Genomic DNA, 139,000 nt, shown 5'->3' on the forward strand with positions numbered 1-139,000 from the left:
TGTTTATAATGACTTTAGTTATATTAAATCTACTTTGTATACTTGCATATATTTTTAATGTTAATAAATTGTGGATCATTTGTTTGAGTGAAACAATTTATTGAGCTTTGTAATGAGAATGACAAACATCACCCAAACTAAACATTAGCTTTTACTCCGTAGTGTGATTAATTTTTTGAACAATTTTCTATTCTAAATTCTTGGTTTTAAGGTTTATCCTTAAATTTAATAATTAGGTACATTACTAGCATTTTTAGATTATTTTCATAATATTAGGAATAATAATGTCAATGCAATCAAGAATGATTTTTCAGAACCTCTAATTAATTGAAAACGTAATTTACTAAATATAAATGTTTGACGAAAAAATAGTTTCCCTACTATTTATATGAAATAAATAATTGTCCCTACTATTTATATGAAATAAATAACTGAAAAGGGTATGGATCACCACAACCCTTTCAACACTCTCATAATAGGAGCAAAGCAGGTGACCTTGACAGGTGCATTCGATTTCTCAACCCGTTTTCGTGTATTCGATTCCTTAGTCCGTTTATGTGCATTCAATTTCTCAACCCGTTTCCGTGTTTTCGATTCTCTAGCCCATTTTTGTGCATTTGATTTCTCAACCCGTTTCCATGTATTCGATTCCTTAGCCCATTTCTGTGCCCGCGATTCCTCAACCCGTTTTTGACTGACAAAATTGACCCGATCGCCATTTCTCAACACGTGTATGTCATTGATCTCAACTCTTTTTTCGTCCAAGACTCTAACGAAGATAGCACCATATATCTTCACACCAATCTGCTTCAACTCCATGAAGCTACAAGGGAGCACTAGGAGCTTCCCCGCAACATCTCCCTTCTCCAAGCAGGTGATCGTGATCGTGATCCAATCATTCGATTCCTTAGCCCATTTATCACTGTCTCTTAACATACCAATGCCACTGATCCCATTTCCTTCTTCGTTCAAGACTTTCGTTTCCTCAGCAAAAACGATCAGATCGCCATTTCTCACCACACGAATGTCATCAATCTCAGCTCCATTATCGAGCAAGACTCTAGAGAAAGAAGCACCATATATCTGCATCCCAACATGCTTTAGTTCCTCGAAGCTACTCGGGAGTACCAAGCGCTTCCTTAAAGCATGAACTTCTCTATTCCATGAATGCAAACAAGTGATTGTGATGATCTCTACCACATCGTTTCTTCAATTTAAAAAACATAAAATAAAACAATTACACTATTTGAAAATTTTAAAAACATTATACATACCACAATGAATTAATTAAATTCATCTGACCTGAGTGAGACAAATTACCTAAGTAAACAAGAACTCATACCTGTAAATATGACCCGATGCAAGTACTCCCTCCGTCCTCCAATATGTGTCTCTATTGACTCAACAAGAATTTTAAGAAATATAAAGAAACTGAGTTAGAAAAAATTAGTGGCTTCTGAGTCCCATTTATTCTCCCCGTCCCATTGAAGATGATCCACTTTAATTTTTAGTTTGTCCAATCCAAGATGATCCATTACTACTTTTATTCTCTTACTTTATTCTCTCTACTAACACAAAAATAAACTGCATAGAATCTTGTACCGCTCAAAAAGAGGTTATCGTCATTGAGACACTGGGATTATATATTAGTATTATAATCAAATAATGAGTTGGTAAAATATGTGGTCCACTTTCAAAAGTATTCAAAATTAAATAAGAAAGAATAGACCAAAATGAAAAAACTATCACACATAATGATAAACAAAGAAAGTAAATTAGTTTCATTAGGCAAACTCATTTAATTAATTAATAATCTTGTTATCAAGATTATAAACAAGAAATCAAATGAACAAGAAAAGCAAGAGAGTGGACGAACCTATAGAAGCCATCATAAGGTAATGAAGAAGAAGGAGGAGAAGGAATGGAAGAGAGCTGCTTTGTTTCGGCATTGCGACGGGCAGAGAGGGCTCCGGCTGCGGCTGCTGCAGACATGGCCATTGTTTATGTAGAAATATGGTTGCATTTTTTTTAAATGAGGAGTATATAATATTATGCGATGGAATCGGCCCAACCTTAGCGATTAAGAAACGGTGAGAAATGGTCAAGAAGTGATAAGATGCTGAATTGTAGGCTTAACTCCTAATTACTATTTTATTAGTTTATGGTTAGGATTTAATAGATTTCAAAGTATGTGATTAGTTAGGATTGAATAAATTATTTTATGTCCTTAATTAGGATATGATAGAAAAGCAAGCTGTTTACAGATGTGGAAGTGGACATAGTGGATGGTGGAAATTTTCAAATTATCTAACCGACCTAGTAAGTGTTTTACTTTTGAATTTTATATCACCTTTCTTGTTTTTATTTCCAATGGAGTGGACATGAAGCTATAATTTGTTTTGTATTAAGACAGATGAGCTGCAACATTTTTCTGGCATGGTGGCAACGCTAGAGGAAGCGGTTTTGGATTCAAAGGCTAAATGCTCTTCTTTGGAGCATATAGAGAGAGTATTAATGTGGTTTACTAAAAATCTAAGGACATTTGGATATGTCTCATCCTAAGACTTGAGCAATCAAATTTATCTTAATCCAATTAAAGTTAATTTTGAAAATATTAATCTAGTCGACATTTTTCACAAATTTTACATACGGAAGATCTATTGAGATCAATATTGATTTACCTTTTAAATCCAAATTACCAAATCTGAGCTCCCTGTCGTACTACAATAATGTATCTTGGAATAAGACTATTATTGGAACTAGACATTATTAATATTCTATTCTTGGAACTCTAATATTCATCAACCAATGGAACTCTAACCCTTCCCCTCAAATTAACGGGACTTCCAATACTTAACTTACTGCCTTTATTAGAATATATGCAAGTTGATCTATAGATTGAACAAATGGGAACTCAATAATTCCTTCCTTGGTTGATGAAGTGTCTGTCCACTTCAACGTGTTTTGTTCGATCATTCTGAATTGGATTTTCTGCAATGCTAATCGCGGCATCGTTATCACACAATAATCACATATTTTTTGTGATAAAAACTCAATTCCTCTATCAATCTTCTAAGCCACAATATCTATGTCAAACCATTTTCAGATTAAATTCCGCCTTTGCACTTTATAATGCTACGACCTTCTATTTCTTGCTCTTCTAAGTGACTAAATTTTCTCCAACAAATGTAAAGTACCTAGAATTGGATTTACTATCTCCTGGTTTCCAGCCCGGTCGACATTTGTATAACCATTAATCTCCAAATGTTCATTCTTCTTGAACATAATTCCATGATCAAAGGTTTCTTTGAGGTGGCGGACAACTAACAATGTTGCTTCAAGGGGATCCTTATGGGGTCAGTGCATAAACTGATCACACACTTACTGCAGATGCGGTATAGTGTGTGACAAGTAGAATAATATTCTTACTAACCTTTGAAACCTCCCTCGGTCGACAAGTAGAATAATAGGTTGTCAAAATTCTGTCGCCAGATTCTGTCATCAGATATCGAATGGAGAGATGTCAGGATGACACTTTGTTCCACAGGTTGATTTGTGTTTAAGACCTGCTCGGCGACATAAGTAGTTAGCTTGGGTTTACCTTCATTAGGGTAATGATCATGGGGCATAGGCATCCAACTTAGCATGTCAACATTTGATACCTCATTTAATTCCTCCCCCCTCGACTGGTAAGCCAGTGTTGTAAAAGAATTCTGCTTCTAGGAAATTACAGTTCATTGTGGTAATAATATCTATCGGTTTTTTTGGATCGTAACATATATATCCCTTTTGATTGATCCCACACCCAATGAAAACCCATTTAATCACACAATGGGCTAGTTTCATTTGTTCTTGTTTTGGAACATGAACAAACACGGAGTATCCAAAGTAAAGCTGGAGGGACACTGGTTGATAAAATTTGAAGTAGGGTTTTGAGATTAAGGATTCAAGTAGGGAAATGATTTATGAGGTATACTGACGTAGCAATTGCTTCGGGCTTAAAATATTTTGGGACTTTTGAATAAAAAATAAGTGCCCTAGTCATTTCTAAAATAATTCAATTTTTGCGTTCAGCTACCCATTCTGTTCGGGCATGTAGGCACAAGAAGTTTGGTGAATCAGACACAAAAATCTTTTCATTTTTGTGTTAACAAACTCCCGCCATTATTGAAGGATTTTAATTTTTGTTTGAAACTTGGTAAGAATAATTGCATAAAATTCAAAAAAAAATAGAGAAGATATGAGATTTGTTTTTCAAAAAATAAACCCATGTCATACGAGTGCAATCATCAATGAATGAGAAAAAGTATTTCAAACCGTTCACTCCAGGAATTGGACAAGGACCCCACGTATCTGAATGTATCAAAGAAAAAACTAAGTCAACTCTAGTGTTGCTGAGTTTAAAATATTTTCTGTGGCTCTTAGCCAAAACGCAGGTTTCACACTCAAAAACAATTTTTTTCATAAGATGTGGAAATAGAAGTTTTAAATAACTAGAAGACGAATGCCCTAACCGCCTATGCCATAACTATGTTTCCTGTTCTAAAGATCCATGAGCCAACATCGCTCTGCCAGTTTGAGCTATCTCATCCACATAGTATAACCCACGGCGTTCGGTGCCAAGCCCAATAATCGTCCCCTTCCGGATATCCTGAAGAAAACAAAATTTAGAATGCATTAGAAGAGTGCAATTGAGTTCTCGTATTACCTGACTAATAGATAATTTTAATGTTAATTGTAGGGGATATATGAACAGTGTCAGCCCTCTCGAATAGGGAAAAATCACCGCTCGCAATTTCAACATATGTTCATTTTGCTCCAAATAATTCACCAAAGTTTGACCCATCGCAGATCACCTGCCGCCTGACGTCGCCGGTCTGCCGTTCTTAGTTAGGATTTGTGCGGGTCTACCAATGTCGCCCTCGGCTACTTGGCTGCCCATCGGGGCAGAAAATTGTTCTTCCCCTTCGTCTCTCCCAATCACATACTTTCCAGGTTCCTGTAAACATGTCTCCTTTGTATGTTTCGTCATTATGCAGTGACTGCTAAATAGCTTGGATTATTCAACCTGAGGTCGATTGGAGAAGGAATCGTGCGAGGGCTGACCTCGGTCTCTTGGTGGCAGCGGTCGTCTGTTGTGGCTCCGTTAAAGTGGCGGTGGTCCGCCAGTTCGGCCTTCGAATCCCACCCTAATTACCGAATCAAGGGTTTGGGGTGGGGGCTTCCAAATTTCAATACATGTTTCTTCTTGTTTTGCAATTCCAAAAGCGTCTTCTGCCAAGGGCTCATGGCTTTGTTTTAGGAGCTCTCGTCGGAGAGCATCGTATTTGTCATCCAAATCAGATAGAACTTGGTACAACCTTTTGATTTATGTCTCTTTTGTTTATGTATTGACTCTCTTCTCGCAACTGATACGCTCGTATTTTTCACTGTTTTAAGGCCATTATTTGGTCTGTTTTTAGTATCAAAATCACATTACATGTCCATTATTTGCATATTTTATACATTTTGGTATTTTGACGTGTTTTGTGAGAAATATGCATATTTGAGCCGAAAAAGGGATTCAAAACACAAAGCCTGAAAATCTGGAGTTCAGACGGCGACCGACGACCACCACAACGTGTACGGCGACCGCTGGCGCCCGACAGCCAGTAGCTTGTAGCGGCCCGCCTCGGAAAATGGTACTAGAAAAGGAGTCTCTCCCGGAGGCCCGCCACTGAAGAGGCAGAGACTCTGGATTGATGCGTGGCGACCGCCGGAGATCATGCGGCGGCCCGCCGTGAAAAGCGGCGAATCCAACTTGACCTAGATTTGGCTCCAAGATTTACCATATTTTGCAGATCCTTTCCTTCTATGATGAGGAGCTATTTTTCCCTATAAATAAGACATCAAACTTCATCAAACCAGAGCCTCTTTTTGCAACATAATTTCCAGAGATTAAAAGCTAGAGTATTTCATTATGCAAGGAGTTGAAGAAGGATTCAAGATCATCAAGAACGACAAGGATTCAACCTACGGGTTTTATTTGATTTAGTTTTATGTTCCAATTGTTTTCCCTTCAATCTATGTGTTTAGATTATTACGTCATGTGTAACTAAATTCATAGGATTCTAGGGATGTGTTAGTAATGACTTTGGTTATACAATTCCTATTTTCTATTTAATATTCGTTTTATTTTTACTTTGTTTCTTCCCTAAGTTAATCTTGACGCTTTACGTTTGAGTGACACATTCTGTGCTGATATAATATAACTTGCTTCATAACTGTGAGAGAGTTCTATCGAGTTAGGTCCACTTAGTAGACACTACAATTAGCTTCCTTTAAAATGGTATTGAGAGTGAGGACTTTTCAAGGGTCTTAGGAGCTTTTCCGAGTTACGTGTTAGGATTGACAACCCTAATGTTAGTAATCAACGTTTGCATCGCATGAGCATAAGCTAGGTGACTCGTCCTATCAAAATAATAATTGTGCTATGGTATTGTAGTTCGGAATTTGTATAACCATAATTGTGAACGCACATCCCTGGAATTTCCTTATCTTTATATTTTATCTTTGTGATTTATCTGCAACTAGTTGTTTATTGCTTGCAATTGTTTTCCGTTTTCAAAGTTTTCAAAACTCTTTCGGTTTTCCAAATAGTAATTGAGTTCTAGTACAATCCGTGTTTGTTTTCTCTGTGTTCGATATCCGGTACTGACCTTTAGCTATACTGTTGTTACTCTGTATAATTGCAGGTATTAATAGTGCTAAAAAATATTGCATCGGCAACATGTGTCGGGGCAGGGCTTTCGGGCGTTACATTCGACCTACAAAATTTCTGGAGGTTGCCCAAATATTTTTCTAGGGACTCATTCCCTTGTTTGAGTTAGTTGGATCTTATCTTGAGATCGTAGAATTAGACAGGGTCGGCTCTGCACCTGAATGTTGTTGCGAGGCTCCGTGATGCACTTTTTATTAGCATTAAATAAAACCTACAAGTATACAGAGTATATATAGTATAGCTAATGGTCTATATTGGATATCGAACACATGGAAAACAATCACAGATTGGCTATTAAATAAATAGGAATTGTGATACAATTATTATTTAGATGCTTATTTAGTTAGATAAATTAGGGATTTGCATATCTTTTCCATATATTTATTATCTTCTCCATCAAGTTAGGTTATTAGTATTATAAAATAGGAACTATTGTTATCTTTTGGAATCAATCAATGAAATAACATATTTTGCTCTACTTGTTTTATCGTTTATTTTCTTTCTGCAAACCCTAGTTCGGATTTGATCCCGGCGCATGCCCGCGATGTCCACTTTTATCTCTCGGCCGCCGACCTCTCGTTGTCGTCGGAATTTTGTTAAGGGATTGCACCCTTAACAATTCCCTTAATAATAGGTGCTTTCATTTCGTGATCTCACCTTCCCATCCATAAACTTTGCGATGTCAAATCTGGATATGGTTTGCACATCAGAATTGCCCAATTTCGAGATCTATCAAGTATCAAGTATTGACTGTGATTACCGGATTAGAGATGCGGCCGGACAGGACCAATCGCCGCTTTGACATACTCTGTGCGCAGTCGCAGTCGGATCTCGACCCGGCATTTGTGCCACTGGAAAACAGGCCCATGAGTCCACCAGATTACATCATACCTCGCGCCAGCACTACCGTGACTACTCAGCACATGATGTCGAGACACATGGCCCACTCGCCATCTGTGTTTATACAACCGGACCATCCGAACCCTGCCCTAAACTGGCAGTCATCGTCTACATTCCAGCAGTCGTTCATTGCACAGCAAAGACAGAGCATTTGCTGGAACCCACCGAGCAGTCGGATGCTTCCGGAGTTCCCTCCATACGATCAACCACCAACATGCCCAAACTCTTGTTGGGATCTGCCGGGTGGTCATGTGCCCTATCACTAACATGGGCAGTCGTGGTTGCAACCGAAGTACCTAAATCCACGATCCGATTTCGTTACGTTGGTCCACTACGGCTCTCCTGCATGAGAAAACAAGTAGTCGGCCCCGAACCCAAATTTTGGGTGGTGTCCGCCGCCCCAAAACCAACAGTGGCAGTAGAACCACCAACCAACATGGTGGGACCCACCCAGTTAGCAGCAGTTATGGGGTCTTACAGCTTACGATCAGCCTGCAGTTGCTGCTGCCCCGCCTAACAGCGACAATTTCCAATGTCTCTTGTGTAAAGTTGTGGCATCTATGGTGCAAGTAGATGAAGATGGTTCAACTCTTTTATTGGGGATGAATCATGGAGCTAAACCCAGAGAACTCGGTCCTTTAGAATTTAACCTTGCACCCGAGGATCAATGTGAAGAGTTGTCAAGGCTACCACCTGCGAGACTCGAGACACGAGACAAGACTTTCAATTTGGAGGAGAAACTGAAACGTGTTGTTGTCCCACCACCATCGTCGTTGCCCGTGGCTATCCCGAACTCAATAAAAAAGGTAACCTCAAATCCGGGCCCTAATCGTTTCTACCTCGAATCATTGGAATTTGCTTTCCAACCAGGATATTATTTCTGAAACTCAATTCCACAAGAAAAGTGTACTCCGTCGAGAGTACATTTGAAGAAAATGTCAAACATTTGGAGAAAGATAGCGAGGGTTCTCATCGTGTGGAGAGGAAGAGGCATCGGTAAACAATTAAGATGAGTATGCTTCTACCAAGGAAGTGAAGAAGATGGTCACATCACTCAATGTTGCTCAGGAGGTGCATATTGAGATGCGGACATGGCTTAAATCCATTATGAATGTAGATGTTGTTACTTCAATAAATATCATCTATGGAAGAGCTGTGGATAGTAGCAACTACAAGGACTTGGCTTCACATCCCAATTTGGATGGTTTCCTTGTGGGTAGTGCTTCTCTTAAGCAGAAATTTGGTTACGAGAAAAATTCGAGACTCCTCGCTCTCGATTACGAAAGGAGAAATTCACTTGTTCTGTGCCCATTTGATCCCGGAGGGGATGCCTCGCCAAAGCTTCTTCTTTCAACTCTCTCTTTGTTGCTTCATGATTCCCACCTTGAGGATAAGGTGGATTTCAACCGTGGAGGAGTTGATACGATTATTATTTAGATGCTTATTTAGTTAGATAAATTAGGGATTTGCATATCTTTTCCATATATTTATTAGCTTCTTCATCAAGTTAGGTTATTAGTATCATAAATAGGAACTATTGTTATCTTTTGGAATCAATAAATGAAATAACATATTTTGCTCTACTTGTTTTATCGTTTATTTTCTTTCTGCAAACCCTAGCTTGGATTTAATCCCGGGGCAAGCCCACGACATCCACTTTTATCTCTCCGCCGCCGACCTCTCGTCGTCAGTGAAATCTTGTTAAGGGATTGCACCCTTAACAAACTGTATACACCAAAGTCGTTACTAACACATCCTTAGAATTCTATAAACTTAGTTACACATAATTGAATAAAAACATAGAAAGAATAAGAATTATTACAATAGAATCCAAAGGTTGAATCTTGTAGTCTTGATCTTCTCTTGAATCCACTCTTCAAACTCCTTAAGCAATGACAAATAGTGGAAGGGACTCTCATATATTATGATGTGGAAAATATGCAGAAAAAGGTTCATTTCTATGCGTCGCGTTTTCCCAGCGGTCGCTGGAAATCATTCTTTAGCTTATGTATCCCAAATAGCGGTCGCTGCTCTTTGTTCAGCGGTCGCTGGCAATCATTTTTCACAAAACACGTGAAAATACCAAAATATAAAAATAATGCAAATAATAGACATGTAATGCAACTTTGACACTCAAAACGGACCAAATAATGGTCTTAAAGCAGTGCAAAATCCGAGAGTATCACTCTGCCATAACGCCTTGGTAGTTTGATGTTGAGTGAATTGTTGTACTCCCTCCGTCTGCCATTAGGAGTCCCATTTTTTGGGTCTCACATGTATATATTAGTTTTAAGAAATGTTAAAAAAAGTGGGTGAAAAAAGTTAGTTGAATAAGGGTCTCACATGTATATATTAGTTTTAAATGAAACGTGAGTGGAATGAGTTAGTGGAAGGTGGGACACTTTTACCATTTTTATGGTAAAAGTGTCACGGGACTCTTATTCACGGACGGACTAAAATGAAAAAACGGGACTCCTATTCATGGACGGAGGGAGTATAATGAGTTTTGGCTCCATGTTTTGGATGAGTGAACATGGTGAAGTTGTCAGCTTGTCATTTCTTGAACTTTGGGTCGGTGGTTTTGGGAGGCTTCTGATCTCCCTCGAGGTGGGACCAAACAAGAAAGTTTTTTCCGTCTAACTTGAATTCCACTGATACCGATTCAACATATTTGGCATTTTGTATTTGGTTTGGTTGGTACTCACTTGGTCTTGGTTGTTTTTCAGTCTTGAGAATGTGTGGTGGTAGGGGCTGATTTTTTCCTTGGTTTAGTCAAGGGTTTGAGGGGGTGTGGAACTATGATGAGAACTTCTTTGAGTTCTCAAAAACAAATCAGGATCGAAATCTTGCTCGTGATAATGAGAGGATTGCAATCTTGTTGGACTTGAGTGTCCTAACTTGATGGAATGGGCGTCGTGTTCCCACTACCCCAAATATCAAGTCAAAGAAATTTATAAGTTCTCTTTTTTGAAAATCCTTCCTGCATACTGTTGGTTAGTATAAGGCAAGTTGGGATGTCGAACCCACATAGAACAGTAACTCAAACATAAGAGGATTGATCACAGGAGGCGGTTGGTTGTGCAGGCACGCTTTATCTTTTGGATTAGTTGCTAACTAAATACTCTAGGTCGGAACTTAATTAAAGGTAAACAACTTGGACAAGTAAATTAACTAGGCATGCAACATATAAAAAAGCAATAACACTTATATTTAGAGAAAGTGGTGAACTAATCTAGGAAATCAGATAAAAGTTGGGCAGGTATATGTGAGTGGACATGCTAAACAGTATGCAACGATGGCAGAAAGTAGACATGTAGTCACATACATTTGCAGACATTGAAAGAAAATAAAGAACAATTAAACTAATCTATCACAGAAAAAAGAGATGGAATTCTTGCATTGTACCATGAGGTACAAAGGAGTAAAATTCAGAAAAGAAAGGTAAAGGGGGAAAAGAAAGGTACGCTCGGAATTTAGGGAAACAACGGCTAATGATGTCCTTAGCATATGCATAAGTTAAGAAAAACCAAATTAACACCTTGGAAAACGCAAATAAAAGCAAATAAATATTCAAACATATAATTTAACTAAAAATGAAGAACAAAGCAGCAATATCTTCGTCCCATAAGCAATGCAACTTAATAGCCAACTAACCAAACGAAAGCACCTAGTCCAAGCAATCTAGCGCAAAGAAAATATAAACTAATCTACCCATGCATTTCAAACACGATATAAATGTTGAAACAGAAACTAATTGACCAAACCTTTAGCATTTAAAACTAAAATTTGTCATCACAAAAAAGCATTTAAGATCTCTAACTAGAAAGTATCGTAAATCACATAGCACGAAACATAGCAAAGCTTGTAACATGGACGCAAGTTTGAATGAGTTTGCAAAAGCTTGTAACTTGAAATCTTGAGATCGAACTTGAAAACGTAGAGAAAGCTTGTAGATTAACTAAGAAAGCGAGTAACAAAACTTGTAAATCTAACTAGGAAAGCATATTGAAGGTTCAAAGCATGTAAAGGGAAACTAAAATAGAGGCTAAAAGTCTTCTTTCAAGAGCATAAGTCCCTCTACTAAGAGCATAAATTAGAGGTAAGGCCTGGATCACGTGCGATGCACATGTGGTAGAGAGCATAGTCTTCGAGAAGTCCACCCGTTTAATTTGCAGTTGGAATCATTTGCTAGATTGAGTTTATGCCCCATGTCGGCCAACTTTCTTGGCTGAGCACTTGGGAACCACTTGATCATCCTTCATCAGCATGCAAAACCCTTCAATCTTCTTCTTTGTTCCGAATCGTTCTCTCTATGCGGTGCATTTACGTATCCTTCCCTTTTCGCACCAAAACATTACACCTAAACATGCAAATAACATCATTAAAGAGCAAAAAAGAACTAGAATCCGTGGATTGAAAATGATACCCAACACCTATGTATTTGTAAGGGTGTTGGGGATTCTTGAGATACTACAACAAAATGTGTCTTGGAACAAGACTATTGGAACTAGACATTATTAATGTTCTATTCTTGATTTTCTAATGTTCATCAACAAACACTCGTTGACACTCTGACAGATACACAGTATCTAAGAGCATTCAAAGTGCCGCATAAAACTTCTCACCCAATCTCTTGTTTATAGCTCAAGCTTCGCCTCTCATCTTCTCAACTCTTCTTCTCTTTGACGGTTACCACTTCCGGTTGAAGTTTGTTACTCCACGTGACATGTCTCTCTCCCTTGCTCCTTTTCTTCATCTTCTCTTCGAGCTATAACAGGAATATCGGATGGTGACAGAGCTGGCAGAGGTTTGAAGCTCATGCTTTGAGTGAGAGCCTTCATGGTTGCTAACTCCTTTTCAACGGAAATACACATTTGACGAGTAACATTTATCTTCCATTTTACTCCTTCCGTTCCATAGTAGTAGAGTCGTTTTGCCATTTTGGTACGTTCCATAATAGTAGAGTCATTTCTTTTTTTTAGTAAAAGTCCATATTTCTTCACACTTACTTTGTCCTCTCTTACTTTATTCTCTCTTCATCTCTATACATTTTTCCTTTTCTATTTCATTCTTTCTTTACTTAACTTACTTAACACAATTTTTCTTAATCTTGGTACCGAAAAGAAATAACTCTACTACTATGGAACATAAGAGAGGAGTACAATTTAGACATCAGAAGACTAAACGCAGCAAGTACAAGGACCTATCAATCAAGAAACGCAATTTATAAATATGCACTCGTGCAGATTTATTATTTCATTATACTACTCTAGATTCTACTTTTCTGTGGTTAAATACACTGGAAATTTAGAAGAATACAAAGGACTACATGTTTACAATTGGTGTGCCTGGTTACTCTGTTTTTGGCTTCTACACTAAATAATAGACTTCGCCTTTGTTGCCACGAGTGCCTTCTTTTTCTTTGTCCCTTTCTTTCTAACGAACTCTGCTTTCCCATACGTTTCTTGGCACGCTTTGATGACACAGCCGACATGGGCATCAGATTGTGGTATCTTGTTCAGTAGTTTCTCTGCCGACTTTGTATCACCTGAAGCCAAAAGAGCCTGATACATCCTGCACAAAGTTGAACAACATGTTGGAATGAGAGGGTGCAGTTTTCATGCTCTTTACAACTGAATAGCCTAACCCGGACCTATCATCTCCCGAAACATACCCCAACCTTTCATGGTGCTAACACAGATGTTGCAGTTTGCAACATTGCAGATTGCCTTAACAATAACATGATGAAAGTTTTGTGTCTACTCGTACATTCTTTTTAACAACGGAGATATTAATACGACTCACTGACTAAATGACATGACAAGTACCAATACATAAACCCATATCTAAAGGGGGAGCCCTAAAGAAGGCTCTTTAGAGTCAAATTCTTTCATGGAAAAATATTGATTGATAATAATCTGAGAGTCACCACACTTGGGCGAATCGCAATCTTTCTGCACCCACAACTTAGAAAACCTTCTCCAAATCATATAACATGATACAGACACAAGTTTTACATCTCCAATGAAATTTTAAAAAGGAATCATTAATCTGTTTGAGTGGAGCTAAAACTACAAACTTTTTGAAAGTTCTCATTAAGGAAATAAACAACAAGGTGCCTTGAAAAAGCATTTTAGATAAATGCAACAGCGAGAAAAAAAGAACGAGAAGAGAATATCCAGTTGTCAGGCAAATAAGATTTTAAAGTAACAATTAAAATCAACTTAATCAAACCATAACCCGGAAAATTTTGAAAAGTCGAGAACTTAAAGAAGCCACGCAATTTTACCTTACGAAGCTGAGAACATTGTATGGCAGGCCAGCCCTCTCATATTCTTTCCAGATTAAGAAGGAACTCTTTGTATCTTTTGCACTAGTGCAAGCACTGAGGAGAAAATCCAGACTTTTCCGTGAAGGGCGAACACAAACTTCTTCCTTGACAGCTTCAAGCAAATTGAGACCAAACTGCATCTCTGTTGGTTCATGCTCCGCGTATAGACAAAAGACCTACTCCATAATAAAGCTAAATAGTATAAGGCTACATGCAATTCAGAAAGAGGTTAACCTTTAAGAAATGAGGAAACTTCTGGAATTGATTACCTTAGCCAGAAATTTTGCTTTTCAGGATTCCTCTTTTAGTTTATATTTTTTTTTGGTTACCTTTTATTTCCTAAAGGACCATTTACTATGAGTGATATGATAGATACATAAAACATAGGTTTGAGTATTTGAAGGATAAGATGGTCAAATAAATTAAAACTCATCAATCCATCAAAAAATAAATGGTAGATTAACTTGGATTAAGTTTATCTATTCATCGTATTACTCAAAGCAAACACCCTTAAGTGTTATTCGCCATGTAAGCCTATCTTCAAGTACAAAAGGTCTCCCAGTGGTTATGGGAACAACTTCTATCAAATATGAACTGATGCATGAATTTCTAATATATCCTTAGGCAACATCAATGTTTTATTTTTGTTCTTTTTGGTAATATTATATCTATTGATTTCTCCTATACAAAAGTTCGAGCAATGTATGAGTAGCACCAAGCAAGGTATGTAGTCGTATTAGTTCCGTGTCAGATAAAACAATACCTCATCAAACAGAACTTCCAGCGCAACTTCAGCATCAATGAACTTATCCTTTAGTTGCTTCAGCAAATCAACAGTGGATCTAAAACAAGCAAAAGCAACTATAATAAAAAAAAGTTCCCAGGAAAAAATAAGAGTTAATCGCATCTTACTGGCTTACAATAATTTTAAAATCTTCACAACAAAAACCAAACCATATTATTTTTCCAATTTATAAGACCGATCAATCATATTGAATCTAACATGGCTATAGGAGAATAATCCTGGACTAGCCGGCCGGTCAAATTGGATCTAACATGGCCACTTGGAATGCAGTTTTATATTTGCATATAATATCATGAATTTACAAATGATTCTGATTTTAAACATGACTTTTCTACTAATTGTATATAATCACATTGAGTACACAAAATTTGGTAATTATGAATGATCAACAGATCATAACATAACATCAAAAAACTAAACATCATAAAATCAAATATTCACAATTTTTAACTGGTGTCGCAGTTGGAAAAATTTGTAAAATTGAGAATATAATACAGAACCAATTTAAAAGTCATGTTGAAAACCAAAATAGCGTGCAAACTTCATGATATTTTATGCAATTTATGAGACTGTTAAATGAAGTGGCTGGTGGGCTTGTTCACGTGTATTTTTCCAATTGCCATGCCAGCTTTAACTTCGACCAACTTCAATGTTGTAAATTGCACAAATTATAAAGATCAATTTTGGCGCAAGAAATTAAAAGTCATGTTTTAAACTTGAAAAGTTGTGAAAGTCATGTGTGTAATTGCAATTGACCAAAAGCAATAAATATATGAAAACAATCAATTAGACAATGAGGACCTCAAATTCTCTTGTCGAACACAATGTGAAATGACCCTGAAGCAGGCATCAACCCAATGGGGCGAATCATTCAATTCCTCGAGTAACTCCAACACTTTGTTCACCTGTCCTTCAGACTGATAATGTTCCTGTAAGAGATCAGAAGCATTTATTTCCAAGCATTCATCATTATATGGCTGTTTATCCAAACATGCAGAACTAACTTACAATGAGACATTTAATTGCTCTGGGATCTAAATCACAATTGTCTCCCTTCATTTTTTCATATAACTCAAGGGCATCAGATAACTTCCCGTTTGAAGCAAGAGCTCCAACAAGCACACTGTTGATTACTTTCAAGTATTTTGCTGGTATATTATTGCCCGATGCAACCTGTATGTATGTCAATGATATTACATTATAGCAACAAAAGGTTCACTCTTGTACTGATTGCACAGAGCTGAGAGCCCGGACACTTCTCAATTATTGATTCATTTTGAAGGCAAAGAGCAACGTCTACAGGAAAGATCTCATCTCGAAAGCTCAAACAGAGATTTGAGGAGATAATGCGTACCTCTCTAGCATATTCGAAATTTCCATAGGATGCATATGCATTTATAAGGGCCATGAAAACCTGCTTTGTTGGTGTGATTCCTGATTTACTCATCTCATCATAATACTACAATGAGGTCAACACAGAAAAAATCAGGACAGGACTCTTCGAGATCTGTAAATCATGCTAATAAGAGCAGGGTATATGTCGATAATAGATGCATTTCCCAACAAAAAACCACATAAATCAGAGCATTCACAGTTGTAAATCATGCTAATAACAGCAAGAGTTACATTCAATATATAGACAAATTTCCCAAAGAACCCAAAGAAAGGGCCACTCAAACCAGAGTTGGCTTTGTGTTGGTAGATTTTTCTTTGAACACACTAAATAAAAATAAAGTTTTCATTGACAAAGGAGGTGCTTGGTATGATGAAATGGATTGTGATTCTTGTGAAGAGAAGTGGAATAAAGGTGGGAGTGGAATGGATAATCGCATGGATTGATAAAGGAATGACTATGCCTAATCCAGTGGGAATGATGACTCCTAATAAAGAGTTATACCAAGCAAAGGAATGGAACAAAGGTAGGAGTCACTGTTCTATTCCCTCTTCCATTCCAACATACCAAGCACCTCCTAAATTCATAAATTCATGCACGGTCGCTAAACATATTGGGACTTCTAGTACAGCTCACTTGATAGAATATTAGAATGTAAGAGATGCCACTCTAATGGATTACCCCATAGTCAAAACTAAAAACTAGAAATTAAATGCATGACATAGGAAACACTTCCAATTTAAAAACATCCAACATGCTACAACTCTTGTCAAACAGAGCCTAGGAGTAAAGCCATATAATTTCAACACGGAAGAAATGCAATAGTATTTGATCTGAAGAACTGAAGTTCCAGAATTCCAGTATCCAACCCTTAGTTTACAAGGGGCCATGAGCAAGGAATTTCTATCCCAATAGAGTGTAGCTTATTGCTATACCAGTCAACAAGAACAAACAAAAGCTATAGACAACCTTAGCTATATCTTTCTCATGCTGTGTGTTGGCAATGAGATAGCTGTAAGTAATAGCATCAGGTTTCACGCCTGCATCTTCCATTTGTTTGAGAACATTATGGGCACTTTGAACATTTTTCTGCAAGACCCAGCAAACAGAGAATGTTAATAAAAACGTTTACAATAAGAAGCAGACACCACCATCACTAACAGCTAGCTATACATAAATAAAACTCCATATAGGCACTCCATATTTTTTTGTGGATTAGAATTTATGTAAGAAACTGAACTCACATGCAATTTCACAAGTCATCTTGTGTAGGTTCATGAAAAACATCAGTACCTAGCATTCTACAAATAGTTACCTAATATGAGGCAGAAAAATTACAACATATTTATAATCTAGCAACTTCTTCTAAATCTTCATCTGGCCCTAACCACTGAACTAAGAATTGTAAAAACAAGCAAAAATTTTAGTATATAGTTCACAATCACGTTCTTGACCTTTGTAGCCAACCTAGGAGAACTTTAACGTAAATAACTCTTTAGTATGTGATGTCCCAAGGTCTGTATACCATAATCGAATTGGGCCATTCACCACCTTAAAAGACCTCATGAGGGGGAGGGTTATCCACACCAATGTATATGAGACATGATCATCACCGAGTCAATGTGGGACGAGATTTAGAGGTTTAACATGCATGTTTTTGAGAAAACTTCGACACCACATTGCAAGAATAAGAACAAATTGTTAGTGCAATCAAGAACTTGAGCTACCTCACGGAAATATCCAGCTAGTATCACGTTGTACATGCCAGTTGTTGGTGTTGAGTCCTTTTTACAATCATCGATCAGTCCATATGCTCCTTCAAACTGCGGTAAAATGAAAAGTTAAAACATGTAGCTCATGCTACAAATTAGGTTGATATCCTAAACCATGGACTAACATCTTTCATCTTCACACATAGAAGTATCATTCTCCTGAATGTCTCATTTTTTCGTTCCAGATTATGGTTAGATATCCTCGAATATATCTGATGGACCTGGGAATTGAAAGAAACCATATCAAATACTGAATATCATCACAAACCAAGAAGTCCAAGTTAACATGATACACATGTGCAACATATTACACAACTAACACAAGGAAAAGGGGGAGTTTCATGATTATCAAAATTAGTATGATTCCTGAATGAGTCCTTGATCAGGGAAATGTTCATCATACTCTTCCCCACATCATCAAACTTAAGACTTTTCATGAAAAATTGGCGATCAACTTTTACAGGACGTCCTTTTATTATAATATTTTGATTACATGTAAGAACATTCGTAGATTGTACTTCATGAAATTGATAAATCAATGTAGTTAAAATAGACCCCACCAAAAATACTTTGATGTTGGGATTAAGAAGTTGAAAATGAGATAATTGACATTGATTTAGGGATCTGGCCCACAAGGCCAGTTATATGATGTTACACTATAGACCTCAGTCAGCTCATTTTCTTTCAAACGATTGATAGTGCAACATAACCACAGTTATCCAATAAGCTAAGATACCTCATTTACGCCATGCTATCATACATATACCTCATATGATATCAAACTGATACATATATGTAGTTTGTATGTTACATCTTCCAGAAACAATAATCTCTTGATCACTTCCAGTTCAAGCCTTAAGGTTCATATGATCTCTCCCTTTACAAGCCAAATGCTACATCTAATACTAATAACACCACATATGGCATAATGTCAATAATGTTAATACACTACAAGATAAAAACACTGATATATACATAAATTCTGAGAATAATTACTTCTTATCATCATAAGCTTCATTTTAAATTGAACATGATAGAAACAATGTCTTAGCAGTTAAACCAAAATCCAAATTAAATGGGCTCCAATTTTTCAAGGTTCTTGATCAAAATTTAGAATCAACTGTGGTGGCACCGAATTCAGTGAAGGGTGAAAACAAGGATGTGCAGAATGGCATTTCATGTACTGACATGAGTGGATTTCTCTGTGTAAAACCTAGTTCAAATATTTTTAAAAATCTTTGACATACCAGCTCATCATGGTATGAACAGAATCTGATCAAAGAAATCTTAAGATAAATTGAAAATATATACAATAATGGGAACCAACTGAATTTGATATTAAAAACATCATTTGTAGAAAGTGGTAGCCAGATCAGTTTAAATTTGACTTACGATCTTATTTGAGTTAACAGTCGATGACTCAAACAATGGGGTGATTGGTAGTGTAATAGAATCTGGAAACTTCTCTTCATAATTTACAAAGTGAACTATAGGAGTTATTAGCTTCTAACAAGATACACTTTTGCAGTATGCTTATATGTCAGATACTCAGACTAAACTTCCACTTTGCAGTATTTGCATGTTTTACTCTCTCATTACCACCAAAACAAAAAACAAATGCTAGGAAACGTTTGATGCTGAATCAACCAAAGTAGTAATTGGCTTTGCCGGACTAATTGCAATGCACTCATATACAGCAGATACTCCTTTCAACTTTATCCAAACATTTGAGGCTGAACTAACCAAAGTAGTAGTTAGCTTTGCAGGACTAATTAAAGACTCATACAGCATATACTCCTTTCAGCTTTATCCAATGTCTTCTTCTTGTTGCTGTTATTTATGTTTTTCGTACATCAATATTTGCATGATCTTACTTCCTCCGTCTTCCATTATGTGTCCCAGGTTTCCATTTTGGTTCGTCCCATATTAATTGTCCCACTTCATTTTTACCATTTTTGAGTTAAAGTGGAGAGAGTAAAGTAAGAGATAATGAAGTACTCCCTCTGCCCCCATTAAATATGAAACATTTGTTTTTCAAGGGTTGTTTTGTGAGTTAATGAAGAGAGCGTAAAGTAATAGAAGTATAAAAAGTAGAGAAGATGTTGTTTCTATTTTAGGAAACGTTTTATTTATAATGAGATAACCCAAAAAATGAAAACGTTTCGTTTTTAATGAGACAGAGAGATAAGAAAGAGAGAATTAAGAGATAGGGAATGAAGTAGCAGAGGATTAAAGTTTTGTTTAAATCTAAAAAAGGAAATCGATCACTTGTGGTGGTACAATTCGAAATGAAAAGTTGATCACTTGTGGTGGGACGGAGGGAGTATATAAATGCAGGACCCACATTCCACCAATTTTTTCAACCCACTTTCTATACATTTCTTAAAGCTCGTGCCGTCAAAGTGGGACACATATTGGGGGGCTAGAGGGAGTATGTTGTATATAAAACTTATCATACTAACATAATAATAATAGTAGGCCAATTTGGTAACTAACTTAGTACCATATATAGCTTCTTTGAGAAGTATCTCTACCTCATAAATTCAATGATTCCAACCAAATAGCAAAGAATCTACTCCCTCTATTCCCGTTGAGTCATTTTTCCATTACGGGAAGTTCCCTCATAATTGAGTCATTTCCATATATAGCAACTTTTTTCTCTTTCTTACTTTACTCTCTCTACTTTATTCACTTTCTACTTTATTCTCTTTCTTACTTTTTTATCAATTTATTTAACACACTCATCATCCATTTTATAAACTCCGTGCCGAAAAGTTTCGCCTCAACTATGAGGGAACGGAGGGAGTATGTCATACACAATTAAACAAAATAGTGCATGAAATAGATCAATAGAGATGTAAATGGAATCATGTGTATATATAAAGAATTTGGGTTCCCCTGAAAGAGCAAGAGCAGATGAAGAGTACAGAAGTGAGCATATCCAGATACTTAACATCTACAGGACCAGGATCTAAGTGCGTACTTGTTGAGATTCTGAAATACATAAGACATGAAGTTTGATGCTTTTAACTCTTCATTAAATAATAAATTATGAATCATTATCATGATTTGGTGCAAGGATTATATTTAAGAGAAAATTTACATACCAGGTTAAATTCACAGCTACGATCACAAGCATCTAATATAGAATGAATTGTGTCCAATGATAAAGAAACACCATATCCAAGTGCCTCGTCAACTACATCAAGCGCCTCGTGTACCTGAAAATCATTTATAGTACATCATACAAGTTAAAAAAGTATAACATCGACATTAGGACAAAATCAAGAATAAGCATGGCCAAGTTAAGTTTGAGTTTATTTCCTGGTAGAGAACCGTATAATTGAAATAACTTTCGAGTCATACACACCTTAAAAAACTTGCAACTATATGCAATAAGCTTTTCATATTGCACTGAAGTAGGCAACACCCCAATCTTAGTATGCAAAGCTCGGAACTTTCTGATGATACTTTCAACCTTTAACAACAAACAGAAGGCAACTTAGACAATAGAAAAAAATAAAATTTCAGTATGATATCCCAGACCACACTCACAAGGTGTATCACAGCCAATTAAACTACAGTAAACCAAACCATATCCCCCATACCAACAAGAGGATGATGATCTGTATAATGGGGCACAAACTACCACATGAAGCACCAGAATAACTACACTAAATTGTGAAACGATTATCCGTTATGTTCCCATGTGCTTTGAAGAAAAATTCTCTACAGCGAACCAAGCAAGTTCTCAATCAATTTTTTGTAGTTTGGCTTATTCAAAATAAATAAGGTGGCATGGCAGACATGCAACCATCGGAGATGGTCTAGGTTCATGTGTGCACCTTCAAATGATAGAGAGAATATTTTAAAGTTTATCTTTAGAATCAAGTGAAACAAAAATATGCAAGCTCTCGTAGTAAGACCCTCAAACTTTGTGAAGATGTGAAGAGTTTGACATTTGATACTTCACACAATAGTTCCTTAAGATGTCTCCAAATCATGTACACTTGAGGGCTTTACCGGTAGCATTCATGAAAAGTTGCTCACCGCTAAGTTAGGCATGCTGATTGTGTATTCAAGGATGAGATTTGATATGTTTTCAGCTCCGATGTCTGCACTTGACCAAAAACTCCACAATTACAATAATCCGGGAGGCTAAAGCGCCAAGAGAACACCTCAAGTACAGGACAAACATAATATATTCACTGAATAATAGTGATACAATACTACCTAAAGAGTAGGAACTAGGAAAAGACATATTTTACACAATAGATACGAGTGTACACCCTAATAGCTAGTTTCTTCAAACCACTAGGAAATTAGAGATTACATAATGCTCACTACTACCTTCGTCTTTGAAAAATAGAAACTTTTGAAATGGCTTAGGTTTAATGCACAATTGGTAAAATAAGAAAGAAGAATTGGTAGAGTAAAAGAGATAGGGGGAGAAAAACGAGTAAAGTAAGAAAGATTAAGAGAAAAGTGGAAATAGAGTTAGTGGAATGTGGGGTCCACTTCCTAAAATAGAAAGTTTAGAAAGTTTATATTTTTAAGGGACAGCCCAAAATGGAAATAGTTTCTATTTTTAAGAGATGGGGGTAGTACATCCTACTCCTACCAAATATGATATTGATAAAAGTCATCTAGTCAAAAATATCATGACTAATCTCATACTGCGCACAAAAGAAGCCCTTAATTGCAAAATTTTCGAGCTAAATGAAGACAGACTCCAGATAAAGATGGAATTCCAGAGTTAGAGTTTGAAAAATGTTATGCATTCTTAAACAAATTGGTCATAAATATTTCCTAATTGAAACCTCAATCTGCAGTATACTAACCACTTCCTTTCAGCACTGACAGAAATCTTTCTGCAAAAGGTTCCAGCAAAAACTTCCCCAAACCCCTGAAGATGCACTCTGAAACTGCAACTGATGTAACTTTAGATATGTCAAGAGTTTCCAATAGCATGAGAAACTCTTCTTTCCGGTCGCTTTCATACAATGCCAGCAACAAACCCTCTGGAAGATAATTGCAGCACTGCAGTTAGATATACATTAATATGGACAAGACCTTCACCAAAATTCCAATCAACACATAGACAACGGGCATCAGTTGGTTCCATTTCAGAATACCAACTCTGAATATGCATATACCAGCACATATTAAGAAAGTAAAAGAAAGCAAAGAAGCCATCAGAAGTGTCAAACCTCAAGAAGCAATAAATCTTAAAAGTGTATGTCTGTCAGGAAATAATCATAAGAATTAATCAAAATACAAACATATAAACAAAAGATGACAAATTGTGAAAGAAAATCAGTAATGAATGGATGGTCATCAGGAGATGGGGAAAAGATCATAAGGCTTAAAGACAGAACAAAACACACAGATATTGTTTGTATGCTTTGAAGGAGAAGAAACAAAGAGCAATGAGACATATATGTGTGTAGGTATCTCAACCTCCCGAATATAGTAATGTTTAATGGACTGGTCAAATGCCAATAGAATATAGGTTTGGACAGACAATGCACACCCTCAACTTTCAATTAAGGGGTGAAACCATTTCACAGAGCAGGAGAAGATCATGTATTAGCCATACATACTAAAGAAAAAAGACTGTCCCAAACTCAGAGATTGTGAAGAGCATGACCTTCACGTTACATTCCCCATTAATAATTAAGAACAAAAAAGTCAGACGAAGTATAAAAGGATAAAGGGAGAAACTACGCACTCTGTACTGTAAAGACTGAAGAAGCTTACCTCGGCGATAATAATTCTCATCACGTTCAGTTGCAATGGAAAGGCAAAGTTGTTGAAGTGTATAAACATCATCAACTCTCACCCGTAGTAGCATTTCATAATAAGTTAAGCGCGGAAGTGAATTGGGATTGTCTTCTCTAATTAGTTCGTGGAAGAAAAAGAACTCATCTGACATCTCAAAATCAATTAGATACATCAGGAACTGGCCATACGTTTTTTCTTCTATCCGAAAACCTGACTCTCTAACCCTTAAGAATAATTGATAGGCCTTATAAATCTCACGTAATGAAACATCTTCATCTGTGGTTTCTCTTGCCGTCTGTATGCATATCTTGATTAGCATATTTAATTCATCCAGGCCATTTTCTCGTCCTAACTTCCCAAACAAGGCAACAGTTTGATCTGACCCCAGTTTTGTGGCACACATTTTGACCAGGCGTTGGTAGCCAGGATCTTGTCCGTCCTTAAACACCCACTTCTGCTTCTTAACATGTGAGATTTCTTTCCTCCACTCTGAAGCGCAGTGGTTTGACAGATTATCCAACCATGGCATCACCGTAACACTTTTGACTTGCAGATACTCTTGGTCCTCATCATCATCCCAATTCAAGTCCATTTCATCTGCAGCCAAAAGAAATTTCAGCTTTCTGGCTAACACCAGAGGGAAATGAAATCTCTTAAGCTGATAAAATCGCCCCGTACTAGTAAAAGATGGTCCTCGGGAGTAAATGAAGTTAATAGAAGGACAAAAACATATTTCATGGAGTACAAAAAAAAACATCAAGTTGGAAAGGGGTAAACAGATGGCGCACATTTACATTTACATTTACATATCCATAGTCAGTATTAAGAGAAACCACCTGAAGTGCATTGTATATGACTAAAACTGAAAACCAACATCCTTACCATACAATACGCTGGATGCATGTGAAGCCAGTTGGTCCGCAGATTCATCTATGGCAAAAAAATAAAATATAGAAATTAGGTAAAAATAAAAATTGATGAATTGGCATAAAATAGTGCATATTACCGTCTTTATCTACGCAATCCGAGGTCAAGCTACCACAGACAATAGAGCCGAGAGAGGAATTGGGAACAGGTGAAGACGAAGAAGAAGAAGAAGAAGAAGGCGTATTAGGAAGTGGTGAAGAAGGCGGCGCTTTGAATTTGGCGAGAAGAAGGCGTTGGTGTGATTCATGTTTGGTGTTGTGAGAGGAGGGTTTGACGGATGAGATGTAGCCTTTGAGGCGAACGTCATCGGAGGAGGAGGGAGAAGATAAGTGTGCACGTCTCTTCCTCCTGGCGGCGGAGGTTTTAGTGCGGCTAAATGTTAGGGCGGCGGCGGCGGAGCGGAAGAGAGAGGCTAGGTTTTGAGTCCTTTGTAAAGTGCCATTCATTGCAGATTGAGCAGGCAGAGATGGACATGCCTGAGACAGTGAGACTGGATTTTGTTTCCCTCACTTTCTTTTGAATCATCTCTTAAACTATAACTGGAAATCCATGTGGGAACGAACTCACTCTTCTCACCAATTCACTCACCTCTCTATTGTACTCCATATTAAATCATTCAAATTTTATGCACCCAAATTTTAGCCGGATGCTCTTATGTTTAAAATTTTCATAGGTCTAATTAGGTTAATAACTAAAAAATATTATAATTAAACTAATAACTATCTTAAATTGATAACTAACAAATGTCAACACAAGGACATTTGTATATCAACAAAATTTAGTTTTGACATAGGCATGTCTTGTGTTGATATGTATATTTACATGTCAACGGAAGACATACGTATGTCAACTACATTTAGTCAACATACAAATGTCTTCGTATTAACATCTATAACTAAGATTGTTGAAATAATTGTCAGTTGGAGTATCAATTTAGTGCAAAATGTTCGAGATTTAAAATGTCAATACGTGATGTAGAATTATTACAATACCAAAATATGTATTCCCTCCGTCCCTTTATAGCTGAGTCGTATTTCTTTTGCTTTGGGGCAGTATGATGATATAGAGAAAAAAAAAAGTTAGGAAAATAAACTTCGAATCTTATTCAATTTAAATGTGCCATTAAACAAGTTGTTAGAAGGTTGACATTTTCCTTGTTTCGAAGCTGGAAAAGAAGTTAGGAATATACCTTGGATTCTATTTCTACTCAAATCTAGTGTAGCAATGTTATGGTTCACACATTGCTTTAAATAGGGGAGCTGGGAAGACTAAACCTTATTGGATGGCCATGTTTGGTTGGCGGGAAAGTAAAGTTGGCAAGGAAAATGATTCCTGAGAAAATGAATCCCGGAAATATGATTCCTAGTAACTTTACTTTCCTGTATTTAGAAAATATCAAGATTTTAAATTTATATTTAATCTAAACACCAAACTAAAAATATACTTATTATTTTTTTATTTATAAAAAAGAATAATATTATAAATTTTTTAATAAATTATTAATTATAAATAATAATTATTATATTATTATACTTATTATTATGATGGATAGTTTAAACATGGAGTATCCATCATAATATATAATAATATAATTATAATTATAGTTACTTGCAGTATTATACTCATTTATTATAAAAATAAATATAATAATTATTATATTATAATTATAAATTTATGGATATTATAATTGAATAAATTTTATAAATTAAAATTGCACTATGAATTTATTGATTAATTATTAATTTATAAAATATAATAATTATTATTTATTATACAATTTATATTATATAATTATATTTTATTTATTAATTATTAATTACTATTATGAATTAATATAAAATATAGTTATAATTATGATAATTTTAATAATAGTTATTTATTATTGTGAAATTAAGTACTATGATTTATAATTTTAAATTATTTTTAAAATATTGTAATTAATAATAATAATAATAATAATAATAACAATAATAATAAAACTACACTATATTGTTTTAAAATGTAAGAATCCTAAAACTGGAAAAAAGAATATCTAAGAAAAGTTAGGATTCAGAATCCTGGAAAGTTGTACTAACTTTCCTTGTTCTCGGATTCTGATTACTTTCCCAGTTTGATTAAAAACCGAAACAAACACAAGAATTTAAAATTTAAGGAATCAGATTACTTTCCCAAACAGAATCATGGCAACCAAACATGGCCTATTGGATTTTTGTCTATTTGAAATGTGGAAGCATAAATATTTCTTAGGCCATCAGTAACTCAATCTTATCCCTCTCTCTCCCGAAACAATAGTCTTCTTTCTTCATTTTGGTTTGTCACATAAATGATAAAATTAGTACACTTTCATTTTTTTTTTAAGTTTCTCTCTCATTTGAGATGGATTATTCTTCACTAACAACACTTCAATAACTTTTTATTTATATTTTTTTCATACTTCCCCGATTTCTCATAACCTTACCGTCGTGAAAGTCCCTCATACTACATAATTTAAAAATTCTAAACCTACATTATGAACAATAAAATGAACTTCAATGCTGAAATGTATTGGTGTATGATCAAATTTCTTCAATAAGATTTTGGTGGAAGCTTGTTGGTCGCGTAGAGAAACATGTCGATTTAGAACTTCTCGAAATTGTTTGATGTTGTACTTATAGATGAAATTGAGTAGAAAAACAAAATATGAAAAACAAAATATGAGAAACATTTTCACATTCTATCTACTTAGTCCATTTTAAAATAATGTTCAACTTTGAAAATAGTTGTTCTCAAAAACTTATTACAAAATTGAATAAAAAAGTCATAGTAATTTACGGCTTTTCCTATGTAGATGGTCCTGCTCGTGTCGTATTTTTTTCTGTAGAAATCGTATATTTGCGATATCGCATCGTATCTAACTATCCAAGCTTATACAAGTGGTTAATGTGTTTCAATTTATTTCAAAATTAAATGGTTCCTTATATTTCAGAATTTCGTACAACATTTAGTTAAAAAGCAAATAATGAAACGAGTGTTTTTATCATAGAATAACAAGCATATTCTGGTATAATAAAACATAGTACATCCTAATATCACATTTGTTGTTTTTGGATTTTTCGTTCTATTACACAAGGGAGATAAAGCCATTAGTAGTAATGGTTTATATAAACTTCAATCATAACTTATTATAGCTATGATAATTAACTTCTCTAACATCTACCGTCGCTGCATGATTGTTTAGAAATTGCATTATATTTTATCACGAGATAGACCACTCCAATAACTAATAAGCAACATGGTATTAAGATCAAAACCAAATAAATCATCAACATTGCTAGTTTGTGTGATGCCAATGCCTAAAATATAAAGCCCTATTTATAGATTTCAATTTAAAGAATACTACGTACGAGTTAAAACTAATGAAAAACAAAATTAACGAGTGCAATATATATAGGACTTGTTGAGTTCAATATTTTAAGATATAATGGTTGAATTTATCACATATAATGATTATTTTTATTATAATAGTAACATTTTTGTTTTGGTGTCTGGTGCTCACATTTTATACGGTTTCATTAATGCGAATCATACATGGTTCATACTTCATAGTAATATATTCAATTTATTTGATATATTCTGTAGTGATTGTGAATAATAACATGTTAGCACACTTTTGACAAGATAGAAAAATTATATAGATCAGATAAGGATAAATACAACTTATGATAAAAAAATTATATTGAAATAAAATCAGGATAAATACATCTTATATTTGAGTTTATAGCTATGTAAAATTATGTGTGGGTCGGAAATCGTATTATCCATAATTATGATACGTGTATCAAGAACAAACACAAATTCTCCCATTAGTGCGAGATTTTCATGCGCGTGCCAATGTGCCATTCATTCTCATCAATTAGTAGGATTTATACTAGTAGTATTTATTACTCCTTCCGTGTCCTTGAAAATTTGTCACTTATTTTTATTTTCGTTTGTTCTAAAAAAAAATTCACCTTTCACTTTTTCCATTTTTGATAGTAGACCTCATATTCGACTAACTCATTTTCACTCAAATTTTATTAATATAAAACTAATATAAAAGTAAGACTTACGTATCACTAACTTTTTAATCCACTTTCTATTATATTTTTTAAAATTCATGTCAGGTTAGGTGGTGACAAATTATTAAGGACGGAGGGAGTATATTTATTAAATATTGATTACGATGATTATTTTATTAACTAAATGTACTAAATGCACGGTGCAATTAAGACTTAATTGATTAATTAAATGTGATATATTTTTAAGTTTAGGAAAAGGAAAATCGTGGAGTTTGATTTCTCATTTAACACGATTGGTTTAATATATTATTATTAGAGGGGTTGGCGAAACTGAGTACGTCGCGGGTATCTACACTCGATTTCGGCCAGATGTATTGTCCCGATTATCTTCCAGCACTATGTTGGGTAATCCTGATACATAAGTCGGGTATCCCACACCATACGCCGCCTCGACCCGAACCTACAATTATTTTTTTTAAATCTAATTTTTGCTGTGATTTGTAGTATATTTTATTTTATAACTTGCACACTTTCAAATTCCAATTCCAAACTTATGTGATCATTTAACATAATTTTATCAAATATAATATGCATAAAATTTGAGAATAAGGATTTATATTTTCCAGAAAAATGAAATATCCGCTTTATATTTCATGTTTCCACATGTAAATCCGTAATCCAAATTCAAAATATATACAATGTAAATCCAAATATCCAAAATTCAAATAGGCAAATATGATAGAAACCACTACTAAAAAATGGCTTGCTATTACATTAAATTGTCACATTTTATTCAAGGGTGAACTACGCAAATGATTCATAGACAATGCAATTTTGCACAAAAACCAAATCGAAGTTTATATAACTGTAAATTACTGATGATAATAATAATATATTATTAATTTATATGTTACTTTGTAGTATAAAAGTATTGATAAAATGTTTAACTACCGTAAAATAGCAATTCGTCAATTATGATATTAGTAGTATATTGAAGCACTAATTTCTTGAAAAAATAGAAAATTAAAAAAGTGCATAAAACAATTAAAAATAGTGATGGCAATTTTCCCACTAAAATACATAGGAATTAGAAATAGTGCTGGCGCTTACACCTTCTCGTCGGCACTTAATCTGAAGTTTAAACCCTATCTCTCTCTCAAGACTCTACACCTTCTCGTCGGGAAAAATATAGTAGAAGCATTAGATTACTCAGCAAAGGCGATGAATGTTCCGGTATTTTTATCATCCTTGCCCTAATTACAAATTGTTTTCTCTTTAATTCTCTACATTTTGTTGTGTAATTGAATATTTGAATCGTTCAATTCGTATATGAAATTTGTAGACTCAACAAGAAGACACACTATAGTCTTCCATTTCACTTCAGTATTTTATTGTTGTATACAAAGATCTAAAAGTTGTCTATGCTTATTTTATCACTCTAATATTTGCAGTTATTGTTTCTAAAGGATGAAGGCAACGTTGTTGATCAACAAAGGTTGACAATACCTAAAGGTAAAAAAGACAATTGGATAAAACATGCCCATACTCAACAATTGGTTTTATTTGATATTTGGTGAGTAAATACATAATTAATACAACCGCCAAGGATGGACGGCTCAGGGTGATTGGCGCACAGCGGAACAATAATTTTGGGAGCAACAGCGGCTAGAAGACGTGCATCGCCGTCAACAAATTGAAGAGCTTCAGAGGATGGCCGCCGAGGCTCGACAAGAGCGCCAAACGATGAGTGGCGATATCGTCTATCTTATTAGCGCATTCGACGACCTCAATGCCCGTTTCCCCCCTCCTCCTCAAGATTGAAGAAGTCAAGCTCAATGACTATAAATGAGCATTTGTATCATACTTTTGGATGTTTCAAGACAATTTCTTTTCATGTTTTCGACAATTTTTGTTACAGTTAAGTGTTTTCGGTGTTAGTTTTAATTTTTGTGTTTTGAAAATTTTCGCAGGTTCTGACCTCTCCGCGGCGACCGCCGCATGTGCTGCGGCAGTTTGCCACATACTCGTTGGAACATTTTGATGTCGCGTGGCGACCGCCGGACAGCCCGCGGCGGGCCGCCACCTGGGCGTATTTCTCCAGCGTAATTTTTTCAAAGATCTTCAACTTTCGCCCGGTCAGGCCTCAAAGCGAGAATTTTCTAGGTACGTTTTTTTTCAGTAGTCCACTCACGTCCCTACCAACTCTGCAAACTTATTTTACACTTTGTTGTACATAAGTTTGGGGGGATGAAGTGGTGGACCGTGAGTTTAGGATTTTTCTTTTTGCTTTAAGTTTTTGTTTTTGTTTTCAATAACCCCGTAGGTGAATTTTGTGTTCTAAAAAATGTTTTCTTGAATCCATGTCGTGAACTTAACATGAAGAACTTAGACGCATGCTTAGGGACACACTTTAGATTGAGTTGCCGATGATATTACATTCCATCTATGTTTAAGTGTGGCTTAACGTTTTGATTTGATGGTTTGGTGAAAAGGTGCATAATTAGTGAATTGCTTGTTCGCATTGAATCATGCTTATACCTTGTGAGGATTTGAGCCTATTATTTCATTCGTGTGATTTATCTGCATTCATGTATTTGTTTGTAAAACTTGCTCCTAGTCTTGCCTAAGTTTACATAGTGTTTAAGTTGATTTAGGAGGATGATTGGTCATCTTTTCTTAGCCTACTTTTATCCAAAATTTTGACCCTCTCAAAAATTCAAAATTTTTCCCTTTGGAGCCAAGTTTGAGCCTTTAAGCCTTTTCTTTGGAAGCCAAAATAATGGGGACAATTCCTTGGGTTAGTTAGTTTTTGCTATCTTATTTGTAAAGAAATTGGAGAGATAAGGGGAAAGTATAAAAGTAGTGTGCTTAATGTATAGAAAGTACAAGTTGTGAAATTGAGAAAGAATGCAAACATGTGCTTGGTCTTAGAAAAAGAAAGAAAGGATGTGTAAGAAAAAAAATATATATATATATGAAAGGTTGAAATAAAATATAGAAAGAAAATCAAAGGATTGAAAAGTGAGTTGGAGGAGATAAATGAAGTGTTAAAAGTGCCTTGGGTTTAGAAAAGTGGAGTTATCTTTACTCTACTTGGGATATTTTTATTTTTAGTCACTTTTTAGCCAAATATTCCTCACCTACCAAAGAGCCTACATTATAACCAAAGATAAAGACCTTTCGGACTTTTGAAGCTTAATCACATTTAGTAGAAGAGGGAGTAGACTTTGAGCAAGCCTATGGTAAACTTTGCATGATGTATGATTTGAGTGCTTATGTACACATTACCCTTATACACTTTGAGAGTGAGAGAACACTTCCCATCTTTGGAAGTTTGTCACATGCGAGGGCTTGAATTCAAGGTGTTCCACGAGTTAGTAATGAAAGTGCACTAATAAGCCTTACTTGATTTGATTGCGTTAATACATGTTTAAATTGTTCTTCCATCTTTTGAGGCAATTATGATGTCTAGTCCTTGTGCATTCCGTGCGTCTTTTGGTGTCTTTATTGTTTTGTTCGAGGACAAACAAAAATGTAAGTTTGGGGGAGTTGATACGCTCGGATTTGGTCCGTTTTTTATGTCAAAGTCACTCTACACGTCCATTATTTGCATATTTTGTCTATTTTGGTATTTTGACGTGTTTTGTGAGAAATGTGCATAATTGAGCCAAAAAAGGGAGCCAAAACGCCAAGTTTGGGAATCTGGAGTCAGACGGCGACCGGCGACCGCCGCGGATGTGTGCGGCGACCGCCGGCGCCCGGCGGGCAGATCAATGCAGCGGTCCACCTCGGAAAATTGTGCTTGGAAGAGAAGTCTCGTCTGGTGACCGCCGGAAGATTTGCGGCGGTCCGCCGCCGAGGGAACGGACTCTCTGGACTCCAACGCGGCGACCGCCGACAATGGTGCGGCGGCCCGCCGGAGAAAGGCGGCGAATCCGAGAAGCCCTAGATTTGCGCTCAGTTTTACCATATTTTGGAGATTTTTTCCTTCTACAACATGGCATGGCTTTCCCCTATAAATAAAGCCTCAAGCTTCATCAAAAAGAGAGAACTTCTAATTGCAAAATACTTCATAGAGATCAAGGCTTAGAGTCCTTCACTGGTGCAAGGAGTTGGAGCAAGATTTCAAGAACATCAAGAACGACAAGGATTCAACCCACGGGTTTTATTTGCTTTAGTTTTATGTTCAAATTGTCTTCCCTTCAATCTATGTTTTTAGCTTATTCAATTATGTGTAACTAAACTCATAGGATTCTAGGGATGTGTTAGTAACGACTTTGGTTATACAAGTTCCGTTTTCTATTTAATATCCGTTTTGTTTTTACTTTGTTTCTTCCCTAAGTTAATCTTGATGCTTCATGATTGAGTGACACAATCGTGTATGATTTAATATAACTTGTTTCATAACTGTGACAAAGTTCTAACGAGTTAGGTCCACTTAGTAGACACTACAGTTAGCTTCCTTTAAAACGGCACTGTTAATTGAGAGTGAGGACTTTTTAAGGGTCTTAGGAGCTTTTTGGAGTTACGTGTTAGGATTGACAACCCTAATCTTGTAATCAACGTTTGTTTCGCATGAGCATAATCTAGGTGACTCGTTCTATCAAAGTAATAACTGTGCTAGGGTATTGTAGTTGGAATTTTGTATAACCATAACTGTGAACACACATCCCTGGGATTCTCTTATCTCTATTGTCTTTCTCTTGATTTATCTGCTTTTAGTTGATCTATGCTCTTATTTGCTTTTAGTTTTTCAAAAGTTTTCAAAACCCAAATGTTTTTCCAAATAGTAATTGAGTCTCAGTAGAGGATAGACACTTTGTGTTCGTCTTCCCCGTGTTCGATATCCGGTACTGACCTTTAGCTATACTATATATACTTTGTATACTTGCAGGTTTATTTAGTGCTAATAAAAAGTGCATCAATAAGTCGGCGGCAAACTACGTGAAGATGACTAAGAAGCCGAACCCAAGACAAATCGAAGTTGTCCATGAAATGGGTTTTGACGGAATCTTGAACTACAATACTACAAATATTCTGGGGGCATTAGCACATGAATTTCGTCAGTGTTCAACAAATCTCAGTGCACGATCAAGTTCTCAGAAGATGAAAGCCTTCACATAGGCGAGGACGACGTTCATCTAACATTTGGGTTTCCAAATGTTTCGAATATGATTGAATGCTCGAGGGTGCAGAAAAACTTGACGTTCATTGAATTAATTGAGGCACGACTCAATAAGGGGTTATATATGTGCACCCTTAAAAGAACTGGAGGAGGAGATGCCGAAGGATGTCATCGGTGGTCCGATATTCAAGAAGATGTTTCTTATAATTATGGAGAATGTAGTGATTGAGATGTCGGATGATTCAATGTCCAAGTCAAAGATCCTTCACTTCATTGACGATGCAGATCAGATCAGGAACATGAACTGGTGTGGGTACTAGATTTGTGTCTTGGATTTTGTGTTCCACAAGTGTGGCATTCAGCGGGCCAATTGGTTTCCCAGTGGTAAGTATTAAATAATGTACTTTTACTGTATTATAATGCATTTTTATCAAAGTTGTCACATTACATGACATTATTCTTTTTTATTCTTTCCGTGCATGTATGTGGATGGGTTGTTCACTGCCGACGGAGAGTGATCCGTGCCTGACCAACCATTAAAGGTTGGAAAAGGGAAGCACTCCGACAACAACAACCAGAAGAATTGAAGCAAAAAAAATTTGGATCTGGAAACTTGGAGGGAGCCATAAACAAAGGAGAGTATCTGAGAGAGGATAAAAGGCGAAGGCAACAAGAAATGGTCGATGGGGACAAGGCTTAGCCGAGCAAAAATAGAACAAAATGTATACGTGGTAAGTTGTTGACTTTTAGTTCTCATATGACCACTTCTATTTTGGGTTGGGTCGACAATTTTAAGCAAATATTTGTCGAGTTGATGGAAGAAAATTGCTTCCGATTAGGGACCTAAGTAGGGAAGAAGCTACTTGGGTTGGTCGACAGTATAGTGCAAGTTGATGAGGAGATTGTTATGACCCTAACCCAAGCGAAGGAAGATGGAGAGGAATACACTCCATAGTGGATTGCTGAAATTGAAAAGATGATGCAACCATCTGACAAGAAGAAGATAGATAAGGACTTTGAAAGGTCCTTGTTCATACTAGGGGGCTTCGAGCCTGGAGCCTTTGGAACACCATTAGGTGACATGCCAGAGGGAAGTCGTAATGTGGATGCAGCCGGAAGGAGCGGCGAAGTCGAAAGAACTGATGGTGATGACGAAATGGTAATGAACTAACATATGGTCTCCACATCCACATTACCCAGGCTCGAAGCCTCCTGGTATGAACGAGGACATTTCAAAGTCCTCATCTATCTTCTTCTTCTTGTCATACGCTTGCATCATCATTTCAATTTTAGCAATCAACTGTGGAGTGTATTCCTCTCCATCTTCCTTTGCTTGGGTTAGGGTCATAACATTCTTCTCATCAGCTTGCACTATACTGTCGACCAACCCAAGTAGCTTCTTCCCTACTTGGGTCCCTAATCGGAAGCAATTTTTTTCCATCAACTTGACAAGTATTTGCTTAAAATTGTCGACCTAACCCAAAATTGAAGCGACCATATGAGAACTAAAAGTCAACCACTCGCCATGTATATTTTTTGTTCTATTTTTGCTTGGCTAAGCCCTGTCCCCATCGACCATTTCTTGTGGCCTCCGCCTTTTCTCCCCTCTCAGATACTCTCCTTTGTTTACGACTCCCTCCAAGTTCCCACATCCAAATTTTTTTAGCTTCAATTCTTTTGGTTGTTGTTTGATAAGAGAGAAAGATTGTAGACTATGACTTTGTGTGCGTGTGTGAAGATCTATTAAGACACACTAGTGTGTGGGTAGTCACTGTGTGCACAGAAAGAAAATAACAGGTTTCCTAGGTCCAGCAAATCCGCTAGATCACACGGTCTAGGAACTCGTTGGTCGTCGGAAAATCCTGGTCGTCGGACACACAGAGCACTCCTTCAAAAACCCTCAACCACTTTACTAAAACCTAGCACAGGGAAATAGGGATCGATCCCATAGAGATGGATGCGTAATAATCGTGCTCAAGGATTTGGTGATTGTTTTTGGGTTGGCTGCTGCCACACATTTTTTTGGGTTGAGGAAATTAAACTTAACTTGGGATTTTAAACTGCTACGCTAACAGCTAGATTTAGGCGAAACAACAAAAGCATGCACGGAAACTAAACCGAACAATCACTAGATCTAAGAAACTACTCTAATTACCTAGATCTGGGAAACAAACTGACGGTGGGGACCATAACTGAAAAAGCAGAGTACGGATGAAAAGCTGGAAAAACAACTAACTAAGGTACTAACTAACAACGACATCATCTTCTCCAACCAATTTGCGTAAAAAAAACTCAGAAGAAAGCAGCATGAGCGAAATCGAAACAGAGCAGACTGGATTTAAACAATTTTAATGAGTAACAATTAAGAACTAAACAGATCTACGGATGCTAGACGAAGTAAAACAGAAAGCAAGCAGAAAACTCAAAATCCATGCATAACTCGACTTCCCCTGTTCAGATCCAACCTCGAACGCTAAATCCACTCCGAATCCAAGCGTCCGACACAAACTCCAGCCAAAAGAAACATTTCATAACTTCAGATTTAACCAACAACCTCCGATCAACAATAACACCGCAGATCTACAGCCAAATTCCCAGATCGAGCACCAAAGAAACAAAAACAGAGATCAACATACAACTTGCCGAAATAAAAACTCTCAACAGCAGGATCAACGTAGATCAACACAAAATAACACAAATGTAACGAAAGCGAAAAAGTGCATAGATAATCAGTAACATCAACAACCAAATCGACTTTCAAAAGTGAAGTTCGAACGAAAAGAGAGTGCAAAAGAAACTGAAAATAAAGAGATTGTATCTTCGCCCTCACGCGGACGGTGTTACGATTGAAATTTTCTGAAGAATTGACCCCTTGAAACCGAAAACTACCCCAGAACTCCCATTTCCCAAGTGTGTGTTGTGTGTGAGCTAAGAGTGAGCGAAAAAGAGTGATATCTGGTGTGTTGCATGCTCCTCTATTTATAGGCGTTGAAGTGGGGCCCAGCGAGGTATAGATTGACTTTGTTGCCCTCAGCTATTGACTCCCTTCTTCAAGCCTTCTTTTTCCTTAGATTCTGCTCACTTCTACTTCATTCCTTCGCTAGATTGTTTCCTTCAGCATCTCCTGGATCTAGCGATTCTGTCACACACCTGGCTTAGAAACCGTGTTAGACCCAGCAAAATGTAATGTTTTTCACTATATAACCGATGCATGAAATTAGCCTTATCAGTGTGTCAACTGGCCAGGAGGGTACCTAGACCTAGTTGTGTCGTTGGGTCTGCGTCTATCTTTCCTATCAACAAAAATACCTCAACCCACTTCTACTAGCTAGTATAGTGGAATAAAGGGTCGATCCCACAGAGATGGATGTAGGCGAGATACACTTGCGATGACATTCTGGGAGTGGTTGGTTAGCTACCACGCTTTTGGGGTTGAGTTCTACCTAGGCGGAAAATTAAAATGGGACTCTACCTATACTGACCAGTAAGTAACTAAATGCTGGATGATACGAGATGTGTACGTGAATGTGAAAGCTGGACACCTAGTTGTGCATGTAAAAAGTGAAACTTTACCCTAAATAGATAGACAAAAGCAAAAAGGAATAACAGACATGCTGGCACACATGTTGGCAAACTGTCTGCTAGGTGTGTAGAGAAGCAGTAAAAGTGCAAGTAAAAAAGCAAAAAGCAAAACAAGTGGTCCCATTATTTTTGATTGTGATATTTTCTTCTTCACCAAGCTAAAATACAAGATCTAACAAACTCCATTGATGAATGCTCAAGCTCAAAAATTCGTAAATGCAATATTTAACTTGAAATCAAGAATGAAAGCAAGAAAAACTGAGATTTACGCATACTGGTCAACAGGACAGGGTAACAGAAACAAGCAGAAACGAATTCCATGCATTTTTTGAGAAACTTAACCATATTAAAAACTTGTAAACCATATTAAAGACTAAATCTAACTAAGCTAGGCAGGAATAACACAAGGCATAAGCTAAAACAAATGAAACACGAAATAAATCCAACAAGAACTCCATAACATAAAACGATAATCAAGATCCAAATATAAACTTAAGCAAAACAAGATTAAACTACAAACTAAGCTTTGAAATTTAAGAACTAAAACAAGTAGCTAAGAATCTTAAAAACAAAGCAAGTAAAAGATTGTTTGGCTCCTTGAAAACTGAATATGGAAGAACTTCTGGAACTACGGCGGCTGGAATGAATCAGGCATGATGACTCCCTGCCGGAATCTTCAAGGCAGGCTGCTGGATTTAGAGAGAGGAACTAAGAGCTAATGGAGCTATCCTCCCTAAAGTGATCTCTAAAGTAATTTCAAAGTGATTTCTAAGTGATAGGTCCCCTTATGTTCAGCTCCTATTTATAGGGTGGCTTGCCCTAATTTCGAGGGCTGCCTCTTCATGGGAAATGACAATTTTTCCCGTCTTTAGTAGTTGATTGTTCCAAGCAAGTCCTTCCTTCTCGTGTACAGTTTCGTAGCATCCATCCTGGCCAGTTTGCACCTTTTATGCTCATACTGACCAGTTTGCACACTTTTTGTTGCATTTTCACTCAAATTCCTTCTGATCCTTTTCTCCTGATTTAGTACCTCAACCTGCACACTTTAGCAACTACTTTGCAGATATTATCCAATAAAGCATGTTATACTGACCAGTAACTAAGGCCTAGAACGAGACTCATCATCACTGTTGTCGGAGTACTTCCCTTGTCCAACCTTTAATGGTTTGTCAGACACGGATCACTCTCCGCCATCCACATACACGCATTGACAGAATAAAAAAAGAATAATGTCATGTAATGTGACAGCTTTGATAAAATGCATTATAATACAGTAAAAGTACAATACTTAATACTTACCACTAGGAAGCCGATTGGCCAGGTGAATGCAACACTTGATCTCAGAACCAATTGTTGAACACAAAGTCCAAGACAAAAATCAAGACTTACCCACACCAATTCATGTTCTTGATCTGATCTGCATTGTCAATGAAGTGAAGAATCTTTGACTTGCACATTGAATCGCCCGACATCTCAATCACTGCATTCTCCATAATTATAAGGAACATCTTATTGAATATCGGACCACCGATGACATTCTTCAGTATCTCTTTCTCCAGTTCTTTTAGGGTGCACATATATCGCCCTTTCTTGAACCGTGCGTCAATTGATTCCATGAACGTCAAGTTTTTCTGCACCCTCGGGCATTCAATCATATTCAAAATATTTGGAAACCCAAATGTTAGATGAACGTCGTCCTCGCCTTTGTGAAGGCTTTCATCTTCCGAGAACTTAATCCTGCATTGAGATTTGTTGAACACTGACGAAATTCAATGTGCTGATGCCCCCGGAATATTTGTAATATTGTAGTTCAAGATTCCGTTGAAACTTACTTCATGGACAACTTCAATTTGTCTTGGGTTCAGCTTCTTAGTCGTCTTCACGTAGTCTGTCACCGACCTCCTAAGTAGAGTATGTCGTCTTTCTTATTGCAACTAGTTGCTTGTGCCTCGATCTCTCCCTACAATTATTGGCGAATCTGGTGGGATAATCATATGGGCATGTTGTCATCGAAGTCGTTTGAGTAATCAATTATTGCCCTCTTTGAACCTATTACAATCAAAATGTAACACATCATAGTTTAAAGAACATTAATGTAGCAAACCTTTTCAGAAATAATGTGCAAATTTTTTAAATAATGTAGAAAATCAAGTGTAACTAATAATTGTTGTGAATCCACAAGTCACACATCATTTGGCAATGACAAAGAAGATGCAAGAAGCCTTAAGTACATTCATCCGTGGAATAAGCTCCTCCAAAGATATTGTTAGATTAGGGGATGACCGGAAGTTTAAAATGGTGTTTAAGGCCTCGTGGGAGGAGGGAACAAAAGTGACGCCAGTCCGGACATGCCTTTTGGAGTCATTCGCGCTTCAATGCGCGACTTTCGTATAATGGTCATAACTCTCTCATCCGGACTCCGATTAGGGTGTGTAAGATACTCACGTGAAGCCCTTTTGAAGACGAAGACAATGAAATTGGAAGATTCCAGAGAAAATGCCCGACCAAGCATTCTAACTGAGTTTGGACGTGAATTTGAGAGAGTTTGCCCGATCGGGCATTTTGAGCGAGTTGCGTTTTTGAACTTTTTGTGGCTCTTTTTTTTTAGCACTTTTATCCTCTAATATAAATACCCATGTCTAGAGTTTTTGACATAGCTTTGAACATTATTTGAAAGAACAAAGATTCATATTTTGAGCATCCATCTTTAACATTGAAGATTTATCCAAAATCCTTGTGGTTGAAATTAATCTATTGTCGGGCTTAGATTAAGTTAAGGTATGCTTGCTAGTTCTTGTGTTGCTAGTTGGTGGAGTCATTATTAGGTTGTTGTTTGTGGAAGTAACCATTTGATTTTCTTTTTTGAGTTTTAACCTGAATCATAACACTTATCATCATCTTCTTCTTCTCCATCTTTTCTTTGCTATATTTCTTGTTTGGGTTGTTGGGTATCATTGCAAGAACAAATCCGAGCGAACATATGTTTCTTGAATCCACATGATTCATATTAATAATAATGTAGAACATATGCTTTTTTTTAGCAAATACACTCCAACCTTATACTATAATAATAAACAACAATGTAACTAGACGCCTGTTTTTTCAAATGTAGTCCTACCTTATGCAGCAGACAATGTAATTCATCAAACGGATGCCAAATGTAACACAAAATACTCTAAAACACAATAAAGTAGCATCTCAAATTAAATTTCAGATTGAAAGGTTACTCACAATAGTTTAACACATAATATTGTAGCTCTCAAATTGGAAAGAATGTACTCCATCTGTTCATTATTAAATGTCACTAATTTTCTCTTTAGTTCATCCTTCAATACTTGTCACACTTACCTTTTACTACTACTTTTGATAATGAACCAAAATTCCACTAACTCATTTCCACTCACATTTTATTGTAAAACTAATATATAAAATAAGGACCCACATTCTACTAATTTTTTCAAATCACTTTCCATTACATTTCCTAAAACATGTGGCGAGTCAAAGTATCATTTAATGACGGACGGAGAGAGTACTATTATATTAAAGTAATGTTTATAGTCCAAGTGTAACAAATCATAGTAGAAAAAAATATTGATGTAGCCGGCCTTTATGAAATATTTTCAAATTTGTTTAAATAATGTAGAAGACCATACTCTAACAAACAAAAATGTGTAAATTTATTTTAATAATGTAAAAGATCATACTATAACAAAGAATGATGTAGAATACTACAATTTTGATGGGATTGTGAACTGCTGCATTATGATAGCCAATTTTACCCCTTCTCTCTCTCCCACCATCCCTCTCTCTCCTCTTTCAAAAACTTCTTCTATTTCTTTGCATCCATCGTCTAGGAGGCGCCGGCCATCGGACTGTGTTCGGCTATATTCTCCGGCGTCGTTTGGAGTATAGTGAGTCCGGCGGTATTGACCGTTCCTCCCAACGGCCGCCGTCGGACCTTCTCCTCTGATGGACTTCTTGTTCTAAGCCTCTTCTTGATGATATACATATCTGAGCCTCTTCTTTCTCCTGGTTCATACTCAATTTCAGTTGATTATTTTTTGCTCAAAATAGGTCAAAGAGTGTTATTTCTAATCTGCTGGAATTTTGGTAATCGTTCATTCGATTTTTGTGATGGTTGAATGTTTTCATCTTGGTCGAATTGAGGCAGCGACGATAGAGCTGACAGCTCAGCTTCTTCCTCAACTGGTGTTCTGTCTTATACCAACAAGAAAGTCACGGTTGATTTCTTCAATAATCAATTTAAAATTTGCTATCTAGCACAAATTGATTCAGTTAATTTACAAAATTATATACTAGTACTTAATAATTAGCTTATTTTATGGATTAATTAGTGACCTAATAAATTTTGACAAATTTAGATAAGTTATATAGTACAAAATAAATTACCCATTGGAACAATGGTATTTTTATCCTTTTTCATTCTATCTACACAATAATTTCAAAGACTATCTTATCAATCAAACAACTAAAAAAAAACACTATCTTGCATTCGGTCTGAAAATACTATCTTACTATATTCTATCCATGAATCAAACGAGCCCTTAACGTACAAAATCGTTGCACTAGTGTAGGTCGTGGAATTTCATCTCATCCATCAGAATAATAAATCTAATCTAATTACTGCTATTAATGTTATATTTAAAATTAAGAAGGTATTAAGACCTTAATGCTCTCCTGTCCTATTTCAAATATAATCAAGCAGAAAAATCCTCACACAAAAGTTCATAATATACCCTAGCTAAATGCGTGACTTTGAATAATTAATTGATTGATTCTAAAATAAATAAGTAAACCGAAAAACCATAGCGAAATTGCAGTCGGCACAGAGCAAAGTTCAAACCGAATAAAATAAACAAATCGGAAAAAGTCTAAACAAAAAAATGGAAATTGCAGCTGACAAATATGAAGACAAATTTATACAACTATAGATGATGACGCAGTTTTTTGGACATTCGTAAAATCATACACCAAAGAAAGATTCCCTTAGAATTAGTAGTCTGCTAATTTATCTTCTTTCATTTTGGTCTTTTCTTTTGAAATAAAAAATCCAAATTTCATTTTCAGTTCTTATCAGAGTATTTTAAATTTTGCGTTATTTATTTAGGGGTTTTGCTAATCTTGAATTTATAATTTTAAACGTATCAAGTGTTATGTTTAGGGGTTTTGCTCTTGTTTTTGCTTTTTATTTTTTAATTAAAAAAGGCAACTTACAAGTAGCATTTTTTATGATTTTGTTAAAGCTAAGATTACACCAACTTAAAAAAAGGAGAGGGGATAGTTGTTGAGATTCTAGTGACTAAAATATTTTAATCGTGTATCAAATAAATAACTCCAAGTGAAGACATTTGAATTAGTATATATTAGGATGATGATACAGATTTGATTATGTAGAGGCAGTGATATAAACAAGAAGAAACTAAGCATTGTTACAATGCAAAAATGCCGCATACAGATTCTATTAGCAGTACCAAAACACTCACAAAAAGAAGCAACACATGACATTTTACACTGTATATATGAATAGATTTATATAATAATAATATAAAGATTTGAAGCAAGAAATGAGAGACAAACACATAACAGTTGGACAGGAAAGGGCCGGCAGATACACACAAACGCATTTGATTCATTCTTAAGGCCTGCACAAGTATATAAAACACACAGACTGCACAACAAGTGAAATTAGTTGAGATATGCGATAGCGAAAATGGCGAAAAGCAACGGCATTTTTCGATATGCTGATCGATCGGACAAGTTGCTCATGTTCTTCGGGACGCTAGGCAGCATTGGAGATGGCCTGCAGGTCCCTCTCACGATGTATGTTCTCAGCGACGTCATCAATCAATACGGCCTCGTTAGTAAAGAGCGTGGCGTCGCAATCTCCATGGATTCCGTAAACCAGGTACTAATGTTAATGAAGATAACCGTTTTGATCACTTGGCCTAAACCTTTTACTTGCGACAGTATGCGTTGAAGCTTTTCTACGTGGCCATTGGAGTCGGGCTGTCTGCGTTCGTAGGTTGGTTGCATCACCTTAGTTACTAGCACAAGATAAGGAAAACGGATGATCGAGTTTACTTCTACTTTTGCAGAAGGATTATGTTGGGCAAGAACAGCAGAGAGGCAGAGTTCCCGGATGAGATTGGAGTATCTAAAATCGGTGCTCAAGCAAGAAGTAGGCTTCTTCGACTCCCAAGCAGCTGACACGTCGACAACGTTCCAAGTCGTGACCACAATATCAGCAGACTCCAACACAATCCAAACCACAATTGGAGAGAAGGTCTACTTAATTCAACAAAGTAATGGTTATTACACACTTGTTCCTAACTAAAACACTTGATGATGATGGTGATGATGATGCAGATACCTGACTGCCTGGCATACATGTCATCCTTCTTCTTCTGCCTCGCCTTCGCCTTCTCCCTCTCGTGGAAGCTCACCCTGGCGGCCATACCGTTCACCATAATGTTCATAGTCCCGGCGCTTGGGTTTGGGAAAATGATGATGGACGTGGCAATTGAGGGAATAGGGTCGTACGCGGTGGCAGGAGGCATAGCAGAGCAGGCAATTTCATCCATCCGGACAGTTTACTCGTATGTAGCAGAGAACCAAACCCTCGAAAACTTCAGCAGCGTCCTGCAAAAGACAATGGAGCTCGGGGTGAAGCAGGGGTTCGCGAGAGGGCTGATGATGGGGAGCATGGGAGTCATCTACATCAGCTGGGGGTTTCAAGCCTGGATCGGCTCCATCCTCGTCAGCAAGAAAGGCGAAAAGGGCGGAGATGTCTTTGTAGCTGGATTCAATGTCTTAATGGGAGGATTGTTAGTTTCCATACTCACCTCTTTATTACCATTACACACACACAAAACAAGCTTGATAATCATCTGTCTTTGCAGAAACATTCTGACTGCTCTACCAAACCTGACGGCCATAACAGAGGCGAGATCTGCAGCGACACGTATCACAGAGATGATAGACCGCGAGCCGGCCATAGACACGGAGGACAAGAAGGGGAAGGCTCTGTCATACGTGAGAGGCGAGATTCAATTCAAAGGGGTGTATTTCAACTACCCTTCGAGGCCGGATACTCCCATCCTGCAAGGGCTAGACCTCACGGTTCCAGCGGGTGGAACCGTGGGCCTAGTTGGGGGGAGCGGGTCGGGGAAGTCCACCATCATCTCACTTCTTCAACGATTCTATGATCCAATGGAAGGCGAGATTCTTCTGGATGGATACAAAATAAACAAGCTCCATCTCAAGTGGCTCAGATCACAAATGGGGCTGGTGAATCAGGAGCCAGTCCTGTTTGCAACATCAATCAAAGAGAACATTTTGTTTGGCGAAGAAGGTGCATCGATGGAGGATGTGGAGAAGGCCGCTATGGCTGCAAATGCCCATGACTTCATCGTTAAGCTTCCGGATGCATACGAAACACAGGTAATTAAGAAGAATGCTTCCTGAGTTATATAGATTTTTATGTTACACTTAACAATTAAATTTTCGGGAATTATGAATGTATAGGTTGGGCAGTTTGGAGTTCAGTTATCAGGCGGGCAGAAGCAGCGGATAGCGATAGCCCGAGCGCTGATAAGGAATCCGAAGATACTGCTGCTCGACGAAGCCACTAGCGCCCTTGATACAGAGTCGGAGCGAATAGTCCAGATGGCCATAGAGCAGGCATCAAAGGGAAGAACAGCCATCGTCGTAGCCCACCGTCTCTCCACCATCAGGATGGCTACCCTCATCACTGTGCTCAACTCAGGCAGAGTCGTGGAATCCGGCTCACACGATGAGCTCATGCAGATCAACGGTGGCCACTACGCTAACATGGTGGAGCTCCAGCTATCAGCATTAGCATCAGGAGACAATGGAGGAGCCTACACTCCCAGAGGGAAGAATCATCTGAGAGCAATGATTCCATCTAGCCCAATAAGTGTGGTGTCGAGCCCACGAACTCCGTCCATGAACCCAATCAGTCCATTCTCCATGAGCGCGCCTTACTCAATCCAATACGAGGCTGCCTATGACAGCGATGATGATTATGCACAAAACTCAACCTACACTGCTCCTACACAGCTGCGTCTGCTGAAGCTGAACGAGCCGGAGTGGGGGAGAGCCCTGCTCGGGTGCCTAGGCGCGATAGGCTCGGGAGCTGTCCAGCCCATCAACGCGTACTGCGTAGGAGGACTCATATCAGTCTATTTCCGACCGGAAAAATCCAGCATCACACCTCACGCCAGAATCTATTCCTACATATTCCTAGGCCTAGGCTTCTTCAACTTCTTCACAAACCTCATCCAGCACTACAACTTTGCAATAATGGGAGAGAGACTCACCAAGAGAGTCCGAGAGATGCTGCTGAAGAAGCTGCTGACATTCGAGATCGGATGGTTCGATCAGGACGAGAACACGAGCGCGGCCATATCAGCGCGGCTCTCAACAGAGGCCAACATGGTCAAGTCCCTGGTGGGAGACCGCATGTCCCTGCTTTCTCAGGCCGTGTTTGGGGCCACATTCGCCTACATCCTCGGCCTCGTCCTCACATGGAGGCTCGCCCTCGTCATGATGGCGGCTCAGCCACTCCTCATCGGGAGCTTCTACGCGAGGAGCGTCCTCACCAAGGCCATGTCACAAAAAATACAAACAGCACAGAAGGAAGGAAGCCAGCTCGCAAGCGAAGCAGTTATAAACCACAGAACCATAACCGCCTTCTCCTCCCAGAAACGGATCGTCTCCCTCTTCCGAGCCACACTAGACGGTCCAAAAAAGGAAAGCATCCGACAGTCATGGTTTGCCGGAGTTGGCCTTTGCAGCTCCCAGTTTTTGGCAGCAGCTTCAACCGCTTTAGCCTACTGGTACGGCGGGAAGCTGCTGTCACAACATGAAATAACTCCAGAGAAGTTGTTTCAAGCATTCTTAGCCCTCCTTTTCACTGCGTACACAATCGCAGAAGCGGGGAGCATGACCAACGACATCTCCAGAGGCAGCAGCGCAGTCGGATCAGTGTTTGCGATCCTGGACAGGCAGAGCCAGATAGAGCCGGACAACACGTACAACAAGGACGATGTGAGGAAGGGTATAAGGGGGCGGGTGGAGCTGAAAAAGGTGGTGTTCGCCTACCCTTCGCGGCCGGAGCAGTTGATTTTGAAGGGGCTGAGCCTGAAGATCAACGCAGGGACTACAGTTGCATTGGTGGGGCAGAGTGGTTCGGGGAAATCAACCATAATATCTCTTATAGAGAGATTCTATGATCCCATGAATGGATCAGTGTGGATAGATGATAAGGATATAAGGGACTACAATGTGAGGGCATTGAGATCGCACATTGCGTTAGTGAGCCAGGAGCCAACTCTGTTTGCAGGAACCATATACGAGAACATTGCGTATGGGGAGACGAGTGCAAGGGAATCGGAGATCAGAAAGGCTGCAATGATGGCTAATGCACATGAGTTTATAAGGTACCTCATTTCTTTCAAGTTCAACCTAATTAGCATCATGTAAATAATGTGTGTTTGAAAACAGTGGAATGAAAGATGGATATGAAACATACTGTGGAGAGAGAGGGGCGCAGCTGTCGGGAGGGCAAAAGCAGAGGATAGCACTAGCACGAGCGATCCTCAAGGACCCGGCCATCCTGCTGCTAGACGAGGCGACAAGTGCTCTGGACAGCGTGTCTGAGAGCTTGGTGCAGGAGGCGCTGGAGAAGATGATGGTTGGCCGGACATGCATAGTGGTGGCTCATCGCCTCTCGACCATACACAAGGCCAACTCCATTGCTGTCATCAAGGATGGGAAGCTCGTCGAGCAAGGCTCCCATTCTGATCTAATGGCTATGGGAAACCGCAGCTCCTACTTTTCCTTGCTTAAACCATCCTCCGATTCCAAAAAAATAGGTTGACCTAAATGTTCCAACCTTTCAGTTGAGCTGGATTACTATGTAAATTGTGTAGAAAAAGGATTAAAGAAATGATAGTTATACTTTAATTCAAATCTCTTCAGATGAAGTCATGTTTATCTTATCAGTTCCATAAGCTGCCTACTTTCATCTGCATTCCATATGTCTCTATAAAGACCTATCACACACTATCCACCTATCGACTATACTATGGACTAGACATATAAATAGGGTAGACAAACGATCTCCTTTGTCGTAGTTATGCCCTCATCTCATTTAGTTTATTCGAGCTCATTTGTGTGCGGTGCTGCTACATTCAAGATGAACGGTTTTATCTTTGTAGATGATGCGCCGAACCGGAGCAGTACCAAGACGCATTTCGTCTTGTGGAAAGAAGCCTTACTCGACTCAGCTTAAATATTACGGTTTTGTGTTTTGATTATGTATTTTCCAGTTTTCAGTCTTCATGTTTCCGTGTAATTTCTTTCAATTTTATTTTATATCGGGATTGTACTACACCCGCCAGGTTTCTATTTATTTGTACCCAGATGCCAACAGGCGCAAGGCGAAATAGTAGTTGCCATCCGTAGGAGAAGATTGAACTGTGACTCATTAAATCTAAAAACTTACGAATCTAAAACTACCTTTGCTTGGAGATGTCGACCGACTTGAGCACCGCCACCGCCAGGCGCCAGCTGTTGTAATTATTTAATAAAGTGTCTTAGATTCATACATGAGGAAACCAGACGAAGTAGAAACAGGGGGAAAACATCCTAATCTAGGCCCCACGATATCATATCTGGTAATGCATATGAGAGAACATAACCAAAAATGAACACAACAAATATGCAACCACTTGCAGCTGCAAGAGGAAGCAATAGTAATTTAACGAATTCCTTTTCTTTTTTCTTTTTAACTATGGGCAAATGTCGTCGCATGTGATATTACTAGCAACGAAATGTAGCTAGGCCAAAAGGAGGTGCAAAATGTCCAAATGAAGAGTGGAGTTACAAGGATAACACTTGAGAGCAAAAGAAGCAAGTTACTCATCATCTTTGTATGGATACTCCTCAGGAACTTGCTTCAGAAGCTTGACTTGCAACTCAAATACATCATCTCCTCTAAGCATGTCGCGGAGCCATGTGACCTCGGTTTTCATTGAGACCTAAACAAAAGAACAGAGATGATAATTGAAACTGCGTCGTAGTACTTGAAAGATTCTGGTCATCACTGTATTAATATCAGAAGCTGTTGATACTTCATGTAACAAAACCCATCAACAAAGTACGATATTAATAACACAAGAGAAAAGGAATGGGAACCCAGAGAGCGAAACGAAAATGGGAAAGGAGCATATTTCGTAGATCATTGTCCACTGACCCAACCTCTTCTACTTCCTTTGCCCTTATCAATCTTAGTTGCTTAAATACTTCAGGTAGTGCTACTCTGAGTTTCATAGAGAATTAATGGCTTATAAGCTCACAACTTGTTGATCTTTTCCCAATTATTCTATAAAAAGTTCAGATTTTTATTTGAAAATAAGGATAGCCAATATTAGTCATATTTCAAGAGGACGGAGCTCATACAAAAAATATAAAGTGTCAGATGCTGAAATGACAAAGATGCATGCAAAACAACCTCAGAAGAGAACATTTGGTTTAGGATGGATAGCAGAGAATAGAATGCTCACCATCTCAAGAGCCCCTCTGACAACTCCACTTAAAATATTGCAGTAGTGGAGACCTTGACAGGTATCAGGCAGCTCAACAAAGTCTACTAAAGGATTATCTTCCAAAATGAGACTACAGGTTGTTCCTTCAGCATCCCAGTGAGTAACAGATGCAGCGACACCTAGGAACATTTTGAATCCAACCTGTAGATGAATGATTACATTAAGAACAGAAAAAATCACACAAATACATAAACAACTGGAACTCTATGTAGGAAGCACCACATTAGCATTGAGTTCACATGGAGAGCTTCAATAAGCTTTGGTACTTATATCTTAATCTAAAAGTGATTTGACGTTCAATCTGAAGGAGCACATGATGGACGTTACACGTGAGAGTACCACTTGTTCTGCCAAAATGTACACCCCAAAGCTTCGCAACAAATTGATTCCACTTACAGTTGCTCCTCAATAAACCTAACTATAATGATATATGCCCCCAATCCCAAACTGCATGGAATTTCGGGAAATGACCAGTCATAACTCAGAGGGTGGGTTAATTTGTGAAGTCTCATATTGGGGGTTTAGCCAGTAGAAGATTGATTCATCGGCCTTTATTGATGCAATCTTGAGTGATCGACATCAAGGTCTACTCTGACTCAGAGGCCCTTGGATTGATTGGAGACCAAGGAAGAAGGACAAGGGAAAAATGAGGAAGAAATGGGGCTACATGGAGCAAGCAAAACAGACCCTGCGGACCGCGGGTTTCGTCCAACCAACCCCACGGCCAGTGTTGTATCTGAGTCAGAACAATCCTTGTGGATGGCGGGGCTTCGTTCAACCAACCCTGTGGCCAGCGGACTTGGTTGAGTTCGGGCAGAACGATCCCTGCAGAGTGCAGACTTGCATTTTTTAGGCGGAAATCCTAGCCCCTTTTTCCACTTTATCTTTTCTCTCTTATAAATACTTTCTTTTCATTTGCAATGCTTAGTAGGCTTGTATGAATGATGAAAATTCTCCTTGTGAGTTTCCTCACCTTTTTGGGTTGAAAAGTTTATCTATGAAATTCCAAATCGATGGGTTTGGTTGTGTTAGCATAATGGCCAACATAAAGGTATAACATTAGTGTGGGTGTGCTAGTCGCGGAGCCGTGCAAGAGGTTGCATTGGCGGCAGTTTCCGAGGGTTGCGTCTCTTCGGTGGAGGAAGGTCCTTTAGTCCCAATGAGGTCTCCTATTCCTAACCCATTCTTCATTCTTTAGTTACTCCACCTATTTTTGTGTTTGGTTCGTTCTTTGGGTGAATTCCTCAATTATTTCTTTCTTTTATTGTCCAAGAAAGAACAAATCTGGGCACGTTAAGTTTCCCATGGCTTGATTTTTATGTTTTTTACATATCATTTGTGTAAGAGAGACACTGCCTTTGGGGCATTTCAAAAAGATGTTGCCTTTATGAAAGAAAATTTGAAGATGCCTGACTCCAAAATATGATTTTATACATTTTGGTCCTACTTGGTGACAACTCTATAGTTTTCCATCATTGGATTCATCGCAGATGCTACTTCGTTGCATGAGTTTTATATTTTCCAGTTTAAGTAAATGCATATCATTTGCAGCAGCTAGTACTTATAGTGAAGATTGTTTGAGAGAAGTGCTACACTATGGATTTTACTTAGATATATGCTGAACACTTTTTCCACATTAAAACACTTAATCCCCTTTGTGCATGTGGTGCTTCTTCTTACTACACTTCAATCTCAGCATCGAAATATTCTCACTATTTGATTGGAACTAATTCCTAATAGGTTCAAACAAGAGAGCATTGCAAGCGCTTAATCCATCAGAGATATCATATCCCCAAACAGCACAAGTTCCATTTTCGTTTCTTAAAATATACTTAAGTGATGTTAATAGAAATAATTAAGGTAAACCATAGATGTAAGCCCTAACTTCATAGGTAAGACAGATTCCATCAATTCAGTAGCACAAAAACTTTATGGAGAAGAGAGCAGGAGATAAGACCTTAGCGATCACATCAGCTGTTTCCCTGAAATCGACACACCTTGACACGCTTGATTTGGCGAGGAATTCATCAACCAGACGGACCCCAATATTATAACCCCTGAGATGGAACAACTCAAGTACTGAAAAATTCAGCTGTAACACAACATAATTATCGAAAAATCAATAATTGTAAGAGATAATTGGACTAAAAAAAAGTCAACAGAAGAGAGTTATAAATCATTTACATTTGATCGAGCTGCTTGTTAACCTCCTCCACCTCCTCCAGATCGGTAATCATTTGGCGCACGATAGCACCGTATGTGAGAGTAAAGAGCTCCGCGTTCTACAGAAATCGAGTCCCGCAGTGAATCGCCATAAATGGAACAAAACAAATCAAAAAATTAACCAAAATTGGATAAACTAAAGTATCCAGGAGAAAATAGGAAATGGAAAATAGCAATGACTTTCTATTAACACTTACAACGCGATCTACACTGGCGAAAATCACATCACCCGACTTGGGAGCAGCGGGGGCCATAAGAGAGAGAGAGAGAGAGATCGGAAGTTGTGAAATGATTTCTCAACTGAAGAGAATGTGATTGTGGACAGAGTCACCGTCTTCGCATTATTCCCCTTTGCAGTATATCCCTCCGTTCCACTTTAGAGTCCGATTGAGTTTGGTACGAGTTTTATAGAAAAGTTGTGAAAAAAGATAGTGGAATGCAGGTCCTACTTTTATATATTAGTTTTATAATATAATGTGAGTGGAAAAAGTGAGTAGAATGTGGGACCTATTACCAACTATGGAATATTCTAACTGGGGTCTCCTAAAGTGGAACACCCAAAAGTAGTAAACCAGGACGCTTAAAGTGGGACGAAGGGAGTACTATATTCTAGAGTACTTTATTTTTTGGCTAACCTTTATACGTAAGCCAGGACATTGAAATCATGATAAATTGAGATTTTTTATTTCTTACGAATTCTCGAGATACGTAAGAGCATCCACAATAGGAACACCCTAGCAATAGCCGAGCAAAAAACTTCTGCCATGTCATCATGCCCTTCTACAATCTAGCCACAGGCTAACCAAACAACAGCCTAACAATAGGCTAGAAATAGCCTAGCCAACGCCCTAGCCCGACAAATAAATTAACAAATACAAAATTAAAATTGGACAAAATATGAAGAAAGTGCAAACATAATTCCATAAAATAATAATAATAATAATAATAATAATAATAATAATAATAGTAGTAGTAGTACAATAAAAAAAAGCCTAGTACAATAAAAAAAGCCCTTCTCAAAGCTTGCAACGAACCGTATATATAGAGTTGAAATAAAAAAAAATACTCCGTCCACGAATAAAAGTCCCGTTCACTTTTTCGCTCTTGTTTTGTAAAAATGATAGTAAATAGTTAAAGTGGACAAATTATAAAGTAAGAGAGAGATTAATGTAAACAAGAGTCTTATCTACATTAATCTCTCTCTTACTTTATCATTTGTCCACTTTAACTATTTATTACTACCTCCGTCCCCCAAAATTTGCTACACTTTGACCCGACACGGGTTTTAAGAAATGTAATGGAAAGTGAGTTGAAAAAGTTGGTGGGATGTGGGTCCTACTTTTAAAGTATTAGATTTATAATAAAATGTGAGTAAGAATGAGTTAGTGGAATATGGGGTCCACTACCAAAAATGGTAAAAGTGAAGTGTATCAAATTTTCAGGGACGGACCGAAATGGTAATATGTATCAAATTTTCAGGGACAGAGGTAGTATCATTGTTACAAAACAAGTGCGAAAAAATGAACGGGACTCTTATTCGTGGACGGAGAGAGTATTAATTAAAGGTGTTAGTCGATCGCTCGCCACATAATAGGTAGCTAGCGATCGACTAACTCCCAAAGTCCGCACCCAACCTCACGTCCGTCACGCGTTAGTCCGTCTCGCTCGCCGCACGCAGTAGTGGACCCACTACCATCAGATGGTTGGAATTTGAGAAATGTGTTGTTTCCTGATTAATTGACTCCGTATACCAAAGGCTCGGCGACCCCAAACATCAAGAGGTTGTGGACTCCATATGAAGATGTCTATCAACCATAGTTGGCAAACATGCAGTGTGAGAGGAGCTATACAGGTCGACACCATATAGCTTGATGTTGGCAAACTCCGCAAAAAGAGACAAAAATTGTTCGAAGTGTGGGTCACCATTTTAGAAGATTCGATCAACAAAACCGAAAGGTTTTTTGGGATCGATTGACCAAAACCTACAATGGTATGTGGCTAGAAGGGTCTCTCTGCCACAATTTGAAGATGCTTCAGAATCATTTCAGTTGAGTGAGCCCAAACATTCAAAGGTTCATCGGCATATTTGTTAATGATTCAAGGCAGTGCGGCCATGGAGCTTCAGTCATGTTGATGTACCAACAAGATGCGGGAGGGCCTTCAAATGTGTCGATACTTGAAATACGGCTCGGATGCTGGATAAGTGGGTGGGTGGTACCTAGTCCTGCACGGCTCGAGCTCCAAATGGACAAAGCACACAGCGGGTCGCCACTACTCATGAAGTGGTGGCGACCAATCCACCCAACCCGAGACCGGCGAGGATACTATCGCAAGCCAGGTTGCTGAATCTGGTATGGAAGATTCGAGCTCCAGTGAAGGTGGATCCGAAGCCGGTTCGCGGTGATGGTTGATTGAGACGAAAGCGGCGAAAGCTAGCCGTAAAGAAGGATCAAGCCGAGCGGACCCCAAGCTCCCCTCCTTCCAATCTGGATAGTTGGTGAACGTCACAATGGTTGACATTAGCCGTAAGACACCACAACAAAAAATTGTGGACAAGAGTTTTAAGAAATATAGTGGAAATTGAGTTGAAAATGTTAGTGAAATGTGAGTCTTATTTTTATATATAGAGGGAACTTCTTTTTTGGTCCACGAATTTTGCCAAAGTATCATTTTAGGTCCGTGAACTTTGAAAATATCATTTGAGGTCCATCAACTATGTGATAATATCATTTGAAGTACTTTCTTTTACTTATTCCAAAGTTTTTTCGGACGAAAATACCCTCAATACCTTAAAGGGTATATATTTTTAATAAACTTATCATATACTCATATTTTTTATAAATATCTTTACAATATATTTTTGACGATTTTTCTAAATATAATTTGACCTTCAATATTATCACTTAATTTTGTGACATGCAAGTTAAATTGCTTCTTCAATTATTTATATTAAAGAATTTTAAAATTGAATATAGAACTTCTTTAATAATAAAAAAAAATTGAATAAGGATTATTTCTTGCATGTCACAAAATTAAGTGATAATATTGAAGGTCAAATTATATTTAGAAAATTCATCAAAAATATATAGTAAAGATATTTATAAAAAATATGAATATATCATAAGTTTATTAAAAATATATACTCTTAAAAATATTGAGGGTATTTTCGTCCAAAAAAACTTGAAAATAGTAAAAAAGTACTTAAAATGATATTACTCCATAGTTGATGGACCTCAAATGACATTTTCAAAGTTCACGGACCTAAAATGATACTTTGGCAAAGTTCGTGGACCAAAAATGATGTTCCCTCTTATATATATTAGTTTTATAAATGAGTTAGTGGAATATATGGTCCACTACCAAAAATGGTAAAAAGTGAAATTTGACAAATTTTTATTGAAAGGACAAAAATGAAAAAATGTGACAAAACTTTCTGTCATGGTGGGAGTATTAATTTTATAATAAAATGTGAGTTGAATGAGTTAGTAGAAAGTGGAGTCTACCTACTATTTATAAAGTGAACTAAGGGCTCCTAGACAAACTAAAATAGTGAACCGAGACTCCTAATGATGGACGGAGATATTATAATTTTGTTTATATATAAATTTTAAATATTGTTGAGCCAAAAAATCGATTTTAGTAAAACTTTCCTCATAGGAATGGAAGGAAATTTTTTACATTTTGATACTTAATAATGGAAAAATAAAGTTAAAACATTCTGATGTGAATTGATCTCAAAAAATATAGTAGAAATCAACAACTTATAATGATAATAAAATTGATACTCCTTTAAATCTCAAAAAATATAGAAATCAACAACTTATAATGATAATATGAATAAATGTGCAAAGCTTACATAAAATTGATACTTCCTTAAAGAGTTAAATGAAGAGAGCTGTAAATTAAAAGATTATAAAGTAGAGAAGTAATAGAAACTAAAATACTGTATATGAAAATGTAAACAAAAATAGAGAAAATAGAAGTATTATTTTTAATTGGGATGTGCCATGAAAATACGAATTATTTATGACTAAGAGTGAGTACTAAATACCAATAGAGATTTTTTGATTCGGATATATAGAGCTGATTACCAGATATGATGCGAAAAAAAATGATGGAAGAAACCATAGTTCGGAGAATCCATTCCGGTCAAAATATACATGTTGAACTAGTAGTTTTTCTAAAAGCCACTGATAGCCTTGAAATGGAACCAAAATTTTATTTGTCTTTCCCATGCCATGGAAGCTACGGTGGCTTCAGCTGCTCTGTTTCTCTTAGTTGAATGCCTTAATTCTCCACAAGATCACTCTAAATACCTATCCATCGGACGATAGAGAAATTAATTCTGAAGTGATATGGTAACAAGACAGATAAATTCATAACCCTGAAGCACTAGCACCTGAGAGCATTAACAATAACAAAACATTGAGAGATCAAATTCAAAAGACATCATACTACAATGAAACGTTGAGAGCATTAACAAAAAATAAAAAATTGAGAGCTGCAAGGCACATCTGTATCAAACAAAGATACCGACCAACAACTGGCGCACACAGAAGGTGTTTGAAACACACAATATAGAGAACATCAGATGCAATGCAAAGAAACAAACAAGCCATTGTAGAAAGATAAATTTATTTAGGGTGGCAGGGGTAAACCCCCTGCCTAACTGTTCAATAGACCAGGAAACTTAAATGTTCATCTTCACACTAGCCGTTCAACAACGGCAAACCAGACACCAATAAACTGACCACAACCCAACAGACACGGACAACAGAAATAGACCAAGCAACTTTCACAACATTCAGTAGCCACCACGGAGACGGAGGACAAGGTGAAGGGTGGACTCCTTCTGGATGTTATAATCAGCCAAGGTCCTTCCATCCTCCAACTGCTTTCCAGCAAAGATCAACCTCTGCTGGTCTGGTGGGATGCCCTCCTTGTCCTGAATCTTGGCCTTGACGTTGTCAATGGTGTCAGAGCTCTCCACCTCCAGGGTGATGGTCTTCCCAGTCAAAGTCTTCACAAATATCTGCATACCACCACGGAGCCTCAGGACCAAGTGCAGGGTGGACTCCTTCTGGATGTTATAATCAGCCAGGGTGCGGCCATCCTCCAACTGCTTTCCAGCAAAGATGAGCCTCTGCTGGTCTGGTGGGATTCCCTCCTTGTCCTGGATCTTGGCCTTGACATTGTCAATGGTGTCCGAGCTCTCAACCTCCAAGGTGATGGTCTTTCCTGTCAGGGTCTTCACGAAGATCTGCATACCACCACGCAGCCGGAGCACCAAATGCAAGGTCGACTCCTTCTGGATGTTATAGTCCGCAAGTGTGCGTCCATCCTCCAACTGCTTGCCTGCAAAGATGAGCCTCTGCTGGTCCGGAGGGATGCCCTCCTTGTCCTGGATTTTTGCCTTCACGTTGTCGATGGTGTCTGAGCTCTCAACTTCCAGGGTGATGGTCTTGCCCGTTAGGGTCTTCACGAAAATCTGCATACCTCCACGCAGCCTGAGCACCAAATGGAGGGTGGACTCCTTCTGGATGTTGTAGTCGGCGAGGGTACGCCCATCCTCGAGCTGCTTTCCGGCAAAGATCAACCTTTGCTGGTCCGGAGGGATACCCTCCTTGTCCTGGATCTTGGCCTTGACGTTGTCGATGGTGTCAGAGCTCTCAACCTCAAGGGTGATGGTTTTGCCCGTGAGGGTCTTCACGAAGATCTGCATACCACCACGAAGACGGAGGACCAAGTGGAGGGTGGACTCCTTCTGGATGTTGTAGTCGGCGAGGGTACGCCCGTCCTCAAGCTGCTTTCCGGCAAAGATAAGCCTCTGCTGGTCTGGGGGAATCCCTTCCTTGTCCTGGATTTTAGCCTTGACGTTATCGATGGTGTCAGAGCTCTCCACCTCAAGGGTGATGGTCTTGCCGGTGAGGGTTTTCACAAAGATCTGCATCTGTATCGTCAAACAATCGTATCAAAAAACAGATATCGGAATAAACTGATCAATTACCATCCCCAAATAATCAACAACGACTGACGATTTCTAGACAAAATTTTAAATCCAACAAGAACAATCCAAACTATTAAACAAAATTATAATAAGAAACAGCAGATCCAAAAATTGAAATCAACAAGAATCACGAAACAGAATTAGAAATGACTATCTGAATAGCAAATTCCAAAATTGAAGACAATAATCAAACAAATCACCAAATCGAGAAACACAGATTTCAGATCTCAAAATCCAAACCCTATAAATCAAAGCATGCGAATTATGTTACCCTAAAAACGAGAAAATACAACAATTTTGAGCCGATCGAAGCAATAATAGAACAATTTATAACAAATAACCGAATCTAAGGATGCAGAAACACAGAAATCCAACAAGAACAATCCAAACGATTACACAAAATTACACTACGAAACAGCATATCCAAAAATTGAAATTTATAAGTATCAAGAAACAGAATTAGAAATGATTATCTGAATAGCAGATCCCAAAATCGAAGACAGTAATTAAACAAATCACCAAATCGAGAAACACAAAATTCAGATCTCAAAATCCAAACCCTAAAAATGAAAGCATGCAATTTATGTTACCCTAAAAACGATAAAATACAACAATTACGAGCCGATCGAAACAAAATAGAACAACTTATAACATATAACCGAATCTAAGACAGAAATCGTACCTTGAAAGGAAAGATTTGGAGAAAATACTTGGAGATGGTGAAATGAAGGATGAAAATAAAAGCAGCAATGAGGGGATTTATATAGGAAAAGGTAGCCGACTTAAGAGAAAAATTCCTTCAACAGTAGCGTATAATACGAAAACACGTGTCCCAATGACGTGTATCACCTACAACCATACGGCAATTGCAAGTTGAGTGAGCGAAAATAATTAGGTTATCGTGTGGTCCGCCGCTCCACGCACTCGCTTTCATCACCCTAATCCATTTTTTTAAAACTTAATCTGAAATATTATAATAAAAATTAAATTATTTATATTTCTGGATCCCACTCCAATAATTGAACATTTAAAATTATATCTGAGCATCTTCAATGACAATAGCCCAACAATAGTCTAGTCAAAAACTTCTCATGCCATATCATCAGACAAGAAATTGGACTAGCACTAAGACTAGCTACAATAAATAAAATTATAAAAAATAAATAAATTATAATCACGCAAAATACGGAATTAAATTTACGATACAGATACGGAAAAATGCAATAATTTATTTTAAATTAAAAAAAGTACATCCTAAAAAAAAGTACATAATTAAAAAAAATACATAAAAAAATCCCCATACTTCCACACACTCGGACCCAGTCGTCGCACGCCATTCACGTATGAGTTTCGGAAATTTAAAAAAAAAATTATTCTAGCCGGTCGACTAGCAGATTTCGAGCATGCAATGGCGGCTAGCGCATCGACTAGCGCCCGCGAATCAGCTAGAGCACGCCGGCCGCAATGGAGGCTAGCGGATAGGCTAGCCGATCGCGGATAGGCTCTTATTCTGATTTAGGTAAGTCCATGATGAAGATATGATTCGTTTGACTCATTTTACTATATCCGCGCGTCCATAAAAATATGAACATTTAAAATGACACTAAAATTAATATATAATTAATAAAATAAGAAAAAATAGTAGAATGATAAATAAAGTAGTGTTAAGAAATAGTGAGACTCACATTATCATTAGTATTTAATAAGTGCAATTGTGAATCATGATGATATAAGTTATTAATAAATTGATATATAATGCTCAGTAATGTAAAACAAACAAAAGCAGTTCGATGAAATATTTTATTAATACCATTTGATAAATATAATAAATTGACTTGAATGGTAGTATTAAAAATAAAAAAATAAAAAATAAAAATCAATGCAAGGCTCAGCACTAATTACTTTGTTGACACTACTGCGAAGAATTCAATTCCCTTTCACCTACTAATTAAAAAAAACCAATAATAACTACAACTACACAAAACCAATTACTCTTGTGTATCTTCTCTCAAACCAACTACATCTTCTAAACTCTATCCTTCTACGATGATATTCCAGAATTCTTTACAGTATTTCCCTACATGAGCAATCAAAAATGGTATGTATGTACTGATCATCAAGATATGCTAAGAAAGATATTTTGAGATGGATTGTCATTTTTATTAGAATTTGTTTTGTACCTTTTTTTTAAAAATAAAATTCTCTGTATAATCTGGATCAAGAAATAGTACCTACTTTTATGTTAAATGATAAAACAGATCTTTCCAACAGAGACAGAATCGGATCAATATGCACAATAGAAGATAAATTTGGCAAAACTTGGAAAATAAAATTCACAACGACTTCAACTGGAAGATTGTGCTTTGATGATGGAAGCGAAATTTCACAAAGATCACAACTTGAACTTTGGAGATTCCATGACTTTCCATTTGGTTAAATATAGTCCTTATTCATGAAAATGTTTGATGATACATGATGTGATAAAGTATTCCAGAAACAGCCAAGTAAGTAATTACAATAAATTCAACTTTCCCAATCAAAATTTTAATACGCTATATTTTAATTACAAAATTATTGCAGTCAAACAAGGGATCGACGCTGCATCTTCTTCACGACCAATTGTTTCAGCATCTTGCATATCTACAATTACAAAGTCAAACCGAAGAAGATATGTAAAATTTTATATTATTACTTTATATATACATGTGATAAGATTATAGTATTAATTTATTTATAAATTCAATAATCGAAATTGATAAATAAATGTAATCAATCTTATAGCACGTACCAATCCAATTTGGAGGGCGCATGCGATACACAAAGATCTTGAAGTGCTCCCTCCATCCCCCATTAATTGTTCATTTTTGCCAATTTACTCCGTCCCTCATTAATTATCTACTTTTACTTTTACCATGAATAATAAGTACCCCACATTCTACTAACTTATTTCACTCACATTTTATTATGAAACCAATAAATAAAAGTGGAATCCATATTCCACTAACTTTTTAACCAACTTTTTTTATATTTCTTAAAACTCGTGCTGGAACCAAAATGGACAATTAATAGAGGATGAATGGTGTAACAGTTTTGGAATTTCAAAACAAAATATGACAAACAAAGTTGACGAAGGGTGAAGATAGAGTTACAATCTGCTCGGGATAGTATGATTTCTACGATGAAAACTCATTGGAAGTTGGAAAGAAGTTGCAGTTTGAGTTGATAAACACCACTGTAATCAGATTCAAAGTTACATGGCAGAGGTAAAAAACCATAATCTACTCCATAATTTAATATTCTAACTCTATACCACAATATTTCTTAGATTGATATATAAAAAAAATATTGTACTATATCTTATGTAGGGAATGAAATAAGACAAAGCATGGAATATTTTGAAGAATCTATGCTATTTTGATATATATTTTTATAAAAAAAAAAAAACAATATAACGGCCCGTAATTTTGCTAAGTACTATATTAAAAATAGCCAAAAATAGCCAAGTAAAATGTAATTTAAGTTATAACGTATATATCAATATTATTAATATACTATAATATTATTATTAATAATTATATAATAACCTTCTAGTACTCAAGTTTTACTCTATTAAACGAATATATACATCATACCTCCTACTACTTTTCTAAATTCATAAACACGTAAAATATTAATTTGTATATTAATAAGTAGTATAATTTATTATAGATTGATAAATTAAAATATTTACAAATCTCTGCAAGATTTATAAAATCTCTGAATTTTTTAAAATACCTAATTTTTTTAATTTTTAAACATAAATAATAGTGTATTTATTTATATTCATATCAACTTAAATTTGGTTGAAACGATTACTTGGTAATTTCGGTGGAGTCTTAATTAAGTCATACCCTGCGTAGATGTCTGATGTAAACAAACCACTACCTCAATACTTTACTCGAGGGTTATAGTGTCATCCATTTCAAGATTCTTCTCATTAATAAAATTCTTCCATCCATATTCTACATAGTAACGTTGGCTTTGATATTATACTTCAATCTTCCCCTGAAATGGGCTGGAATTCATCATTATCTTGCATTCTCTAGGTATATGATGGGTAGCTCATTTTAGAAAATTAGGCGACAGTATCTACATTGTAATAAAAAAAATACATATCGAATTATCGTTTCAAACAATGGCATGAGTTTTAATGCTCGAGTCTTTATGTTTGGAGTTGTTTGACGTTGAATAGTGTACATTCTAAGATCATCTCCAATCATACACTAAATCTCATTTTTTATGTAGAAAACTGATAAGGCTCATTTCATGCATCGATTTTGGGTTAAAATTCTATATTTTCGGAGCACTAATATATGTTTCTGAGTTCAGGTGCATAATAAATCTGTCAGTCCTAGGAGTTGGTGCTACCTGACCTGGCAAATGCAAAAGAGATGAATTTGAAGTGAATATCAGAAGTCGTCGTCCGGACCTGGGAGAATTAGAAAGTTGGCGACAGGAGCAGAATAGAGCATAAAGCAGATTTTAAAGCATCTTATTCAAGAGCATAAGCGTCAACTCACCAAAAGGATGTCCTAGGGATCAGAGCCTCACTTATATAAGGAGCTCAACATTGAAGGAAGACATACATACTTTTAGCTCACTTTTAGGAGGCTCCTAGTTACTTTCTTAGCTCCACACTTCAAACACACATTTCAGTTGTTGCGCACTTGGATATGGGGTGATTTCTGGCTATCGTGGTGGTTTCATTGTTTTGTTGTGTTGTAACACCGCCTTGTGAAGGCGAAGAAACAATATTTACTTTTGCTTTGTTTAGTTTTCTTTCTGTTTCAAGTACTCGTGGTCTTTAGCTTCGTTACTTTAGTTTCTGACTTTGATTTGCTGGATTCGGACTTATTTCCACATATTATGGAAGTTTACGTTGGTTTTGTTGGATCTTGTTGAGTTGATGTTGTTCGGTTGCTTTTCTATTTCGTGATTGTTGATTGTTGGATGTTTGGAGCTGAGATCTGTTGGATTGTTGTTGGAAGATGTGGATTTACGTATGGAGATGTTGGGATTTGTTAAATCGTGGTGGATTTGAGTTTGTTTTTGGCAGATCTGGTGTTTGCTGTTTATATTCTGCATGATTATGGCTATTTTCTATCTGTTTTTGCATCCACTAGGTCCAGTAGCTTAGATTTGTCAGTTTAGGCTTTGATTTCTTGTTTAAGCATAGATTCAGAACTTGCTCTGTTTTTATGGTGTTAAATGCTCTGTTTCTTTTTTATATTCTCGTTTGATTCATGAAGAAGATGAAGTTTGTTGGTAGTTAGGATCAAATCTGCTTTTGTATATGCTTTCTGCAGCTTTTCCACAACCTGGTCGTTTAAGGAATTGGTCCCCACTTTCTGTTGAGTCTTTGTTTGTCTAATTTAATTTAGGAAAGTCTGTTTAGTCCTTCAGCCCCAGTTATTTAAAACAATCAAAATTTCGTTTCTCAAGTCATCATGGATGTTCCGTACACTCTTATTTCCTAGACCCAGTAGATAGAGTAGAGTAATTTTAATTTCTCAAACCCAGTAGTTTTAGTTCTCGACCCACAAATTGCATGGCAGCAGCCAACCCCCTCCCAAAACATCCCAAATGCAATTTCGTAGCACATTCGTCCTCGTGGGATCGATCATTTACTTCCATGTACTAGTTGTAGTATAGTGGGTTGAGGTTTTTGAAGAAGTAGAGTGCACCCAACGACCTCTTTTCGACGGATTCATGATCCCCTAGACCCTGTGATCTAGTAAATCCTCTGGACATATGATTTGAGAATTACCAAACACACTGCACACTCTAATCTACATCTCTTCAAAAACTTAAATTCATTTTTGTATTTTTTACATAATAACACCGAATATGAGTGTATATTGTAGCAGCTGTAAAAATTTATGAGACATATACTGAAAAATGGTGTAAATTTTGAATTTGGTGTAAATAATTTGAGTAAAAATTACTTTTGATGTAAATATAGGTTTGAGTTTGGTGTAAATGATTGGAAGGCCTAAATTATAGTTGGAAAATACTCTAGGTGAAGATAACCAAGATTTGTTTTGATATGTTACATGTATATGCATTATAATCGTCATTTTTGATTCAAAAACCAAGATTGGTGAATCGCCATAGTATACAAAAAATTATAACAATGGCATTCTTTTCCTCCGAGTTGTTAATTACTTGGCAAATGCAACAAAAAAGCTGAATTTTTGGCCTCCATCACCCGCTTTCACCTGCAAAAAATATGGTATCAATCGATCTATGTAGGAAAGAAGATTGATCAAGTACACTCCCTACATACCTTCTTCAGATACTTCTTGTGAAGCTTCACCGCGCCCGCGCACGCCTTCTTAGCATCGATGTTGCCAGTGATGTCGTTTAATATCTGACAAGGAAAGAATTGTGATAAACAAACAGGTGTTTCTATTATTTATGAAAATTGATACATGTGTGAGTCTTCTTGCCATAAAGATGAAATTTGCAGTATGAGTTTATCTTTTTGGTTATTTTCTAGTTTTGGATTTAATTTCAAAATTATTTTGTTTGTATCAAATTCTATGAGTTTATCTTTTCTTTTCTAATGAATATTAGGATTTTTTTTGTCTATAGATATGCCTTATTTTTAGTTTTAATGGTAACTTTTTTGGAAAATTTAATAAAATAAGAATTAGAAACTTGAGTTTCTCTATCGATTATTTGTCTATCTCAGTTCCCCTCATATGTTCAGTCATTCTCAAGAGCAATTTAGCATAAAAACTGACCTTAACAACGTCGTCCAAACCCCGGGCCTCTGCTTGCAACTTGGCACTCTTTTCCTTGAGCACGCTGGCCACGAGGAAAACCGATATGGGGAGAGGTGCCGCTGCCGTTCCGTTTCTCATATTCTCTCTCTCAAATTTCCCACATTGCCTCTTTGACTTGGTCTTCCCTTTGTTACCGTCTCGTCCGTCCCCTTCGTCCTCATATGTCGCAAATAGATCTGGATCGTACTCGAGAGCCCACATCATCTGTTTTTACCGAACCAAGAAAACCTAGTGAGGCTAAACCCTAAATTACATACTCCCTTTGCCCTCCATTATGTGCTCCAGTTTTCCATTTTGGTCCGTCTTTTATTAATTGTCTCACTTCACTTTTACTACTTTTAGTAATGGACCCTACGTTCCACTAACTCATTTCCCATCACATTATATTATAAACTAATATATAAAAAATAGAACCCACATGCCAGTAACTTTTTCACCTCAATTTCTTTTACATTTCTTGAAACCCGTTGGGCAAAGTGGGACACATATTGGGGGACGGATGGAGTAAACAAACAAAGAAAGTCAAGAAAAAATGACCTCCCAAAGGTATAATGAATCAGCAAATGAGAATTCTCGACGAAACAAAACCATAAGCATTCGGACAGCAAACAAATAATCACCTCCACCTAGTGTTTCTGCTCTCAAGAAAAAACACTAATTAGATTTAGTGACTCCACAACATATTAATCAAGACAAGATTTAATTTATTTACCTAAGTGTTGATGGAGTTTAGGATCAATAACTTTTGTAACTGTAGCAAGATTACATAGCTGTGACTCCACACCTACTGACCTCTCAGTACATCTAAAATTTCCTCGCTTTAGAGGAAATTATAATGTTAGCCAAACTATTCATTAGGAAATTAATTTGAAAGAAATTAAAGAGTAATTAAAAGTTGTACCAATTTTCGCATCACACGTTCAAAACACCAGAAGGCATCAGCTTCATTATCAAGAAGCATGATTATGGGAGAGCAAAGATCACTCATACCTGCTCACATGTCGAAATAACGAAATTTGGTGGCGAAATAACGATAAGCGTTACGTGGAAGGAATATACCAACCTTGGCAATATCCGACGTCTGCATCTAACCATGCGTAGACGGATAAGATGTCCCAAAGTCTAGATAAATTTTCTTCCTTCTCGTAAAACATAAGAGTCCGATCAGTACGGACCACATCAAGACCTGACATTCATTATCGACATAAGACCAAGATATAGATATATTTGACGATCACAAAAAAAGAGTTGATTAAGACAAGGAGCAACCTATTTGATGTAAGGTAAGTTTCCAATCAATTTCTCTCTTGTCCATAGGGCCATCCTCCAAAGCTTGTTTTTGTAAATCGGGAGGCGAATCGCCTGTTTTTGACAAGATATAAGGCATTAGTAATTAAGATGCACGGATGTATGATCAGTTGATAACTTTCTTACAACTATGTCAACAATCTACGTTATAGATATCAACACGAAAACATTTGTATGTCAACTAAATGTAGATAACATACAAATGTCTTCGTGTTGATATCTATAATGTAGGTTGTTCACATAGTTGTTCGTTATCAATTTATGATCTAGGGTTAGGGAAGCAAGTTCTGGTTTACCATAAATTTGGCTGATTGCAATGGGATCTTGAGTAGGTTCACCGGTATCGGTTATAATCGGTGCAGTCACGTACCGTCCGCTTCCGATCAAGGAAAACATCTTCTTACACAATTGTTTCAAGATTTCATACTTGACTCTGAAAATAAATCAAAACATTCATGCATATGTATGTAAGAAAGAAAAACAGATGTACTAAGAAGCAAAAGAAACCTTCGATTCTCTCGTGTTTGTTCCCTTTCTTCATACGTGCTATTAGGGTCAAAGCTACCCAACAAGAACTCCCATACTTCACCTCGAATCGAGGGGTGCACCCCCTATTTCGTTCGTTCGACACCAACAAATCAACATACGACATAAACAAACAAGCCAATGAAGTAGACATGATCAAGAAGGCGTACGGACCCCATGTTGGATACGTTCGAGTATTTTGCTTATGTCAAGATAGCCTTCTGGTGAGAAAGCAGCATTCCATTTGCGAATGCTTAATGTTTTTCCAGTCTGACACGCATGTTAATTACGCGAAAAATACATATAAAACAGAGAGAATAAAGTAAGAGAGAGGAAATGCAGACCTTGATTCTGAACTTGCTTTGTGGAACACTAGCAGCGCATTCAGGGCGCACCTCATAATATGAATCAGCAGGGATTCCAGGATCTCTCCACATTCTTCAGAAATGGAAAAAAAAATGAAAGAGATAATCCTTTCCTACAAAAAAGGGAATGTAAAAAAGAAAAAAGAAAAATGAAATTATATGGAATAGGGTGAATAAAAGTTGAAGGAGAAAAATGGGTACAACAAAATGGAGGCCTCCAATGTTGAAACCAAATAACAGGTAATGAGAAAGGTGGCTTTGCAAAAGGGTACACCCAAAAATGCCGCCCACTTTTATGCAAAATCTTTCATTCTTGCCCAACCACAATAGGGGAAGCTATTATTTTTAGTCATACCTTCCAATTTAATTTAATTTAATTTAATACGATAAATAACAAACCGAATGTAGTTTATACACAAATTGAATACAATGCCAACAATTTTCTTATATACTCAATTCATCCCATAAAAATAAAGACATTTTCCATTTTTGTCCGTCTCATCGAAATATTTCATTTTCATTCCCATTACTCACATAAATGAATTTATTTACAACTTATACTACTAGGGTCTACTATTAAATACTAATAATAAAGTGGGTCCCACGCATTATCCACTATCAATATTTTAACTGCTACCATTCTCCTTATCTCTTTTTACTTTTCAAACTATACATTAATTCTCGTGTCATCCCAAATGTCTTTATTTTTTTGGGATTAAAGGAGTATATACATTGAAGAAAGTTTGCATGACACTGATATCTTAATACTACTACTACTATTTTATTTCATTTAAAATTTATTTTATTGAAATAAAAAATAATCCAACACATTGCAGAAATGATATTTTTGCTGTAAGTACCTTTCACTAAATACACAAATATATGAGTTCTATAATGCTAAAGCAAAATACACAAAAATAAATGCAAGGTGTGCAGCTGGAATCAATAAGTCAGATATTTGAATCACATGTCTAAATAAGCGAGGCCTTTGTGTTGTGCAGAGAAGACTTGAAAGTATAGATGATAGCAGTGATCTTCATAGGTATCCACATTTTGTTTTGCTAATAAAAAATATTGAAGATCGGTTTTCTCTACTTATGTTCATACGCTTGGCCCATCAACTAATGCTTTGTTTTAAATGGGCTCAATCAAGTTGGGCCTCACAATTATACTCTGCATGGCCTTTAGTAGAAGAATCCGATCAAACTTGGCAACATATGAAGATACCATTTTGCAAAGTGGAAGCTAAGCACAAACCAAGTAAATAAAACATTCCAAAAAGCAGCGTTATGCTTTGCACTGCACCCCAAGAAATCAAAAGAGGAATAATATCAAAACTTCAATCCCACTCTACCTCCCATAAAGCTGGCCCAATCTCCTCTACAAAAACCTCACATCCCAAAATCATTCAACCAACCTTCTAACTCCTTGTACTTGTAAAATGGCCTCAAGGAACCAACAAGTCGCCCGTGTCCTCGGCCTCGTGAGCGTGTGGCTTCTCTTGCAGCAGAGCTCTCACGCATTCGAATTCAGAGTGGGAGGCTCGCAAGGCTGGGCAAGTCCCTCCGACCCCAATGCCTCCGTCTACAATTACTGGGCTCAACACTCCCGATTTCAAATCGGTGATTCATTGCGTAAGTCAACTCATATATGTTGAAACCCTAATTCTTGTCTGTCCCATATCGACTTGTTAATGATTTTGTCTTATCTATATCATGGGCGGGCCCAAGTGAGAGGAGAGGGGCTAAAGCCCTCATGATATTATTTTTTTTCATTTTTCTGATAATTTATTTTGAAATTTAACAAGTTTAGTGTAAATTATTATGTAAAAGCCCCTATAAATAATCTAAGTTACTCAAAAATATACTAAGATAAAATTAAGAAATCTCATCCCTTATGAAAAAATATTTTTGAGTCCGCTCCTGATCTATAGATTGACTCATTTCTAATTAATACGAGTATGAGTGCAGTTTTCGTGTATTCATCGGATCACGACTCGGTCCTGCGCGTAAGCAAGGAGGACTATGAAAGCTGCAACACGGAGAAGCCGCTCGACAAGTTCACCGATGGCCACACGGTCTACAAGCTCAACGCATCGGGGCCGCATTACTTCATAAGTGGTGTAGCTGATAATTGCCACAAAAATGAGAAGTTGATAGTTGTTGTGATGGCTGATCGGAGCAAGCATGATTCCAATGGAACTCACTCTCCCTCACCCTCGCCCTCACCCACGCCCTCGCCACCCGAGGACATGACTCCCCCGTCCCCGGCCCCTGCAGGGGAGGAATCTCCTCCTCCCCCACCTGCGGAGGAGAGCAACCCAACCCCGGCTCCATCTGAGGAATCTCCTCCGCACAAGAATGGGGCGGGATCGGGTGTGGTGGGGAGCATTGCGCTTTTCTTTGCTTCCTCATTTGCATTGGCTCTTTGAAGTTTGAGGTTTGGAATTGAATATGTTTTTTTTTTTTTTTTTTTTTTTTTTTTTTTTTTTTGTAAGGTTTGGAGTTTTTGGCTTGTTTTGTTTGGTGGTAGATTCATTGTGTGTTTGATGCACTTATGGGAATAATAAGGCGAGTGTTCGCAATTAATTGCCATGTAATTTGTGTATTGTATTGATTTGTACGAATGAAATAAATTCTTGTATTTGTAATTCTTCACTTGATTGTGCATCCGCGATTATTGATCAATGGCAGTCACAACTCACTAGATTCAGCCTAATAGCTTGCTTGTTTTATTTTAAAATGTCACGTATTGGTTTAAAGTATGTTAGACTTTTATATCATGGAATTAAAGATGTAGAACTAAAACACTAAAAAAATAATTTTATTGAGGACTTGAGCCCCTAGTGATATGGATCCGTCCATGCATAATGCACATAAACATACACACGCGGCACACACAAACATAACATGCTGACACACATTACACATACAAAATATAATAAAATCCGCTGCTGCACACAAATGTATAATATTCCCTCCATCTTTAAAAATTTGTTACAAATTTTTATTTTCGTCCGTTCCCAAAATTTTGTTAACTTTAATTTTTATCATTTTTTAGAGTAAATTCCACATTCCACTCACATTTTATTATAAAATTAATATATAAAAGTAGGATTCACATTTTATTAACTTTTTCGACCCACTTTTATTACATTTATTGAAACTCATGTTGGGTTGGGGACGAAGGAAGTAACAAATGTACATGTACAACACACAATTCACACACTATACGCACATATACTCTCATAATACATACACTTCTAACTCATTCCTAATTAGACTAAGTTATATCTCCAGGAATACGATATTAGTATAGTCTTGGGTAAACAAGAATATCGTATCCACATAAGACTCTTGTATCAAGTTAGTTACTGCAATCCAACTTTCATCAATGTCTAAACAACCATTAAAGAGTTTTGTGTTATAAACTAATAATTGAAATCAATTAAAAACGTAAATAATAATGATTGTAATACGGGGGACGACGGGAGTACATACATATAAAATACAATCACATCAATATATCAACACTTTCCCAATAGCATATCAACTATGAACATCATAATATCAATATTCAGTAAATTAAACATATGTAGCATAAACAAATGTTAATATAATATATTAAAAATTGTCAAACCCCAACTCTGACGTATATTCTTCTGATAAAATAAGTCTATAAACTTTTAAATCAATTAATCCACCTGTCAAATAGGTAATGCACATATTAGGTAAATTCAAAAATCAACCAACAATATACCTTTCAAAACACTCTGAACTATAGTTAAACTCTCTCACCATTCTATGTGTTAATTTATCTATATGCAAAAATTATGAGAAAAAAAGTTGGTTGCCAAGATGCATTAGCCGTCAATCTCGATAATATGTGGAGTTTGTATAAATCATGTCAACCGAACATAGCAATCAACTACATAAAAGATGTAAAATTAAAAATGTTATTTATACCCACGTGATTATAAGTGATAATAAATTAAACTTTTGATTTCATCTCCTGATCCAGAGACCTCGATTCCTTTGAAAACCTCTTATTTTCACTCGTTTTATTTTTCATCTTTTGCTAATGGTTCATATTTGCATAACTGATATTTTCTTTCTCGAATCCCTCTTAATTTTCTTTCAGTCCTTCTCCCCCCAAAAATCCCCTCCCAACATACGTGTACCTACGAAAGTCGGCTGCTAATTTGAACTCACACCTAACCAGTGTCATTCTAATTCTCTTTCTATTCATTTACGTGTACATCATCTAAATTAGGAGGAAAACTGAGTCATGTACAATATTAGAATATTAATCAAATAAAGATATCAAGTAACTAGAATATAGATATAAGTGCTGCCAGCCTGCCAAAGATAGTGTATTTTTATTATTTGAAAACCGACACGCATTCACATGTATATACATAGCCTACTACAGTTTGGCTATTCTTATTCCACACGCACATATGATATAAACATGTACTCAGTCTGTTTCATTCAAAATAACTATCTTTTTTATTTTTTATTTGTCCTAATTAAGATTATCATTTTCCAATTTTGGAAATAACCTCTCGTCTCCTCTCTTTTCATTAAAATATTGAACTACCTTTTTTCTCTCTACTTTATTCCACCTAACAACACTTCATAAAATCTCGTGTCACTCAAAAATATGATCATCTTAAATAAAACGGAGGGAGTATTATATTTTTCTTTCTATTTAACTTTTTTCTAAAGTTCATACTATCTATATACATATATTTGTACTTTACAAATACTAATCCTACATGTGTACATTATATACATTTTAACAATATAAAAAGTATAATAGTCAGTTATAATAATAATAATAATAATAATAATAATAATAATAATAATAATAATAATAATAACATTCAAAGATAATAAAAATTACATAATTATACAAATTGACTTATGATTTAAGTTAGGGATGCCAAAAAATATTAATATAATGACATGAATATATCAATACACTAAAACAATATATCAACATAGTATGTACTATGAATGTGTTAATATCATTTGACCAATAAGAAAAACTGAACCATATGAATTGACAAGTACTCCCTCCGTTCCTGATTAATTATCACTTTTTTCTATTTCGGTCCGTCCCTCAATAAATGTCACACTTCATTTTTACCATAAATGATAAGTAGGTCTCACATTCCACTAATTCACCTCACTCATATTTTATTATAAAACTAATATAAAAAAGTGGATTTCACCTTCCACTAACTTTTTCAATCAAGTTTTCTTTACATTTCTTTAAAATCCGTGCCCGGTCAAAAAATGACAATTAGTCGGAGACGGAAGAAGTATATCATAGCAGTATGTATGAATATGTTCACATTAATTTGTTGGCTGGGATTGTGCTATTGGTTAATTGACTTGCAATCTTTTACTGTGTCTTTGATTGTTTTCTTTGTTTTGTTGTCATTGTGTATATAGAGATGGATCTGTTCCTAATGGTCGCACTCTATAGTATAAATCGTTATTGTCCAACTTTTTGCTAAATGAATGATTAATTATGACTTATTTAATTCTTTATTATTGTATGAAATGAATTCATAAACGTAAAGTTATATTGTTCCATATTATATTAGTCCATCAGCTAATTAGTATTTATATCTTCATCCATACAGTACGTTTATTTTAAGGAGATGGAGTTCAAAATTTTTCAATCACAAAGACAAAAAAAATTATTTAATGAGATGGTTTGACCTTTAAAAATTTTGTCTGCTTCTATTATTTCTTAACAATATGTTTAAAACAAATTAGTCTAGGAAAAAGCAAAGTTGATCTTGCTCTCCTAAGAAGGACATGAAATTATTAAGAAGTTGGCTAGGACAAGAAATTGTCTCTATTTTCTTGATAAGTTGCTAATTATTCCATGCACAGCATAGGCATTGTTCATCAATATCAACGAAGTACTAATATTCTAAACATTACGGGTGTCGAAACGGGTAGCGGGTATTGGGTACCCGCACACCCGACCCGATACCCGTCGGGTGTCCGCTACCCGACAGAAATGGGTAACGGATCGGGATTGGGTAATCATATTTTTGGTTTTGCGGATATTGGGTATACCCAATAATCCCAAAAAATACCCCGATTTTAGTTTAGTATTTTGTAATTTTTTATTTTTAAATTTTCCCGTTCATTGACTCAGAATACAACATATATTTTTTTGTCTTTTTTCCTCTATTAAAAATAAAGTACATATACTTTTAAGTATACAAATACCAATTGTGGTATACTATACAGAGTCCTATTAACCACAAATCCACCCTTAAAGACCGAACTAGAGACCAAATTATGACCACTCATAATCTTATGGTTATGATTAATTTACAATTAATTTAATATTTTATTAAATAAAAACGTTTTTTTTAAAAAAAAAAATTTTAAATTTTTTTTTATTCGATAAAAACTTGATGGCGTAAATAATGAACTATATTCACTACATAATGAACTAAATGAATGTATGTTATGAACTTATTACTTCATTCAGTCGTGCTATTACTTCATTCCGTTAGTTTATTACTTCATTTATTAATGCTATTACTTCATTCTATTAGTTTATTACTTCATTCCGTTAGTTTATTACTTCATTCAGTCATGTTAGTAACTTCATTCCATTAGTTTATTACTTCATAATGTGTTATGACATAATTATCTTTCAGTTGGGTTTAGGGTTGTTACTTCATTCCGTTAGTTTATTACTTCATTCAGTCGTGCTATTACTTCATTTCGTTAGTTTATTACTTCATTTATTCATGTTATTACTTCATTCTGTTACTTAGTACTTCATTCCGTTAGTTTATTACTCCATTTCATTAGTTTATTACTTCATTTCATTAGTTTATTACTTTATTTTATCATTTTATTACTTCATAATATGTTATGACATAATTATCTTTCAGTTGAAGTAAATTCAGTATATAATGAATGCAAAAAATTACTTCATAACATACATTCATTTAGTTCATTATGTAGTGAATATAGTTAGTTCATTATTTACTCCAGCAAGTTTTTATCGAATAAAAAAAAATTCTAAAAAAAAATTAAAAAAAAAATTAAAAAATTAAAAAAAATTAATTTTTATTTTAAATTTTTAAAAAAAATTTAAAAAGTTTTTATTTAATAAAATATTAAATAAATTCTAAATTAATCATAACCATAAGATTAAGAAAAATGAGTGCCCCAAATTTGGTCTCTAGCTCGGTCTTCAAGAAGGATTCGACATTGATCACAACTCATACTATACATAAGCATATGTATTCTATTATTAATATATATACAGTAGCATACAGTAGCACATACATATACTTATTAATAGCATATGTATTCTATTACTAATATATGTATATCATATGCATTATATATACAATAGCATATGCTACTGAAAATACCAGTAGGTTGGTTAACACGCTGTGTGCACAGAAAGAATATAGCAGGTTTCCTTGGTCCAGCAAATCCTCTAGATCACGCGGTCTAGGAACTCGTTAGTCGTCGGAAAATCCTGGTCGTCGGACACACAGAGCACTCTTTCAAAAACCCTCAACCACTTTACTAAACCTAGCATAGGGAAGTAGGGATCGATCCACAGAGATGGATGCGTAACAATCATGTTCAAGGATTTGGACTTGTTTTTGGGGTTGGCTGCTGCCACGCATTTTTCGGGTTGAGGAAAAATAAACTTAACTTGGGAATTTAAACTGCTACGCTAACAGCTAGACCTAGGCGAAACAACAAAAGCATGCACGAAAATTAAACCGAACAATCACTGGATCTAAGAAACTACTCTAATTACCTAGATATGGGTAACAAACTGACTGTGGGGACCATAACTGAAAAAGCAGAGTACGGGCGAAAAGCTGGAGAAACAACAAACTATGGTACTAACTAACAGCGACATCATCTTCTCCAACCAAATTGCGTAAAAACTCAGAAGAAAAACAGCTTGAGTGAAATCGGAACAGAGCAGACTGAATTTAAATCATTTTGACGAAGAACAATAAAAAAAAACTAACAGATCTAAGGATGCTAGACGAGGTAAAACAGAAAGCAAACAAAACTCAAAATCCATGCATAATTCGACCTCCTCTCCTAAGATCCAACCTCGGACGCTAAATCCACTCCGGATCCAAGCGTGCGACACAAACTTCAACCAAAAGAAACATTTCATAACTTCAGATTTAACCAACAACCTCCAATCAATCAACAACACCACAGATCTACCACCAAATTCCCAAATCGAGCACAGCAGCAAAAACAGAGATCAACATATAACTTGTCAAATGAAACTCTCAACAGCAGGATCTACGTAAATCAACTTGAAATATCACAGATAAACGCAAACAAAAAGAAGCGAATAGATAATCAGTAACATCAACAACCAAATCGACTCCCAAAAGTGAAATTCGACCGTAAAAGTGCAAAACAAACTGAAAATAAAGAGATTGTATCTTCGCCCTCACGCGGACGGTGTTACGACCGAAATTTCTGAAGAATGAACCCCTTCGGAACCAAAACTACCCCAGATCTCCCATTCCCCAAGTGTGTGTTGTGTGTGAGCTAAGAGTGAGCGAAAAAGAGTGATGATTTGTGTGTTGCATGCTCTTCTATTTATAGGCGTTGAAGTGGAGCCCAGCGAGGTATAGATGGACTTTGTTGCCCTCGGCTACTTGACTCCCTTCTTCAAGCCTTCTTTTTCCTTAGATCCTGCTCATTTTTACTTCATTCCTTCGCTAGACTGTTTCCTTCAAACATCTCCTTGATCTAGCGATTCCGTCACACACCTGGCTTAGAGGACCGTGTTAGACCCAAAGAAAATGTAACGCTTTTCACCATATAACCGATGCATGAAATTAGTCTTATCAAACTGCTCACACTTAAACCATACTTGTCCTCAAGTATTAAGACAAGAAAAAAAAAAAGAATAAGGCGAATTTCAAGCAAGGTTATCCCCTGACCGACTCTTTAGACTCTAGACAGACTCCTAGACCTAGACACAATTTAAAACTTAAACAGTTAAAGAAAAACATACAAACACATAAACACATATGCATGAGCTAGCTTCAACTTTTAGGCAACCGTCCCCACAAGATTAAGGTCAATCCAACAGGCTGCACTCCTCCAAATAGGCCCTTTCCCTTCCTCTACCTAGCCAATCTGCCAACTCACGCATCCTGTCATGCCACAACTCCCCACTACATCATCATTCCCCTTGTAACGAGGAGCTTCTCCTAACACCCCGTCACACCCCTCCCCGAGCCTCTCACATTAATTTACAGTATTAATTTCAAACACATATAATAATAATAATAATAATAATAATAATAATAATAATAATATAATAATAATAATAATAATAATAATAATTTAATTATTATTATTATTATTATTATTATTATTATTATTTATTACTAAATTTAATAAATTTATTTATTATACTCTCTCTATTTTACTTTCGACACAAGATTTGATGTAGTGTTATTTTATGAGTTAATTAAATGGAGATAGAAAGTTAAAGAGAGAAAAAGTAGATAATCTACCTATGATATTGTTCTATTCTAGGAAATGTTATATGATATTGTTCTATTCTAGGAAATGTTACTTTTATTAAATAATTCAAATAAAGTAAAACATTTCATTATTAATGAAATAAATGTAGTACTATAATGAATCAATTTTATTTCCAATTACTAATCTCATTAAACAATAATACAGTTATTCCGATTAATCATGAATCAATTCCAACAACCACCAATTTTTATACATGAAAAATTTATTAATTAAAGAATTAATTAAAGATTATATGGAAATATGGAACATCCATGCATTTTTATGAAAAAATGTGGAAAATTCGAAATGGAAATATATGTATAATACCGATTAATCAATTTTCATGCATGGAAATATGGAAAATTCCTGCATGTAAATATGGAAAATTTCCGTTAATTAATTTTCATGCATGGAAATATGAAAATATGTTGAAATTCCTGTTTAAAGAATTCCACTAATTTAAAGAAAAAAAAGAGGAAAATTCGGCCAACAATGGTACTGCAAAAACGCATCACAAATCGTCTGTTTGGTTTTTTGCATTTTTGAGAAAATCTGTTTACGACTTAAAAAGCTTTTTCAAATTCTATAATATTGCACCCAAACCCTAAAACTTAGTGTATTTAAAGAAAGGGAAAAGGGAAGAGAGACATTCGCTCTAGAAAGAAAATGAGAAAGAAGATGAATACTGTGGCGCATTAGTTAGGGCATATAATGTGATTGTATATCTAGAATTGTTATTAATGTGTGAAGGATTAATAGGCCATCTTTAATTCATTTAAATTGATTAATTTAATTCTTTATTTGTTTAATGTTATTTGGCGATGAAATTTAATGTTTTGTTTACTTAATTCATCTTAATAGATTTAGTTCATTCAATTTTTTATTTGCCTAACAATTTATAGAATAATACTACTACTCTATATTAATTATTTTTTCTTAGTGAACTGTAAAATTAAACAATCCATAAAGATTTTTGATATTTAAACAAATTAAGTTGTGATATGGTCTATGTAGTTATGATATCTTTAAATTTATTTTCACTTATAGTGAATATTATTGTAGTATATTTAATGTATATCAATTTTCAAGTTAGAGTATAATTTTTTTCTAATATAATATTGTTATAAGAACTATAATACTCCTTCCGTACCATAAAATAAGAATATTTTCCTTTTTTCGTCCGTCCCATAAATTATCACATTTTCATTTAAGGAATTTTTTTCATCTTCATTATCTATACAATTAAATATATTTACAACTTATACTACAAGGGCTCGTCACTACGTATACAATTCAATATATTTATAGCTTATACCACAAGGGTTCATCATTAAACACTAATAATAACATAGGTTCCACTATCTACTAACAATATTTTAACTACCTTTTCTCCTCATCTCTCAAACTTTATCAATTATGCATTAATTCTCGTATTATTTGAAATGTACTTATTCTTTTAAGACGGAGGGAGTACTATAAATAGTTTGCGAAAGGTGAAGTCTCGATGATGTCAAACCAAATAAGTGTATAGTGCTATTTTTCAAATATAACATAAATCATAGTAAATTAAAAATAAATCGCAAAATTTGCTCCTAATTTCTTACTAACAAATTTGTATACAATAAATTTATTCAATATAATTAAATTAAACTATATTTTCACTTTATCGCAAATGATTAATTATTGTAATAATAAAGTCACTTTTTATGTAGAGTTTTTATTTATAATAATTTATTCTTATTGAAATTTTAAAATATCTATTCTATAGGGGAGTGTTATAGTGTTAACTCAATACTTAATTGCTAACTACAACTCAACAATAGCCATTAGATATTTAAATTAAAGGCCTAGATCATCAACCACAAAATGTCAATACGATCAACAAAAAACGTCAATAAGGCTATATGATTAATTCCAATAAAAATCAATAGGGGTATTAATGTCAAGTTAGTTATAACTAACTTTTAAAAGAAATCCCAAAACTTTAAATTCATATAACATATATCAAATTAAAGATAATTTTATAAGGATTCCAACGATATACTACATGCATATGTTCCGACGTCAAAATTTGAAAAAAAAATCTAGAATTTTCGTATTTTTCGTACACAGGTTAATGTCAATGCAGCTAAGATAATATGTCAATATAAAGCATATACAATGTCAATCCTAAATTTGTGTTGACATTCTCAAAGCATTGTGTTGATATTTTCGAAACACTATATTGACATTTTCATCCAAAACCCTAATTTGGCGTTTTTTTTTATCTTTTTCGATTTAATTAATAAAAACGAAAATTACACGTGGCAAATTGTAGACCACACATTTTTTAAAATCATGTGGCCTTAAATTAGTTGTAGTTAGCAATTAAATGATGAGTTAGCAATTGATCACTCCCCCTATTCTATATATATCTATTTTAGTTTAGTTTTTAGATTATGACTACAACAAATGTAATGCGTTGAATTATTTGCCAATTTTTACTAAATTTGTTAATATTAAATTGTTGTTATATACATATCCCTTTTTTTTTTATGTGATATAGATATTGCATTAATTTTATAAATTTAGATTAATATAAACTAAATTAAATTATGTGCATTGATGGTATACTAGTCTATCTATCTATCTATCTATACATATATAAAAGGCGAATTTTAGTCTTATTTTAAAATATTTATATAGTTATGGGATGAATTTGAATATTTATAAAATATGTTAAGTATAATTAATGTAGAGCTATGAAAGTTAGAACATCCATAAAAATAAATTATAAATGTGCATTCATAATTCAGCCATTGGAATCACTTTATAAAATGGGGTTTACGAGTCCTAAAATCAGCTACAAATTTCCGGCTGCAATCTACAACATAATTATAATAAATGTGCATGAACGGTGACTATCATTTAGATTTAATAGGTTCAATACCAATCAAATATTTAAGAGGACAATGATTTCCAGATCTAGCAATGAATTACAAACCGTGAGACATAACTACAAATCTTCTATTCTAAGTATTTGTAATTGCCAACTATAGCTACAATATTTCATTTGTCAACTTTTTAGGATTTTGAATTCTAACTTTTCCTATGTATTCTTTTTCCATGTTTTAGGATTCTTACATATTTAATGCAATATAAATAGTTTTATTATTATTATATTAATTAATGTTTCAAAAATGATTTAAATTATAAATTATAGTCCATTCGTCCCAAAATATTAGACCCTTGTTTCTTTTTTAGTGTCCCAACATATTTGAACCATTTCTATTTATGGTAATAATTTACTTACTACCAACTCTATTTACACCACTTTACACTATCTCCTAAATTCCTGGGCCCAAAAGAAAGGGCTCTAATATCTTGGGAAGGAGGGAGTACTTAATTTAAATATAATAAATATTATTATTAAAATTATCATAATTATAACTATATTATTATAATATTTAAATATAATGTATTATCATAGTAATAATTAATAATTTATTAAAAATTAAATAGAATTATATAATATAAATCATACAATAATAAATAATTATTATTATATTATAAATTAATAAAATCGTACTGAAATTTAAAATTATAAAATTTAAAAATTATATCTTTAAATATTTTGGTTATAATAATAATAATTATATATATTATTATAATTACTTATGATTATTATATAACACTCCGTGTAACTAAAAACACAATTATATTATTATATATTATGATGGATAATTCATATTTAAACCATCCATAGTAATAATAAATATAATAATGTAATTATTACTATCATTTATAATTAATAACTTATTAAAAAATTTATATTATTATTCTTTTTTATAAATAATAATAAGTATATTTTTAGTTAGTGTTTAAATCAAATATTAAATTTAAAATCTTGATATTTTCCAAGCACAGGAAAGTAAAATTATTAGAAATCACATTATGTGGATTCATTTTCCTGGGAATCATTTTTATTGCCAATTTTACTTTTCCGTCAACCAAACATAATAGTGTTAATGACACATTCTTGGCAATTTTTCTATTTAGATATAAATAATTCAAAAATCTACTTAAACTAAAGAAAAATCGAATTTGGATTTGCATCAGTCGACATCGTCGAAAGCTGCTATAACATGAGTGGTAGGGATGATGGAGAGATATAAATTGGTAATGAGAAAAAATAATCAGAGGACAAATAATACATACAAGAGATATATTTGAGATTGTTGACTACTATTAGAGCAGAAAGGTATTTTTCTAATTTACCTCCTCAAAAAGGTATTATACCTTCTTAAAAAGTAGTGGGCTTCAAGAGAAAAAGGTAAATTTAAAAGGCAAACAAAAATAACTAATTTTTTATTTCTCTTCCAAGAGGAGGTAAAGATACTTCTTAAAATGAAAGAAGGTATAATATCTCATCAAATATCTTTCCCCTTTGGAGCTAAGTAACACCATTCCTCGTCGACTAACACCAAATAAATCATACAATATCCTTTTTCCACTTGTTCAAAACCTTACAATATCATTTCAATAATTCTTCTTCAATAATGTTTCTGGACAACTTCAATCTAAGAACTTCATGATAAATTTTACTACTTCACAAATGGTGAAGAAATTAAGAGTATTTTTCAAAATATAGAAAATAAATTTTAAATCAATTTTTTTTTATCAGATTAAAACATAACAGAAAATATAAAAACACACAATATAAATCTACAAAAACTCAAAAAATTACAAAAAAGAGCAAACAATATAAACTTGGTAAGGGCTTTGGGTTTTTGTGTGGTTTAATTATGTGAGATATTTGCAGCTACTGTATATAAAGTAGTTGCTGCTTTGGTTGCTTAGCATATACAAAAGCCATCTCTTTGCTATTATGTCCTTTGGAAGTTCCAAAGCTTCAAAACTTTCCAACTTTCCAAATATAAATATCTCTCCAAAATTGCTTCTTTTAAACTCCCAACAATCTTCTTAGTCAAATCCCATCAAAACTTCCGCCCTTTCTTGAATTCCTTGCTACTATGATCTCCTCCCTCAGCCTCAACCTCAACCTCAACCACCCTGCGCCGATCTCCTCCATCAAGCCCTCCCTCTCTCCACGGATCGCCCCTACCAGAACTCGTTTGCCGCCACCATCGCCAGGGTTTGGCCTTGTTTGTGTCTCCAAGTCTTCAATCTCTAAACCCTTGCACATTGGGGCCTCGCTTGGGAGGAAGGAGTCTTCGATCACTTGCGGAGCATATGAGGCCGACCGGTCGGAGCCGGTGGTGGACGGATCTGAGTCGGCGAGGAAGGTGAAGATCGGAATCTACTTCGCCACTTGGTGGAGCTTGAATGTGGTGTTCAACATATACAATAAGAAGGTGCTGAATGCGTATCCCTATCCATGGCTCACCTCGACGCTCTCGCTCGCGGCGGGCTCCCTCATCATGCTCGTCTCCTGGGCGCTGCGGATCGCCGAGGCGCCCAAGACCGATCTCGAATTTTGGAAATCGCTTTTTCCAGTAAGTTAATTTTTAGTTTAATTAATTTGATTGAGGTTTCCGCGATCTGGATTTTGGTGTTTTGTGGTTAGGGATTGAAACTTTTCGATGATAACGATGTTTAGGTAGCTGTGGCGCACACAATTGGGCATGTTGCGGCGACTGTGAGCATGTCGAAGGTGGCGGTTTCGTTCACTCACATAATCAAGAGCGGCGAGCCTGCTTTCAGCGTGTTGGTTTCGAGGTTTATTTTGGGGGAGACTTTCCCGCCGGCGGTTTACCTATCGCTTATTCCGATCATCGGCGGCTGCGGTCTGTCCGCTCTCACCGAGCTCAACTTCAACATGATTGGTAACTATCACTGACCTAATTCTGAAAATTAGGGCTCAATTTTCCCCTTTTGATTGTTGTATTAGGTGAGAAAATTGATATAAGTAGTTAGACTGTCTGAATCATGTGATTTCTGAGATTATTGATGCTGCCCTTGCTATGCTCATGAGCTTGTTTGTTTTCTACTTTCCTGTCTATGTCAAAATCAGGTTTCATGGGGGCCATGATCTCGAATTTGGCGTTTGTTTTCCGGAATATATTTTCGAAGAAGGGCATGAAGGGGAAATCAGTCAGCGGAATGAACTATTATGCTTGCTTGTCAATGCTGTCTCTAGTTATTCTCACTCCCTTTGCAATTGCTGTGGAGGGACCACAGATGTGGGCTGCAGGATTTCAGCAAGCTTTGTCTGATATTGGACCCCAGATTGTTTGGTAATCACGATGCTGCCACTCCCGTTTCTGTTTGTTTTGTTTTGTTTTGTTTTTCTCCTTGGATATAGTATTATGCTCAAATGGTAAAATGTTTTTGATTAGCTTGATTATGAAGCTAATGTGCTTTGTCTTCCAAGAATATGCCAAGATTCATGATTCTAACGCTACTGATCATTAATACATGAATTATGTGCACGGAATGCGCGTCCGGTTTAATATGTTATTAAGTGTATTTCAGTTAAGCAATATATGTGTTAAAGTTCCTAGGAACACAGTTTTCTCAGATCGTGTGTTGGATTTCAGGAAGCAAGTAACCTTGCTTTCTACGGACTTTGTTATTTTCTTGAGCCATTTTTGTTTTATATTGTTTCATGTTGGTTATGTTTTGACATAGGTGGATGGCGGCCCAAAGTGTATTTTACCATCTCTACAACCAGGTGTCATACATGTCGCTGGATGAGATTTCTCCTTTGACATTTAGCATTGGAAATACGATGAAACGTATATCAGTCATTGTCTCCTCAATCATTATTTTCCAGACACCTGTACAACCCATCAATGCTCTTGGTGCTGCAATTGCAGTTCTTGGCACTTTCTTGTATTCTCAGGTAATTCTCTTTTATGTTACCTTTTGTGGTACTTGTCGTATGATAACTGTGTCGTATATCTGCTTGCGTGTACTAAATATAAGAGTTTGACCTGCGCAAATGACAGTGACTATAGGGATAAGTAGTTTTGTTACCTTCTTGTTCTGATTATGTCTTATCTAATACCGTGATACAATCTTGTTCGTCATTTTACTGGTATCCGCCACATGTATAACAGTAAGGTCATCACATGTATCTAGTGTGCACTGATGACATGAGTGTTGGGGTAGGAACTTGATAGGAAATAGAGGATCTAGGCCGGTCTCCCCTTGAAAATGGTATCTTCCTAAATCTTAACTTGTAAGCTGCAATCACCTTTGCTGGGCTTAGTGGTCATTGCACAAATATCCCTTTCTTTTGAGAAAAATATTGGTCAAATATCTGAACTTCTATCTTCAATTAGCATCTTAAAATGTGTATGAGTTCACCCAGTCCGAGGATCTATATAATGAATGAAATAGGTCATAAAGACACGAAGCACTTCCAATTATGTCGTATGCTCTGTCTAACAGTGATAGGAGTATGTTGTCATTATCTACGTCCTCATCAAAATTGTGTATGCGTTTTCTATGATTTTGATTCTGAATCTTGTTAGCTACGATTGTAACTTTATCTTTGCCCTGAATCTGAAAGTGGCCTAGTAGTGAAGAAATTTCGTGGATACCTAGATTTAACCAGCATCTGCTCTGCAGGCGAAGCAGTGAAGACGGTGAGGCTGGAAAGCTGTAGCATAAACCGGTAAAATGTGGCGTGGTTGAGGATGGATAGAGTCTCGTCTCTGGGCATCGAGGAAATTGAACCAAAGTGGAGCATCGGCTTTACATGTAGATAGTAATAATGAGGAGTTTATAGTTTTGATTAGGGATCTTGTTTTGCCATAGTTGACGAGGTCGAGAAGAATAAGCAATGGCGTAAATTTATAGAACTATCTATAGGCTTATCATGTAACAGTATATGTATGGATGAATGAAATTCTTGCATTTGTGGTCGAGGATAATTAACAGCTTTTTCATGCATTATCTATCTATCTATGTAATCTTATTTGTCCTCAGCGCCTCAGGCCCTTGGGAGATATCAAGATAATGGTTTTTACCTTCCACGAAAGAGACGAAAAATTCTACTCCTTCCATTTTCCAATAATTGTCCACTTTGATTCCAGCATAAAAGAAAGTATGTTAAAAAAGCTGATGGAATATGAATTCTAATTTTTTATTTTAGTTTTATAATAAAATGAGTAAAATAAATGAGTGGTTTATATATTTTAGTATACCAAAACATCCATATATTTTTCTCACCAAAGTTTTGGTATACCGAAATATATGGATGTCAAACGGGCCATGATTAAAATTATCTTATTTATTTATTAATAGTAAATATTCTATATTTTTTATAAATAAGATTCTTCATCCCATAATAAAAGTCACATTTTGTTATTTCAGTTCGTCCCATAAGATTTATATTTCACTTTCACCATAAATGATAAGTAGGTCTCATATTCTACTAACTCACTCCACTCACATTTTATTATAAAATCAATATAAAAAAATGGACCACATATTCTATCAACTTTTCGAACCCACTATTCTTTATATTTCTAAAAACATGTGACCACATTAAATATGACTCCTATTATAAGATGGAGATAATATATACACATTTACATCATTAACAAAATCAACATTATAAATAAAATATATAGTAATAGAAATTAAAAATAAAGATGGATACAAAAAAATATCAAATTTATAAGAAAACATGAAAATATAATTATTTTTTAAACACTTATTTATATAGGAAATTTGTAGTTATGTTTTTCTTTTAAGTTTGGGACAGTTATAAACTTCTGTCCATCTTTTACATAAGAACACGTATTTTTTTATAGAGAAAAGAAAAAGGAAACGTGGAGGAATGATTCCAATATAAAAATGTGTAAAACATGACATATTTTTAAATAAGTAAAAAATACTTTTTTTTTTGTACAGTCGGGCAAGTCTTTGTAATTTTTCATTCTTAACCTCTAATAGTAGCTGACTAATTGGGCCAACTTATCATTCGGATGGAACTGACACCTCTACCGAAATTTGGTGTATTAAATTTTCGGTACTACCAATTTCTATATCAATAGCGTACTACTTTTTTCTACCAAAATTCAGTACATCAAAATACTGCATATCATATTTTAATATGGTATATCACAATAACATTAGTATAAATATATTTGCTATTCAATGGATAGACCATTTTTACATTATATATTGACGTCGGTAAGTGCACGGTAAACCTTAAATACCAACATATACAATAATTTACGGTAAATACTGAAAATTCGGTATGTCACAGTATATAGAAATTCATATTGTTACTGTATCGAAACCTTTCAATAAGGTATCATACTTTACTTAAAATTCAGTATTACGTTTTTTTTATATTTTTTAAACACGATAAATCCAATCTATTTTTTCTCCACTTTTATTGATTATTATTGTGGATAACTAGTTAGTTTTTTGTCAAAATAGATCGATTTCTTACACACATGATACAAATTACAATGATGTACTACGTGTTTCATATAAAATATTTCACCGTTCCTTCGTATTGGTAAAAAAAAGTTTAATGTGCATAAATTATACTATAAAAAGTTTCATCTCTATTATATTTCAATACATTCTCTCATAGTTGCATAGACGTTATTAATTACTCATTTATATGGTGCATAAATCATGAAATAATGGTAAAATATTTTGAATCAATATAAAATATGATAGAAACTTTTTGTACTTCATATGAAACAATATTAAAACTCTTTATATAAATATTAAACAACGATAAAACTCTTGGCATCCAACTAATGCAGAGAGTTGACATTACTGTTATTAATTATTTATTTGCAAAAGATAATAAAAGGATACACAAATGAAATTTTTTGTAACTTCTGTAAATTTTAAACTTTTAATACTAATATAAAAAATGAACGAAACATTTTATATTAACTAGTACTAATCTACTATGTATTTATCCCTAAACTTCTTCATGGCCCAAGGCCATAACTCGAATCCTTGTGGAGTCTTATTAGCTTTTTTTCCCTCCCAAGACTCTCACTCCAAGCTGATGCAACACCGGCCATTTCCGTAAACTTTATTCCTTTTTGATACATTCGAATAAATTTTTTTGTGTCCATTCTAGATTTAAATATTTTTTGTGAACCCTAGTTGAAGCCATTTTTCATACTTGTCTAGATTCACTGGACTAAAATTAGCTTGCAATTTTTAAGAAATAAATTAGATTGGAAAATTGTTTAAATAGTGTTTGGATAGACTTTACAAATTATATTTTGAAAGTTCAAAAGATTCAAATGAACTATAAATTGAAGTTTACTGATTCACTTAACAATTAGTTGAGCAATTTAATAGTATAAATTTATTATGATAAGTGTATATATATTAATAATTTCTTTGCTATAAACAAAAAATTAGTCATTTAATTGATGTAATTAGTATACTATATTAAAATTAATAAAAAAAATAAGCCGTCAATTATTGGAGATTAGCGTGTAATATACACTTGTATGGTTTTCATAAATTCCAACTATCAATTTGAAGTATTATAAAATACCTCAAATTGCCAAAATAAAAAAAAAAACTAATTTAATAACGAATGGCTTAAATAGAATTTTGAGTTTTTTTACCACTCAAGTCTATCTATAATCAATTACCTAATTTAAATATTTACTTGTAAGAATAAATATTTACTTTAAGATTTCCAAAACTTTGCATATCTTATTTCCTACCTTATTTATTTTCCATAAATTTTGTACTTTTATTTAATTATCTTTCATGAGCAAGATTCGTTGGTTTAAAATGCTATAAATAATAGTAGAATTCTATAGTATTTTCATGCATTGAAAAATAAAAGAATTATTCTCATTCAGCGGATTCAGCTCCGGTGACGGCGATGAACGGCCTCACCCTCAGCGGCGCGTACTGGAGGCGGAGTTCTCGAAGCGCGTTCTGATCAAAACATCCTTGGTCGCCCCGACAAGGGCGACGGGCTGAGCGGGCAGAAGGCCCGAGTCGGAGGATGGGTGAAGAAGGGCCAGGAGGCGGAGAAGGGCACGCTCGCCTTTCTGCAGGTGAACGACGGATCGTCGCTGGAGAATCTGCAGGTGCTCGTCAAATCCGATGTCTACAAGGTAAACGAACTATTGATGTTGTTGGTGATTCTGTGATTTACAAGAGATAAACTAGCCGGGCGTAATACAACCCAAGAAATACAAATGGAAAACTATAACTACAAATAGAAAATCGAAACAAATAAACCATGAACAATCGTTAGCCGAGTCGAGGAGTCCTCTTTCCGCAAGACGAGATACGCCCCGGTAATGCTCTTCGGATTGGCATTTCATCCCCAAAGATAAAACGGCTACGTCTCTGATGAAGCAGCACCGCTATCAGCAGAGCTTCGGCGAACTGGATGGAGGAGAGGGCAGAGCTTCGACAAAAGAATAATGCAAGAGAGGGAGAGAGCTTATGCCTTCTAGAATGCTTGTGAATGGTGTAGAGAATGCAAGAGTATGCATGCCTATTTATAGGCCAAGCCCACTCATTTGAATTGATTGAGTCATGATGGCTAGATTGTAACCGCCGGGGGTTACTAGCCGTTACAGACGTCAACCATGGAGGATGAACCTGGACGGATGTATCTAGACACCTCTCATGTAGTTGTTCATTCCAGAAATGTATCTGGACAACCCGATCAATGTGCATGCATTCTACGAAGCTTTCTCCGTATGCTCAATTGCCACATTGTTTTATCTACGTGTCCAAAATTAATTAATTAATTAATTAATTATATATCTCCATATATCGTGACATTCTTTGATATATTATTTCTCACTCACCGGGAATCGGTTTAGAGAAAATGAATATACCACAATCATCTACTCGGAGCGTAGATCGATTATAAATTATTTAATTTTATCAAAATTAAATATTTCGTCACTTGAACGATCCGTCAAATTGCATTGACCGGACCACGATTCCAACAATCCCCCACATGAGTGGAAATAGCCAAATGCAAATGCATGCAGACACAAGCTCAACCCTCGAGAGGTATATAAGTATAAGGATAGGTAGTTTTTAGCTTTGAACCTTCCATAGTCAACGCCATCGGATACACAGGTGGCCTAGTAGCGCGATGCTTTGAACTAGTCCCCCACGGCGTGCACCGAGACAATGGTGTTAACACTTAAACACCTCAACCTCATCCGTTCTCACGTTTTGTGTCCTTTGCAGCCTTGGATACCACTTTGGATTCATAAGTGTGTAATTTGAAACGGCCACACTTCACACTTACATAGGTGATTCCTAATCGAGTATCTTGCCCTACTCGGTCTCTTTGAGAACTCAATCTCCTTGAGATCCTTAAGAGTCATTAAAAGTCATAGACTTAGACTCACCACAAGACAAGATTTTTTTTCAACACTCTATTGCTCTTTAGGGAATAGATGTAGATGAGTGTTTCACACGAACTCTCATAGCTTAGTTTTCCCATTGAACCAAGTTCTTGGGATCTCCAGTCATCATGGTTGGGTTACCACTATGACAATTATTTAGTTTGTGGATTTCACACTCATTCCCTCTAGCAACTTATTCATTTGATCACGGTTTAACCCTTTGGTTAGCGGATCCGCTAGATTATCTATTGACGTTGTGCATCTTCGCCCCAAGACCAACATTGTATGATTTCCGTGTCTCTATACGTTTTTGTTTGTCTGATTACACAATTGCTATATTCTGTCATAACAGAGTGATTTACGATGTTGGTGTGGTTGTCATCCAGATATCTGCAATTGCTGGAATTCGCAATGCCTTGGCTTATGCGACACACACATTCTTCCAGAGCCACGACTTTCTTTATATCCATACACCTATCATCACGACCAGCGATTGTGAGGGTGCGGGGGAAATGTTTCAAGTTACGACACTAATTAACTATGGTGGCAACCCTAAAAAAGATGGAAAAATTGATTACACACAAGACTTTTTGCCCGCCAAGCATTTTTGACCGTGTCCGGGCAACTACAGGTTGAAACATATGCCTGTGCCCTCAGTAGTGTGTATACATTCGGGCCCACGTTTCGAGCAGAAAACTCCCACACATCAAGGAATCTTGCTGAATTTTGGATGGTGGAACCCGAAATTGCATTTGCGGATATACAGGTATGATACATTTGGATTAATATTTGATTGTTAAATTAAAGTAACAATCAAAACTTAGGAGGTGTGTTTGGATTTTGTAGCTTAGTTGATAACAGAATCGATGATTTACCTCTGCAGGATGATATGAACTGTGCAGAGGCATACGTGAGATTCCTTTGTCAGTGGTTGATTGACAATTGCTATGGCGATATGGAGTTCATGACCAAGCATGTTGACAAAATGGTTGCAGGATCCAAGTTCTAGAAGATTACTTACACTAAGGCTGTTGAAATTCTCGAGGAAGCTGCCAAAGTGAAAAAATTCGAGAACAAAGTTGAATGGGGCATTGATTTAGCATCTGAGCATGAAAGGTAATGTTTCTTGTATCTCATCACCTCATATTAACCCGAGTCATCTCATCCTCTAGTTCTTACGCGTAAATTGGATTAATGTAGGTACTTGACCGAGGAGAAACAAAGGACCAGTTATTGTTTATAACTACCCAAAAGAGATCAAAGCATTCTATATGAAGGTCAATGAAGACAACAAGACTGTCGCGGCAATGGACGTTCTTGTACCCAAGGTACCCTCACATTTTGCCCCATTGTAGATAAGATGTTGCTTTATATTTCACTTTGTCGAACGTCTACATAAGCTGATATTCCGTGTGTTGTTTAGGTGGTTGAACTTATTGGTGGAAGCCAAAGAGAAGAGAACTATGAGGTGCTGCAACAAAGGTATAGCAAAACTCATAGCTTCAACGTAATAACGGTAGGACCATGTTTCGTTATGTAGAATTCTGTTGACATTGTTTTTTGTATTGATCAGGATATTGGATTTGGGTCTTCCACTGGAACCATATCAATGGTATCTTGACCTGCGAAGGTACGAGACTGTTGAACACAGTAGGTTCGGCCTTGAGTTTGAGCGGATGATTCTCTTTGCTACCGGTGTCGAAAACATTAGAGACGTAATTACTTTTCCCAGATACCCAGGGAGAGCAGATCTTTGATCCCCTGGTCTTAATACAAACATCTATACACAACCTTGTTATCACTCAAGAACTTAAAAGTGTGAATATGTCCTTTTTGTTGTGTTCTTTTTTTGTCTATTTTGTTTTACTGTTAGATACTACTTCGTCAAGCGAATTAAGACTTAGTGACTTCTCAAATTATCACAAAAAGAAAATACTCGTAACTGCCCATATCCAAATTTTGACACTTTTCCGTTTTGTGTAAGGTTAATCGAATTTGGAAGTTCTGATTATTCTGTAGCAAGAACCATATTGGATAAAATTACAAAATATACATAGTACTTCCTCGGTCCCACTGAAGATGATTTATTTTTCTTTTTAATTTACTCATTATTAAAAATATAACCATATTTATCTCTAATATTCCTTTCTTTTAACACATAAAATATATAAAGCTACATAAAATCTCGTATTGTCCAAGGATCTTCAATTGGCCAGTTAATTTGAGAATGCAGACTACTTACATATTACTATGAGAATTCACAAGTATATCAACTAAATATGAATGAATGTGTTAATATCAATTTGTTGGCCGGGGTTCCGCTATGAGTTCGATTTGTTGTCTATTACTGTGCCCCTGTTTTGCTTTGTTTTGTTGTCATTGTTTATATATAGAGATGGATCTATTCGTAGTGTTCGTAGTATATACTGGTATTCCTTCTGTCCCAAGGTAGTTAGAACATTTCTTTTGAATACAGGAATTAAGACTAATGCGTCAAAAGTTAAAGTGAAAAGTGTAAAGTAAAAGATAAAAATAAAATAAGAGAGTAAAGTATGCAAGAAGATAAAGTTTTTGCCAAAAAAGAATGACTCAACTACCTTGGGATAATCCAAAAAAGAATACGACTCAGCTACCTTATGACGAAGGCAGTATAAATTGGTATTGTCCTGTATTTTTTGCTAAATGAATGATTAATAAAAGAATCTACTGTAGTGATTACATACATTTTAGAAAGGTATTCCTCCCGTCAGCTAATAGGAGTCATGTTTTTCTATTTTAGTCCGTCTGCGAATTGGAGTTTCGGTTCATAATTACTATAAATGGTAAGAGGCACCACATTCTACTCACATATCATTTAAAACTAATACTCACTCCATCTCACTTTAAGTGGAACATTTTTATTCCAACACGCGATTTTGTTTAGTACTCCCTTCGTCCGCCATTAGGAGTCTCATTCATGGGCGGCACGAGTTTTAAGAAATGTTAAGAAAAGTGGTTTGAAAAAAGTTAGTGAAATAGGGGTCCCACTTGTATATATATTAGTTTTAAATGAAATGTGAGTGGAATGAGTTAGTGGAATGTGAGACCCTATTACCATTTATGGTAAAAGTGAACCGGGACTCCTATTCGCGGACGGACTAAAATGGAAAAACGAGACTCCTATTCGCGGATGGAGGGAGTATTGTTTTGTCAGTTAAGTGGAGAGAATAAAGTAAGAAAGAGCGAAAAAGTAGAGAGAGTGTTATTTCTATTTTTAGAAATATACTCCATCCGTCTGTGAATGTTGTCCAGTTTTCCTATTTCGGTCTGTCCGTGAAATATTGTTCACTTTGCTTTTTTCCTATTTGTGGTAAATACACCCCACTTTCCACTAACTCAGTGCACTCATATTTTATTTTAGAAATAATATATAAATGTTAGAGTGAGACCTTAAAAAAAAAGAAAATGGTTCACTTAGAGTGAGATAGAGAATATATATAAATGAGATCATATTCCACTAAATATTTCTATTTATTTTTCTTAACATTTCTTTAAATTCATGCGTGAATGAAATGAGAGTTCTATGGAGTATTTAAGTGAAGCCCAATACAAAAAAACCAAGAACACTTTGATGGAATCATGATTCATGAAGGCGGCACTCTAATCTTCTTCATCTTCATATTCAGCGAGCTTGTGGCATCTACAATCCCTAATCCTCCATTTTCCTCTCTATTCACTGAATCAGCTCATGCCGTCGAGCCTTTTTAGGTATTTTATCACTATTCCTCTTTCACTTTCAATATTTTGGACTGTTCGATGCTTTTAATTTTTTTATCCACACATTATATTTTTCTTCCGTGAATTTTCAGTTTTTACTGTGTTACTTCTTCTGGCATTTTCCGTTGTTCCTTTTGTTTTTCAAACAATAAACGCTATGGTGTAAATGTTCTCGAGCCTAATAAATTTGATTCTCGATAATAGGAGCTTTACTAAATGGTAACCATGTTTCTCGTGTTTTTGATCTTGTGTTGTGGTTCGCATTGTTGCCGCAATAATATTTCGGAATTTTGTTGTGTATCTATATGTCTCTGTGCTTGTGAAATTATACTCTGTTTTTGTACTGTATAATTAACCTTTCTGTTTCATCTGTGTTTCTTACAAGGGAGGTTTATTTATATGTAGTTAAGTTAGATTGATGCAGTAGCTATTCAATGGGGCGCCACGGCTCTGCATCTCCTGTCACAGCTGATAGGTCTCCTCGTAGGAGAAGCTCGTCTAGAAGAGAAACATCTCCTGCTCGTGAAAAAGGAAAGTCGCCTCCTAATCGCAGGAGTTCTAATGCAGACAAGCTTCAAAGCCGAACTAGGTCACCAAAACGTGCTCGAACGAGATCCCCTGCATCTCATTCACCTGTGAGGGAGAAACTCCATGGTCGCACCAAACCCCCAATCCCTAGAAAATCACCATCTCGCTCCCCTGTTCATGTTAAACAAAGGACTTCAATCAGGACCAGATCGCCAAATCGGGAGAAACCAAGGTCTCCACCACCTCTTTCACCGCGTACTAAAAGATTGGAAAGAGTTAAATCAGAACGAGATGCTTTAAAAGGGAACGAGAGGGAATATGGATGAGCGACAGGGCTGCTCGTGAGGGAAAGGAGTTTGATAGGGATTTGTCAGCTGAGAAGAAACAGAGAAGGACAGGAAGGGATGCTGCTGGTAATGACTCTAGATCCAGACATGAACGCTCCCGTTCACCTTCTAACCGTCACCGCAGTGGTCAACGAAGATCTAGATCGCCGCCTGCCACTGACAACAGCGGGCGTACCGAGGTGTCTGGTGATATTCACTCCCCATACCTTGTTCATGTCTTAGTGATCTTTTAAAATTATTGATGAGATAACTTGTTTTGACATGGTAAGCACAAAGAGTCAAAGACAAGTCTTGTTGCTCTATGCTTTATCATTTAGGCTTGGTATTGCCTATGAATTTGAATTAAAATTAAATTGCCTCTAAACACCTAAGTGAACGTGGGAACTGTCATCATAAAAGACATCTAAATTTTTTTTTGGTTCTGGTTTGTTTGATGTAGCATAAATGACAAAATTTGATTGTGAAGTGAAGTATATAAGCTTTATGGAAGGATGGGTTTACTTTTGAAAAGTAATAGGTGTACGTATACCCATCATAGTATGTTTCAACTCTACAATTTAACTATGTAATTAGCATATACTGTGTGTTTGGATTGTTGTAATCTATTAAATGTATTTGATCCCAGGATTTATCCTTTTTCTTCTGAGTGTTTTTTGAAAAGTTAATTATTTGATGCATTTTTTGAATGTCTTGTCCATTCATTTGCTTGAAAAATAACACTACTGTATTATGAAAAGTTAAGTTCTCAGGATTTATTTTTCAGGAAAATCTCAAATTGAGTATGGATATTCATTGAATTGATGGAGAGAGATTTTAAGACATCTGATAATTTTCTAAATGCTTGCAGCCGACACACTCTAGAGATGATGAAGATCGGTGAGTTTCTCATTAAAAACCATGATAAAGATTCCTTAACTTTTTAGTATTGTAGTAGTCCTGGAGAGTTTTATGGTGTCTGTAATTTCTATTGTTAATTCCTGGCTGTTAGGAGACTTTGATTAAACTTTCAGGAAACAACTAAATCCTGTTCCCGATCTGATTCATTAAATGTTTTGGTCTGCCCTTTTCTGTGCTACCTCTCCTGGTTTAATTTTTTGGATCTGTACATAAGCATTGTATGTCTGCTTTCGGATGAATTCTTGATACAATATTTTGTGTTTTATGAAGCAGTAATGGTGACAGCGAGGCTCTGGCTAAGATGAGGGCTGTGGAAGAGTCATTGGAAGCAAAGGAAAAAGTATCTTTCTTTCCATGTTGTAGTACTACTATTTTTGATGTCAATTTTTCACATTTGTATTGCTTTTCATGACCCTCGCCCAGAAATTTTCGTCACACTAAAAAAACATATAACTATCTTGAAAATATCATAGTTTATGGTCATTATTTTAAAAATATGTCTCACTTTTTATATGGCAAACTTGTTTACATGTGTGTCAGCATAAACCTTCATTTGAGCTGTCTGGAAAACTTGCGGCGGAAACCAATCGAGTAAAAGGTACAATGGGATTACCTTGTATTATTAAGATTGTTTTGTCAGCCCTTTTGTTCCTCAAGTTATTTGGAATTGCTTTGGTTAATTGGTTGTCACAAGAAATCAACTCAGCCCCTGCATTTTCTTTTCAAATGCCATTCAGAGTGCCTCCTCTTCTTTTTATTTGAAGTTCTACACCCTGCCTTTTCTTTTAATATGTCATTCAGATTCATGCCTCTTTTATATGTAGTTCAGCTCCCTGTATTTTCTATGGCATCAATACATGAAATTTTTTTGTAACCAAGTAAAGTAGACATGATATGACTCTACCTACTCTTGTAAAAATATTGGTACCAGTGGTGCAACTTCTAAAGTTCTAATCTCTCTGTTATGTCTTATTTCTTCTACGTATAATTTTTCTCTGTTGCTTCTTCTGATGCATTTGGGGCTTCATCAGGTGTAACACTGCTGTTTAATGAGCCACCTGATGCTCGAAAGCCAGAAATAAGGTGGCGGTTGTATGTTTTCAAGGGCGGTGAAGTGCTCAACGGTAAACTTTAACTGGATATCATATCGTGTATTATAACAAGCTACATTCATCGCCAAATTACCCCTATACTTTCTGACTTATGAAGAAAAAACTGTCTTTCATGTGCGGTTCCTTAATCAGCTCCCACTTTTTATTTCTGGTTTCATTACCTCTGAGCCCACCCTAATTTTCCGTCTTGCTGTATGATATTTTGAGCTTTTGTTCTTTCATGTATGCTATCTTCCTAATTGATAGTTACCCAATTTCTCTCTCAATTTCATCCTGGATTTGATTATATCCATTGGTTTAAAAATCGAGTCTACGTTACAGAACTATTTACTGTTATATTTTTGACATGCAGATCCTCTTTATGTACATCGTCAAAGTTGCTATCTGTTTGGTAGAGAGAGAAGGGTTGCAGACATCCCAACTGACCATCCATCCTGCAGTAAACAGCATTCTGTTCTTCAGTATAGGTAGGACATGATTATTATACCCTCTTATTTGCTTAGGTAATGTGCTTAACTTGTACGATCTTGTATGGTTGAAGACAAGTGGAGGAGGAAAACCCAGATGGTGGTGTGACAAAAAGAGTGAGGTGTGGCTAGTGATCTTAGTTTTTGTCACCAATAAAATGGCATTGTGCTTGGTTGATTTCTTTCCACTGACTAATAGGTTCTGCTGCTTTGCAATCTGCTAGGCCTTATTTAATGGATCTTGGAAGCACCAATGGGACCTTCGTCAATGTGAGCAGCTCGTCGGAATAATTTTTGAAATCTTCTCCTCCATCATATAAAGATCTTATTAGGAGGAGTTGAACACAAATTTAGCTTTACAGTTGTTTTCCCCTTTTCAGGATGAGCGGCTTGAACCCCAGCGATACTACGAACTGTTTGAGAAGGACACTATCAAATTTGGCAATAGCAGGTAAGCTACTTATAAAGTTGCGACGAGTAGGATTCTTCTTACAGTTTGTCTAATTTCTGTGATTGAAATTGTATCCATGCCGTTAATACAACTTCAGCCGCGAGTATGTTCTGCTGCATGAGAATTCTACCGGATGATGCCATCCATCTCTTCCCTGCAAAAGCTTTCGGAAATTGGCGAGGGGAGCAAGCGGCCGCAATCTTTGATGGAGTATGTTCATGTGGACTTTATAAAAAGACTGAATATACTGAAACCGAGCTTTACTTTAGTCGTAAATTAAGTGGAAGTTTGCACTCAAATCTATCTGAGGTCTCATTCTAGTAAATTGGTGAAATGGAATGGAGGAAAATGCTGCCCTTCCCTTGATTGTTTTGTTTTGTTTTGTTTAAAATTGGAAGTTATATGTATTGATATTTGAAGCGTTAGGTAAATTAGTCGTTAGCTATTTTTACAATTTTAGACTTGGATTTTACTGTATAGATTTAAGACTTAGGGCTCTTGGCAGCAGTGATGGAATAAAATCAAGATTAACATTTGTAACAAATTGTACTACTTCAGTCGTAAATATATATGTCACTTGTTTTTTAGTTTGTCGCATGAGATTTTACATTTTCATTTTTGATAAAAGTAAACTCTAATCAACACACTTCATTATTATTTCAATTGTTTTTTTTTATCTCTGTTAATACTTAACTATTTTTGTCCTTCTATATTTAACACATTCAAAATGTAGGAGTTTCTAGTTTCTCTTAAAATCACGTAGGCAAAACTCATGAGGTCCCGTGGATCTGGAACAGAATTATGTGCAATAAAACTAGAATTAAATTACCACTTTATAATAACTTGATGTTGCAATTGAAAAAATACTTCCAGTACTTATAGAATTAGAAGTCAATGATGGGTTCACCAATGGTCAAATTTCTATGAAGAGTCCAAGGCAAGTTAAATATCTTTGCCATAATAAACTTGAACATCTTGTTCACATTAATATTATATGTTGCACTTGTAAAGAATAGGGCTGCATTTATCGCCTTTGCATATCTTCGAGCCTGCATCATATTTCCAAATCTCAGATTATTTTTCTTTCAGTTTCGAAAAAAAAGAGAAACTACTTAATGTAATTTTAACGAATCTAAGAGATTAAATTCCATGATATACCTATAATAAATACTCCACTTATAAACAAATATTTGCATGGATGTGATCATCGCTAACTATTTGTTAATTGCTGACTATGTCAAATTGTCAATCATCTTTGTTATAGATGTAAAAACAAAGGCATTAGTATGTCAACGGTTGACATCCAAATGCCTTGTGTCGACATCTATAACATAGACTATTGACATAATTAGCAATTAACAATTTAAGATAGTTATCAATATAACGTGACCCAATATTTGCAACTATAAACAATTGTAAACATTGAACAAATCACACACAATACACGTTGTGCATACACGTACACAAAGACACAACACGGCCACACAATATACATTGCACAAACACACACACTCAAGCTCACAACATAAAGAATACGGAATTAAAAAATAATTTTATATCCATTCTACCATCCTCATATAATTTGAAATTGTTATTATATATAGTATATTATTTATTTACTTTAAAGGTAATAGTGTAATATAGATACTTAGTAGTACTATTATTACTCTCATAATGTATTCTTATAAATCTATTGTTATACAGTACCTATAATGTTCCTATTTATTTTAGCTCTCATGGATAATTTTAAGATACAAATTCATTTTTATCTCGATGAGATTTTCTATAATGTCCCAATTCATTTTTACCTGCGTTACGACAGTCCATTGAATATCAAGTGGTAGCTGCATGAAATCGTCAAATTTAGTCCCTATTATTATTGGAACTGCCGTCTGCAAATTAAATAAACCATCAACAATCAATTAAATAACAAAACTAAATTTGTTTTTTTTATTCTTTTGGCATGCACACCTTTGAAATTTTCAATCATTTGAATATAAAATCATAACAACCGATTTAATTAAGAAATGTTGACGAATTACAAAAACTTTAGTACTACTACTACTACTGTGTCTTATTAGAAAGAAAAGTAGACCAGGCCGATTCTTCCCCCAATAAATTCATATTCTACGGCGTAGTGAGAAATTCGAAGAAGATATACAATAAAAAATACTACTAGTATCTTTAAATATTAAATGTTCATTTTTACGTTTTCATAAAAAAGAATCGTTCTTTAATAAAGTTTGAATTGACTCCAACTACTCAAATTGATTTTTTTGGGAAAATACAGCAGATATTAAAGTGTTCGGCTTTTTCAGGCAATTAGTAATAGTAATAAATTTAACATGGAAATCGTGTTTCATACCTGATTCCACTTTCTTGCTTCACTGTACCATCCAATTATGCTGCAATTTTGCAAAATAATTAATAATAGTTCTCAAATATAATAGTAATGGAGTATGTATTATTACCTGTTGAGTGTACGTCGGCTGGTGAGATCAAACATAAATAAAATTGCTGCTGCATTTTTGCAGGCAATTGGAACTTGATCAAATGACCTTTTCTCGCCTGCATTAATAATTGAAATACTACATATATTTTCATCCAACAAAACAAACTGCATTTAATGCATGTTATCCAACTAAATAATATGAAGGTCATTCAACTACAATTTGAGATGCAAGCTCCAATCAAGAAACTTTAGAAAGAGATAAATGGAATTGGAAACATAAAAAAAGATTTAGATTGGATAAAAAGAAACCTCCAACATCCCATATTGTGAGAACAATGGTTGCACCTTGAATGGACATAGTTTTATCCATCACATTCACATTCACCTCTTTCATCCGCAACCCTTCTTCATTTCCCACATACTTCACCTACCAATTCATACACACAATCATCTAATCAACATAGAGCGAGAGAGGCACTTGAATTTTATACTTAATTATAGATGTTGTTCGGTTCGTTAGATAAGATAATAGTGAGTTACAGTGTCTAGGATTAAATTAGTCGTAGGATTGAAGACAGAGTGGTTAATCATGCGATATTATCTAAATTTGGCATTATGAAAGCAAACCAAGATTAAAAAAAAAAAAGAGATAAGATTAGTCATGATATTTAATCACAAGTAATCATGGCAACTGAAGGACCAGTATACTTATACCAGAAAGGTTGTTTTCCCAATCTCGGGATCACCCAACATAGTGATCTTCAACGACACCAAATCGGAGTCGCTCTCACAGCAGCTGCTACGCGACGTCGTAGCCGCCTCTTCTGGCCCTCCGCCGCCGGAATCCACAGATAATCTTGTGTAGCGGTGATAAGGCATCCTAAGCGAGCATACAAGAATTGTATCACAAACCAAGTTCAAACTCTACTAGTTTCCGGCGGCGCTGAGTCATCTTTCCGGCGCCATAGCTGCATATAAATTTATGCTGAGATGTGGTTTGCTTTGTATTGATGGGTTTCACCTTTTTTATATACTCCATTTAATACACGAGCATATCGAATAAAGCTATGTGTTGATTTTGAATATAAATATAAATATTAATAATAAAAACGACTCGGTGGGGTAGTTTCTGGATATTATTTTAATTTTTGTAGTTGGAGGAAGGACCATTGTAGTTATGCCTCTCGATTGATAATTTCAAAGCGGTTGCGTTTGGAGTGAGAGGTGGATTTCCCTATCCTTTATATTTGTATACTTCAATGCTCGCTGTTTGTGGGAAAAAAACAATTTCTCAGATACTTCCGAATTTTCCTTCTGCACATCTCATCATCATACTCTATTTAACATTCAATAAATAGTACTCCATGCATGTGGATACTTTAATATTTTACACATTTAATACGTAATTGAAACCATCTTGATACTAAATATACATGGATGGCTGGATTGGTTCAAATATAGTACAATAATTAGTTAGTATTAAGATCATCACAATTTATAAATACAAGAAAGTAAAACTAAACAGAAAATCTTGGCAGGAACAAAAAGGAAGTCGATAGAATTATTGCAATAAGAATATTAAAATAAAAATATGATGTCTTGCCGTTGCAGTTGACTGGAATTGTGGCTGTTGGGATAACTATACCTAAGCTCAAGCTTTATATATCGAACAATTTAAAAGAATTCAATGACTTGAATTATAATAAATATGTGCAAGTGTGCAACTGCCAACTAGTGAGATAAGAAAACAAAAAAGAAAAGAAAAAAGAGTGCACGAAATACTTGTTATCGAACGTAGTACTCACTCCGTCCGTCATTAGGAGTCTCATTTATGGGCGGCACGAATTTTAAGAAATGTTAAGAAAAGTGGCTGAAAAAAAGTTAGTGAAATAGGGCTCTCACTTGTAATTATTAGTTTTAAATGAAATGTGAGGAGAATGAGTTAGTGAAAGGTGTGATCCTATTACAATTTATAGTAAAAGTGAATCGGGACTCCTACTCACAGACGGACTAAAATGGAAAAACAAGACTCCTATTCGTGGACAGAAGCAGTATGTAATAATTTTATTAATCTAATTAATAATATTATTATATAATTGTAGAGAGAATTTTCTAATCGATAGTGTCTTGTTGTACAAATTTTAATTAATCTAATTAATCAGGAAATGATTAAAATATTAAAGCTGTCTATTAATGGATAATAAGGGGAAATACTAGGCTTTATTGGGAGTAAGTAGTTATTGAAAAACAAAGAAGAGGAATGAAGTTTTAGAGCTTATGTTATACTAATTGAAAAGTCATTCATATAGAGAGTTGAAATTGGATAGATATTTAAAAGAAAGGACAAGTGGGAATACGCTCTATTGGTCATTGTAAAAATTGTACTCGTCATTAATAAGATGAATTTGAACTAGTCAGTATCGACAACTATTACTCCCTCTATCCAAAACTAAGAATCATATTTCACTTTTCCTATAAATTATAAATTTCACTTTTATCATAAATTATAAGAAATTCTCATATTTTACTAACCTACTTCATTCACATGTTATTATAAAATTAATACTCTCTCCGTCCGCAAATAAGAATCTCATTTTTACATTTTAGTCTGTCCGCAAATAAAAGTCTCAGTTCACTTTTACCATAAATAGTAATAGCATCTTCAAAGGAAGAAGATACATATAAAAGATGGGGAGCATTAAGCTCCTATTCCACCTTAAGTATCTTTCTACTTTTTAATATCAACCATTAGATTGATGGAATGGATGGACAAGATTGAGAAGGGAATTCTGACCCCGTGTTGCATTATTGGTTATAATGTGTGCATTATGAGGGTATAAGAGTAAAAACATAATGCTTTGACGCGTTTCAAAACGGAAGGTCCCGATAATTAAGCGGGATTTTCCTCAACCTTCCGTCTTCTCACTCTCTCTCTCATTCAATCCTATCAACCCACGATCAACCTCATTCTCCACCACTTCAAAACTCCAGAAACCCTAGCCGCCTCTTCACTAGATGAAATAGCACCTACACCGTCGATTCTCGCCGCAAAAGTCGACGTCGGTCGCCGATTGAAAGGCCTAAAGTACCGATTTTCTGTTTGGCGCGCCGATTGAATTGTTGAATTTCCGATGTCTGGGTAGTGACGGTGGGTTTCTAAAGTCCCGATTTTGGGTATAAAACTCTTGCTAACGTCGATTTGTGTTCTTTTCGGAAATAATGCACAATTTTGGTTTGTGAACCTTTCCGGAAACATTGAATTTGTTATCTTTTGAACTAGAGTTCTTCCCAATAGTTATTGTTTGAGTTTGTTGCTGACTTGTATGTGGTATATGTTCCATTTTATGTTCGATTACTGAGGAAATTGTTGCTTTCGTGTTCATTTTGTTTTCGATTCCGTCCGTCGTCGACTATTTGGTTGATTATTCAGTAATAACTCTGTTCTTATCCATTATTTGTTGTCTATACTGCATTATTGATGCGTAAAATTGCATTTGTTCTCTATATTAGATAAAAATTGCATTTTTTTCTCTACATTATTTGTTGTCTATACTACATTATTGATCACTAAATTTGCATTTGTTCAAATGTAACATGGATTTGTTCTCTGTATTTGTTCTGGTCCATCATTTGTTCTGTGTATTCTTGGATATTTTATGCATTTTTTGCCACTGTTGTTTATTTCATGAATTGTTTTGAACATGAAAGGATTGGGTCAAAATTAAATTATTGATTATTGGTTGTGTGTGTATGTGGTCATGCTGGTATAATGTGGAGGGATTGTTTAACTGTCTTTGATGGATTATATGGCTGAAATTTGACATTTTTGGTTAAACGTGTATAATGATTAGTGCATTCGTTGTAGTAACCAATGGTTGTATATGTTGCATTATCTAAGCTTTGTTGTACATTATTGTCAATTGTACTGTACTTGAATTCTGTTTAATCTTTGCATTATTTGGTTTCTGTAGGACATTGCATTATTATTTTGATATTATGCATTAGTCTATGATCAGTCTACATTATTACAAGCATAGTTTGATACATTATATAGTTATTAGTGTGCATTAATGGTATTCTCCACGGTTTTTTTCTCCAGCTTCCAAGCAGCCACGCTTAACTATAGACGATGCAGTGGATGATGCTCTTCCACTAGCAATTGCACAAAAATCCAGGGAAAGGCTGAAGAAGCAGAATACTGTCGAGGCTAGTAGCTCAGATCAAGAAGCCGATAAGAGGAAGCAGAGAGGAAAAAAAGTGGAACACTTATACAGCCGTAGCACTACTGAGTTCCTCAATTGTTTAAAAGGCCTTACGCCAAAGCAGAAGGAAGCCGTTCATGAACTAAATAAGTTTTGTGTCGAGGAATATTTTGGAACATTATACAATGTCCTTAAACTATTGCAGGCCGTTTGATTTTTTGGTATACTACCACTAGCACCAAAGTCATAATGGATTTAAAGAACCGAATAATGACAATTTACTGATTAATAATGTGAAATATTTTGGAAATAATGTAGAACAGGATAGGTGTATGTCAAAATATTGTCCAAGAAACTAAATAAGTTTTGTGTCGAGGGCTGTGCGATCATGGTCTCTCAAAAAAAAATGGATGCAAGTAATATGCTGAATATAACCGAATTTAACGAATATAAAACGATAATATGGGAAAAATGATAAAACGATAAAAGATGGGAGATAAAACGATAAAGATGGGAGATAACCGGTGTAAGAGACGAAATATTCATGTATTCATAGAATAAAACTGCCAAAATCTTTTGGGATGGAGAGAATCAAACACTTTCCATAAAACGTGAAAGTGTATACCATAAAAGCCATTTTCTACTTTTTAAATGAATTAAATATATTAAATCAGGCCCTATTTTGGGCCATTAGATCTTGAAAATGGATGGACAAGATTAAAAAGGAAAAAGAACAAAATATGGAAAAAGTATATGAATACATCCCTATAAAAGATATATTATGTATTTATCTTTTTAAAAATTAAATATACCCTTCTAAAATGTAACACATTCTAAAAGGAAAAAGGTATATAGAAAGATCAATTATTTTTTTAAAATAAAATAATAATACAAAATGCATTAAAAAACATAAATTGATACCTTCTCAAATACATTTCCCTTGGAGAAGGATTTTTCATGAAAAGAAGGCAAATATGGTAGTTAAAAGATTTTACCTCTCCATTGATGGGGAGATAAAGATATCTCTTCAAAATGGGAAAATGTATAATACCTTCTCAAATACTTCTCCCCTTGGAGAATGATTTTTCATGAAAAAAATATAAATATGGTAGTTATATTAGTTTACCTCTCCCCTTGGAGATGCTCTAATAGAGTCCCACATTTCTTCACATTTCATTTAAAACTAATAAATATAAATGGAACTCATATTTCATTAACTTTTTTCCACCCACTTTTCTTAACATTTCATAAAATCCGTGCCGCCAAGAAATGAGACTCCTAATGGCACGGAGGGAGTATAAAAAAGTGGACTTCATATTTCACTAACTTTTCCAACTCACTATTCTTTACATTTCTTAAAACTCGTATCCGCACTAAATGTGACTCCTATTGTGGGACGAACAAGAGTAGTTTTTTAAACTCTTGGATGATTAAATTGAAGAGATATTTTAACCTACAAATGGCCCGTTTGATCCCCCCATTTTCGGTTTTGGATCTGTCACTACCGGGTTGAATCTAGACGCCACATCCATGTAGATAGATGTATGCACCAGACCAGAGCCAACTCTTTATAGTAGCGTTCGGTTTGTTAGATACAATACAAGATGGACTACAATTAGATTTGATTATGAGATACAGTGAAATCTTGGCGTAATGAAGGCGGGCCAAGGGATAAGATTAGTCGTACTCTTTAATCACAAGTAGTTGAGAACCGAACAACCCCTATACATACAAGTCTAGTTCGTTTTAAAAAGCCTGTTATTATATACTCCTTCTGTTCTATAGTAGTAGAGTCATTTTACTATTTTGGTATGTTCTATAGTATTTCCTCCGTCCCGTTTAAGATGACACGTTTTCCTTTTTAGTTTGTCCCAACTAAGATGACACATTTCTTTTTTTGGTAACTTTCTCTCTCCAATTAATGCACTCAACCACTTTTTCTCACTCCTATTAAAATATTCATCTTTCTTTATCTCTCTACTTTAATACTTACACCCACCTTCTCTCTCTCTAATTAAACACTTAAACCAATAATTCCTAAAATCCCATGCCGACTAAGCAATGTGTCATCTTAGCCGGGACGGAGGGAGTAGTAAAGTAATTTCCCTTTTTAGTAAATGTCAACACATTTCTTCTCACTTACTTTACTTTCTCTTATTTATTCTCTTTTCATCTCTAAACCTTTTTCATTTCCTACTATATTCTTCCTTTACTTAACTCACTTATACAATTTTTTTTAAATTGCGTATTCGAAAAAAAAACACCTCTACTACCGCAACGGAGGCACGGAGGGAGTACTTATAAATGTAGTAGCTAATTAATTCTCCAACAGAACAGGGTTGTTCATTTGTGCTCCCTCTTCACATGTACTACTACAAGTTATAATTGCTCAAATATGGTTGAATCTAATCATCACTCCACTTGACCTCTTTCAAAAAATAACAAAAAAGTTATTCTTAATTATACTTTCATTCAGTCTCATAAAGTTAAATCAAAGTGTGAGCTTTATAAATGAATAATATCTTATAGCTGCTTATCAGTATTGTTTACATCAAACAAGTGTAAGCCATATATAAAAACTGCTGTTACTATCAATTTCAAGAAAAAGACTGAATTCACATGATATAGGTGGACATTTCATATGCTTCCCATGAACAAAACACCCCTAAAATTGCTCAACCCAAAAGCACATGATCATGGTTCGTGCCAACATAATAATACGAGTAACACTAAATTCAAACATTTTAAATCAATTCATTTTTGCAACACGTGACGGTTGGACTCACCATTTTCCACAAATTTTCTCATTTTACAGCAAAATAATTGGTAATAAAACTCCTCATTGTACAGTTGATGTCCCTAATTCAACTAATTCAATCAAAATTGGCAATTATGAGATGCTAAATGCAGCAGCTAGTAGCACATTATTGTACTTCACATTTAAACTGATAGCATACACAGTTAGAAGGGCTAGCAGAGACTCTTTACTACTCTTATAAATAAGCTTAATAAATACACTGTCTCAAAACAGAAACCAAGAACAACATTATTATACCTCACATCCTAAGCAAGTGCCCTTCCTCCAAAGCGGCCCGTCTCCAAGGACATGCATCTCCCACAAAAGACGACCCAAATACCACCTAGTCTTGGCCCTGCACCTGACAAAACAGAAGCAGCGAAATCTGATCCGGTGGCGATAGGGACTAGAGGTACCATTGGATCTCTCATAATGAAAGAAATAGATCACTTCAGCCGCCTTGATTTAGGCGACACGAGCAGCTTGAAGAAACCATGCCACAATAAACTCCCTTTGACAGGCGAGTTCTTCAAACCAAAGCTTGATTCAGTGATTGCCATTCCCAGGAGAAACAAGAGAGGAGGAGGCAAGAGGCTCCTACCAAGCGTGTGTTCTGTGATCGAAGTAGCAAACGTCAACATTCAGCCAAGTTCGTTCTCTGTATTCGCCTACAGAAATCTGAAAGATGAAATCTCAAGAGGCTACAAACCTTAGGCATTACTGTCAGGTAGTTTCGAGAAGCTGAGTTTCTTTAGACGGTGTGCGATGGGATTTCTGCATTTTATGTCGACTATTTCAACCATGCCCTGACCTTTCTTGGATCCCTTTTTTCTTATAGGAGTTCCATCTACCGATGTATCATCATATGCTGTTAGCATGGGAATTTGTGGAGTACCGTGCTTCCTCCTCGAATTATCTGGGTCCTTATGGTTTCCAAAAGTGCCCGTGCCGCTGCTGCTACTGCTAGCTTCATCTGCTGACGTTCCTTGTTTCAATCTTCTTGGAGTTGCATCAACAGTTGAAGCAGGGACAGATGTGCACAGACAAGGCAACTGAGATGCAGATTTTGCAGATTCGAGTTCTCGGGACATTAGGGAACTTATTGTCCCAGTTGTACCTACTTTGATAGAACCTCCACCGCCCCTAATAGCTTCAAGTTTCTGAGCCATAGCAAGCTATTGAGCAAAAAAGATCAAATAATAGGTTCTTCAAGATTTGTTCAATAGCCTGCATAATAGCATCTCCCAGAATGTCAATATTATAATGATGGAAGTAATAAGTAAATATTACAACATGGCATCTCAGATTCAACTAAAAAATTCTGAGGAATGAATGATGTGATGCATTGTTTTCACTGCAAAATTAACATCTAAGGTGTAAGAGGAGACACATACGGAGTATAATATAATGCCAATGAGAATTATTCATGGGCTTATATGCATGACGGATTGACGGTTAGACATCTTTTTTGCACCTTTTTCTTGGAAAAGGAACAACAAACCAACCAACGACTTCTACATTCTTAGAAATACCGCATTGCTCACTGACTAAATTTTGGTGGCATAAGATACAGTAACTAAAGGATAATTTATTGAGAAAGGTTTTTATTATTCTTTTCACATTTGAAGTAACTTGTTCCCATAAATGGATAGACAACTTCTTTAGCAGTTCGATTGCAAAATAGAGCACACTATGTGAACCCAAAATCACTCTTGGGAGAAGGCACAAGTGTAATCACTCTCAGTTCATTGACAAACATGTCTACACAATGGCTTCAACTTTTCCAAGCTTAACAACTAATATGCCAAATTGTATGCAAACTTAGAAATTGTTGCTCGAGCCACTAATCGCATAAAACATGGTTTCATGTACGGTTTCGTAATCATGATAAAACAATGGCCATTGGTTCTTCACTTTCTTAATCTTGAACAGCCTACATTCACCCCAAAAGTGGGGGAGCCTCTACAATTATACGAGAGAAACACATTCAATGCGGAGTCTACAATAAGTAGATTCCCAAGTCCAAACATAATGTGCGAGTTGAAAATGCATATAAGAAAGTGGTTCAGCACTGACTATCCCCAAAAACTGAATACTACTATGATTTTTATATGTTCGTCTAATACTAGTTTCCTAAACACTTGATCATCTGTCAATTCCCTATTAATCCAAACAAACCAGTTCAATAACATACAAAATCAATTACTACCTAATACAGTTTTGATCATCTAACACAATGTCAAATCGAATATGCGAAAACCAACCATAATAAAATGCTCAATCGACGCAGGAGAGTTATCCAGTGAAAAAAATTAAATAGCAATTTGAATTTGAATACGCATAAATGGTCTTAAGATTAGAGACAAACAGATGAGAAAATTAAGCGGGTAATCTTCATAAAACAATAAAATTGTATATTGAACATGGAAATAGACAAAATTTGAGGAATGCAGTTATGAAGAACAAAAGATTTACCAAGAGAGAAAAACAGCAGCTTTGCAGAGGAAGCAAATTGTGGAGATGGAAGGAAAAAATGACGGGAATGTGGTAGGAAAAGTAGCAAATTTAGTGTAGTGTATATCAGTCGCTTTCCATAAACCTACCCCTAAAATTTAAAGGCTCGAGGCCAGATCCGCCATGGTTATTCCATTCTCACATGTTCAATGTATCATACTCTACAGGTTAATTTGTTAATTAAATAGTAACTTAATTTTAGTTAACAAATTTCATTTTTATGGAACTGATTAAATGATTTACTCCAATGACTTCGAATTGTTTTTTTACCATGTATATGTGTTTGGCAAACTTGGCCTACTACAAGCCTACAAAAAAGTCACGGCTATCGATGTAGTCTACGAGTTCACTAAAATCTGTGTTTTGGATCAAAACACACATCTGAAGATCGTTGCAGAAACTGCGAAGGTTCTCTCGTATCTTTACTTTTCAGCGCTACTCCTACCATACAAGAGATGCCAAGTCGGACAACTTTCTTTTAGACCATGATTTCACAGTAAATGTGTCGAATTTTGGAGCTTCAAAGCTACTTATTTCATTATTGTGCTTGGAACTTTGGGATGCTTTGATCCCGAGTACATGTAGACGAACCAATTAACAAATAAGAGCGATGTTCACATCTTTGGATTTGTCATGCTTGAGCTAGTTATGGGGCGTAAAGCATTGAATTTTGATAGGCCGGTAGAGGAGAAGAGGGAAAAATTCTATAAATGGGCAGTTCTGGAAAACTGCTTCCAAGTTGTAATTTTAAAATCGCAGCATACAGAACTCAGACGCCATTCTGAACCTCCACTGTTGTTCTGGACTCCACCGCCTCCTCGCTGTCGCTGCCGTTTCCGTTGACATGCTGCCGCCTCCGCTGTTCACCCCTCACGGTATGTATACACCTCTCTCTATCCCTGTTGCCCCTTTGCCTAGGGTTTGTGCATACTTTTGTAATTGTTTTTTTTTTTTTTTGTGGAAGAATAGACAAGAATATATTCATTCTGAGACTAAGTTTGTGAATGTCTCTATTGTGTTGTCCACTTGTATATACTAGTATCTAATTTGGGATATTTTGAATTTGTGGGAAATAGATACTTGATATTGGAGGAGAAAAAATCGGTAGAGAGTGTATGATTTTTTTTTTTTTAATTTAAGAAATAGAGATAGAAATATTAGATGTAGTGATGCTTGATTTTCAAGGTTGAATCTTTTGTGTCATTTATATAGTTGATATGGTTTTAGTTCTTCAGTAATATTAAGATCAATTTTATTGAATAACGAATATTTCAATCTATCTTTGCTAGGAACTATAATGGCGTCATCATCAACTGGGAAGGGTCCTTTGTATTATGGTCCCAAAGACCCGAGCGTGCTATACTTGCAACCGTATCACAAAACTGAAAGCACTATCTCCGGGAATGATACTGACACCTTCCAACCACGCAAATTGGATAATAATATTTTTCAAGCTCCAATGCATGATCGAGAGTTGGGGCATATAGAACGGATGGGTTTTGGTGGCGTGTACCACTGTGGAAAGCCGAAAATGTTGGACGCTTCACTTATTGGCGCATTGATTGAGAGGTGGCGTCCCGAGACACACATGTTTCACCTTCCAGTTGGTGAAGCTACAGTGACCCTTCAAGATATCGAGGTGGGTTTAAGGGTCGATGGTGAACCTGTTATCCTTCCACAAGTGAACCACTCGAGGCAGTATTGGGTGGATACGTGTTTTTCGTTTTTGGGTATAGTCAGGGTGAATTGAAGTTGGGAGGATTTTATGCCACTACACTGAAGGATGCCATTAGCCGTCGTCTTGACGACGATCTACCCGAGCATCATTACATGCAGCATGCACGTATATTCGTGCTACTCCTACTGGGTTTTTGATCATCCCAGATACTTCGGGGAGAAGAACTGCCTTCCACCACATTCTATTACTAGTTGACGAGAATTAGTGTTCACAACTTAGTTGGGGTGCAGCAGCGCTTGCCACTTTATATCACTACCTTTGTGAGGCTTCGTGTCAAAAGAGGAAAGATGTCGGTGGCCCATTGGCCCTTCTACAGATGTGGGCATGGGAGAGGATACCCAGTATTCGACCCGAGGTTGTAGATGTTAGGATTGGTATACTGAAAAGCATATTTCGAGCATGTTGCACGGATAGAATTGCTTGTATTCAATATATTCTACAATCCACTTTTAACCCAAGGCGAGAAGAAGTAATTTTATGTCATTGATGTTTGCTTGTACATTTATAAGATGTTTCTCAAATATTTAAATGTATAAGAAGCAAATAAGTCTGATTCTTCTGCATAGTAGACTGGTCGTGAATGATGTTCACAGAAGGTGACGCAGTCGATCCTTTGTAGAAGAGAAATAGAATTTCACAACCTAGATAGGCTTTGGCTACCTATCGTGAAAGGTTGTAGTGTCAGTCCGCATGTTTCCTTACCTTAGAAAATAAACGACACTGGTGTGGTATAGCACTAAAGGATATAACAGTTGAGATTAGTCTTTCTTGCTATTTACCGAAAGACGAGGTCTCGGTGATTATTATTTCTTAATCATTGTTGATATAACATTGAGCATACGATATTGATCATACACTACTATGATTTATCAAATGGTTGGGATTTTTCGCAATCCAAGAATCCTGATATCTTGGGTAGTGGTGATCAATGTCTAGAGGTGCCAGTATTGTTGTTGCAATGAATTGTGTGCTGGGTGAGTCCAGTTTGATAATATCCTCAAGAGGTGTTCGAAAAAGGTTTTATTATTCAGAAACCCGGCCGGTTGGAATTTATTCCAGAATAATAAATAAAAATTTTGAACTAGACAACTCTTGAAAAAAGATATTAATTAATTAAAGTCAAATAGCATACTTAAATTTATTAATGGATATTTATATCTTTAACACGGAAAATAATAAATTAAAGAGGTAAAGCCCAGATTACTCGTAATTTTGGATTGGACGGACAGTCAATATTATTTTACTGTAGTGACTGATATAATATTATGTCGGACTTGTATTAAATTGAGGCTCAATTTAATTCGTAAAAGTCCAACAGGTTTGGCCCAAGTCCAACCTCCATGGATCCCTAATCTGACCCATCATAACTCTATATAAAAGGAGATTAGAAAGGAGATTTAGAGTGAATTCACTCATAATTTTCGTGCTCCCCTCTGGGAGTGGACGGAAAAATCAGTTTTTAACTGATATTCTCTCTTCTTTCTAATCAAGCTCTTTCCGATTCTGACAAGCTTTGCCCACCCAAAGGCCATTATCTGAGTTCGGGATACAGATTAGAAGATTCATGGTTGAGTACGAAGAACATCTCGTGGAGAAGGTGCAAGCAATCGTCGATTCTTTGGAGAATCAGATCGGTAATTCTAAACCATAGGAAATTCATGAATTAGGGTTCTTATTCCTTGTTTGTGAATTATATGTGTTCTAGCGTGCAATTGATTGTTTTACATGTGATTAATTGATCTCATAATCGGTCAAATAGATCTGTAGATCTGATTTATTTGTGTATTCATGACTTCCGTTGTGCAAGAGGCATCAATCCCCAGCAGTAGATATGATGGTACAACACCGAGTGCCCTTCGAGATTGATATACAACAACGGTATGTGGAGTACGTTGTTGTGCTAACTTAACTTGATAGTCAACAAATAACTCAATTTGACCTGATTGAATAGTTGTTGCAAACGTATCCCTCATATATGCATCGCAAAGTCAAACGCCCATAAAGTTATATCCATTACCCACTTGAATTGCACACTTCCATGTCAAACTAATCATATACTCCCTCCGTCCCACAAAAGATGGCACACTTTCCTTTTTAGTTTGTCTCACAAAAGATGTCACATTTCCCTTTTTGGAAAAAGTTCTCTCTCACATGAATATAAAAATTATATTTTCTCTCTCCATTTAACACACAAAACAAAACCTCCTAAAATCCCGTGTCATTTTCAAAGTATGCCAACTTCTCTGGGACGGAGGGAGTACTAATTAACATTGATTCCAATGCAATCACATATTCTGTTAACCAATTCCTCCAATTTGTACTATTCTTCCATCCCAATATAAAAGGACACGAATAGATTTTGTGTCCATAATCCTGCAATACATACACAACTTTATCTCAAATTTTGAATAATTAAAAATAAACTATATACCAAATCTTAGAAATTAACAATTCAAAAGACACTACATACCAAATCCTAGTAGTTAATAACACGGATTGAGCATACAATTCATACCAATAACATAAAATTTTAATTTTTAGCTACAAACCCTAAAATCACAATTTTCACCATAAACTATGAATATAATGCTAAATTAAGAAGAAAGCACGTAACTTACCTTAAGGGAGAAACAATTAAACGAATTTGGGCGATTTATGCAAGAATCGGACAAAAAGATGGTATTCTTGGAAGGGATTCGTGAAAATGAGGAGTACAGAATGACGAGTTTGAGTTCTGTTCTGTTTGAGTTTTGAGTCTTTTATGCCATTTTCCTTCACTTTTAATCTAAATATCATTCCAAAGGTATTTTAGTCTTCCTCATTTTTATTACTCCTTATTTATGACTTCTCTCATCTTCTCCCATCAATGACAGCCATGGCTACAACAACACTCACCTCCTCCCTCTCCAACACCCAATTCTTCGACAGCGTGTCCTCCTTCCACGGCTCCGTTGTCCCCATCTGCGTCGCTAACCCAATTTTTTTCCTTTTTATTACTATATAGTATGTTTATTTTATATTAAAAATATTATTTTCGTTTAATGCATAAACATTTTAAATTTAATTAAATTGATAAAATAAAATACTTATCAATTCTATGTATGTTGTCAGTTGATAGTTATCATAGGAATGATTTATGTTTTATTTTAATTAAATATGTTTTTGTATATAATTTTTTTTTAAAAATAAAATCTAAATCATGTAATAGGTGATATGATAATCAGAATTGTTAAGTATGTTAATTCATCAAATTTTATATACTAAAATAAATGATGAATAAATTGAAAGACTGATATGCCCTATGTGGAACTTTGGAAAGAAAGGAGGGTCAGAAGGGCATGGAAGACCAAAAATTGTGAAAAAGGATCCTAAATGATACTCTTTTCGTTCCCAAAGAATATGCACTTTGATTTCGGCACGGATCTTAATGCAAAATTGGTAAAGTAAGAGAGAGGTAGAGAGAAAAAAGTAAATAAAGTATTATTAGTGGAGAATGTGTCACACTTCATTAAAGAAAAAAGAGTTTCAAAATTAGAAAGTGCATATTCTTGTGAGACGAATTAAAAATGAAAGAGTGCATATTCTTGTGGGACGAAAGGAAAATTATATTAATACATAAAGGAGTCTGTTGTATTGTTTAAAACATGGGTACTTTCAGTGTTCAAACGCTAGGAGTTTTTTTTTTTTTTAATTCAAGTCTTTTATTTTTAAGATAAGAGGTAGGTTAGTGTCAGGCGTCAACATCACTTTCTTTGTTGGATTAGTTCAATCAAAAGCAATTTCATTAAATTTGAAGTAATTAATATATACACTATAGTCCAACCAACAATTGTAACCTCCCTGTGATTCATCACTATCAAAAATTAACGCAGTGCAAAATTTACAACCTATTGGTGCCAAAATGTGAAGATCTTGTACTTATTCTCTTTTATTTTGTTTTATTGGAGTTAGGGCTATTCTGGATTAATTCGATTTCATTGTGATTCACTCTAGATTTAGGGGAAAACTAAGCACACGGATAAATACTCCATCTGTCCTATTAGAAATGAAACGTTTTTCTTTTTGTATTGTCCCATTAAAAATGAAACGTTTCTATAAATAGAAAGACAACTCTCTCTACTAATTCCACCTTTTTACTTTACTCTCTCTTTATTAACTCACAAAACAACACTACATAAAATCTCGTGCCGAATACCAAATGTTTCATATTTAATGGGACGGAGGGAGTATTTAATACTTTTATTCCTAATGTACTTTTATACGAGAGACTTTTTTTAAACACAACATTTAATAAAATGATGTATAGAGAGTCCAAATAGAAGAGTGAAGATCCCAAAATAACAAAATATAACTCTTATTATAGAACAGATAGAGTAATAATTAACATTTTTTCCCACTCATTTTACTCATGTTTTTATAGTCAAACATTTTTTCGCCACATTAGTATATTCCATATGGAACATAATAATTATGCCACACCAGCCACAGCTTAATGCCTTAATCTAATTTAAAGGTGAAACGATCTAGGTCTTAAAATCGAAATCAAGAAGAATCTCTTTATGGTATGCAAAATTAAGATTTGGAATAATTGACAAACAACAGTCCCTTAAACGCTGTAAAATAGTACTGTAGATATGGAGACAAGCAAATAGATGGAATTGAAACCTAGAACATGGAATTCTGCATTAAGAAGGTTAGTAGTGTGAACCCAGAAAGAAAAAAAAAAAAAAAAAAAAAAAAAAAAAAAAAAAAACAAGAAGCCAAATTATATACAGAATTATATCCCTACTAGATTACAGAAAGGATCATACTGGCACCATATTTTATAGGTGACCAAGAACCAAGAACAAGAGAAAATTTTGAGCCGGAAATCGTACCAATGCATGCCGTCATCTACTTGGCAGCATACCAACTCTGAGCACATTTGGCATCAACAGACAAACCAACTCTAAGAATGTTTTTCCCATCAAAAGGATTTGACATACAATCTACAACAATAGCCTTGGCCTCCTCAGAAGATTCAGTCGGCCCTTCTAGGATTACTTCGTCATGAACCTGCCCAACGGAACAATGGGGCATTTACTATTTCAGAATTAGCCAAAATTCATAATTCATTGTATGAAGATGAATGGATATCATAAGTCCCTTGATAAGTTCTACAATCTGAGATAACTTGTTGAATTCATCATATACAATTGCAAGGGCTACAATTGTGAATTCCTAGAGATGAAATAAAATTAATCAGGTATACTATCAGTCCTAAATAGTAAAATTTTCCTAAGAGAACTAAATTGTTTTCTTTATTCTTGTGTCTTTTATTTTGCCTTCATTAATAATCTTACCTGTAACAGAAGTCTCCATCCTAGCTCCTTCAAACGTTTGTTTCTTGATATTTGCAACATGGCACACATTGCGACATCTGCAGCACTTCCCTGCAGCGTATTTCAAGGTGTTATGTGTTAGATGCCAACACGGCCCAAGAATTTGGGTAGCCAAGCATAGCCCTAAACCTCAAACCGTATTTAGAAGGGCACTGGGAAACATGGACCTGCACAGGGGTATTGATAGCAGCACGTTCAATGTGAGCTTTATGTGCTGAGCTGGCATTCTTTAAAGACGGGAAGTGGCGGGCCCGCCCTAGCAAGGTATTAACGCAGTGATAGTTATGTGCTTGTTTCTTGCGTAGTGTCTGCCAGTGTAGCACTTCTTGTCTATCACTGTACCAGAGATTAACTGTTTCCTGAGCTTCCTCACGAGAAACCTGATGGCACAGATATAGTGTTCAAACATGGAACGAAACTTTTCAAAGAAGTGAAAGCTCTCGAGAAACTATTTATTACCTTCCAGTCCCGAGCAAGTCCAACAGTTGTTTTTCCATATGCAATGGAAAAGTTAAGCATCTTCGCTTTCCTTCTTTCCGAACCAAAAGCATCCTGAAATATCATCCAAAAGATCCAATTACTAAAGGTAGCCCTTATTACAAAGCCCTAAGTTAGACACGAGCAACAGACCATATTCAGTAAGAAAGCTATATACATGACTATATTGCTAACTTTGCTATCTCAACCATCTAACTTGACGCTTGACAGAAATAGGCTGACCTTAGCAAGATATGAATTGACCTACCATTTCCAAGCTGACAGAAAAGTCTATAACCAATATAGTACTTAGTCAATGGCTGTGATATGCATTAGATTTATTCCTATTTTTAAATGATTCGAAGAGCTTATGTTTTCCCACACCAAAAATCTGGATACCAAGGAATGCAATGGCAAATGGCAATGAACTACATGTTGATATAGTTGCTGTTATCTTAAACGAAGAAAGTGCCCCAAAGAGTGTGTAGAGTGGTTAATGACCTTGTCGTGGCCTTTAAAATTTCTGTTTATCTATCCATCATAAAAAAGTGTGCCAAAGAGAAAACTCTAAGTGCAAACCTTTAGCAACGGGACTGGAGGCTTATCTTCACCAGGCTGAGGATGCCACTCAAGAAGCACATCCTTATTCTCAACAGCTTTACGAATGTGTGGATACATGTTCATTGCAGTCCTCGAGTGGAAGTCTCCACCAGCTTTAAAAGCTTCAAGCATGCTCTTACAGTTGGCCAGATGAGCTAGAATCCTAAGCTCTAACTGATTGTCCGAAACAGAAAAATACATAGAAATATTAAGTATTTTTCCCCTTATCAATGCTAGTTACCTTGGAACTGAGACCAAATATTTAAAGACAGGGTCTTTTCTGAACACACTTTAACTATTTATAACTTTATAAGAAATCCTAATCATTTGAACTCTTAGGGTGAGTTTACTTTGACTGATGGGTTTTTATTTGTAAAACATAAGATTGAGTATTTGAAGGATAAGATGGTCAGACAGGTTCAAAATTAATCAATCCGTGAAAGTAAACAGTTATTAGCTTAGATTATGTTTATCAATCTATCATATCACTCAAAGTAAACACCCCCATAGAATGGAGTAATTGAATAACAAGACAGTCAAAGAAGTTCAAAATTAATCAATCCATCAAAGTAAATGATAGATTAGATTGTGCTATATTTATCTATTCATCTTATCATCAGAGTAACACCCATTATATACATATTATTATAGTTTCAGAGTTATATATGGTTGAACTATATGCATATAATATGTTGGGTTTATATCTTCTGAAAAACTAATAACTCCAAACAAAAGACTATATATCAAGAGACCTTGAGTGATTACCTGTCCGTAATCAGCAACTATTAGAGAGTTTCCAGGTGCTGCTATAAATGCCTGACGGATCTTGTAACGATCCTTCTCCAACGCGGGTTGGTTCTGGATTTTAGAAGGTAAAGATTACAAAACTCAGCAAAAACTTCAGGAAAGGAAAACATGACTGGTGCTTCTGGTTGATGAGTGGATTTTCAAGTATATATACAAATGCCACTTAATATCCAAAGCTTCAGTAAAAAAATTGTACAAACCTGCAGATTAGGTCGCCGAGCAGACAGTCGGCCAGTTTCTGTGTTGATATTTAAAGAACAGTGGATTCTCCCATCCTTTCCTGAAATGTGATTTCCCTGAGATGGAAAATAAAAAGTAGAGTTAGGAACATAAGAAATTTCCTATTACTGTCCTAGCAAACACTCATCAAATAACCAAAAGATAAGTGATGATGACTCAACTATCCAAGGTAAGCAGCAAAGACAACATTAGCCACACTAAGGCGCATGATGAAGATGGATCTATTATAAGAGCTTTATAGTTTTTCTTGTGTCCGTAAAAAATTATTCATAGAAAATCAATATATAGTTCAGCAAACATCATAACTAAGTAACTACCTGATGCAGTAGATGAAACATCATATAAAGGCATTTCAGAATCATTACAAAATTTGCACATTCTAAACAGAATCCCGGTGGATTTACACAAAACTTATGACAGGTTAATGGAGATATCCCTCAAATCTTCTGTAGGAAATTTAGGATAAAATTCCCTTATCCTTTCAGAAAGAGGCGTCTTAAAAACTTAAACTTATGTTTTGCAGCCACTATAACCAAAAACCCAACCCTAGAAAATCCCGATAAAACAGAAAAAGAAACAAACGTGAAAATTCTTACTGACGTAGTCAGCAAACTAACCAGGTAACATGGTAAGTCTAGAAGAAGATAACCTGTTTATTTTATTGTGACATCATAAAAGTATCGAGAGAAACGTTTGGATATGACTTGAGAAGCAATAATTATCAATGCAGCAAATGAGAACCAAAAAAATGTATAGAGAAGCATCTCCAACTAACTAAAAAAATCCACATGTAAAACAATATTTCGATGGGGTAGGGTTGGCAAAACTAACTTACAACAGCATATATAGAATATAATTCTTTAAACCTTTTAAAGAGACGTATCTTAAAACGCTCAAAAGCTCATATTTGTGCACCCACTGCAGCCAAAATTCAATCAGAAAAAAGGCCCAAAAGAAGTAGGTAAAATAACTAAAGAGCACATGTCAAACACAAAATACATTTATAATGTAATCAGCAATATAATCAATCATGTGAAGAAAACCTGCAATGGGAGAATAAAGTTGGATATCAAAGAATCAATTGAGCAAACTTCACATAGAGCAGCTATTGCATGACAAGCTTCAATTCCCGCCTGTCCGCCACCAAATGCAGAGTAAGCAGTTCCATAAGCAGATATATCTCTGTCTACACTTTGGGGCGCTCCATTGTCCATCGAGGAGATTTGGTTCTCTTCTTCGGGAAGTTCTTCTTCATCCTCTTCATCCAAGAAATCAAAGTCTGCAGAGACCTTGCCAGCAAGAGTCTTCAAAGCATCCCCACTAACAGAAGGCCACCCACTTGGAGTGAACTTATCAGCTACCATGTTCACACCTTCAGGCTTACTCAATACGATTTTACGAAATTTTGTGGCTTTCTTTTTGCCCTCTTCAATTATATTATCCACGTTGGGAACTTTAAATTCTTTCTTCACTGGAAGGAATTCATTTGGATCCTTTCTGCAAATAAAATAAGAATAAGTGTATGCTCATTATTATTGGCTTTCAACAACAAAGGTATCAATTTAGATTCTTTCAAAGGAATGGTAGTACCTGTTCTGCATACCACCAAAGAATAACTGACGCAACTGTGCATCACTTCCCACATTCATGTCTTTTGCATCAGGGCAAAGTTTAGAGGCCCACTTGCGAAATCTATCAGCAGCTATCTGCTGCTCTACTTTAGCAACCTTCTCAATTTCAGCAAGATAAGAACGATCGACCAGCATTCCCTCTCTCTCCATTTTAACAAGGAGCTCCCCAAACGGACGTAAATATTTACAGTAGTTGTCAAACATTGACCCTTGGTATTGTCCATCAACAGACCAAGGAGTTTTCAACAATTTCTTCTCCAGGCTTTCATACAGGCTCAATGTGCTTATCGAATCCAGAGCAGAATAACAAATCCATAATTTTCTCTCATCTCGTTGTAACTCTTCAACAGGAGGAATGACAATTATTTTACCCTCAGATCCATCTTTCTTAAGTTTTTTCCGACCAAAAATATTCTTCATTGACACCTTCCCAAGAACTTTTTCTCCAGGGCCTTTCTTAGCATCAGACATGACAACTGGATCTCTTGTGAGTGCTTCCAAAGAGTACCCTCCTTCAGTTCTTCGAGAGGAGTTCCACAATCGAGCCATGTGCATTGTATCAGCATAGAAACCAGAAAGTTTAAGCCCATAATTCTCTATTATATGACTATCAAAGCTGTAGTTGTGCCACACCTGCAAAAAGTAAGGGGGAGTTGGATTATATTTATAAATTCAAATCTCCTTATACCAGGCTGAAGGGTGCCCTAATAGGATAAAATTATTGCAGAGGAACAATGGAACATTGATAACGAATAATGAAACAACAAAACAATGAAATACTTTTTTAATGGACGGATCTTCAAAAAATGGTGCAAATTCTTTGATAAGACCCTCGCCACCTCCATCAAGGACATCTACCCAAATACAGGACTTTCCATTACCAAAATCAGCTTCTGGGCCAGAGTATATACTGAAACATATCACTTCACCATGATCTACGGGTGTTTCTTCTTTAACATCAATATTTGCTACCTACAGTAATAAAAATCAAAGAGAAAGGTGAGCACTAAGCAGTGGCTAGAATTTTCCCAAAAATGGTATAAAAAGCACATATTTAGATTTTGAATTTACAATAAAGCTATACATGCCTCTGTATCACATGCGTGAACAAGATCCTTGTATTGAGTAGTGAGTAGATGGACTACTTCCCTAGCTGCATGTATGCTATCAACAACAAGAACCTTTTCATAGACTTGGCTAAGTCTCTCATGAAGTTCTGAGTACTCAGGATGAGTAATTTTCTCACTGAAAGGTTCACCAACGTCATCATTTGGAACAACTTCATTATCAGTAGAAGCAGTTTCTTTAATATTGAATACTTCATCCTTGTCAGGTTTGGGACCTTTAACTCTCTTATTTCCCAAGGAACTTGGATGAGCCTCTATTGTCATTACATGGCCCTCCGAAACTATCTTTTTGTCATGATTTGGGTAAGAAACTACACGAGATCCAACATGACCTAGAGATATCTGGTTATGGGAAATATGATGCACATGTTGCCTGCCATTTCCAGTATATTGTGTCTCCTTCCTGCTTAATGCTCTCCCTTCTCCTTCATACTGCAAAACAAACAATTTTCCCGTGATCAGAAAAGCTCTGAAAATGGCATTCAACAATGTGAAAGCTTTCAATGAAAGAAGTGACTTCAATGCTTTGCCCGTGTTAAGAATAACGTACTATTGTTTTTCTCCTATTATCTCCTGCATTTGTTTTAAGCTTTGCAGATGTGTTGTTCCCATGAGCAAATAGTCTCTTGTTCTTCCTACATTCTTCGGTAGCTTTACCCCAGTCTTCAATGGTATGTCCCCAGTCGTTGGCAGCTTGTGCAGTATTTAATACTTCCAAAATTCCTTGACCGTCTTCCTCTATTGCTTCCGCCCCTCTATATAAAGAGGAATTTTTCCACCTATATGCAAAATCACTCCTATCTTGATAATGCATTTGATTATCGTTGTGCTGAAACGTGCTGTAGCTCGACTTTTGGTTTAATTCGAGCACATCAGCACTGATAGCTCCATTAGGGATCCCCCTCTGAGAACTTTGGCTTGCTTTATCTTCCAGCCTGCAAAACGTGATGTCTGAGTCTATATTCAAGCACAGCATGGCAAGTTTTCTTTTAGTTGGAGGACTGGGGCTTGTACCCTACTCTCTCACGCTTACATACATGAGGAAAACTATTGAGCTACAATGCTCGTGGTAGCATAATGAAATGACATACTCCCCAACTAGCATTGCTCATAAAAATGGTGTCGACTGTCAAAGCCCAATGAGAGTTACTGAACCAAGAGAAAATGGAACAAAAGCTCGAGGAAACTTGAATCTATCTTAAGCTGCCTCTAAAAAACAATTTCCATGGTAAACCCTAAACGACTTAAAATAAAAATTAGCAAAAAAAAAAAAGAAGTGTTAAAAATTCTGGAAAACAGTGAATTAAATGTGTTCGCCCCTCAAACAACCTCGGATGGCCAAAATCCATTGTGCATCAGCACTCTATGTTCGATTTCTCAGGCCCGTTAGCAAGTCGTGTGCAAATTTATAAGACATTTCAAGATAAAAGGCTTTTCCCCAGTAAAAAACGTATCAAAAAATCTCAATCCACTAACAATACACATCTACCTAGTCTCACAAACAGCAAATAAATAAGAGTCTGACACACCAAATTTCTACATTTTGAAACAACATACACAAATTTCAACAGTTCATGAAAAGAAAGCATCGAAAATCAAAAGAAACGGTTGTTTAGAGAGTCAACAATGAAGAAAAGGAGGCGAACCTGCAGAAAACTCTGGTGGAAGAAGAAACGGAGTAGAAGTGAACGCAAGAGCGGCAAAACCAGAAATAGGGCGGGCAAAGGGAAGAGGGGCGGAAGGGGGCGGTGGGCGCAGAGAAGCCCATTTTAGGTATAGCTCTGCCTAGCTTGTTGCTAGCTCTGTGAGTGACAATGCCTCGAAAAGCTGCCGTCTTGATAACTTTGAAGAAAAAATAAAAAGAAAAAAAATGAGGGGTTAATTGGCGGCTGTAAATAAGAGGGTTTTACAGGGGTTTATCGGTTCCTTGTCTGGGAGTGGAAATGGCGGAAGGAGGAAGCAGAAGAGCACATGCGTTTTTAGAAAGAGAAAGTGGCGTGCGAGGATGAACTCTTCTCAACGCCAAATCGCCAAATGTGGAGAACTTGTTTATTGCAATTGTCACACTGAAGTATCGAAAATTTCAAAATTTTCCTACACTTTTAGAGCATCCGCAATGGTGCTTAGGCCAGCCATTCTCTCCCTTGCCACGTCAGCAATACTAAAAAATCCACCTGCCACATCAGATTTAGGCAAGCCATAGGCTAGCCATAGGCCAGCCCGCAATAAAAATAATTCAAAATATACTACATTTACGGAATTAAAATTACGATTAAAATACGGAATTAAATTTACGAGACATATATGGGAAAGTTCATTAATTTTATTTAAATAAAAAAAAGTACATTAACTAAAAATCATAAAAATAACATAATAAAAAAAAATCCGGGCTTCCACACACGAGCCACCTTGAATCATTATAGTTTGCCGCTAGCCGAACGGGGCCATCGCTAGATGTTGCTCTTGTACGAGAAATTTAGAGATAGAGAAAATCGCGTTTATATAGTTTTTCAAAAATTAAAAAGAAGAATTAAAAAAAAAAAATTTAAAAGAATTAAAAAAAAATTAAAAAAAGAATTAAAAAAAAAAACAAAATTCGGCGCGGCCGATCGGGCCGCCACAATGGCGGCCAGTGCCGATCGGCTAGCGCATCGGCACGCTGCCGAGCGATCGGCCAGGCCACGCCGATCGGCTCACCGATTGCGCTGGCCGACTCCGATGGTTCGGCCGATCGGCCAGCGGCGACGAATCGGCTAGCCGGTCGCTAGCCGACCATTGCGGATGCTCTTATGTTTAGATTTTACTCCTTTATAGCATCCGGGATTAAGCACTAGAACTAGCCAAAAACACATCTTTCCATGTTATTAGGACTAACCATGTACTGCCATATCACTAGGACATCTCACTGCATAATATTGGACTAGCACTAGTACATCCAACAAACAAAATCACAAATTCACATAAATACGAAATTAAAATTTCGACACGAATACGGGAAAAGTGCAACCATTTTATATAAATTTTAAAAAAAACATACATAAGTAAAAAAAATTGAAAAATCGCTAGTACGTACGCTAATCCATCAAGAGCCTACAATAGCGGACTAGCGCACGTACTAGCGCCATATGCGACGTACGACATGTCGTCCGTCGCACTAGTACATCAACCGCTAGTCGGTTGCAATAGTGGATTAGCGGGCGGACTAGCGGCTAGTCCGCGCGCTAGTCCACTATTGTGGAAACCCTTAGAGTATCCACAATAGAGTGGCACAACCATGATTCCACCCGAGGCACGGCCACAAAAACTCTTTCATAGCCATAAAACATATCCAGCCCAATAGTGATCTCACCACAGCCACAAATCACATTATTTTATCAATTGTTGGTATATTTTAATTTGAATGGAATAAAATTAATTGGACAAAAATAAATAGAATAGAATGAAATAAATAATATGATTTGGGAATAGATTATTTATAAATAAAGATTTTTAAAATAAATAAATAATAAAAAAATTGAGAGGCCTCCCTCGACCCCACCGCCCCGTCCTCGCTGCGAACGCGGCTCGTGCATTTCCTCCCTACCCCGTCGCAACTGCCCGTGTCCACAACAATCGGCGGCGCCAGGGCTCCCTATTGTGGACAATCTTAAATGTTACTCACTCTGTCCATTATAATTTGTCACCATTTGACTCGGCACGAATTATAAGAAACATAATAGAAAGTGGGTTGAAAAAGTTAGTGGAATATGGACCTATTTTTATATATTAGTTATAATAAAATGTAAGTGAAAAATGAGTTAGTGGAATGTAAGATTCACTACCAAAATTAGTAAAAGTGAAAGGTGAAAAATTTTTGGGGACGAACAAAATAAAAATAAGTGACAGATTTTTAAGGACGGAAGGAATAATATTTTTTTTAATTTAGTTACATCATACTCTCTCCATCCCACAAGAATATACACTCTTTTCTTTTTAGTATGCTGATGCACTATTTATTAGAACTAAAAATACCTGCAAGTATACAAGATAGATCTAGTATAGCTAAAGGTCAATACCGGGTTGCCGAACACGGGAAATAATATCACTGACTGGCTACCTTCTACTAAGCTTCTTCTATTATTTGGAGAAACGATAAGTTTTGGAAAACTTTTGAAAACAAGAAAACAGAAAGCAGTAAATAGCTAATTGCAACTAATATTAGAGAAAAAATATATGAGATAAGAGAATTTCAGGGATGCACGTTCACTGTTATGGTTATACAAATTCCACCTACAATACCCTAGCACAGTTTATACTTCGATAGAACAAGTCACAATAGTTATGCTCATGCGGTACAAGCGTATATTACTAACACTAGGGTTGTCAATCCTAGATTCGTAACTCCTAAAAGCTCCTAAGACCCTTGAAAAGTTTTCACTCTCAATTAACAGTGCCGTTTTAAGGGAAGCTAATTGTAGTGTCTATTAAGTGGATCTAACTCGCCAACCTCCTCTCACGATTATGTAGCAAGTTATATTAAATTTGCATCGGATGTGTCACTCAAACATGCAGTATTACGGAACAACTTAAGGAAGAAACGAAGTAGAAACAAAATGGATATTAAATAGAAAAAAGAATTGTATAACCAAAGTCGTTACTAACAAATCCCTAGAATCCTATGAATTTAGTTACACATGATAGAATAATCTAAAAACATAGTATGAAGGGAAAACAAAGTAAATATAAGAACTAAAGCGATAAAACCCCAAGGTAGAATCCTTGTAGCCTTGATCTTCACTTGAATCCGTCTTCAACCTCTTGCACAACGAAGAACTCTTAGATATTATGCTCTAGAATTGTGAGGCAAAAAGCGGGAAAAGTAAAGTATGTGTGTGTGTCTAATGAAGAGGTTTGATGGGGTATATATTGTGAATGGGTCGAATCCTATTGGTAGAAGGAAAAAGGTGGCTAATTTTGGTAAAATCTGGATAGAGAATAGGTCAACTCATGCACCGCTTTTTCGCGGCGGACCGCTGCACCTTGGTCAGCGGTCGCTGTGCGCTGTTGATACGCTCGGATTTTGCACGGTTTTAAGGCCATTATTTGGTTCGTTTTTAATGTCAAAGTCACTCTACACGTCCATTATTTGCATATTTTGTCTATTTTCGTATTTTGACGTGTTTTGTGAGAAATGTGCATAATTGAGCCGAAAAAGGGAGCCAAAACGCCAAGTTTGGAAATCTGGAGTCAGACGGCGACCGGCGACCGCCGCGGATGTGTGCGGCGACCACCGGCGCCCGGCGGGCAGATCAATGCAGCGGTCCGCCTCGGAAAAATGTGCTTGGAAGAGAAGTCTCGTCCGGCGACCGCCGGAAGTCGTGCGGCGGTCCGCCGCCGAGGGAACAGACTCTCTGGACTCCAACGCGGCAACCGCCGGCCAAGGTGCGGCGGACCACCGGAGAAAGGCGGCGAATTCGAGAAGCCCTAGATTTGCGCCCAGATTTAGATCTTTTCCTTCTACAACAAGGAATGGTTTTCCCCTATAAATAAGACCTCAAGCTTCATCAAAAGGAGAGAACTTCTACTTGCAAAATACTTCATAGAGATCAAGACCTAGAGTACTTTATTGGTGCAAGGAGTTGGAGAAGGATTTCAAGAACATCAAGAACGACAAGGATTCAACCTACGGGTTTTATTTGCTTTAGTTTTATGTTCAAATTGTCTTCCCTTCAATCTATGTTTTTAGCTTATTCAATTATGTGAAACTAAACTCATAGGATTCTAGGGATGTGTTAGTAACGACTTTGGTTATACAAATTCCTTTTTCTATTTAATATCCGTTTTGTTTTTACTTTGTTTCTTCCCTAAGTAGTTTTTATGTTGCATGATTGAGTGACACAATTGTGTATGATTTAATATAACTTGCTTCATAACTGTGACAGAGTTCTAGCGAGTTAGATCCACTTAGTAGACGCTACAGTTAGCTTCCCTTAAAACGGCACTGTTAATTGAGAGTGAGGACTTTTCAAGGGCCTAAGGAGCTTTTTGGAGTTACGTGTTAGGATTGACAACCCTAATCTTGTAATCAACGTTTGTTTCGCATGAGCATAAGCTAGGTGACTCGTTCTATCAAAGTAATAACTGTGCTAGAGTATTGTAGTTGGAATTTTGTATAACCATAACCGTGAACACACATCCCTGGGATTCCCTTATCTCTATCGTCTTTCTCCGTGTTTTATTCGCTTTTAGTAGGTCTATGCTTTCTATTGTTTTTAGTTTTCCAAAAGTTTTCAAAACCCACTTGTTTTTCCGGATAGTATTTGAGTCTTATTAGAGGATAGACACTTTGTGTTCGTCTTCCCGTGTTCGATATCCGGTACTAACCTTTAGCTATACTATATATACTCTGTATACATGCAGGTTTATTTAGTGCTAATAAAAAGTGCATCAGTTGTATGTAGCTTCTGCCAATTTGTGTAGCGGTCGCTGCAAATTAGTCCAGTGGCTTCGGGAGTTTCTAGAGCGGTCGTTGCGCACTCCCCAGCGGTCGCTGGGCGTCTTCAGATTTTTAGCACAACTTTCTCCGGAGCGGGCCGCTATAGGTGTAGCGGTCATTGGGGCCCAGCGATGGTTGCGACACACGCAGCGGGCCGATGGCCGTCTTGAACGCTCCATACTTCCATCTTTGACTTTTTCCTATCTTTTTAGCTCAAATATACACAATTCTCACAAAACATGTCAAAATAGATAAAACATGTAAACTACGAACATGATTTGGGATTTAAACATAGAAAACAGACCAAATCAGGGCCTTAAAACAGTGCAAAATCCGAGCGTATCATTTGCCACATAATAATATGCACTTTCTAATTTTAGAAACTTTTTTCTCTCTAATGAGGTGAGACTCATTCTCCAATAACAATACTTTAATTACTTTTTTTCTCTACCTCTCTTACTTTACCAATTTTATATTAACACCTATGCCGGACCCAAAGTGCATATTCTTTGGGGATGGAGGGAGTACTATTTTTCTGTTTTAATTTCATTTTAATTTTACTTTTATGCATGATTTCCACTTTTATGTTTCATTTTTATTTCCATTTATATTATCTCATACTCCCTCCGTCCCATTAAATATGCAACATTTGAGAATCGGAACAGGTTTTTAGTTTTTATATAATGTTGTTTTGTGAGTTAATGAAGAGAGAGTAAAGTAAGAAAGATGAAAAAGTAGAGATAGAGATGTTGTTTTTACATATTAGAGCAAAAAGTGTTAGACAGACTAATTAAACAACAACCAACATATTTTTTCTAGTTTCAATCACTCATTTTTTTTTAAAAAAAAGTTCTGGCTACTGAGGTATACTCCCTCCGTCCGTGAATAGAGTCTCATTGCATTTCGGCACGGGTTTTGAGACATGTTAAGAAAAGTGGATGGAAAATTGTTTGTGGAATATGGATCCTACTTGAATATATTAGTTTTATAGGAAATGTGAGTAAAATGAATAAGTTAAGTGTGGGACCTATATACCATTTATAGTAAAAATGAATCGGGACTCCTATTCGCGGACAAAGGGAGTATGTCTTACATTCTTATGCTACTCATGCCACAATTATTTTCGGTGATGTCAATACAATAAAATACTCCACGACTATTAAGAGTGACTCGGATCACCTAACATCAAAATCATGGCTACGTCACTATATCATATTCATGATACACTGAAAAGTCAGTATATACTACGAGATTGATGTATACCCATAATATTTGTATACCACAATGATATGAAACAAGATTTCGATGTTATTTCGGTATGTCATATCACAATTTGGTATAGTGTAAAATTATGGTATGTCGAATGTGTTAGGTTTGGTATACTGAAAAGCATGTTTCGAGCAAGTTTCGCTCGAATAGAATCTTGCTTGTATACGTAAAACTCTATAATCCACTTTTAACCCGATTCAGTATTATTCGAGTTGTTTCGCACGAATAGAATCAGTATATTATTACATTGTGTTTGCTTGTGCATTCATAAGATGTTTTATAAACATTTAAATGTATAAGAAGCAAACAAAGTCTAAGTCTTTTGCTTAGTAGACTGGTTGTGGGCGACGTCCACTTTAAGGTAACACAGTCGGTTTTATGCATTGCTTTGCAAAAGAAAAAGAAGAATTTCACAACCCAGATAGGTTTAGACTACCTATCGTCAAAGGTTGCAATGTCAATCCGATATTTCTAAGCCTTACTGAAATAAGATGACGTTGGTGTGGTATAACACTGAATGGATCTAATAGCAAGACGTGTCTTTATGCTATCTACTTGAAAGACTAGGTCTTGATAAATAACTATTTCTTAATCTACATACGTTAGCATTGAGCATACGGTATTGATTATGCACTACTTTGACTTATCAAATGGTGCGGATTTTTTCGCAACCCAATAATCCCGATATATTGGGTAGTGGTGATTAATATCTAGCGGTGCTAGGATAGCTATTATGTTGAATCGCGCGCGAGGTGAGTCTCGTTTGATAATGTCCTCAAGAGGAGCTTGAACAAGGTTTTATTATTCGGAAAACTGGCCAGTTGGAATTTAATTATTCCATGAATAATAAATAATGTTTCTTGCTAAGTCCACTCTTGGAATTAATAAGATGTTAATTAATTAAGTCCATAGCAGACTTCAATTAATTAATGGACATTTATATCTTAAGCGCAGGAAATAAATAATATAAATAATGGAAACCCAGATTACTTGTAATTTCGGATTTGGATGGGGAGTGCAATATTACTTCTGTAGTGGTTGCTCGTAATATTCCAATTAAAATCTTATATTAAATTGGGTTTCAATTTAATTAGTAAAAAGCTAATTGGAGGAGCCCATATCCAAAGCCTTCCATAGATCCCTGACTGAGCCCAATATGAACTTAATATAAATAGGAGAATAAAAGAGACAGAAAACACACTTATTTTTTTAATAGAAAATAGCGTCTCTCTCTTCTCTTTAGTAAGAGACGATTGTTCTTGATTTTTCTCCTACGTGAGTTTTTCAGCTCCTCCTCACATGAATTTTCTGTCTTCTTTATTCGAGTCCTAGTATTTTGATAAGATCAGCTCACCCTAATATCGAGATACAGTTCGGGAACCAGTCACAAGATCCATGGTCTAGTATTGAAGATCATCGTGGAGAAGGCACGAGCAATCAACAATTCTTTGGAGAATCAAATCGCCAACTCTAAACCGTAGTATTCATGTTTTAGGATTTACTTTCTTTAAGCATGAATTAATTGCGTTCTAGCATGCAATTATCTGTTTACATGTGAATTGATTAATCGCATAATCGGTTAAATAGATCCATGTCTTATTTATTTATTTTTGTACAAGTCTTCCGCTGTGCAAGGAGCACCAAACTCCAGCAGGATGTCACTACGATATACTGAAAACCGATATACCGTAATAATATGAAATACCGAGTTTTGGTAATGGTATTGAAAATTGGAATACTGAAATCGGTATATCAAAAATATTAGTAAAGTTAAAGCATGATATTTACTTATACCAGCATTTTCGATAAAGTATACAATATGAAAATTTTGATAAGTTACTATTAACTTGTAGGGTCGAGTTACCAAGTTCATTGTTATATCTAAGTCTTCTTTCAATACCTCGAATCAAACTCCTTTAGCTTCTATGAGCCAAGTCCTTACCTTCTCTCGATTGCAAATTATTTAAGTGGTGATTATCCCCTTATCCATGAAAAGCCATCTATATCTTGATTATTATAGCCTAATTATCACAATTCAAACAATTGCTAATCGTAAGAATGAATAAAAGCACAAGGATAGTCAACAATAACTACAAGAACTATGTAAAAAGTTCAAATCATTTATCCAAACATGTGTTCAATCTCGTCTTCACCCAAAACTCTATAAATGATTAGTTAATCATGTTTCCAATAAAATCACAAATATAGTCCATTGAAAATATAAGGAACACAAGTTAACACTATTGTCCTCGAGATGAATCAAGCGGTGAGAATTCTTTGCCTTGATGATCAAAGTCTTCACAATGACCTTTTTCTTGCACTTGGAAGAAATTCTAGAAATATGGGGACTGAGAAATCACTAAAACATGGTCGTTACAAATCCCAATGAGTCACTGGTCTTGTTTTGGAGCGAGTCGCTGGGTGCACACCCAGCGAGTCACAAGAGACTATCTGGAAGTCAGTGTCATTCCAGTTAATCGTTCAAACCTCCAGTGGGGCAAAAACGTCCCAAGGGCCACTTTTTCATTCCTTATCACCTATTTAAGTTCTTTTCCTACCCATCTCACACAAGAACATCAAAATAGCAAAATAGTAGATAACAAGATACGATCATACCATTTGTTGGCCAAATATGAGCAAAGGCGAGTAAGTTTTAATATTGTATGTTATAATTTTTAATAAATCTCATATTTTAATTAAATAAAAAAATTAATAATTATAATGAATAAGAAATAATTTAAAATAATTTGAAATAAGAAATAAATAAAAGATAAAAGGTGAGGCCCAATAATAGTTAAGGAGAGGATGATGACTTGTGAGCATTGTTTTTTAATTAAGATATGAGGTAAAGAGTGCAAAGGGAAGTTATGATTAGTGATTTGGTTGATGAGTTGTGAGTGTTGTTTTGGATGCCGTAAATTGATCGAAATCATTAATGATTTAAAATCAAATAAAATTAACTAAAGACGTGGAAGACTTATATGTATCTGTGTATGTGATTGTAAGTAAAATACAATAAGTGATATCAAATAAATAAGCAAAAGTGACTCCAAAATATCCAAAATAAACTGTCAATCATATCTCAATATGCTAAATTTACAAATCTTAATTCAATAATAGAAAATTGCAAGATTATGTCACTACAAAACCTTTTTCAAAAAAATTGTCCTAACCAAGGACATTAATTATTCATATGATATTGTTATATTTTTCATAATTAATATGATAATCCACCTCAATGGCAAATATTAATCTGTTGAGAAAAGTAAGGTTAGTTCGATTTTTTAAGTTCAACCATGAAGTTGGAGCGATAAACATCCCTATTCCTCGTTATCGACACCCTCTCCGTCGTCTTCGTCGTCTTCGTCGTCTTCATCATCGTTATAGTTATCATCATCATGGTCGTGAGTGCGATCTTCTTCTTGGATTTCGTGTGCACACATATATTCCAAAGCATTAACCACATCACTCATTATAGGCCTATTGCTAGCTTCTTCACTAAGGCACATTGCCGCCACAGCAAGAGCTTGGTAAAGGCCTTTCTCAGGATAGTTACCCAGAAGCAATGGATCCGCCATCAAATGAAACTTCTTTTTGTCCTTGAACAACGGTTCCGCCTATAAAGATCCATTAGTAAACTAAACAATTAACGATCCTAACATCAAAATAAATTATCAAACAACCAAATCTTTCATGTTACACGTACGTACCCAGGCGAGCAGGTTCTGCTCGTCGGTTGGCCGTGCATAATCAATCACCCTCCGACCCGTGATGAGTTCCAAGAACACAACTCCAAAGCTATAAACGTCTGATTTTGTGGTTAGCCTCCCTGTCTGGGCATACTCAGGCGCACAATAGCCGTAGGTACCCATAACTCTAGTCGTGACATGATTCTTGTCGCCAAGGGGCCCCACCTTGGCAAGCCCAAAATCCGAAAGTCTAGGGTTGAAGCTAGCGTCTAGGAGTATATTGGACGCCTTGAAATCACGGTATATGACCGGAGGATCCGCTTGCTCATGCAAGTACTCGAGCCCCCTCGCTGCTCCTTGAGCAATCTTTATCCTTGTATTCCAGTCTAGAGGCTTCTTTCCTAGACTCGGACCTGCAATAATATCTTTATTAATACATATAAATAATTAAGTTGAAAGTATTAGTATAAATTGTGGCCATACATAGGAGATGATCTTCCAAGGAGCCATAAGGCATGTATTGATAAACTAAATCTCTGTGATCCCCTTCAGCACAATATCCAATCAAATTTACAAGATTAGGATGATGAAGATGACTCAACACCAGCACCTCTATTAGAAATTCTTTGTTTCCTTGGAAACCATTTCTGTCTAGTTGTTTCACTGCCACCTCCTGATTATCAATCAACAAATCACTTTGCCGAACCTTTCCATCAAACACATACATATATGTATACATGCATATAGCAAGATCATGGCCGATCAATCAATATAATTACCATGTGTTTGGATTCAAGGTAGCCTTTGTAGACCTTCCCAAAACCGCCTTCGCCTATCAAATTGCTATGACTAAAGTTTTCAGTGGCAGCACATATCTCTGTGTAGGTGAATACTTGAGCAACAATGTTGCCTTTTCCAAACTTCTCTATTTCATTTGATATATACCTTATCTTGCTTCGATCTGTAGTAAGTAATTAGATCATAAGCATGACAGAAAATGCAACAAATCAAATAAAATTAAAGATGGTATACCACTTCTGGTTGATAGACTTGCAAAAGAGGTGTGCCTTTTATTCTGCTTCTTAAATTCTTGAAAGCTCTTCCTCAAGGATCTTTTATGAAGCCTCGATCCATTCGAGACACAGCCTGAAAAACAATGCATCATCATTTTCTGGAAAAACCAGATGTGGTTTTCTGGCCTTTCCAAAATTTGATGATTGCAATTTGTTCTAACTTCTCTCTCATGCAACTACATTTTGGGTTGATCATGTTGTATATATGCATCTATATTTGGCAATATATGATTTCTTATAGCCGGATTCCTCTACTCCATATGATGTTTCATTTTCTATTAATATTTGATGGTTATTTGCATTTCCCTCATACATATATTACCTTGTCATTTACAAACGTGGATGTTCTCTGGCCATGTTATCAGGGGCGGAGCTAGGATTTCAATTCGACGGGGGCAAAAATATATTTAAGAAGAAATTTTAATAGTTTGAGGTGGGGCATTTATAAAGGAAATCATAAATTTTTAAAAATTACTCTATGAAATAGTACTACATAAAATATATGAGGAGGGGCAAATGCCCCTTATCCCCTCCTATTGGATCCGCCCCTGCATGTTATTACTATGGATATATATACAACTGTGACTTAGAATGGAATTATATAACTAACAAAAACTACATTATAAGATAAAGAGGTATAATAATTCCGTTCCATAAAAATATGTATACTTTCTATTTACGTCCATCCCATAAAATATGAATAGTTTCATTCAGGAAAAGTTATCCCCAACTCATCACCAATATACATCAATTTATTTACAACTTATACGGCCCACCATTACAACTCATTAAACACTAATAATGAAATAAAATAACACTATCATTAATGGAAAGTATTTAAGGCCTGCTATTTTAGTCTTTGTGGATACAATACTTATACTTAGCTCGAGCCTCAGCACTTCGTTCTTAGTCATGTCTTGAACGAGTGCGGCTACGTCAGATTGTATATGCCAAAAAGAGATAACACTATCTAATCACAGAGTTTAGAGATTGGTTTTGTTATCTAATATAATGAAATAAATTAACATATAGCAAATTAATAAGAGCATCTGCAGCTGTGCGCTTCTGCAAGAGCAAGAGTCGTGTCGACGGCACGACGAGAGACGTACTCGCCGCTGCGCTCTTGCCGATGGTGAAGGGGTTGGCAGCGGAAGCGTGTGACAAATAAATCACATAATAAGATCGATCTATTCAACAGATAATTTAGATAAATTCTATTCGCGTATTTATCACATGTATCATGCTCAAAACTTGAATTAAAACATGTTTTAAGATTAATTGAAACCTAAAACATGCTTTTCTACGGAGTAAGAATTATACTTTGATGATTCTCCAAAGAATCGTAGATTGCTCGCTACTTCTTCTCGTGAAGATCTTGAGTACTAGATCACAGATCTTCTGACTGGTTCCCGAACTGTATTCCGATATTAGTGTGGGTTGATCTCACCGAAACACTAGGACTTAAATAAAGAAGATAGAAATTTCATGGAGCAGAGCTGAAGAATTTTCGTCCCCTACTCTGTGAAGGAGCGGTCAAAATTTTCAAAGATAATTTAAGTGTATTTTCTATCTCCTTTATTCTCCTATTTATATTAAGTTACGTATTGGGCCCAATCAGGAATCTATGGAAGGTTTTGGATATAGCCTCCCCCAATTAGCTTTTTACTAATTAAATTGAACCCACAATTTAATACAAGCTTATATTGGAATATTAAAATCAGCCACTAAAGTAATAATATTTCCCTGCCCATCCAAATCCGAAATTACAAGTAATCTGGGTTTCTGTTTTGACTTTCATTTCTCGCGCTTAAGATATAAATGTCCATTAATTAATTAATGTCTGCTATGGACTTAGTTAATTAACATCTTATTAATTCCAAGCGGACTGAGCATACAAAGTTTATTTATTATTCATAGAGTAATTAAACTCCAATTAGCTAGGTTCAGAATAATAAAACCTTGTTTCGAGCTCCTCTTGAGGACATTATCAAACGAGACTCACCTCGCGCACGTTTCAGTATAATAGCAATCATAGCACTTCTAAATATTAATTAATCACCACCACTCAATATATCAGGATTATTAGGTTGCGAAAACCCCACACCATTTGATAAGTCAAAGTAGTGCATAATCAATACCGTGTGTTCAATGCTAACATATATTGATTAAGAAATAAATATTTATCAAGACCTCGTCTTTCAGTAGATAGCATAAAGACATGAATCGCGGTTAAATCCGTTTAGTGTTGTACCACACCAATGTCATCTTGTTTCAGTAAGGCTTAGAAATATGCGGACTGACATTGCAACCTTTCACGATAGGTAGTCTAGGCCTATCTGGGTTGTGAAATTCTTCTTTTTCTTTGTTCAGAACTGGCCGTGTTACCTTAAAGTGGACGACGCCCATAACCGGTCTACTAAAACAAAGACTTAGACTTTGTTATGATTCTTATACATTTAAACATGCAGTAAAACAACCATTAAATGTAAAATATAACAACATTACGACAAAAATAATCTGTTTTATTCCTTGGTAAATAAAATAAGAGTTTTTACAGTATTAAATCACTCGAAAGGTGATTTCTAGTATACAAACTCTAACAGACGGCACAGACGTGCTCTTGCCGAAGAGCATTGTCCTTGCCGACGAGCAGGCAAAGTGGCATTTTCTGGTGGGCCAACGAAAATGTCGCTGGATTTTCTTTTTTTTCTTTTTTTTTAAAATTTCAAAAAATCTGAAAATTCAAATTTAACTAAAAAAAAATTGCACTTCCTACTAAAATATATTCGTATTTCCCCCTTTTTAATTTATTTTTTAATTATTTTTACCCCAAAATTCATATTTTTTATCTATTAATATCCACCATTCCAACCCAAAAAATCACATTACACCAATCAACTCTCTCAATTCTCTCGCTCTTTCTTTCTTGCAAACATGTCAGGCGAATACCCCTTTGGGCTCCTGCGGATGGAACCACGATTGGTTCAGCGGTTCGGCGTCCGCCTTGCCGGATACGAATTTCTTGCCCCCTCCTCTTGCCCAAGGCTTGTTGGGGTTACCGCAGCGGAAGACACAGAAATCAAACAGGTCCTTATAGATGTATTTAGGTGACTATGTGATTAAATTCAGTTTTCATGCAATTAATTTAGATCTATAGAAAACACATCAAAATTATACGTAAACATGTTATTTGATGTAGGTCTGATTGTTACCTCTCGATCCATTGAAGGATTGACGTTGCTTGTTGATCCTCCCGGTAATCCTTGATTTCTCGACCACAAATCTTCCATTCTATTCCCATGTCTTGGATTATTCATCCGTGTGGGCAGATCTTGAAGAATCAATGATGTGAAATGAGATCTTGGGAAAACCACACAAAACTCGAGATTGTCTTGATCAAATCCTATGGATTAGGATAGAATAAGAACAAAAACCAAAACCCTATTCTCCCTCGTGCAAAGGCACGAAAACCGAGGTAAGAAGGGAGAGAGAGAATGCCTATGAAGGCGGCTAGGGTTTTGAGGAGGAGTTGTGAATTGTGTATTGTGTACTAGGGTTTCCCATCTCATTCTCTATTTATAAGATAGACTTGTTGGTCTAGAATGGGGATCCATGGAGTGATTAGATGTTGGGTTCACCCATTAGATAAATATCTAATTTAATCAATTAACCCATGATTTAATATATTATCAATGGAATATTATTTTGTTCCACTAAAGAATAATATTGCACTCCCGTCTAAATCACCAAATTACGAAGAACTTGGGTTCCATTTTATTTACAATATTTCCCGCGTTTAAGATTATCTTAATCCATCAATTTAATTCTTTGGCTGCTATGTGACTTGGATTAAATTAATTCTCCAGAGAGTTTTCATAGTTTGAAACTTTATTTATTATTCGTGGAATAAAATTCCAACTACGCAGATTTCTGAATAATAAATTCTTTTTTCAAACACCTCTTGGGGATTTAATCTTACCACAATGGGCACGCGAATTATGAAATAATATTCTTATACCTTCATGTTATTCAATTACTACCACTCAAGATATCATGTTTGAGTTACATACAAACTCTCCCATATTTATAAGTCAAAGTGGCGTCTGACTGAATAAACAATATTGATATTGATATCATAGACTAGAAAATACTAAACTTTCTGAAATATATTCTTTCAGTAGATAGCAATAAAGAATACATTTCGCATTAAATCCTTTCAATGTTTTACCACACCAGTGTTACTAATCTCTTCTTAGGTAAGAGAGAATTATCACAAACATTGCAACCATACCAATAGGTAGCCAAGACCTATCTAGGTTGTGTACTCGTTTTTCTTCTTACTAGATCTTGTCAAGTCCCCTACTAGTGAACACATGAAAGTCATCGTATTCCCCTACTTAAACCTTCTTAGTAAGAACCCTTAGACTTGTTTATTATATTTCAATAATGAACCATTATATTATACTCCCTCTGTCCGCGAATAAGAGTGTCGTTTTTCCATTTTAGTCTGTCCGTAAATAGGAGTCTCGGTTCACTTTTACCATAAATGGTAATAGGGTCTCAACTTCCACTAACTCATTCTACTCACATTTCATTTAAAACTAATATATACAAGTGGGACCCCTATTCCACTAACTTTTTTCGCTCACTTTTCTTAACATTTCTTAAAACTCGTGCCGCCAAGAAATGAGACTCCTAATGGTGGACGGAGACAGTATTATATATTCTCATAATTAGATAAACAAGTGATGCGATGTTTCTTATATACATGCATGAGTTGACTATACAAAGGCATGTACGCTCGAAGCATCTTTTAGTATACAAACTCCAGCACGGTTCGCATATTCCGGGTGGTTTTCGACCTTACCCGGTGGAGATGCAAGATGCCCCCCATGGACAATACAGGTGGACACCCAAACATGGCTCGGCACAACCGTTGTCCCAACTTCTGAAGGGCAACTCCAGCAGTCATGGTATTCGTAGCCGGGGCGGTGGCGGTGACCCCAATGTCCGAACTCCGTACACTCCGCTCGGATGGATAAGATATTCGATGTATATGACGCGATCGGTGAAGATCCGGAGGTAGGCACGAACCGCATCGCTCGCATGTACAATGCCAACCGGCCGGAGGGAACGGTGGAGTGCACTGAGAGTAGGTTGTACAATGTCGTCGAAAGAGCCAACGATGAAATCCAGAACGGCCAACATCATCACGACCGCAATGTCGGTCTACAAACAATGTTACACAAATTATTCAAACATCTCCACACTTGGAAGAAGGTACGTCATCTTTCAAAGTGGAAGGGAGACATCTAATCCCTCCCCCAGCTCCTCCAAAAAAGGTCGAGGTCGCTATCCGACTTCAGCGAGGACAAGGGGCAAGCCAGCTAGCCGGAGCCTAATTGGATAGCTCCAACGCCGGCCCGAGCGGTTCCCGACTCCATCCGCCGGGGAAGAAAACGACGATGCCCAACCGCTGTTGCACTGCTATCATAGCGGAACCACCGGCTCCCTTTGTGCCGCCTCCACCCCCTGCAATGCCTCCAAACCCCAACATGTTATTTCCTATATTGAATACCGTTATTTTTGCCGATACGTCTCGGATGTCTCCCGAGCAAAAAGAGACTCATGGCCGGATGATACGAACCCTTCAACTGCAGTTGGGTATACTTCCCAATGTTGTGATTTTAAGGGTGTAATTTAAGTTTCACAAAACAAGTTTTAATTCCCTAAAAACACTATTTCTGCAAGGGAGGAGATTAATTGCTAAAACTATTAAATCTAACTAAAAAACGGTAAATTTATAGTTCTATAGGTTTGGACAAATGACTCAAGCAAATAGATCGAGAAAGTAAACTTGAGATTAACACAATAAAGGAGAAGAACTACTCTTAATTTGGTTCAGGCCGTTTTTTACATGACTTTTATTTCCTAATTATTTTTTCAATGCTTTTAGGGATCATGTTGATTTTACACTCGCTCGCAGCTGATCACTGATCGAGGAATTGTACACCTAGGATAGGTTGATCACGTTCCTAGGCTCTACTCACCAACCCCTCACTCCTACAGTTGCACAGTAAGCTCGGGATTAGCTTCAAAAACGATTCAACACAAAGGATTCACCCCCGGTTTATCACCTAATCGTTTCTAACTTGAAGGTTCCTTATCTTTATTTGCTCCTTATTATAAGTTAAAGAGACATTAAATTAAGGCGATTCCCAAATTAAGTTTACATGCTCAACTCAACAAGGATAAGAATAATCACCAAAGATAAGAACTAAAAAGCAAAGGAAATCATAAAAATTCAATTAAAGAAGTTTATGTTCAACAATCCTACTACAAATTAGGAGTAATCCCAAGCTCTAGCCCCTCATGGTGGTCACAATAACATGGAAACAAGCTAAAGATACCATGGGGGAGAAGGCTTGGGTGGATGAAGCTTCAATCTTGCTCTTCTCCTTCAAGTGTGGCTTCCAAGCTCTAATTTCCTCTCAAAAATCATTCTAGCCGCGAAAAGTTGCCTTGAAAGTCATGCCTTAGCTATTTAAATAGTTATGGCTTAAAAAACATGCCAGTAACATTTGCCTGGTCAGGCGTTTTTTTGCTCAGAAATCGCCCGATCGGGCGTTTTTTTTGTATAGCGACATGTACACAAATCGCCAGGTCGGACAATTTTCGCCCGACCCGCGAGTTTTTTCACTGTAATGCGCAGTCTTCGTAAAACAGCCGTATCTA

At 36.0% G+C, this 139,000-nt stretch overlaps 12 protein-coding genes and 2 pseudogenes across 17 annotated transcripts; 5 read left to right on the top strand and 9 right to left on the bottom strand.

Moving 5' to 3' along the window:
* Nucleotides 1–356: 356 nt before the first annotated feature.
* Nucleotides 357–2,000, bottom strand: LOC125216128. Of its 3 annotated transcripts, none has more exons than XM_048117758.1 (3): nt 1,877–2,000; nt 1,343–1,393; nt 357–1,156 (listed from the first exon to the last, which is right to left on the bottom strand). In XM_048117758.1, exons 1-3 carry the CDS (start codon nt 1,996–1,998, stop codon nt 448–450), a joined length of 882 nt encoding a protein of 293 aa, XP_047973715.1. In that variant the 5' UTR covers nt 1,999–2,000; the 3' UTR covers nt 357–447. The 3 variants fall into 3 exon arrangements, with proteins under 3 accessions (XP_047973715.1, XP_047973713.1, XP_047973714.1); XM_048117756.1 differs by having other exon boundaries at nt 357–1,207; XM_048117757.1 differs by having other exon boundaries at nt 357–1,207; nt 1,343–1,400; nt 1,877–1,952.
* Nucleotides 2,001–12,864: 10,864 nt separating this feature from the next.
* On the bottom strand, nt 12,865–25,274 carry LOC125213933 (pentatricopeptide repeat-containing protein At4g04790, mitochondrial-like). The gene is made up of 16 exons (XM_048114732.1): nt 24,752–25,274; nt 24,628–24,675; nt 23,722–24,342; nt 22,803–22,982; nt 22,012–22,076; nt 21,332–21,439; nt 21,069–21,182; nt 18,087–18,182; nt 17,917–18,012; nt 17,159–17,278; nt 16,151–16,255; nt 15,805–15,969; nt 15,598–15,725; nt 14,755–14,833; nt 13,950–14,167; nt 12,865–13,234 (listed from the first exon to the last, which is right to left on the bottom strand). Exons 1-16 carry the CDS (start codon nt 25,116–25,118, stop codon nt 13,036–13,038), a joined length of 2,709 nt encoding a protein of 902 aa, XP_047970689.1. The 5' UTR covers nt 25,119–25,274; the 3' UTR covers nt 12,865–13,035.
* A 17,842-nt stretch (nt 25,275–43,116) lies between these two features.
* On the top strand, nt 43,117–47,761 carry LOC125214576 (putative multidrug resistance protein). Its single transcript, XM_048115660.1, has 8 exons — nt 43,117–43,342; nt 43,405–43,459; nt 43,533–43,720; nt 43,804–44,261; nt 44,337–44,877; nt 44,962–46,898; nt 46,963–47,333; nt 47,679–47,761. The coding sequence occupies exons 1-8, from the start codon at nt 43,148–43,150 to the stop codon at nt 47,750–47,752; spliced, it is 3,819 nt and encodes a 1,272-aa protein (XP_047971617.1). The 5' UTR covers nt 43,117–43,147; the 3' UTR covers nt 47,753–47,761.
* A 242-nt stretch (nt 47,762–48,003) lies between these two features.
* LOC125214578 (trafficking protein particle complex subunit 3-like) lies at nt 48,004–51,640 on the bottom strand. The gene is made up of 5 exons (XM_048115662.1): nt 51,488–51,640; nt 51,252–51,349; nt 51,025–51,124; nt 49,026–49,208; nt 48,004–48,500 (listed from the first exon to the last, which is right to left on the bottom strand). Exons 1-5 carry the CDS (start codon nt 51,542–51,544, stop codon nt 48,378–48,380), a joined length of 561 nt encoding a protein of 186 aa, XP_047971619.1. The 5' UTR covers nt 51,545–51,640; the 3' UTR covers nt 48,004–48,377.
* Nucleotides 51,641–55,908: 4,268 nt separating this feature from the next.
* Nucleotides 55,909–58,080, bottom strand: LOC125214577 (polyubiquitin). The gene is made up of 2 exons (XM_048115661.1): nt 57,980–58,080; nt 55,909–57,240 (listed from the first exon to the last, which is right to left on the bottom strand). The coding sequence occupies exon 2, from the start codon at nt 57,238–57,240 to the stop codon at nt 56,095–56,097; it is 1,146 nt and encodes a 381-aa protein (XP_047971618.1). The 5' UTR covers nt 57,980–58,080; the 3' UTR covers nt 55,909–56,094.
* A 5,321-nt stretch (nt 58,081–63,401) lies between these two features.
* On the bottom strand, nt 63,402–66,529 carry LOC125217090 (TBC1 domain family member 15-like). Its single transcript, XM_048118914.1, has 12 exons — nt 66,302–66,529; nt 66,132–66,227; nt 65,940–66,043; nt 65,729–65,865; nt 65,394–65,486; nt 65,188–65,310; nt 65,026–65,114; nt 64,837–64,942; nt 64,662–64,759; nt 64,083–64,328; nt 63,623–63,706; nt 63,402–63,554 (listed from the first exon to the last, which is right to left on the bottom strand). Exons 1-12 carry the CDS (start codon nt 66,392–66,394, stop codon nt 63,498–63,500), a joined length of 1,326 nt encoding a protein of 441 aa, XP_047974871.1. The 5' UTR covers nt 66,395–66,529; the 3' UTR covers nt 63,402–63,497.
* A 1,200-nt stretch (nt 66,530–67,729) lies between these two features.
* On the top strand, nt 67,730–68,979 carry LOC125212729 (early nodulin-like protein 3). The gene is made up of 2 exons (XM_048112967.1): nt 67,730–67,956; nt 68,293–68,979. The coding sequence occupies exons 1-2, from the start codon at nt 67,764–67,766 to the stop codon at nt 68,751–68,753; spliced, it is 654 nt and encodes a 217-aa protein (XP_047968924.1). The 5' UTR covers nt 67,730–67,763; the 3' UTR covers nt 68,754–68,979.
* An 11,784-nt stretch (nt 68,980–80,763) lies between these two features.
* LOC125214601 (glucose-6-phosphate/phosphate translocator 1, chloroplastic) lies at nt 80,764–83,780 on the top strand. Its single transcript, XM_048115692.1, has 5 exons — nt 80,764–81,395; nt 81,500–81,725; nt 81,914–82,136; nt 82,531–82,744; nt 83,476–83,780. Exons 1-5 carry the CDS (start codon nt 80,913–80,915, stop codon nt 83,485–83,487), a joined length of 1,158 nt encoding a protein of 385 aa, XP_047971649.1. The 5' UTR covers nt 80,764–80,912; the 3' UTR covers nt 83,488–83,780.
* A 2,836-nt stretch (nt 83,781–86,616) lies between these two features.
* LOC125209569 lies at nt 86,617–89,992 on the top strand (annotated as a pseudogene).
* Nucleotides 89,993–92,225: 2,233 nt separating this feature from the next.
* Nucleotides 92,226–96,383, top strand: LOC125214674 (annotated as a pseudogene).
* A 225-nt stretch (nt 96,384–96,608) lies between these two features.
* LOC125214675 (septum-promoting GTP-binding protein 1-like) lies at nt 96,609–99,281 on the bottom strand. 4 transcript variants are annotated; one of them, XM_048115792.1, is made up of 6 exons: nt 98,960–99,281; nt 98,591–98,672; nt 98,265–98,361; nt 98,159–98,198; nt 97,602–97,685; nt 96,609–96,842 (listed from the first exon to the last, which is right to left on the bottom strand). In XM_048115792.1, the coding sequence occupies exons 1-6, from the start codon at nt 99,122–99,124 to the stop codon at nt 96,678–96,680; spliced, it is 633 nt and encodes a 210-aa protein (XP_047971749.1). In that variant the 5' UTR covers nt 99,125–99,281; the 3' UTR covers nt 96,609–96,677. The 4 variants fall into 4 exon arrangements, with proteins under 4 accessions (XP_047971749.1, XP_047971750.1, XP_047971748.1 ...); XM_048115793.1 differs by having other exon boundaries at nt 97,602–97,637; nt 98,555–98,672; nt 98,960–99,280; XM_048115791.1 differs by having other exon boundaries at nt 98,555–98,672; nt 98,960–99,278.
* A 6,080-nt stretch (nt 99,282–105,361) lies between these two features.
* LOC125213000 lies at nt 105,362–106,413 on the bottom strand. The gene has a single exon (XM_048113331.1). It carries the CDS (start codon nt 106,411–106,413, stop codon nt 105,955–105,957), a length of 459 nt encoding a protein of 152 aa, XP_047969288.1. The 3' UTR covers nt 105,362–105,954.
* A 7,736-nt stretch (nt 106,414–114,149) lies between these two features.
* On the bottom strand, nt 114,150–121,768 carry LOC125213832 (DNA polymerase I B, chloroplastic/mitochondrial-like). Its single transcript, XM_048114583.1, has 13 exons — nt 121,406–121,768; nt 120,310–120,694; nt 119,721–120,191; nt 119,413–119,604; nt 118,592–119,265; nt 118,045–118,498; nt 116,962–117,057; nt 116,720–116,812; nt 115,934–116,128; nt 115,337–115,429; nt 115,045–115,257; nt 114,839–114,928; nt 114,150–114,551 (listed from the first exon to the last, which is right to left on the bottom strand). The coding sequence occupies exons 1-13, from the start codon at nt 121,525–121,527 to the stop codon at nt 114,390–114,392; spliced, it is 3,240 nt and encodes a 1,079-aa protein (XP_047970540.1). The 5' UTR covers nt 121,528–121,768; the 3' UTR covers nt 114,150–114,389.
* Nucleotides 121,769–130,605: 8,837 nt separating this feature from the next.
* LOC125214600 (probable serine/threonine-protein kinase PBL23) lies at nt 130,606–132,420 on the bottom strand. Its single transcript, XM_048115691.1, has 5 exons — nt 132,225–132,420; nt 131,972–132,153; nt 131,676–131,865; nt 131,214–131,605; nt 130,606–131,120 (listed from the first exon to the last, which is right to left on the bottom strand). Exons 1-5 carry the CDS (start codon nt 132,358–132,360, stop codon nt 130,824–130,826), a joined length of 1,197 nt encoding a protein of 398 aa, XP_047971648.1. The 5' UTR covers nt 132,361–132,420; the 3' UTR covers nt 130,606–130,823.
* Between the last annotated feature and the right edge of the window lie 6,580 nt (nt 132,421–139,000).

This window comes from Salvia hispanica, chromosome 3, assembly GCF_023119035.1.
Source record: "Salvia hispanica cultivar TCC Black 2014 chromosome 3, UniMelb_Shisp_WGS_1.0, whole genome shotgun sequence".
Taxonomy (NCBI): domain Eukaryota; kingdom Viridiplantae; phylum Streptophyta; class Magnoliopsida; order Lamiales; family Lamiaceae; genus Salvia; species Salvia hispanica.

What these genes read in the sequence shown, in the direction of transcription:
- LOC125214578 (XM_048115662.1), bottom strand. Translation starts at nt 51,544, where the DNA reads ATGGCCCCCGCTGCTCCCAAGTCGGGTGATGTGATTTTCGCCAGTGTA. An exon ending in AACAAGCAGCTCGATCAAAT is followed by an intron (nt 51,125 to 51,251) that starts GTAAATGATTTA and finishes GTTCCATCTCAG; the next exon opens with GGGTTATAATATTGGGGTCC. An exon ending in CAGCTGATGTGATCGCTAAG is followed by an intron (nt 49,209 to 51,024) that starts GTCTTATCTCCT and finishes ATTCATCTACAG; the next exon opens with GTTGGATTCAAAATGTTCCT.
- LOC125213832 (XM_048114583.1), bottom strand. Translation starts at nt 121,527, where the DNA reads ATGGGCTTCTCTGCGCCCACCGCCCCCTTCCGCCCCTCTTCCCTTTGC. An exon ending in AAGATCCGTCCATTAAAAAA is followed by an intron (nt 119,266 to 119,412) that starts GTATTTCATTGT and finishes TACTTTTTGCAG; the next exon opens with GTGTGGCACAACTACAGCTT. An exon ending in GATGGAGACTTCTGTTACAG is followed by an intron (nt 114,552 to 114,838) that starts GTAAGATTATTA and finishes TCCGTTGGGCAG; the next exon opens with GTTCATGACGAAGTAATCCT.
- LOC125216128 (XM_048117756.1), bottom strand. Translation starts at nt 1,998, where the DNA reads ATGGCCATGTCTGCAGCAGCCGCAGCCGGAGCCCTCTCTGCCCGTCGC. An exon ending in CCTTATGATGGCTTCTATAG is followed by an intron (nt 1,394 to 1,876) that starts GTTCGTCCACTC and finishes TTGAGTCAATAG; the next exon opens with AGACACATATTGGAGGACGG. An exon ending in GCATCGGGTCATATTTACAG is followed by an intron (nt 1,208 to 1,342) that starts GTATGAGTTCTT and finishes TTTAAATTGAAG; the next exon opens with AAACGATGTGGTAGAGATCA.
- LOC125213933 (XM_048114732.1), bottom strand. Translation starts at nt 25,118, where the DNA reads ATGAATGGCACTTTACAAAGGACTCAAAACCTAGCCTCTCTCTTCCGC. An exon ending in TCAGCATGCCTAACTTAGCG is followed by an intron (nt 21,440 to 22,011) that starts GTGAGCAACTTT and finishes TTGTTGTTAAAG; the next exon opens with GTTGAAAGTATCATCAGAAA. An exon ending in ATAGTTGCAAGTTTTTTAAG is followed by an intron (nt 21,183 to 21,331) that starts GTGTGTATGACT and finishes AATGATTTTCAG; the next exon opens with GTACACGAGGCGCTTGATGT.
- LOC125214600 (XM_048115691.1), bottom strand. Translation starts at nt 132,360, where the DNA reads ATGATGATGCATTGTTTTTCAGGCTGTGTCTCGAATGGATCGAGGCTT. An exon ending in CTTGGAAGATCATCTCCTAT is followed by an intron (nt 131,606 to 131,675) that starts GTATGGCCACAA and finishes ATATTATTGCAG; the next exon opens with GTCCGAGTCTAGGAAAGAAG. An exon ending in AGCAGAACCTGCTCGCCTGG is followed by an intron (nt 131,121 to 131,213) that starts GTACGTACGTGT and finishes GGATCTTTATAG; the next exon opens with GCGGAACCGTTGTTCAAGGA.
- LOC125213000 (XM_048113331.1), bottom strand. Translation starts at nt 106,413, where the DNA reads ATGGCTCAGAAACTTGAAGCTATTAGGGGCGGTGGAGGTTCTATCAAA.
- LOC125214576 (XM_048115660.1), top strand. Translation starts at nt 43,148, where the DNA reads ATGGCGAAAAGCAACGGCATTTTTCGATATGCTGATCGATCGGACAAG. An exon ending in CCATGGATTCCGTAAACCAG is followed by an intron (nt 43,343 to 43,404) that starts GTACTAATGTTA and finishes TACTTGCGACAG; the next exon opens with TATGCGTTGAAGCTTTTCTA. An exon ending in AATGCACATGAGTTTATAAG is followed by an intron (nt 46,899 to 46,962) that starts GTACCTCATTTC and finishes GTTTGAAAACAG; the next exon opens with TGGAATGAAAGATGGATATG.
- LOC125214601 (XM_048115692.1), top strand. Translation starts at nt 80,913, where the DNA reads ATGATCTCCTCCCTCAGCCTCAACCTCAACCTCAACCACCCTGCGCCG. An exon ending in TTTGGAAATCGCTTTTTCCA is followed by an intron (nt 81,396 to 81,499) that starts GTAAGTTAATTT and finishes AACGATGTTTAG; the next exon opens with GTAGCTGTGGCGCACACAAT. An exon ending in ATTGGACCCCAGATTGTTTG is followed by an intron (nt 82,137 to 82,530) that starts GTAATCACGATG and finishes GTTTTGACATAG; the next exon opens with GTGGATGGCGGCCCAAAGTG.
- LOC125214577 (XM_048115661.1), bottom strand. Translation starts at nt 57,240, where the DNA reads ATGCAGATCTTTGTGAAAACCCTCACCGGCAAGACCATCACCCTTGAG.
- LOC125212729 (XM_048112967.1), top strand. Translation starts at nt 67,764, where the DNA reads ATGGCCTCAAGGAACCAACAAGTCGCCCGTGTCCTCGGCCTCGTGAGC. An exon ending in TCAAATCGGTGATTCATTGC is followed by an intron (nt 67,957 to 68,292) that starts GTAAGTCAACTC and finishes GTATGAGTGCAG; the next exon opens with TTTTCGTGTATTCATCGGAT.
- LOC125217090 (XM_048118914.1), bottom strand. Translation starts at nt 66,394, where the DNA reads ATGTGGAGAGATCCTGGAATCCCTGCTGATTCATATTATGAGGTGCGC. An exon ending in CAAACACGAGAGAATCGAAG is followed by an intron (nt 65,866 to 65,939) that starts GTTTCTTTTGCT and finishes ATTTATTTTCAG; the next exon opens with AGTCAAGTATGAAATCTTGA. An exon ending in TAAACTCCATCAACACTTAG is followed by an intron (nt 64,760 to 64,836) that starts GTAAATAAATTA and finishes TCTTGAGAGCAG; the next exon opens with AAACACTAGGTGGAGGTGAT.
- LOC125214675 (XM_048115791.1), bottom strand. Translation starts at nt 99,124, where the DNA reads ATGCCTTATCACCGCTACACAAGATTATCTGTGGATTCCGGCGGCGGA. An exon ending in TTGGGAAAACAACCTTTCTG is followed by an intron (nt 98,673 to 98,959) that starts GTATAAGTATAC and finishes ATGAATTGGTAG; the next exon opens with GTGAAGTATGTGGGAAATGA. An exon ending in AATGGACTGTCGTAACGCAG is followed by an intron (nt 96,843 to 97,601) that starts GTAAAAATGAAT and finishes AATATGATGCAG; the next exon opens with GCTCGAAGATATGCAAAGGC.